We start from the raw sequence: 122,867 nt of genomic DNA on the forward strand, positions 1-122,867 counted from the left end.
CTCTGCTGTAATTATATCTATCTGTAATTTCCACAGGAATCTGATATCGTGTAATACTATATACATATATAAATATATACCCATCTTGCTGCTTTTAACATGATTTCAAAAACAACCATAACACTATAATTCTAAATTGTATTCTCTAAGATATCTGACTGAAATATATAAAATATTATCTGTCTATAATATCTGTGTTTTCTATCTGTGCTATCTATAATATCTGTATAAAATCTCTGTATATAATATATGTATATACAATGCAATTCATATTTTATTAAAAATTCATCATATTATACTGATTATTCACATGCTTCCATATTTTCTAATAACTCATAACGTACATAAAACATCTGGTATAGCAGTAGTACAGAAAATACACCTAGGATGAATAGCTAGCTAATGTCATGTATTACCCCCCATGACGGGTTGTGCAACCCGAAGGCGGGACCCGACAATGGCTGGTCGACCACTGCCGAATCAAATATGTCTGTAAGTACGTTGGGCCCGCCACACCCTGGTCCGGACCGCCAGGTGGACGTCCACACTCTACTGAAAGCCACATCGACTATCCTTCTCCCATCCCCTCGTGGGATGGTTAGCCCTAATCTGAACATAGATATCTGATCTACATATAGCTACGATACCGAGCTCCTGAACTGAACTAAACTAACATCCGGGTTCTGATAACATATAGTACATGGTAATATAGCATCGTTCATAATTGCATAAGTACGGCCTCATGCCAAAAACATAAATATGGTCTCACGCCGATAACATAAATACATGGTCTCGTGCCAATAACATAAATACGGCCTCATACCGATAACATAAAATATGGCCTCGTGCCGATAACATAAAATACGGCCTCGTGCCGATGACATAAAATATGGCTTCGTGCCGATCACATAAAATATGGCCTCGTGCCGATAACATAAAATACGCCCTCGTGCTGATAATATAAAATACGGCCTCGTGCCGAAATCGTTTTAGGTATTACATTCTGAAAATAACTCATTTATTATATATTCATCAAACTCAATATAGCATAACTCGTCTTTTTCGTAAAATCATTCATATTATGATTCACTTCACATAAAATAATGTCCATGCCACACATGTGTCGTTTAAAATCATACCTCATATTCTAAAATCATCATTTCTAGCATCTTATACATACATATACATTTTAATTATCATAGTAGTATTTGCCAAACATACATTTCATATCTGATAAACAAATGTAGCATATGTTTTTCTGAAAATAAATATGCTCATAATTAATAATAATTTGCATGGAAAATAACTGTTTTAGTTTATTCCCTTACCAGGCTACTGAGAAAGCCCCCAAAATATCTTAGGCTAACCCCAGTATGATTTCTTAATCAATACCCTGAAACTCAAAACTCCCAGTATTAAACATCAGTATTTTCATGCGTACATCAATTTCTATAACTACCATAAAGTCTAATTTGACTTAAAAAGCCTTACCTCAACTTAGGGATAATTTCCAACTTTGTTTTCCCAACGATCCGCTCCAACAAACTCGTAGAGAACTTCGCCAGGAACGTCGTGGTAGCCTCAAATCTTCGATCCGGTGACTAGTGGGGCCAAAATTGAAGAGAGAGAGTGAGAGGGCCGAAGAGGAGAGAGAGAGAGAGAGAGTGGAGAGGAAGCTTAATAATGAAGATAACTCGGATTTTCCATATTTATAGACAGGGGATTTCGTCGACGAGCCCGTCCTTCGTCGACGAGTCCTTCACAAATTTCGTCGACGAATTCCACTCCTCGTCGACGAAATTCAGTCAGCTTCAGAACCCCCCCTTGGTATTTTCTCGTCGATGAAGCCCTGTGTTCGTCGACGAAGTCCTTAACTCCTTCGTCGACGAAGCTTGGCAGCTTCTCTTCTGTTCCTGTTTCCATTTTCCCCTCCTCTTAATTATTTAAATTCCATTTTAAACTCGGGTCGTTACATCCTCCCCTCCTTATAAAAATTTCGTCCTCGAAATTTATCATCCATATAATTCATCATCCCTTATTAAACAAAATGGTCTACTCGTTTTATTACTTACCCTCACTTGTGGCAGAGGAATACCGTGGTTACAACTTAAGCCTTGGGAGATTACACATACCAAAACAAATTTCCCCCGAACAAAATACCTCGCACTACTAACCATTACATGTACCTGCAAAAGAAAACTACATATTTACTCTCATTTTCTAATTACATTTAAGCTTCTGGGAATAGTTTCGGATATTTCTGTCTGATCTGTTCCTTGAGTTCCCAAGAAGCCTCTTCTATTGCATGATTCCTCCATAGAACTTTTACTAGAGGAATCTTCTTACTACGTAGTTCCTTCTCTCCCCTATCCAAAATTCGTACTAGTACTTCCTCATACCCCAGTGAATCACTAAGCCCCAACTCATCATAACTAATGATATAAGAAGGATCTGGGACGCATTTCCTCAACATCGATACGTGGAATACGTCGTGAATTCTAGATAATGAAGGTGGTAAAGCTAACCTATAGGCCACCAGTCCCACTTTCTCTAAAATCTCAAACAAACCGATGAACCTAAGGCTAAGTTTACCCTTCCTACCAAATCTCATAACTCCGTTCAGTGGAGCTATCTTCAAAAATACGTGATCACCCACATCAAACTCTAAATTCCTGCAGCAATTGTCGGCATAACTCTTTTGTCGGCTCTGAGCTGCACTGATTCTTTCCTTGATAAGCCGAACCTTATCGCATGTCTGCTGCACCATCTCTGGACCCACAACTCACTGCTCACCCATCTCATCCCAATACAAAGGAGATCAACATCTCCTACCGTATAATGCCTCAAATGATGCCATGCCAATACTGGATTGGTAACTGTTATTATATGCGAATTCTACCAGTGGCATAAACTGAGTCCAGCTAACCTCAAAATCTAGAACACATGCACGGAGCATATCTTCTAGTGTCTGTATCGTCCTCTCAATCTGACCGTCTAACTAAGGATGGAATGTCATACTAAACGATAATTGAGACCCCAGAGCCTCCTGTAAGCTCCTCCAAAATCGTGACGTGAATCGCAAGTCTCGATCTGACATGATAGATACAGGCACCCCATGAGAACGAATTATCTCCTGGACGTAAATCTCTGCCAATCGACTGAGGGAATAGATGATCTTGATTGGGAGAAAATGGGCAAACTTAGTCAATCGATTTACTATCACCCAAATCGCATTCTGACCATGCGATGTCGACGGCAGCCCTGAAACGAAGTCCATGGAAATATGATCCCACTTCCACTCTGGGATAAACAACGGTTGCAATTGGCCTGCCGGCCTCTGGTGCTCAGCCTTTACCTGCTGGCACGTCAAGCATTGGGCTACATACTCAGCAATTTCTCTTTTCATTCCACTCCACCAGTAAAATTCTCACAGATCCCTGTACATTTTCGTACTACCAGGATGAACTGTATACAAGGACCTGTGAGCCTCATCTAGAATAGTCCTCCTAATGTCAGCATCGGCAGGAATACACAATCTAAAATGAAATCGTAAAGCTCCGTCATCTGAAATGCAGAATTCCTGCCCTTGACCATTCTGCACTCTGTCCATCAACTCTACCAATTCTGGATCTTCTTTTTGGACAGCTATAATTCTTTCCTGTAAAGTAGGCTGTACCACTAGGCTGGCAATAAATACTAGGAGATCACTCTCTACTAACGCTATGCCGAGTCTCTCCAGATCCATCATGATCGGATGCTGGATCTCCATAGCTGCCAACGCTGATACTCTAGACTTCTTGCTCAATGCATCAGCTACCACGTTTGCTTTCCCTGGGTGGTAACTGATAGTGTAATCAAAATCTTTAATCAACTCTAACCACCTTCTCTGTCTCATATTCAATTCCTTTTGGATGAAAAAATACTTCAAACTCTTATGATCAGAGAAAATCTCGCACTGCTCGTCGTATAGGTAATGCCTCCAAATTTTTAGTGCGTGTACTACTGTAGCCAACTCAAGATCGTAGGTAGGGTAGTTCTTTTCATATTCTTTCAACTGTCTAGACACATACGCCACTACCCTGCCATGCTGCATCAACACACAGCCCAAATGGGATGATCAGTACTGGTGTTGTGACTAACCTCTGCTTCAACTCCCGAAAACTTTGCTCACAGCTATCGTCCCATTCAAATCTGGCATTCCTTTTCGTCAGTCGTGTCAGAGGCCCTGATAAATCTGAGAACCCCTCGACGAAACGACGGTAATAACCAGCTAACCCCAAGAAACTCCTAATCTCCTGGACGTTCCTTGGTCTAACCCAATTTACTACCGCCTCAATCTTACTGGGATCTACAGAAATATCATCTCCTGAAATAACGTGTCCCAAAAATAAAACTTTCTCTAGCCAGAATTCACATTTGCTGAACTTGGCATACAGCTTCTTCTCCCTGAGCATCTGTAAAACCTGCCTTAAATGTATCTCATGCTCCTCATAACTCCTCGAATAGACAATTTAAAGAATATGAGAAGAATTACCCTGCACATGATTTAGAGTTAGCAGCAGTGGTGTATGCTCTTAAAATCTAGAAACATTATCTATATGGTGGGAAATGCGAAATCTTCACGGATCACAAAATTTGAAATATTTTTTCACCCAGAGAGAATTGAACATGAAGCAAAGAAGGTGGTTAGAACTTATCAAAGATTATGATTATATTATTAATTACCATACAGGGAAAGCGAATGTAGTGGCAGATGCTCTGAGCAGGAAGTCAATAGAACCAATGCTCGCAACCATAGAGATTCAGCACCCGATCTTGATGGATTTGGAGAGACTCAGTATAAAGTTGATAGAAGATAGTCCTCAGACATTTGTTGCCAGCCTGCTTGTACAACCTACATTATACGAAAAAATTAAAGCAGCTCAGGGTGATGATGCAGAGTTGGCAGAGGTTATGGCTAGAGTAAGGGATGGTTAGGGAGAAGAGTTGAGCATATCAGATGACGGAGCCCTACGATTTTGTACTAAGTTTTGTGTTCCTGCAGATAACGAGATCAGAAGAACTATATTAAAGAAGGCTCACAGATCCCTATACACCGTTCATCCTGGTAGCACTAAAATGTATCGGGATCTACAAGAGTACTTCTAGTGGAGTGGAATGAAGAGAGAGATAGCCGAGTTTGTTCAGCAGTGCTTGACTTGCTAACAGGTTAAGGCTAAGCACCAGAGACTAGCAGGACAGTTGCAGCCGTTGTTTATTCCAGAATGGAAGTGGGACCACGTGTCTATGGATTTTGTTACGGGATTTGTAACGCCCCTAACCCTTAAACCTGGGTTCGGCGCATTATACCTGATAAAATCCTGAGAATCCATAATCCATAATATACGCAGCGAAAAACATAATCATAATCTCCATATAATATAATACCAGAGTTTATTAATTCTAACTATAATTCATAATAAATCATCCATCACCTGCATTTCCATAAATCTACATAACTCCCAAAACATTTCAGTATTTTCACAATCATTCCTTACTCAACAGCCTTAAAACATAAAGAAATAAAATATAAATATTTACATTCCCCAAAATTAATATAGAAATATACCATTTTCTTTTTCTATTTCCCAATAATGCTATAAAAACCTTGAGCTCTCAAAGCTCGATCTCAAGGAAATCCTGAAAAAGAGAAATTCATATTCGGGTGAGACACATCTTAGTAAGGGAAGAAACCATATACTAAACACAGCGTGTGGCTAACATGAGGTATATAACAACATAATATTTAACATTTAAAAATCGTTAACACAATTTTTGAAACCATTCTCTTATCCTAATCAAACACATGCAAAAGATTTAACCGACGAGATTACCTGAGGATGGGGGTGATTACCCGCCCATACAAGTAGCACCCCTCTGCTCTAATATTTAGGTAACCGTAAGGTCACTAATAAAGCATACCAGGGCACTCACCTTACTCAGTAAGCCTTCAAATGTTAAATTGATCTCGTACTCACACCGTTCAACAATAGCTTACCGGCAAAGGCCCTAAGGATAGGGAAGTCTATCCGTCCATACAAGTAGGTTCCCTCTGCCCTAGTACGTTATGCAGCTACTGCCACATCTGAAGCTACTAGGGCACTCGCCTTACTCAACAAACCCTCAGGCGAAGAGTGCGCCCTGCCCAAACGTAACATGTTCTACATACATAAATACTTCTAATATCATAATATATTATTCTTTTTTTTTGTCATTATTCAATCATGCACATTCATTCATGTTCATAACTTAAAAATTGCATTTCATTTCACTTTAAGTGACTCTTTCCCATTTTACATTGTTCACATTTCACATTTCATTTCCATTCCATTCATTTCCCTTTTCACTTCATTTCATTTCATACCCAGTGTAGTGACCCGAAGAATAATAACATTTTAATAATAAGAGGGAGAGAAAATAGATACAGAGATAGAAGGAGGCTGTAGACTGGAGCGTTCGTTGACGATGTTGCATTTTGGAGATAATATTAAATAATCATAGTTGCAGGAAATTGCCAAGCTTCGTCGACGAACACAGGGTTTTGTTGACGAAGGCCTTAAGGATTTCATCGACGAACACAGGGTTTTGTCGACGAGAAAATACCGAGAGAGGGTTCGGGGTGGTCTGAATTTCGTCAACGAATTTAATGAAGGATTCGTCAATGAAGTAACGTGTCTCATCGACGAATCTAGTAGTATTTAAGGAGGAAAACCAGGATATTTCTCATTTCTCTCGCCACTCTCTCTCTCTCCTCTCTCTCTCTCTCCTACGACTCTCTCTCCCTTCTCTCTTCGTTTCTGGTCCCACCAGTCACCGGATCGACGATCCGAAGCTACCACGACGCTCCTGGTGGAATTCTCTACAAGTTTGCCGGAGCGGATCGTCAAGAAAACGAAGTTGGATTTCATCCCAAATTCAAGGTAAGGTCTTTTATTGAGTTTTTGACTTTCTGACAGTTATAAGAAATGATGTAGACTAAAAAATACTAAGGTTTTGTTATGGAACATTGTGTTTTTAGGATGTTGAGTTAGGAATCCTGCGGGTATAGAGCCAGATTTTTATAGGGGCTTTTCAAAGTTGAGGTAAGGGAAATATGCTATGCTAGGAGTTTTTGTAATGATATTAGAGATTTTATAGATGCATAACTACACCATTTTACTACATAATTTTCAGAATATGAGTTTGAAATAGTATTTGTTTTAAAATATGAGTTTAAATGCTTGTGTGGCTTGAGTAGATTTTTATGAGATGAAGAAATTTATACATTTATTATAATATATCATACTATACTGAATTGAGGGACGGCGATAGGTAATGCCTCAATCTCAGTGAGAGATTATACAGATAAGGATATACATATACAGAGAAATTTACATGCATATACAGTTTTTATACGAGTTGTTTCATGAACAGATATTTATATATATATACATATACATGTATGCATATTTATTCAGATCAATATGTGTAACACAGTTTTATACAGAATGTTATATATACAGAGATTACAGCATTTACAGTACAGAAAGAAGGAGTTACGGTAATTTTGGAAACATGATAAAAACAGTAAAAGAGTATATATGTATATATGTATATAGTATCAGATCCCTGAGGAAAGATACACAGACATATACAGATTACAGAGCACGGTACCGTTGCTAGATACAGATAGAGTGCAACCACATATCTCAGATAGTATGTGGGTACCGTCAGCCGTGTTCGGAGAGTATGCAACTCCCCAGTACACTGGGTTGAGGGGGCCGGTTTGACGAGGTAGTAGCTAGTCCCGAGCTTATGAGAGGATGCAGTTTGACTGGGCTGAGGTAGTGTAGAGTATGATGACTTATGGAGGGCCGACCAGACAGAGTCCCGCCTACGGGCCGCACAACCCTGTAATGAGGGGTCAAATCATGACGTATAGAGTTTCAGGGATACAAAATAGTTATATGTATGAAAACAGTTTTACAGTATATGATGAGAATAGTATAATATATTATCAGTATGAAAAGTAGGAAACATATGATACAGTATATTTTAATTGAGAAAGAAAGAAATGTTTGAAAGATATATTTTACAAATTATTTATTGCATTACAGTTCAGTTGCTATTTTTTAAGTATTCTTAACTTAGTTGCCACACACTAACAATAACATATTTTCACTTACTGAGTGTCGACTCACCCCATTATTTTACCATTTTCAGGTAAGTCAGCTAGGCGAGCAGATCAGGCTCGCGAATAGAAAATAGTTAGATCACCCTGGTTATAGGATGAGTTTTTGTTAGAGCTGTATATTCTTTTTGAATAGATGACACTGGAGGGATATGTTTGTATGGTCTGTATATTCTGGATTCTGGTATTGTACATTTTATGTATAAATGGTTTTATGATTTGTGTTTTCGCTACGTAGGAATGTTTATTGTATATATTTAAAAAAAAAATGATAAGAATTTTGAGGTCGTTACACCCAGCATCTTTTAGCTGTTTTACCTAACATCTTTTAATTGTTTTATCCAACATTTTTTAGTTGTCATACATTTACCCTGCATCTTTTAGCTGTTTTACCTAGTATTTTTCAGTTGTTACACATTTATTTTGCATCTTTCAGCTGTTTTACCCAACATTTTTCAGCTGTTTACATGGTTGCATTAACACACACAAGCAGCATAGTCAATATCATGTTTTATTCACAACGTATTACTTACTTAACCTGCATCTCATACATTTAACATATATTTGCACAGAATCTTATGCCACGCAGTTTAGCAATAAAATTCATACACTGTCTGTAAAATAAGCCAACCAACATTTAATGATTATATACTGAAAATACCTTTCATTTCTTATATAATTATCCTGAAAATATTTCCCACTTTCATCAATTCATTTTCACATATACATCTAATAAATAACCCTAAACTCGAAAAAAAAATAATTTAAACAGTTGGCATTTTACCCATAGCGAAACATATACACGTATATATAACACAATTTATTTTTCCATTAAATTCATAAAAATTCTAGTTTAATATATGTTTTTTCCCTTACCTAATTTATTGAACTACGCCAATAGGGATCTCGAAAAATACCTACGGCGCTCACTCGGATCCTGAATCAAAATTCCCAATTCCATTAAATTAATCTTAGATAAAATATCATTTTAATACTTCCTAGGCCCTTAAATACTCAATAAATAATTACCATTAAATATAGTCAAATTACCAAATTTCTCAAATCCCACTCTCGCTTTGGAGTAAGACCTAAAAAACCCCAATTGAAAAATTACCTACGCCAAAATGACAAAAATAATAACTAGGACCCTGTGGTGGTACCTGATCATCGATTTGATAGCAGATTTAATGAGAATTGAGAAATTAGGGTAAAGTTACCTTACCCCAGGAATGGTGCCTGCGCCGCTCGCACGACAAATTCGCTCCGGAAGAAATGACGGTGGTGGAGCTATGAATCCAACGACACCTTCCATTTCCAGATCAATCGAGTATTCGCCGAGAAATTGAGGAATGAGGGAGAGGACATGAAGGAGAGATGCAGAGAGAACGAGAGAGTACAGAGATGAATTCAGGGAAGCGCTTCTCTGCGCAGGAAGCTTCAAGCTTCCAGCTTTGGTGTTTGTTTTTTTTTTTTCCCCTTTACTTGCTTTATATATATTATAACAACATCATATCATATCATATTATATTATATTATATTATATTATATATATATATATATATATATATATATAACCACCATTCTATTTTACTTAATTTAATTAATTCAATTTAATAATATTTAATTAATCAATTAATTAATAATTACTCTTAATTTTTTTCCCACTATTTCTTTTTATTTGTTTATTTAATACATTAATTTATTAATGTTTAACTAATTAATTACTAATAAATAATTTTAATTTAATTTAATTCTTTTTCTTTACTATTCCCTTTATTTTTTTATTTAATACATTAATTTAATAATGTTTAACTAATAAATTGATTAATAATTTTAATTAATTAATTTTTTTTCAGATTATTACAGGATTACCACCAGTGCGGCAGGGATTGAATGCAATTTGGATAGTTGTTGATCATTTGATGAAGACTGCCCATTTTATTTGTAACAATCCGAAAAATAATGGTATTTAAATAATAAAGAGAGAGAGAAATGGAAACAGTAACAGAAGGAGGCAGTCGACGACATTGCACTTTGGGGATAATAACCAAAAATTTTTCCTTGGTCCTCATCGACGAATACAGGGGATTCTTCGACGAAGGGTATAGCAGGACCTCATTGATGAGGACAAGCTTCGTCGACAAGAAGATACTGAGGAGGATTATTGGGAAGTCTGAAATTCGTCGACGAGGGGGTAGGTTCATTAACGAGCTTTCTACAGGACTCATCGACGAGGTGACGTGGCTCGTCGACGAATTCAGCAGTATAAATAGTGCAAAACCTCAGTTAAATGCAGAATTTTAGCGCTGCTCTCTTTCCTCTCTCTCTCTCTCTCCTACGACCCCTCTTTTATCTCTCTTCGATTTCGGTCCCGTCAGTCACCGGATCGATGATCTAAGGCCACCACGATGCTCCTGGCGGAGTTCTCTTCAAGTCTGTTGGGGCGGATTGTCGGTGGGATGGAGTCGAATTTCTCCCCAAAATCAGGGTAAGGTCTTTTACTTAGTTTTTGACTTTCTAGAAGTTGTAGAAAATGATGTAGGCCAAGAAATATTGATATTCTATTCTGGAAAATGTGGTTTTCAGGGTGTCGAATAGGATTCCCTGCAAGTGTAAGACCAATATACGATAGGGGCTTTTCGACAGTTAGATAAGGGAAACATGCTATGCTAGGAAAACCTAGTATGATTTTAGTATGAAGTTGTTTTAAATTATTGTGTGGCATGAGAGTATGAATACTGTATAGAAACATGTTTATACAGTATTTTCAAGAATATGTTTTTACCAGATTATTATTCAGAGCAAAAATTTATGCAATTTATTATTGAGGTTAAAGTGTTTTAAATTATTGTGTCGCATGAGAGTATGAATACTGTATAGGAACATGTTTATACAATATTTTCAAGAATATGTTTTATAAAATATACAGACGGTGAAATGCGTTTACAATATCTTTCAAAATACCATGATTTTACAATTTTACAGCACCATAACAGGTAGATTCACAGTTATCTCAGAAAAATATAGTTGATATAGTTACAGATTATTACAGCATCATTGTTTATACAGTTATTACAGAATCATGGTAAAACAGTTTGTTGTATATAGAAACGTATTATATAGTATCAGACCCTGATGGATCAGACAGCAGAGCACGGTACCGTAACTACAGATATGCAGATATTTAGTTCAGAGTGCAACCACTTAACTGAGATAGTAAGTGGTATGAGGTTGATCGTGCCTAGTTATGGACAGGCTCCCCATCAGATATGGGTTGAGGAGGGCCGATTTGACCGATGATTAGAGTGGTTTACCCTGGTTGGCCAGTTAGGATAGATCCAGCCTTGGGGCCGCACAACCCTGTCATTAGGGGTTAAATCATGACATACAGCCATCCAGGGAAATATTCTCAAATATTATAGTATTATTAGATTTTCTGAAATAGTAGTGTTATTATGAAAAGTAATTTCATATAGTTTGACATGTTAAATTATGTAGTTAAAGGTTTTATATTATGTTATGTAGTATCAGCATTTTCACTTTTAGTTATTTGTACTACTCTTAACTTGGATTAATTTTTACAGATTGACATCTCAACAGCCACACACTAGTAATAACATGTTTCGTCTTACTAAGTTTTGGCTCATCCCAGTGTTGAATTATTTTTCAGGTGAGCTAGTTGGGCGAGCGGAGCAGGCTCGCAAATAAAGGAGCTGTCAGTCTGTCGTTTTGAGGGTGAGTGTTTTGGGGTTCAATTTTGTTAGCTCTGGTATTAGTAAGAGTAGTTCTTGAGAGTACAGTGAAATATGTAATATTTGTGGAATATTTAGACACTCTGGTATTGTGTATATATATATATAAGGTGGTGTTTCATGTTATTTGCTTTCCGCTGTGTAGGAAATTGTTTTAATTTAAAATAACAAAGAAGGTATAATTTTATAAGGAGGTTGTTACAATGTCGTAGCAGAGCATTATAAATGTTATAGCGTAAAAAATAAAAAAAATAAAAAGAAAAAAAAAACCCAGTTAAATAGCAGGTCGTTACAATGTGGTATCAGAGCCTAGGTTATTAGGTTCTATAGACTTTAGAGCACAGCGGAAGCAATACTAGAGTATAGGGAAGAGTTTGAGGTTTGTTCTGTGGTCTGGTTACAAGATTTTCTGTGGTGGTTTCTGTGTTTTTTTTTGGGTGACGATTTCAGGAAAACCATAGTAAACTATCGTCGGGTCATGTGTCTAGGTTACAGAACTGGATTTTGAGCTAAGATTGGGGAGAGTAGTTAATTATAAATATAGGATTTGAGTAGCATAAAATAGATAGGGTATGTGCAGAAGATAAGGTTCTTAAGTGTGTTTTTGTTTTTCAGGATGGATCCAGGAAGTAGTGGTACGAATGCTGGAAGGGATGGAACAGGGCCTTCCAATATGGGAGGTGCTGATACTGATGTCGTTCTATGCAGCGTCACCCAGCAGGTGATGGCTGAGATAGCCACGGGCTCAGGGGAGCATAGTTGTTCGATTAAGTAGTTTACTCGGATGAAGCCCCCATCCTTTGCTGGAAGAGATGACCAGATTGTAGCTGAAAATTGGGTCTAGGATATTGAAGAGACGTTGGTTGTGCTTCCTTGCATAGATGAACAGAAAGTGGTATTTGCGGCATTTAAACTGACGGAAGAAGTGAAGCGCTGGTGGAGATCAGCACGATTGATAGAGGAGCATATGTCGGTTCCAGTGTCAGTAACGTGGGATCGATTCAAGGAGTTGTTCTTCAGGTGATATTTCCTTGCTATCATTCAGAGTGTGAAGGTAACAAAGTTTATGCATCTGATACAAGGGCATATGACTGTATCCCAGTACACAGCTCGGTTTATCGAGTTGTCACATTTTGCTCCACATCTAGCACCTGATGAAGAGAAAAAGGCAAAAAAGTTTGAAGAGGGACTGAGGCAGAATCTGTTTGAGCAGGTGATTGGCTTTAGGGCTTAGACTTTTGCGGAGGTTGTAGACAGAGCTGCGATCATTGAGAGTGGTATTCAGAGGGGTTTAGCAGCTCAGAGTCAGAGGAAGAGGCCTGCGCCTCAGGGTTTCGAGGCTGGCTCTAGTAGGGGTCCATGGAGAGGAGGCCATGATAGAGGAGATCAGAGGCAAATGACAGGACCCTATGAGAATCAGGGCACGTTGTTTTTCCCGGTATGTCATACGTGCGGGAGATGCCATTCGGGGGAGTGCTTGGCAGGGAGAGGCTTATGTTATCGATGTAACGACCTCAAATTCCTTAATATAAAATGTAACATAATAAATAGAAAAGTCAACCTGAACCCGTGGGTAACGGGGACACCTGTCAATCACAGCGGAAACCTAAGCAGTAGTAAGTATAAAATCTCAATCATCTAACCATAAAACATAATACCAGAGTTTACCACATCATCAGAATACTATATTTATACACAACTTTCAAAACATCAAAATAACTCTAGGATCATACAACAAAAATCTCCTGATCCTAGATTAAAATCTTACCCTCCTAGTGGGGTAACTCTATAAGCTCAATGGCAGCCACAACCTGCCGGTCTCTCAAGGCCTCCTGAAAAATTAATTAGGTTCGGGGGTGAGACACATTTCAGTAAGGAAAAATAAACTAAATACAGCTGTGTGACAACATGAATATTTAATACAATTATACATATACAATACATTTCATATATCTGTAAACAATCATCATATCGTACTGAATAATCATATATTTTCATATTTGCTAATAAATCATGTCGTTTATAAAATGTATGTTATAACTGATAATACTGAAAAACATACCCAAGATGAATAGCTAGTTGATGTCATGTATTACCCCCATGCCGGGTTGTGCAGCCCGAAGGTGAGACTCGACAATGGCTGGCCGACCACTGCTGAGTCAAAAATGTCCGTAAGTACGATGGGCCCGCCACACCCTGGTTTGGACTGTCAGGTGGACGTCCACACTCTACTGAAAGCCACATTAACTATCCATCTACGACCCCCTCGTGGGGTAGTTAGCACCAATCTGATCATAGATATCTGATCTATAAGCTACTCTACCGTGCTCCTGAACTGAACTAAACTAACATCCGGGTTCTGATAACATATATTACATGATAATATAGCTTCTTTCATAATTTCATAAATACGGCCTCGTGCTAATCATCTCATAAATACGGCCTCGTGCCGAAATCATACATAAATACGGCCTCATGCCAAAATCATACATAAATACAGCCTCGCGCCGAAATCATTCATAAATACAGCCTCGTGCCAAAATCATTTCATATATGTATATTATTCTGAAAATAATCAATTTATCATGTATTTTCAACTTCATAAGGTACTATATTCTTTCATAATCTCTCAAAACATATTTCATTCATATCATTATCATATAATGATATTTTCCCACGTAATATAATATTCATGCCACACATTTGATGTATAAAATCATACATTGTATTCTAAAATCATAGTTTTTGACATCTCATACATACATATTCATTTCAACATATTAGTAGTATTTTTTTTTCCAAATGTACAATTTCCTTCATAATATACAGATATAATGCATGCCTTTCTGAAAGTAAATTTACTCATACATAATAATAATTTGCATGGAAAATAACTGCTTTAGTTTATTCCCTTACCTGACTACTGAGAAAAGCCCCTATAAACTCTGGACTCACACCCGTATGATTTCTTGATCAATACCCTGAAAATGAAAACTCGCTGAACTAAACTTCAGTATTTTCGTGTGTATATCATTTCCTATAACTATCGTAAGACCAAATTCGGCATAAAAAGCCTGACCTCAACTCAGGGATGAATTTCAACGGAGTTCCACCAACGATTTGCTCCGGCAGATTTGCAGAGAACTTCTCTAGGAGCGTCGTGGCGGCTTTAAATTGTCGATCAGGAGAAAATCCGGCCTGAAATCGAAGGGGGAAGAGGAGGGAGCCGAAGGGAGAGAGAGAGAGAGTGAAAGAGATTTCTTAATTTTGAAGTTAAAATTCAGGTTTTTGATATTTATAGGACTGGATTCATCGACGAGTCACGTCATCTCGTCGACGAGTCTTTCAATAATTTCATCGATGAAACCCACTCCTCGTCGATGAAATTTAGACTGCTCAAAATCTCTCTCGGTATTTCCTCGTCGATGAATCCTGTCTTTGTCGACAAGGTCCTTATACCCTCGTCGACGAATCCCACTCCTCGTCGACGAGACCCTGATGATTTCCCTCGGTTATTTCTTCTAAAGTGCAACGTAAGTCAACATCCTCCTTTTGTTTCTGTTTCCATTTTCCTTCCTCTTTATTATTTAAATCCCATTATTATTCGGGTTGTCACAATCGATGTGGGAGACCCAACCACATGGCATGTGCATGCCTAGGGTCGCAGGACCAGGTTCCACCTCCCAGGCCCTATCGGGGAGGACATCGGGCAGCTCGAGGAGGAAATCAGGTGCCTAGTGGAGGCCAGCAGAGGAATGTAGCCCCAGCGCGAGTTTACGCTCTGACGCCAGGTGATGCTGAGGCTGCTGCGGATGTGGTGACAGGTACATTTACTGTTTTATCATATCTAGTTATTGTTCTTTTTGACTCGGTGCTACTCATTCTTTCATCTCTGCATCTTTTGTTAAATTATCTGAGAGTGAGACCCAGTTATTAGATATAGCGCTGTTAGTAGCTACACCATCAGGGTCAGTGATCAGATGTCAGAGGATGCTTAGGGGCTATCCGATAGAAATTCAAGGGAAAGTGTTACCAACTGATTTGATTGTATTTGATATGTGTGGGTTTGATATAATACTAGGTATGGACTGGTTGGCTGCCAATCACGCCAACATTGATTGTTATCAGAAAGAGGTAATTTTCAGACCCCCTGGTATGCAGGAATTCAGATTTATTGGTTCACAGGTACGCGCTCCAACGCAGCTGGTGTCAGCTGTGCTTGCGAGCAGATTACTCCTGGACAGAGGTCAAGGGTTTATAGCGTTTATGAAAGAAGTACCCGAAAATGAATTGAAGATTGACAGCACCCCAGTGATATGAGAATTTTCAGATATTTTTCCAGAGGAGTTACCTGGGTTGCCTCCTGTGCACGAGGTGGATTTTCCTATAGATTTACCTCTAGGGACCGCACCGATTTCTAAGGTTCTTTACTGTATGGCTCCAACCGAATTTGGAGAATTAAAGGGACAATTGTAAGGCTTGCTGGACAAAGGATTTATACGACCCAGTGTATCGTAGTGGGGAGCTCCAGCATTGTTCATAAAGAAGAAAGATGGGTCTATAAGGATGTGTATCGATTACAGAAAAATCAACAAGGTTACTATTAAAAATAAATATCCTCTACCCTGTATAGACGATTTGTTTGATCAGCTCTAGGGTACACCGGTATATTCCAAGAACGACCTCAGATCCGGGTATCATCAAGTGAGAGTGAAAGCAGAGGACGTCGCAAAGACAACCTTCAGGATAAGGCATAGGCACTACGAGTTCCTCGTTATGCCTTTTGGTCTGACGAATGCCCCAGCCATGTTCATGGACTTGATGAATAGAATTTTCCACCAGTATCTAGATCAGTTTGTAGTAGTTTTCATTAATGATATACTAGTATACTCGAGGAGTTTTGAAGATCATGAGGTGCATTTGAGGCAGGTACTGCAGACGCTTAAGGAAAAGAAACTCTATGCCAAGTTTAGCAAGTGTGAGTTCTGGCTTGAGAAGGTTGCATTTTTAAGCCACGTGTTCTCAAAAGACAGTATATCAATGGATCCCAGCAAGATCGATGCGATGGTAAGTTGGGCCAGGCCGAGGAATGTGCAGGAAGTTAGGAGTTTCTTAGGACTGGCAGGTTATTACCGTCGTTTTGTTGAGGGGTTTTCGGCTTTGTCAAGACCACTCACGTGGTTGACTAGGAAAAATGCTAGATTTGTGTGGGATGAAGAATGCGAGCTGAGCTTCCAGGAACTAAAGCAGTGGCTCGTCACTGCACCAGTACTGACGATTCCATCAGGAGGTGATGGGTATGTGATTTACAGTGACGCATCTTTGAAAGGGTTTGGTTGTGTACTGATGTAGCATGGTAGGGTGGTGGCGTATGCGTCCAGGCAGTTGAACGAGTATGAAAAGAACTACCCTACTCACGATCTAGAATTGGCTGTGATTGTACACGCACTGAAGATTTGGAGGCATTACCTTTATGGTGAGAGATGTGAGATATTCTCTGATCATAAGAGCCTAAAGTATTTCTTCACACAAAAAGAGTTGAACATGTGGCAGAGGAGGTGGTTGAAACTCATTAAGGATTACGACTGCACCATCAGTTACCACCTAGGTAAAACAAATGTGGTGGCTGATGCTTTGAGTCGTAAGTCAGAGGATATAGCGCAGTTAGTAGTAGTAATTCAGCACCCAATTCAAATGGATATGGAAAGGCTCGGTATGGAATTAGTGAAGAATGATCCTCAGGTGCTTATTGCCAGTTTAGTGATACAGTTTGCACTGTATGATAGAATTAAAGCTGCTCAGAGAGATGATCCAGAGTTAGTGGAGGTGCTTGTCAGAATACAGGATGGTCAGGGAGAGGAATTCAGTATTGCCGATGATGGGGCCCTCAGATTTCGCACCAGATTGTGTGTGCATGTGGATGTCAGCATCAGAAGAACAATTCTAGAAGAGGCACAGAGATCTCTATACACTATTCATCCTGGCAGTACAAAAATGTATAGGGATCTACGGGATTATTTCTGGTGGAGTGGTATGAAGAGGGAAATAGCAGAATTTGTGCAGTAGTGTTTAACACGCCAGCAGGTTAAGGTTGAGCACCAGAGACCGGCTAGTCAGTTGCAGCCACTTTTCATCCCCAAATGGAAGTGGGATCACGTATCCATGGATTTTGTTATTGGGCTGCCGCCAGCGCTGCATGGTTAGAATGCCATTTGGGTGGTGTTTGATAGGTTGACGAAGACAACACACTTTTTGCCCATTAAAGTATGCTACCCTATGAACAGGTTAGCAGAGATTTATATACAGGAGATTGTTCGACCCCATAGAGTGCCGGTATCCATAGTCTCAGACCGTGACCCTCGCTTTACATCACGATTTTGGAAGAGTCTGCAGAAGGCTTTGGGGACTCAGTTAGCATTCAGCACTGCTTTTCACCCTCTGACCGATGGTCAGACTGAGAGAACAATCCATGTATTAGAAGATATGCTTCGTGCCTGTGTGCTAGACTTTGCAGGTAGCTGGATTTAGTTTTTGCCGCCAGTTGAATTTGCTTATAATAATAGTTGTCAGACTAGCATCGACATGGCACCCTACGAGAAATTATATGGTAGGAGATGCCGATCTCCTTTTTTCTGGGATGAAGTAGGTGAAAGGTGAGTTTTAGGTCCAGAGATAATTCAGCAAGCGTGTGATAAAGTCCGACTTATTCGAGACGGGATTAGTGCACTGCAGAGTCAGTAGAAAATCTATGCGGATACTCGCCGCTAGGAATTGGAATTTGAAGTGGGTGACCATGTATTTCTGAGAATAACTCCACTAAAGGGGATCTTGAGATTTGGGAAGAAGGAAGGGTAAGTTGAACCCTAAGTTTATTGGCCCATTTGAGATACTTGAGAAGATTGGGTCAGTAGCCTATCGGTTAGCTTTACCGCCATCTTTATTTTGAGTTCATGACGTATTTCATGTTTCTATACTAAGGAAATACGTCCTAGATCCTTCCCGTATCATCAGCCATATAGAACTGGAAGTTAGTGAGGCTTTAGCATATGAAGAAGCTCGAGTACAAATTTTAGATGGAAAAGAATAGGAACTGCACAACAAGAAGATACCACTAGTAAAAGTTCTATGGATAAACCACGTGATTGAGGAAGCCTCATGGGAGCTTGAAGATGAAATCAGACGGAAATATCCCCACTTGTTCGATGAATTATAGTATTGATGTATATGCTAGGATGGTAATTTTATTTGGTTTAGTTCAGTGTAATTGTAATGTAGAGTATAGGTTAAGTAGTATTTTGGTTTTGGGGGAAATTTTCTTTTATGATTGTAATCTCCCAGGACTACCCATGTGACCATGGTATTCCTTTGCATACGTAAGGGCAAGTAATAAAATAAGTAAACTATTTTGCCTTTAAAGGATGATGAGATATATATATAAACAGTAAATTTCGAGGACGAAATTTTATAAGAACGGGAGAATGTAATGACCCGAAGAATAATGGTATTTAAATAATAAAGAGGGAGGAAATAGAAACAATAACAGAAGGTGGCAGTTGACGACATTACACTTTGGGGATAATAATCGAAAATTTTTCCTTGGTTCTCGTCAACAAATACAGGGGATTCGTCGACGAGGGTATAGCAAAACCTCGTTGACGAGGACGAGTTTTGTCAACGAGAAGATACCGAGAGAGGATTATTGGGAAGTCTTAAATTCATCGACGAGGGGGTAGGTTCGTCGATGAACTTTCTATAGGACTCATCAATGAGGTGACGTGGCTCATCGACGAATTCCGAAGTATAAATATTGCAAAACCTCGGTTAAACGTAGAATTTCAGCACCGCTCTCTCTCCTCTCTCTCTCCTACGACCCCTTTTCTATCTCTCTTCAATTTAGGTCCCATAAGTCACCGGATCGATGATTTGAGACCACCACGATGCTCCTGGCGGAGTTCTCTTCAAGTCTGCTAGGGCAGATCGTTGATGGGATTGAGTTGAATTTCTCACTAGAATCAGGGTGAGGTCTTTTATTTAGTTTTTGACCTTCTGGCAGTTGTAGGAAATGATGTAAGCCAAGAAATATTGATATTCTATTATGGAAAATGTGGTTTTCAGGGTGTGGAATAGGATGCCTTGCGAGTGTAAGACCAGTATATGATAGGGGGTTTTCGACAGTTAGGTAAGGGAAACATGCTATGCTAGGAAAACTTAGTATGATTTCAGTATGAAGTTTATGTTTTTACCAGATTATTATTCAGAATAGAAATTTATGCAATTTATTATTGAGGTTAAAGTGTGGCATGAGAGTATGAATACTGTATAGAAACATGTTTATACAGGATTTTCAAGAATATGTTTTATAGAATATATAGACGGTGAAATGCATTTATAGTATCTTTCAAAATACCATGATTTTACAATTTTACAACACCATAACAGGTAGATTCACAGTTATCTTAGAAAAATATTGTTGATATAGTTACAGATTGTTATAGCATCATCGTTTATACAGTTATTACAGAATCATGATAAAACAATTAGTTGTATATAGAAACGTAGTATATAATATCAGACCTTGATGGATCAGACAACAGAGCACGATACCGTAGCTACAGATATGCAGATATTCAGTTCAGAGTGCAACCACTTAACTGAGATAGTAAGTGGTATGAGGTCGATTGTGCCTAGTTTTGGACAGCCTCCCCATCAGATATGGGTTGAGGGGGGCCGATTTGACCGATGAGTAGAGTGGTTTACCCTGGTCGGCCAGTTAGGATAGATCCAGCCTTCGAGCCGCACAACCCTATCATGAGGGGTTAAGTCATGACATACAGTCATCCAGGGAAATATGCTCAGATATTATAGTATTATCAAATTTTTCAAAATTGTAGTATTATTATGAAAAGTAATTTCAAACAATTTGACATGTTAAATTATGTAGTTAAAGGTTTTATAATATGTTATGTAGTATCACCATTTTCTGTAGTAACTCGACCATAAAAAAATATATATATTTTGGAGAAGATATTTTGAAAAGAGATATTTTGAGATATTTATATATAAATATCTTGGAGGAGATATTTATTTAGATTACTTAAGGGCTAAGTAAGGATTTATTCTATAAATTCTCTTATTCTCTCTCATTCTCTCATTCTCTCTCTCTCTCTCTCTCTCTCTCTCTCTCTCTCTCTCTCTCCTCTCTCTCTCTCTCTCTCTCTCTCTCTCTCATTTTCTCTCTCTCTCTCTCTAAGATCCTTCGCCGTTCGTCATCCGTTTCTAAAAACGGAGGGTACTGCGTGGATCAGAAAAGGAAACTCTACACTTTTAGTGGATCGGATCGTCGTTTCAGAGAGTTTTGGGTTTTCCCAAGAATCGAGGTAGGAATCTGATCCTAATTTTGATTGGATATTTGGATAGCAGTAGAAAACATAGTAAGGTTATGTTCCGTGGTTTTAGGTTTTCGAGATATTGGGTTGTCGTTTTGGACCGTTTTCGTACGAAGTTTCATTTCGAATATAAGGTAAGGGGAACTTGATTACAACAGCTATTTTGGAAAACTAAACAGCTAAAAAAATAGTTTATGTTATTATCTATGATTTAACTGCTTATTTGTGAAATTCTACTGAGCAGAGATTCCGATTTGACGATTTTATGATTTTTGGTCAAAATAAAGATTTCGATGTGTGATCTCCAAATTTTACAAATATTGTTTATTTGTGTTTATACTATAGTAGGAGAGGCTCGAATCCTTTATTTATTCAGTTAAACTATGTATATTAAATTTCTATCATTTAGCGGTTTTTGTATTAAACTTGTGTGATATATGTTGAAATGAAAATGAATGTATTTTCTATACTACTGGTATAGAATATGGGAATGAAATTCCAATTTGTTATACTGACAATGTGATAAACAGAGGCTGGTGATACACCGAGCCGCATCAGTAAACAAAGAGGGGTAAACTGAGTGGAAAGACGCCAGTTTGAACCCGCTGGAATTATTTCTATACTATTAATATAGATTATGGGAAATAAAATCTTATCATATTTGTATAAATTGAATTTATGATTCACAGAACCACAGCTTGAGAGTCCTGGGAGGGTTGAAAAATACTTTCTTTGCACGGTGAAATGAAACCACTGTTATATGATATGGCACGATATCGTAGTTAGATGTACACTGCAACCACACGTACTAAACGATGTGGGTACCAAGATGGTCGGCTAGCAGGGTGAAACCATTGGCTGATATTGGGCCAATGGAGGTAGTCGGATCGTATGTAGGTACTCGGCAGTGTCTGCACGAACAGGGCATTGGACGAGTACCAGTGCACAACCCAAGCCACTGGGTAAAACTGGTTATAGGGATATTTTGCTGTTGGTCATCTAATAAATCATTAAATGGTCGAAAGACAGATGTGGGAATTTTGTAATATGAATGATGATATACCTTATGCATTACTGTATTGAAAATATTTGATTTATATTCCAGATGTTGAATGAAAATATGCATGTATGCAGTCACACACTGTTATAACTCCTTCTTCCTTATTGAGAAGTGTCTCACCCTATCTTACAACCTTTGTTTTAAGGTCCGTCCGTACGTCGGTCCTAGTAGATAAAGGGACTGGGGTGGTTATTTTGGTTAGCTTACGTAAGCATCTAAATTTTGTACTAAACTTGATGAAAGTCCTTTTTGGAGGGTTGTAATATGACGATTACTCTAAGTCCGAATGTATGTAAATTATGGATGTATTAGTGAACTCTGGTATAAGGCTAGTAGTAATCCCAATGGATGTTTATGTTTTTTCGCGACATTTACATCATGATTATGTATGATTTACACCTGTATGTCCCTGTTTAGGGCGGGTTGTTTCCATATCTTGAACAGGTATAGGTATTTGATGTATGTGAGTGACACCTGAGTCCGTGTAAAGGGCCGGGTCGTTACATTTTTAGTTTTAGTTATTTGTACTACTATTAACTTTGATTAATTTTTACAGATCTACATCTTAGTAGCCACACACTAGTAATAGCATGTTTCGTCTTACTGAACTTTGGCTCATCCCAGTGTTGAATTATTTTTCAGGTGAGCTAGTTGGACGAGCGGAGCAGACTCGCAGATAGAGGAGCTGTCAGTCTCTCCTTTTGAGGGTGAGTGTTTTGGGGTTCAATTTGTTAGCTCTGGTATTGGTAAGAGTAGTTTTTGAGAGTACAGTGAAATATGTAATATTTGTGGAATATTTAGACACTCTGGTATTGTCTATATATATATATATAAGGTGGTGTTTCATGTTATTTGCTTTCCGCTGTGTAGGAAATTGTTTTAATTTAAAATAACAAAGAAGGTATAATTTTATATGGAGGTTGTTACAATGTGGTATCAGAGCATTATAAATGTTATGGTATAAAAAATAAAAAATAAAAACCCAATTAAATAGTAGGTCGTTACATTATCCCTATTAAAGTAGTTATTCCATGGACAGACTGGCGGAGATATATGTTCAGGAGATAGTTCGCGTCTATGGTGTACTAGTATCCATAGTCTCAGATCGAGATCCTTGGTTTACTTCACGATTTCGGAAAAGCTTTCAGGAGGCTATGGGTATACAGTTAGCATTCCGTATAACTTTCCATCCCCAGACAGATGGTCAAACTGAGAGGACAATTCAGACCTTAGAAAATATGCTTCGTACATGCGTGCTAGATTTTGGGGGTAGCTGGACTTAGTTTTTACCACTAGTTGAATTTGCCTATACTAACAGCTACCAGTCTAGTATTGGCATGGCTCCATACGAGGCACTATACGGCAAGAGATGTCGTTCTCCTCTCTTCTGGGATGAGGTAGGCAAGAGGCGAGTTTTGGGTCCAGAGATCGTATAGTAGGCTTGTGACAAGGTCCGACTAATTAAAGAAAGAATCAGTACCACACAAAGTCGGTAGAAAAGTTATGTAGACACTCGCCGCCGAGAGTTAGAGTTTGAAGTGGGAGATCGGGTATTTTTGAAAGTAGCTCCTATAAGAGGGATTATGAGATTTGGGAAGAATGGCAAGTTGAGCCCTAGGTATATTGGCCCTTTTAAGATACTATAGAGAATAGGGTCAGTTCCCTACAGGCTAGCTTTGCCGCCAGTTTTATCCAAAATACACGACGTGTTTCATGTTGCTATGTTGAGGAAATACGTCCCAAACCTGTCCCACATCATTAGCTATGCAGAGATAGAACTTAAGGATTCATTAGCTTATGAAGAAGTACCAGTGTAGATATTAGACAGAAAGACATAAGAATTGCGTACAAAAGAAATTCAGTTAGTCAAAGTTTTGTGGAAGAATCACGCTATAGAAGAAGCTTCTTGGGAACTCGAGGAGTAAATCAGACAGAGATACCTGCAGTTGTTCCAAGAGGTATAGAGGTAATCAGGTAAAGTATAGTAGTTAGATAAGCTTCTTTTGCAGGTACATGTATGGATTTACTTAATAGACAGTTTCAGTTTTATATATGTAATCTCCCAGAACATAGTATGTAACCACGGTATTCCTCCGCCACAAGTGAGGGTAAGTAATAAAATAAGTATATCATTTGTTTTTATAGGATGATAGAAGGTAATACAGATAGTAAATTTCGAGGACGAAATTTTATAACGAGGGGAGAATGTAATAACCCAAGAATTTCTACAGGACTCATTGACGAACACAGGAGTTTTGTCGAGGAGGGCTCTTCAGGATCTCGTCGACGAGAAGATACCGAGAGAGGGTTTAAAGCAGACTGAAACTCATCGACGAGGGTGCAGGTTCGTCAACAAACTTTCTATAGGACTCGTCGACGAGGTGACGTGTCTCATCGACGAATCCATCCCTATAAGTAGCTGAAACCCGCATTTTTAACCAAAATCTTCAGCACAGAACCCTTCTCTCTCTCTCTCTCCTACGACCCCCTTCCCTTCTCTCTTCGATGCTGGCCCCATTTCTTACCGGATTGAAGATCTGAGGCCACCACGACGCTCTTGGCGAAGTTCTTTACAAGTCTGCAAGAGCGGATCGTGGAGAAAGTTGATTTGAAATTCATCCAAAATCCAGGGTAAGGTATTTTATTCAGATTATGCCTTCCTTGTAGTTATAAAAAATGTTGTAGGTAAGAAAATACTAATATTTTGTTCTAGGGAATATTGTTTTCATTATGTTGAGTTTGGAACCCTGTGGGTATAGGATCAAGATTTAGTAGGGACTTTTCAGAGTTAAGGTAAGGGAAATATGTTATGCTAGCAATTTTTAATATGTATATAGAATATTATGAATGAGTATTTACAAGCATGTATATCAGATTATTTTCCAGAGAATTATAAATAGTATTTTTATAGCAGAATTACAGAAATTGAGCATAAGACTACGTTCATTCAAATATGTGGCATGAGTTTATTACAGTACCCTATATATAGATTGGACAGTGTTACAGAAATACAGATATTTAGATATTTTAGAATATTAGAAATGAATAAGACTTACAGTATTTTCAGAGAAAAACATGATTTTTAGACCATAACACTCAAACAGTTTATCCAAACGGATTATACAGTGATAGCATCAAGATGCTACTACAGATATACAAAGCACACAGATATTATATATAAAGCATAGCATACAAATATTATATACAGAGCATACAGATATTATATATATATATTTTCATACAGACATTACAGATAGTACAAACAGAAAGCACAGATGATACAGATAGATAATATATATATATATATATATTTCAGTCAGATATTTCAGATAATATAGCTCAGAAATATAGTGTTATGGTTGTTTTTGAAATCATGTTAAAAGTAGCAAGATTATGTATTTATATATGTATACAGTATTACACAGTTACAGACCCTTGTGGAAATTATATATTTACAGTAGAGCATGGTACTGTTGCTAGTTTTAAACACGTGCAATCACATGACTCAGATAGCATGTGGATTTCGTCTAACCGTGCTAGGAGAGATTGCAGTCTCCCCAACATGCTGGGTTGAGTTAGCCGGTTAAACGATGATAGAGGTTTGATACAGCCCGGAGAGATTGCAGTGGGCTAGGATCTTCATAGATCATTACAGAATGGTGGATGTACAGATATAGATTGACTTTCCTGGTAGGCCAACCAGAGTAAGTCCAGCCTACGGGCCGCACAACCCTATCATGAGGGGATATATCATAATATACAGATCCTAGGGTATAGTAGAAGTTCTTATGTACAGATATATCACACGATAGCAATTTATATTATTATACTAGCAGTCCTTTTAAATAGCAAACACAGATACACAGTCATATTTTAAAGATTACATGATAGATAGATATATTTTGTACAGTTTATCAGTTTTCTTAGATTACGGTATTATTTCAATATTTTAAATATTTAACTCAACCGCCACACACTAGTAATAGCATATTTCCACTTACTGAGCATTGTCTCATCCCGGTGACTTATCATTTTTCAGAAGATACAACTAGGTGAGCAGATCAGGCTCACGGGTAGAGGTTGATTTGAGCTGCCCTTGTGGGAAGGGTAGGTATTTTTGAGTTAACAGTATTTTGGGATAGTCTTTAGATTATAGTGACGTCAATGGGTATTTTGTATTGTAAATATATTTCAGAGTTCTATAGTTTTCGGGTGTTGTATTGCATTTAGCAGTTCCCAATTTTATGTACCACTGCTTAGTTATATATGACATACAAAGTTTCCTCAGTGCTTTTTGGGCCTGAGATATTATCAGTAGCATTTCAGACAGATGACATTTATTAAAAAAAAATGTTGAATAAATAGCAGGTCGTTATATTTTAGAAACCAGTGCAAAGGTTTGAGAAAGGAATCTGAGGCGAAGACAGAAGCAAATCTCGCCTCTTCCTCGGGAGAAAAAGATGCTTTGATATGCTCTATGGAGAGCAAGTAGGAGTCTTGGGTCTTAGTGTAGTGAACCGAAGAATAATAGTATTATAATAATAAAGAGGGAGGAAAATGGAAATCGTTGACGAAGGTCTTCAGGATCTCGTCAACGAGGTCCCATTTCGTCAATGAGAAAATACCGAGCGAAGATTTTGGGCTACTCTGAATTTCGTCAACAAAAAATAAGGTTCATCGACGAATTTACTGAAGGACTCGTCGACGAGGTTATGTGGCTCGTCAACGAATTCCGCAGTATAAATAGCCCTAAATTGATATTTAATCACAGAATTTCACCCGAACCCTCTCTCTCTCTCTCTCTCTCCTCTGTGGCTCCTCCTCCTTCTTCCATCGATTTTGGCCCCACCAGTCGCTGGATCGATGATCCGAAGCCACCACGACGCTCCTGGCAAAGTTCTCTACAAGTCTGCCGGAGCGGATCGTTGTTGAAATGAGGTTGGATTTCATCCCAAATTCAGGGTAAGGTCTTTTAGTCTATTTTTGGCCTTCTGACAGTTATATGAAATGATGTAGGCTAAGAAATATTGATGTTTTATTTTGGGATTTATGATTTTCAGGGTGTTGAGTGGAAAACCCTGTGGGTGTTGGACCCATTATAGTAGGGGATTTTTTTTTTGCAGGAAACAGGTAAGGGAAATATGCTATGCTAGGTTATAGGAATATGTTTACAATATGAAATTATAAATGTTCCACCAAAGTATTGTTTACTACAGAGATTTATACAGTTTATCAAATGTGATTAATATATTTTAAAATTACCGTGTGGCTTAAGAATATAGATATAGTACGAAAATATGTTTTACAGTATTTTCCTGAGCTATGTTTTACAGAATATGCAGACAATGGATGTGTTTTATAGTAATCACAGAATACCATGATTATACAGTTGATACAGATACAGTTTACAGTACCATGACATATAGTTTTACAGTTTATTACAGAAACACAGTTGATATAGATACAATTTTCTACGTCATAATTTATACAGTTATTACAAAATCAATGTAAAACAGATAGTTGTGTATATAGAGATGTATTATATAGTATCAGACCCTGTTGGACCATACAATTTACAGAACACGGTACCGTAGCTACATACAGTTTATAGAGTGCAATCACCTTTAAGATAATACGTGGTATAAAGGTCGATCGCATAGAGCCCATGAGTGAACAGGCTCCCCATCAGATATGGGTTGAGGAGGACTGATCAGACTATGGAGTATAGTGATTTATTCCTGGTTGACCAATCAGGGTAAATCCCGCCTACGGGCCACACAACCTTGTCATGAGGGGTTAAATCATAACACACAGTTATTCACAGGGAAGTTTTCAGTTATTATTATGTTTATACAACTTTATAGAAACAGAAAATATATACATATATTAGCAGTATTTTGAATAAAAACCTAAAGTACAAAAATGTTAAGCAATAGGAAAAAGATGAAAACTATATTTCTAGTATTGTGCTTTACAGATTCAGTGATACATGATTATATGAAAACAGATTTGCATAATATTGTAGCTCATTTGCCACACACTAGTAATAACATATTTTGTCTTACTGAGCTTTGACTCATCCCAGTGTTGAATTATTTTTCAGGTGAGCCAGTTGAGCGTGCGGACCAGGCTCGCAGATAGAGAGATCACAGTACTACCCAGTCAGAGAGAGTGAGTATATTTTTGGGAGTATTTTTGTATAGCCCTCACCGGTTGAGAATATTGGGGGGGACAGTCAAATATATGTATTTTGGGAAACCTATTAGCACTCTGGTATTGTATATAATTATATGTGGATATGTTTATTTGATTTCTGCTTCTTGCTGCTTAGGTTAATGATTGGGTTCAATGCAGTATAGTATCAGAGCACGTTAAATATCATAGTATAAAAAAAAAACCCCCATTTAAATAGAAGGTCGTTACACTTAGACTCCGGGGCCTTATTTCATGCCACTTGCTGCAGAGATTGCCCAGAGGATTACACACCAAGTAATTTTGGTAATGTGTACCTTGGCAACGATCAACCTTACGACATAACCAACAAGGGAGTTGTGAAGATCAATATAAACGGGTCAGTGTGGAAGCTGAAGGATGTCAGACATATTCCAGACCTGAGAAAGAATTTGATCTCAATTGGTCAGCTGGCAGATGAGGGATACACGACAACATTCAATGGTGATGAATGGAAGATTTCAAAAGGTGTACTAACGATTGCCAGAGGTAAGAAAAGCGGAACACTTTATCTAACCTCCAATGCCTCCATGTCTATTTTAGTTGCTGCAGGAAACGACGATAGCAACATTTGGCACCAACGACTCGGTCACATGAGCGAGAAATGACTTAGGGTGATGCACTCAAAAGGAAAATTGAGTGGTCTATAGTCAGTGTAAATTGACATGTGTAAGGATTACATATTTGAGAAACAGAAAAGGGTCAGTTTCTAGACAAACACCCATGACCCAAAGAAGAAGAGATTAGAACTAGTCCACTCAGATGTGTGGGGGTCGAAGCTCGTCTCATCAATAGGAGGAAGGAATTACTTTGTCACGTTCATTGACGATCACTCTCAGAAGGTATGGGTTTATTTTTTGAAGTATAAGTCGAAAGTATTTGATGCTTTCAGGGTATGGAAAGCTATGGTTGAAAACGAAACTGGTTTGAGAATCAAGAAGCTTAGAACAAATAACGGTGGTGAGTATGAAGGCATCGGATTCAAGAAATTTTTCTATGAGCACGGTATCACGATGGAAAGAACTGTGATAGGTACACCTCAGCACAACGGCGTAGTAGAATGGATGAACTGAACGTTGACTGAAAGATCCAGAAGCATGCGTATATAGTCAGGCTTACCATTGTAGTTATGGGTAGAAGCAGTCGGCACAGCAGTATACTTGATTAACAAGGGTCCATCAGTACCTTTGGACCACCGTATACTAGAAGAGGTATGGAGCGCAAAAGAGGTAAGACTTTTGTAACGACCCGAAAAATATTGGTATTTGAATAATAAAGAGAAAGGAAAATGGAAACAGGAACAGAACAAGGCAGTAGGTTTCATCGACGAATGCTTCGCATTTGTCGACGACATTGCACTTTGGTTGGAATAACTCGGGATTCTTACATAGGACCTCGTTGACAAACAAAGGGATTCGTCGACGAGCGCATAAGGGGACCTCGTTGACGAAGACAAGTTTCGTTGATGAGAAGATACCGAGAAGGGTTTTGGGACAGTCAGAAATTCGTCGACGAGGGAGGATGTTCGTCGACGAAATTATTAAAGGACTCGTCGACAAGGTGACGTGTCTTGTAGATGAATCCAGTCCTATAAATAGCTGAAACTCATATTTTTAATCAAAATTTCAGCCCAAAACTCTTCTCTCTCTCTCTCTCTTACGACCCCCTCCCCTTCTCTCTTCGATCTTGGCCCCATTTCTCGTCGGATTGAAGATCCAAGGCCACCACGACACTCCCGGCAAAGTTCTCTACAAGTCTACCAGAGTAGATCGTGGGGAGAGTCGATTTGAAATTTATCCCAAATCCAAGGTAAAGTATTTTATTCAGATTATGTCTTCCTTGTAGTTATGAGAAATGTTGTAGGTAAGGAAATACTGATATTTTGTTCTGGAGGATATTATTTTCAGGATGTTGAGTTAGGAACCCTGCGGATATAGGGCTAGAATTTAATATGGGCTTTTCATAATTAAGGTAAGGAAAATATGCTAAGCTAGCAATTTTTATTATGTATACAGAAGATTATGAATGAGTGTTTCAAGCATGTATATCAGATTATTTTCCAGAGATTTATGAATATTACCTTATAGCATAAATTACAGGAATTGAGCATGAGACTATGTTTATTCAAATGTGTGACATGAGTTTATTACAGTATCATATATATAGTTTATTACAGTATCACTGGGTATTTTGTATTGTAAATATAATGCAAAGCAGTACAGTTTTCGAGTATATTGTATTGTATTTAGCAGTTCCCAGTTTTATGTACCGCTGCTTAGTTATATATTACAGAGAGAGTTTCCTAGCGCTCTTTGGGCCTGAAATGTTATTATCAGTATTCAGACAACTGAACTTTATTATATTGAGAAAAAAAAATGTTGAATTAATAGCAGGTCGGCCCAACTTTCACATTTGAAAGTTTTGGGTTGTGTTGCATATGTACATATCAATGATTATGTCAGAAACAAGCTTGATCCTAAGTTCCGAAAATGCACCTTAGTCGGTTACGATGAAGATGAATATGGGTATCGCATTTGGAATGATGAAAACAAGAAGTTGATCAGAAGTAGAGATGTGATTTTCAACGAAAGGGTGATGTACAAAGACAGGCACACAGCGAGTCAACCTATGTAGATATGGATGATATCCTAGAATGTGTCGGGACACAATAGCAGAATGCCGAGAATCCTCAGGCGGAGGAACTAGTGGAGCAGATCGTCGCACCACTGCCTCCTACTCTAGCTTCGGAGCTTAGGAGATCTACTTGGCCCCATATACCAAACAGAAGGTATATAGATTACTTACTTCTTACAGATGGAGGAGAGCCCAAATGTATGATGAAGCATATCAGGTGGCAGATACGAGCAAGTGAGAGCTTGCGATGAAGGACGAGATGAAGTCCCTCACCTCCAACAGAACATGGGAACTAGCTGAGTTGCCCAAAGGCAAGAAGGCCCTTCACAACAAGTGGGTATATAGAATCAAAGAGGAGCATGACGACTCTAGGAGGTACAAGCCTCTGTTGGTAGTTAGAGACTTCGAGTAGAAGGAAGGAATTGACCTCACCGACATCTATGCACCAATTGTGAAGCTGACAACCATCAGATCAGTCTTGAGCATTGTTGCCTCAGAGGGCCTGTATCTTGAGTAGTTAAATGTGAAGACGGCGTTTCTTCACGGTGATCTTGATGAGGAAATTTACATGCATCAACTAGAAGAATTCTCAGAGAAAGGTAAAGAGAATTTGATGTGCAGGTTGAAGAAGAGCTTTGACGGTGTAATGACCCCGACCCGTCACTTGGGTCCGGAGTGCTACTTTAGTGACGTCAGTGTACCAAATACCTTGTTCATCATATGTAAAACACCTATATGCAGTGGAAATAAAATATAAAATCCTCAAATTATATTACCAAAAACTATCTTTATACACAAATATATCCATTTTCACATAATTAAGTCTCATAAAACTAAACAAAAATAAAATCTCTATATACACACTACCTACATAAAATTTACATCTCTAGCCTGGCTCTTCTAACCCACTAGACCCGATCTCTAGGATTCCCTGAAAAGATAGTTTGTAAAGTAAGGGCGAGGCACAGCTTAGTAAGAGAAAGACTAAGTTAATGTCAGTGTGTGGCCAACATGCATTTAATGTATAGAAAATAACCAGTTCACTAAACAGATAATCACATTTATGAAAATCTTCTTATTTTACACTCACGCACACAATTAGCCGAGGATAGGGAAGATTACCCGCCCATACAATTAGCTTCCCTCTACTATAGTACCACTACTGCTACCAGGTCACTCACCTTTCTCAGTAAGCCCTCGAAATTATCTTATTAATTAACCGTATTCACATAAATTAACAGATATGCATATAAGACACTCCCTGTGATAAACACGCCATTTACATCCCCATGGCACGGGTTGTGCGGCTCGAAGGCTGGACTAATGTCCTGGGGGATCCACCTAGGCAGTAGTCATCCATACTCTCCGCTAACATACTCTGCAGGTACACGCACCTCCAACTGCTGGTCCGATTGCCCTCACCCAAGGGTGCATTCACCTCACGTAGGCAAATCGGACAAGGCCACCCTACACCTCTCAGCACAGGTGTGGGCACACACGGCCACATAACAAATATCTAGCAATGGTATCGTGCTCACACTACACTGGTCCACAGGGTTCCTAAAACATATCATGCAATTTAGATAATAGAAAATACCATTTAAAACATCATTTCACCTACATTTCTTATTATTCCAAAAACCCAGCCAAAAATACAATTTGGCATATAGCCATCAAATTAAACTCGGCCCTCAGCCATCAAATGATAATTTTGGCCCTTAGCCAATCAAACAATACCCGGCCATTGGCCGTTAGTTCAAACCCTTGCATTTCATAAGCAGTTCTAGTATTTTCACAAGCATTTCCAGTATTTTTTTACAACAATTCCAGTATTTCAAAATTCCAAATCCAGATATACAATAATTCATACAAATTAAATCATCTGCCACACAATTTTCCACATTTTAACATATACATTTAAATAAACAAACTTTCCACCGTTCATTTTATTCAAAAATATCATACCGTATATCCTACGTTTGTAAAACCCATTTCGAACGGTTGGTTTCCAAAATAACATTTAAATTTCCAAATGAATAAATAAATAAATAAATTAATTAATTAATTTAATCGGTTCAAATTAAATAAAATTGCTGACTTAACTTAATCCCCTTACCTAATTCCTAAAAAAGCCCGCTAATACCCCGGCCTACACCCCAAGCGTTAAAAAATCCCTAAGCCCTGAAATTCAAAATTCACTATATTATTTGTCATAATTCCTCGAGTAACTTTCCCTAAAATTTCCCTAAGTTTTGACTACCCTAAATAGCAAAATAAAAGCTTAAATTATCAAACTTATCCTCGATTTAGGATTGGTACCCCGGAGCTCTAATTTGAAAATCTGATCCGGCTAGATTGTAGAGAATCTCCCCACGAATCTCCTGAAAATTTCCGTTCGTTAATTAGGCTTATGGTTTAAAATAAATTGAGGTAAGTTTGAGATTTGACCTTACCCTAAGAGATATGCCTACGCCGCTCCCACGATAAATCCGCTCCAGTAGAAATGTCGGTGGCGATGAGTAAAGCCCAACGGTATTTTCGGATTTCCGATCGGCCGAATATCGGAGACGAGATGGAGGAGAGTGGGAGAGAGAAGATGTAGAGACCACGGACGCTGAGAGAGACTGAGAGAGAGCTGAGAACACGTAGGCATAGGAACTTGAGAAAGAAAAGAAAAAGAAGCAGCTTCTGGAAGAAGCTTAATCTATTGTATATACATATATATAACTTAACTTATATATATTACATATATATTATAATAACTTACTTATATATACATACATACATATATATATATATATATTTATATATCTTGTTTCAGTATATTTGTTTTCTCCTTATCATACTATTCATTTTACTGGCTAATTTAATTAATTAATTTATTTTTTTTAGTTTTATTTCATTATTATTGTCACGACCTGCTTATTTTTCCACTTATTTTTTTTATATAACATCAAATCATAAAATCAATACTACATATCCCACAATCCAGCTCAGTAGGTCATCATCCACCTAGACCCGTGGGTACTAGGGATATAACAAAACATACAACAGAAGCCTACGCAGTAGAAAGTATAAAATCATATATATCTCATCATTATGTGCATAACACATACCAAAGTACTACAAACACTATCTCTTAGTATATACATCCCAAAAATAAATCTAGGGACAATTCCCACAAAAATCACTGTCCCTACCAAGACTCACCCTTCCAACAAGGGCAGATAACTGCTCTATATCAGCGGGGCCTTTTCCGCTCTCCTATCTGGGGCTCCTAAAAAGTTAATAAAATTTAGGGGTGAGACACCTCTCAGTAAGAGAAATAAACTAATACTAGTGTGTTGCAACATGAATATTTCGTGTTCAACATATATCATATATAACATATTCAGTTTTGTTTTATCAAATCTAAGAAAACATATATATAAATCAACATGGCAGAACATACTGCATTTTCATGACATATCTCATCTCATATCATAATAATAATAATATAAAACATTTATGGTAGGTTAGCTGGTTGTCATGTATTACCCCCACATGACTGGGTTGTGTGGCCCGAAGGCGGGACTTGACAATGGTTGGCCGACCACTGCCAAGTCAATAGTCTAGCCTGTAGGTCCAATGGGTCTACCCAGACTGGTTTGTACACTAGGGGCGATAACAGCACACTTCTTGAAAATAACCGCATCGACCAACTAATCTCACACCACTCCGTACAGCGGTGTTAACACAGATATCATGATCACGAGGACCATGGACACATAGCAACGATACCGTGCAAGTGCTAGCCTAGACCAAGCCAACCAGGTTCTGATATCATATACATATACTGAAACCGTGATACATAAATATCTCATATCATTTATTTTCACATCAATCATATCATTTCACACATATACGTGTATCATGAAAATCATCGGCCCGTACGCCGATATTACACATCTTATCATAGCTCGGCCAGTACGCCAACTACACATAGCACAGCCCATACGCTAGCAAACCGTAATCACATAGCACGGTCCGTACATCGGCAAATCACATCTCATAGCACGGCCCGTACGCCGGCAAATCACATCACATAGCACGGCCCGTACGCTGGCAAATCACATAAAAATCTTGGCCCGTACACCGATTTTCCATCATAAAAATCCGTATCATCCACATTCCCAGAAGACAGTATCTCACAACATTTTTACTCATGCCACACAACAGATTTTCCACATATTCAACATACGATCATTTTCACAGTATTTTGCAAATATAAAACATATATATATATATATATATATAAACATATACGTTTTCCATAAATCAAATGATAAGTATATATATAAGCATTTTCTCAAAAATAGAAACTAACTTAGTTTATTCCCTTACCTGGTTCCTGAACAGCCCCTAAGAAAGTCTTCCCCGCCCCCGCAGGGTTCCTAACTCAACACCCTGAAAATGAAAACTCACAGAATTAAACATTAGTATTTCAACATATATAACATTTCTTTTAACTATCATTAAGTCATATTCAGCTTAAAAGCCTCACCTCAACTTAGGAATGATTCCCAATGTTTCCAATCAACGCCTCTGGAAATGAAAACTCCCAATATTAAACTTTAATATTTTAACTCAAAAAACACTTTTCTCAACTGTCACAAATCCAAAAATTGAGTATTAAGTCTTACCCTGGATTTGGGATGGTTTCCAACTTCGTTTTCCAGACGATCCGCTCCGGAAAACTTGTAGAGAACTTCGCTGGGAGCGTCGTGGTAGCCTCAAATCTTCGATCCGGCGACTGGCGAGGGCAAAATCGAAAAGAGAGAGAGATAGAGAAAACCGAAGAGAGGTAAGAGAGAGAGAAGTTAGCTTAATTAAGAAGTTAAATCCGTATTTTACCATATTTATAAAACAGCGGATTTCGTCGACGAGCCCAACCTTCGTTGACGAGTCCTTCACAAATTTCGTCGACGAAATCCATTCCTTGTCGACGAAATTCAGTCGACTTAAAAACCCCTCTCGGTATTTTCTTGTAGACGAAACCCTGTGTTCGTCGACAAAATTCTTAAAGCCTTCGTCGACGAAGTTTGGCAGCTTCCTTCTGTTTCTTTTTCCCATTCCTCTTTCTTTATTATTTAAATTTCATTTAAAATCTAGGTCGTTACAATTATTATTATTATTATTATTTTATTTTATTTTAATTAATTATTTTTTTCCTGGTAACTACATTCCTCCCCCCTTAAAAGAATTTTGTTGTCGAAATTTGTTGACTATTACCAATCATACTCTTAACTCACTACCCCTGTCTACAAAAGAGTCAGTAGCCACCCACATAGCGGCCCCATCCCACGTTTATTAACTACCCTCACTTATGGCAAAGGAACACCGTGGTTACAATACTGCCTTTGGGAAATTACAATAACCATAACAAATTTTCCCAAATACTATCCATAATTAAAACTACATACCACTAACTACACAACCTATTCTAATTCCTCTATGTATAATCATACCTTTACCCGTCTGGCACTAACCCTCGCTGAATAGTTGTGGGTACTTCTGCCGTATTTCCTTTTCTAACTCCCAAGAAGCCTCCTCAACTGCATGATTCCACCACAAAACCTTTACTAGCGGCATATCTTTGGTACGCAGTTCCTGTATTTTCCGATCCAGAATCTGAACTGGTACCTCCTCATATGCTAGAGTATCCCTAATCTCCAATGACTCATAACTGATCACATGCGAGGGGTCTGGAATGTACCTCCTCAACGTGGACACGTGAAACATGTCGTGTATCCTAGACAGCGCAGGGAGTAGTATGCCGCCAAACCAATCCTCTCCAGAATCTCGAATGGTCCAATGTATCTAGGGCTCAGCTTGCCCTTCTTTCCATACCTCATCACCCTCTTCATCGGAGCAATCCTAAAGAATATCACATCACTTATTTCGAATTCTAGCTCCAATCAACGAGTATCCACATAACTTTTCTGCCGAATCTAGGCTGCATTGATCCTTTCCCTGATAAGTTCAACCTTTGCAGAGGCTTGCTGAACAAGTTTTGGCCCCAAAATCTGCCGGTCGCCTACTTCATCCTAATACAATAGAGAACGGCACCAACGACCATAAAAAGCCTCATATGGTGCCATTCCAAAGCTGGCCTGGTGACTGTTATTGTATGCAAACTCAACCAACGGCAGATATCAGATCCAACTGCCCCCAAAATCTAACACACATGCCTGTAGCATACCCTCAAGAATCTGAATGGTTCATTCAAACTGTCCATCTATCCGAGGGTGAAATGCAGTACTAAAAGTGGGTTGAGAACCCAACGCTCCCTGCAGACTCTTCCAAAAACGGGAAGTGAACCACGGATCCCGATCTGAAACGATGGACACGACCACGCCATATATTCTAACTATCTCCTGAACATAGAGTTCTGACAACTTATCCATGGAATAACTGGTTCTAACTGGAATGAAATGGGCAATCTTCGTCAATCTGTAAACCACTACCCATATGGCATTTTGTCCATGCAACGCTGAAGGCAATCCCGATACAAAGTCCATCGAAATATGCTCCCACTTCCACGTAGGGATATCCAGTGGTTGAAGTGGTCCCGCTGGCCTCTGGTGTTCTGCCTTCACCTACTGACATGCCAAACACTAACCCAAAAATTTAGTAATTTCCCTCTTTATGTTACTCCACCAAAATGTTTCACGCAAGTCTCTATACATCTTCGTGCTACCTGGGTGAACAGTATAGAGAGAACGGTGAGCTTCCCCTAGAATCGTCCTCTTTATCTCTGCATCATTTGGCACACATAATCGAGTGTGAAATCTAAGAACTTCATCCTCAGCAACATTAAATTCTGTGTGCTGCTCATCCTGTATCTTCCCTCCAATCCCCATTAACTCTGCATCTTTCAACTGACTTGTTCTGATTCTTTCCCGTAAAGTCGGTTGAACCACCAGACTAGGAATGAACGCTTGAAGATTCCCTTCTACCAATTCTACACCCAACCTCTCCAAGTCGATCACAATATGATGAGAAGCCATAACTGTTGAGGCTGACGTACTCCGAAATTTTCGGCTCAATGCATCGACTACTACGTTCGCCTTTTTTGGATGATAGCTAATGGTGCAATTGTAATCCTTTATCAACTCGAGCCATCTGCATTGTCACGCCCCGAACCCCGAAATGGGACCCAAAGGTGAAAATGTAACCTAACCTATCCCTGTATCATACAGATAATCCACAGATACAGTATAAAGGATGAGGGTCCAACCATGTGGGGTTCCCAGGCACCCTAAACACATCCAACACAATCATATACGCAGCGGAAAAGGTCATTATATATATATATATATAGTAACATACCAAAGTCTATACATGAGCAGAACGCGACTTTATCAAAAACGTACAAATGAGTGCCCAAAAACCTCTCAAAATGGCAACCCACCAAAATATAGTCCTAACACTTACTCAAGCGCTAACTACAGTACACCGGCCACTACGCTCCCTACACCAGGACGCTAGTTCTGGTTACTCGAAGGACTTGTAAAAATGTATGTACAGCAGAGGTGAGACACCTCTCAGTAAGGAAGAGCACATGTTATATCAGTGTGTGGCATTTGAGTGTTATCATGATGCAACATATATGCAGTTAAATGCAATCCAGTACTAGTTTACACAGTGCATACATGCATACATACACATGATCAGCAATCCTGGTGTCATCACACCCTTCGGCCCGAAGCAGGTCCGTGACAGTCCGACGTTGGCCCGTAGCCAACCCGCGAAGCACGGCACCACCGGTACATGGCTAGTCGTCGACTCCCATGACATCGTACCGGTGCTAACTGGTGGATCCACACCCTTCGGCCTAATTTGCCGGAATAGGCTCACGCCCTCAGATATAGAGTCGGACACTCTTGCCTACATGGCAGGCGATAAAACACACGCCCTCGGATATAGAGTCAGACACTCTCAGTACTTGGAATAATTTCGGAATCGCGTTCTTACTAGCATTTCAACATATCACACACACACATGCATGCTCATATAATCAAACAAACCACACCCATTTGGTAATCTAAATCATGGTTTTTCAAACACGTACAGTTTAAACAAGTCAAGGAACGACCATCCCTATAACACAGTATAAATCAACATATAAGCTTGGTTTTCCACAAAACTAGGGATGCAGCCCGTCGCCCCCTTTTTCCCAAAACAATAATAATGAAAAACCCATAGTTTTCCCCCATTAGGTCCCCCTAAATGAGTAGCCAAAAACACACAAGACCGTGAACCACAGTTCCACTGAGTTCGATTTCAAAAATAACCAATATAAACACAGTTCCCCTTACCTTTTCCTCGAATAACAAATCTCAAACTCCAAGGTCCCTAAATAGCGAACCGAGTTCCAAAACCTACAAATCACAGTACAAAATATACTCATAAGACAGTTACCTACAAAACTACCGGATCAGAAATGAAAACCGAGCCTTACCTCGATTTTACGCCAAAACCCTAAAATCTCCGAAATGGGATTCCGATCCGTAGAACTTGTAAAGAATCCTTCCACGATCCTCGTGGTAACTTCAGATTCCCAATTCCAGCAACGATTGGTGAAGAAATCTAGAGAGAGGGAGAGTAGGGAGAGTTCTAGAGAGAGAGAGATATGTTTGAAGTTTCTTAGTGAGGAAGTAATGAAAATCCCTATTTGTAGTCCTTTGACCCGACCCAACTCATCGACGAAATGGTGTTCTCGTCGAAGAATCTTCCACTGCCTTCGTCGATGAATCTGGGATCTCCGGTTTTTCCGAAACTCCTCGGCTTCTCCTCGTCGACGAGTCTCTGAATTTCGTCGATGAGAAGAACAAAGACTTCGTCGACGAACTCTGGCTTTGTCGAAGAAACCTGTTCAAATACCAATTTTACCCCTCTCTTATTATTTTAACCCACTTATCACGGTTCGGGTTCTTACAATCTCCCCTCCTTACAAAAATTTCATCCTCGAAATTTGTCATCTCTCATTCACAGACTCATACATACAATCAAACACATATATACCACTCTAGAGAAGAACTGGCGACCACTACAGCGTAGCCCCATCATACACATACACATACATACCCTCACTTATGGCAGAGGAATACCGTGGTTACATATACAACTGTCTCAGGAGTTCACGATACACACGCACACCAGACGACTAACCACCTATCCCAACCCACAATAGGATCATGTACAAGTGCTCAAAACAACTGTGGATACTTCCGGCGTATTTTCGTTTCCAGTTCCCAATAAGCTTCCTCAACCTTGTGGTTTGACCATAATACCTTCACTAATGGTATCTCTTTGGTATGAAGCTTCTGAACTTTATGGTCCAGAACCTGAACAGGTATCTCCTCATATGCTAAAGTATCCCCAATTTCTAACTCATCATAACTAATAACATGTGAAGGATCCAACACGTACCTCCTCAACATGGATACGTGGAACACATTGTGGACCCTCGAAAGTGCTGGAGGTAATGCAATCTTGTAGGCTACCGGACCCACTCGCTCAAGTACCTCGAATGGTTCGATATATCTCGGGCTCAGCTTGCCCTTCCTTCCAAATCTCATCACCCCTTTCATCGGAGCAATACGCAGAAATACCTTACCTCCCACTTCGAACTATAACTCACGGCGGCGAACATCTGCGTAACTCTTCTGCTAACTCTGAGCTGATCTAATCCTCTCCCGGATCAATCCCACCTTCTCAGACGCCTGCTGCAGGAGTTCAGGTCCTAACACCTGACGTTCACAAACCTCATCCCAACACAACAGAGATTGACACCTTCGACCATATAAAGCCACGAACGATGTCATCTCGATACTAGACTAGAAGTTGTTATTATAAGCAAACTCTACAAGTGGCATAAACTGTATCCAGCTACCACCGAAGTCTAACACATAAGCTCGCAACATATCTTCCAAAATTTGTATTATCCTCTCTGACTGTCCATTAGTCTGGGGGTGGAACACTGTACTAAAAGTAAGTTTTGTCCCCAATGCCTCTTGTAAGCTCGTCCAGAATCAAGAAGTAAACCTCAGATCTCGATCTGACACAATAGACACCGGTACCCCGTGCATTCTCACAATCTCATACACATACAACTCCGCCAGCCTACTTAAAGGATAGTTAACTTTCGTTGGTATGAAATGAGCAAATTTCGTCAATCTATCCACGATCACCCAAATAGCATTCTGCCCGTGAAGTGCTGGCGGCAATCCGGTCACAAAATCCATGGAAATATGCTCTCATTTCCACACCGAAATAGGCAAAGGCTGCAACGGCCTTGCCGGCCTCTAATGTTCAACTTTCACCTGCTGACACGTCAAACACTACTCCACAAACTGAACAATCTGCCTCTTCATACCAGACCACCAGAAGGTCTCACGCAAGTCTCGATACATCGTTGTACTACCAAGATGTACCGTATACATAGAATAATGCGCCTCCTCTAGAATCGTCCTTCTGATCTCATCATCATTCGGAACACACAGTCTGGTCCCAAACCTCAATACACCCCTTTCAGAGATGTTAAACTCTGTAGCCAGCACCTACTGTACCTTTTCCATAACTTATGTCAACTCTGCATCACTAGTCTGCGCGGCTTTTATACCCTCAAATAAGGTTGGTTGGACCACCAAACCAGAAAGATAAGTCTGATGATCACCAACCACCAACTCCACGCCAAGGCTTTCCAGATCCCACCTGACATGATACTGAGTCACAATCGCAGATACAGTCGTAGGCCCTGACTTTCGACACAACGCATCAGCTACCACATTAGCCTTCCCCGGGTGATAACTGATCGTACAATCGTAGTCCTTAATCAACTCAAGCCACCATCTCTGCCTCATGTTCAACTCCTTCTGTGTAAATAAATACCTAAGACTCTTGTGATCAGTGAAGATCTCACGCTGCATACCATACAAATAGTGTCGCCAGATTTTCAGTGCATATACAGCAGCAGCCAATTCCAAATCATGCGTAGGGTAATTCTTCTCGTACTCTTTCAATTGCCGAGAAGCATACGCCACTACCTTACCTTACTACATAAGCACACATTCCAGACCTTTCAGAGATGCGTCGCTATAAATCACAAAGCCTCCATCCCCCGAAGGAATGGTCAATACTGGAGCAGTAACCAACCGGTGCCTCGACTCCCAAAAGCACTGCTCGCAATCACTGGTCCACCCAAACTGGACTCCTTTCCTGGTCAATTATGTCAGAGGTCCAGACAATTTAGAGAAAACCTCTACGAACCGACGATAGTAACCCGCCAGTCCTAGAAAACTCCGAACCTCCTGTATATTCTTCGTCCTCACCTAGTCGATCACAACTTCAATCTTGCCAGGATCAACTGATATACCATCACTAGTTACCACATGGCCTAAGAATGCAATCTGACTCAACCAGAATTCACACTTCTTTAGTTTAGCATACAACTTCTTCTCCCACAGAATCTATAACACTAATCTCAAATGTTCCACATGCTCTTCCGTACTCCTCGAGTATACCAGAATGTCGTCAATGAATACCACCACGAACCGATCCAGGTACTTATGGAAAACCTTGTTCATCAGATCCATGAACACCGCCGGAGCATTCGCCAACCCAAATGGCATGACTAAGAACTCGTAGTGGCCATATCTGGTTCGAAAAGCTGTCTTTGCTACATCCTCTAATTTGACCCTTACCTGATGATATCCTGACTACAAATCGATCTTTGAAAAGACCCGCGTCCCCTATAACTGGTCAAAGAGATCATCTATACAAGGTAAAGGATAGCGATTCTTCACTGTCACCTTGTTAATCTCACGGTAATCAATGCACATCTGCATCGACTCGTCCTTCTTCTTCACAAACAATACTGGGGCTCCCCAGGGCGAAACACTAGGTTGAATGAATCCCCTGTCCAGTAATTCCTGCAACTGCTCCTTCAACTCCCGAAGTTTTGCTGGAGCCATCCGGTACGAAGCTTTAGAGATTGGTGCCTTACCGAGCAGCAACTTTATCGCAAACTCCACCTCGCGATCCGGAAGTAAACCTGGTAAATCATCTGGAAACACATCCAGGAATTCGCTGACTACTCGAATGTCCTCGAGTCTCAACTCATCCCGCGACGATTCCTTCATACACGCTAGGTACCCCTGACATCCATCCAAGAGTAGCCTCCTCACCTGTAATGCCGATAGAATCTGTGGTGTCGGACGCACACACAATCCCACGAATTCGTACTCCTGCTCCCCAGGAGGTCTGAAAACTACCACCTCATCCTCTCGGATACCGATCTCAATCACCATGGCTTTATCCACCAACACCGAGAACTCACGGATCTGAAGCATACCCACCAGTCTGTGTATATCCTTCCTCAGGCCCTTCTCGAACCTCCGAGTCTTCTTATACTCGTTCGAGATCAAACATGGTGCAAAGCGGGATATCTCTATGTATCGAGCCGCATACCCCTGCACCGTCAAACTTCCCTGAGTCAGAGTAGAAAACTCATCTGCCTTCGCATCACGTATAGAAGCCGAAAAGTATCTGTCAAAGAACACCTCCTTGAAACGGCTCCACGTCATCTCCTCTGAACTGACTCTCTGCTTCTCCAGTAGACTCACCGTAGTCCACCATCGAACTGCCTCCCCAGACAGCTGGAAAGTAGCATAGAGGACTCGCTGCCTATTCATGCAGTGCAGGACTTCCAAAATCCTCTCAGTCTTCTCCATCAAGTCCTCTGCTGTCGTTGAGTCAGGTACTCCAGAGAACGTCGGAGGATGCATGCGTGTGAACCTCTCAATGGTGCACCCCGCAACAATAGGAGAGCGCTCAAGTCTCCTCACACTTCGCCCGATCTCTCGTAAGATCTACCTCGTCAAACCTCGAGGCACAGAAGGAGACTCATCGCTCGTAGTCTCCTTGGAGCCACTTCCATGGTCATTATCCTTGGGCTCCATTCTGCAGTACAATAGGAATCTATCAGTATCCCTACGACACATACAATTAACACCATGATCTACACTAATTGTGTTAACTACTCCCTGCCAGCTCTAGGTCTGTCCTATTACACCGACATGAAAGTCATCAATAATCTACCATGCTTTTACTAGAATTGTCATACCAGGAAAAACACGGAATACCGTTGACAAATCCCGGTCTAGCAACCAAACAATCCTTAACCAACTCTACCCATATCCAACATCCTATACTCTGGTATGTACTCACAACTAAGCCTAACTAAGTCTACAAGATCTAGTAACTTGGTTAGCTCTGATAGCAAACTGTCACGCCCTGAACCCCGAAATGGGACCTAGGGGTGAAAATGTAACCTAACCTGTCCGTGTATCATATAAATAATCCATAGATATAGTACAAAGGATGAGGGTCCGACCCCGTGGGTTCCCAAGCACCCTAAACACATCCAACACAATCATATACGCAGCAGAAAAGGTCATTCTATATATATATATAGTACCATACCAGAGTCTATACAAGAGTAGAACACGGCTCTATAAAAAACGTACAAACGGGTGCCCAAAAACCTCTCAAAATGGCAACCCACCAAAATATAGTCCTAGCACTTACCCAAGCGCTAACTGCAATACACCGGCCACTACGCTCCCTACACCAGGAGGCTAGTTCTGGTTACTCGAAGGACCCGTAAAAATGTATGTACAGCAGGGGTGAGACACCTCTCAGTAAGGAAGAACACATGTTATATCAGTGTGTGGCATTTGAGTGTTATCATGATGCAACATATATGCAGTTAAATGCAGTCCAGTAGTAGTTTACACAGTGCATACACACACACATACACATGATCAGCAATCCTGGTGTTGTTACACCCTTCGGCCCGAAGCCGATCCGCGACAATCCTGCGTTGGCCCATAGCCAACCCGCGAAGCACGGCGCCATCAGCATATGGCTAGTCCCCGACTCCCATGGCTTCGTACCAGCGCTAACTGGTGGATCCACACCCTTCGGCCTGATCTGCCGAAATAGGCTCACGCCCTCGGATATAGAGCCGAATACTTTTGCCTACGTGGCAGGCAATAAAACACACGCCCTCAGATATAGAGCTGGACACTCTTAGTACCTGGAATAATTTCGGAACCGCGTTCCTACTAGCATTTCAACATATCACACACACATGCATGCTCATATAACCAAACAAACCATACCCATTTGGTAATCTAAATCATGGTTTTTCAAACACGTACAGTTTAAACAAGTCAAGGCACGACCATCCCTATAACACAATATAAATCAACATATACGCTTAGTTTTCGACAAAACTAGGGATGCAACTCGTCGCCCCCTTTTTCCCAAAATTGTAATAATGAAAAACTCATAGTTTTCCCCCCGTTAGATCCCCCTAAATGAGTAGCCAAAACACACACACGACCGTAAATTATAGTTCCATCGAGTCCGATTTCAAAAATAACCAATATAAACACGGTTCCCCTTACCTTTTCCCCGAATAACAAATCCCGAACTCCAAGGTCCTTAAATAGTGAACCGAGTTCAAAAACCTACAAATCACAGTACAGAATATACTTACAAGACAGTTACCTACAAAACTACTATATCAAAAATGAAAACCGAGTCTTACCTCGATTTTACACTGAAACCCAAAAATCTCTGAAACGGGATTCCGATCTGTAGAACTTGTAGAGAATCCTTCCACGATTCTCGTGGTAACTTCAAATTCCCGATTCCAGCAACGATCGGCGAAGAAATCTAGAGAGAAAGAGAGTAGGGAGAGTTCTAGAGAGAGAGAGAGAGATGTTTGAAGTTTCTTAGTGAGGAAGTAATGAAAATCCCTATTTATAGCCCTTTGACCCGACCTAACTCGTAGACGAAATGGTGTTCTCATCGATGAATCTTCCACTACCTTCATTGACGAATCGGTGGCCTCGTCGATGAATCTGGGATCTCCGATTTTTTCGAGACTCCTCGGCTTCTCCTCGTCAACGAGTCTCTAAATTTTGTCGACGAGAAGAACAAAGTCTTCGTCGATGAACTCTAGCTTCGTTAACGAAACCTGTTCAAATACCAATTTTACCCCTCCCTTATTATTTAAACCCACTTATCACGGTTCAGGTTCCTACATGCGCTGCCTCATATTCAATTCCTTCTGGGTGAAGAAATACTTGAGACTCTTATGGTTAGTAAAGATCTCGCATGTTACACCATAAAGGTAGTGTCGCTAGATCTTCAACGCAAACACTATTGCTGCCAGCTCCAAGTCGTGCATATGATAGTTCTTTTCGTACTCTTTCAATTGACGAGACGCATACGCAATGACTTTCCCCTGCTGCATTAGAACACAATCAAGTCCCTTCTGCGATGTGTCACTGTAAGTTACAAATCCACCCTCACCTGATGGAAGGGTCAACACTGGGGCAGTGACTAGATGTTGCTTTAATTCCTAGAAGCTTTGCTCACATTCATCGGTCCATTCAAACTTCACATTCTTCCTTGTGAGTCGTGTCAAAGACCATAATAATCTGGAGAACCCTCGACAAATCGGCAGTACTATCCGATAAGACCTAGAAAACTTCTAACTTCCTGCACGTTCTTCGACCTTGCCCAATCAACCACAGCCTCTACTTTGCTCGGATCCACTGTAATCCCTTCCTTGGATACCACATGACCTAGAAATGCAACCTGCTCTAGCCAGAATTCACATTTCTTAAGTTTAGAAAATAACTTCTTTTCCCTGAGCACCTGAAGTACTAGTCTCAAATGAGCTTCATGCTCCTCAGGGCTCCTCGAATAGACGAAAATATCATTTATGAACATAATAACAAACTGATCTAAGTACTCATGGAATACCTTGTTCATTAGATCCATAAATACCGCTGGAGCATTTGTCAACCCGAACGGTATAACCAAGAACTCGTAATGGCCGTACCGAGTTCGAAAAGCAGTTTTCGGTACATCATCTGATCTAACCTTCACCTGATGATATCCAGATCGCAGATCGATTTTAGAGAAAATCTGCGTACCTTGAAACTAATCGAACAAGTCATCAATTCGAGGTAATGGATACTTGTTCTTCACCATTACTTTATTAATCTCTTGGTAGTTGATGCACATTCTCATCGACCCATCCTTCTTCTTCATAAACAACACCGGTGCACCTCAGGGCGATATACTCGGTCTGATAAATCCCTTTTCTAGAAGCTCCTGTAGTTGCTCCTTTAACTCCTTTAATTCAGCTGGAGCCATTCTATATGGGGCTTTGGAGATTGGTGTTGTTCCTAGGATCAAATCAATTGCAAATTCCACCTCCTAATTAGGAGGCAACCCCGGTAAATCCTCTGAAAAAACCTCAAAGAACTCCCTTATCACTGGGACTATCAAACTAGCAGGCAGCACTCTCCCTTAAATCTCTACTGGATAATCCCTGATCACCTTGCTACAAACTAACACTGACCTAGTCGGTGTGCCCACTACTAACTCTGTTTCTAACAGTTGAGCCCCTAACCCATATAGTTTAACAAATCCCCAAGACACAAATGAGTGGGTTACACCTAAATCAAATGATACAACAACACTATTTGACAATATGTAAATAGGATATAACCTGACTTAGAAATTTCACATTTAACATAATTAACGCAAATATGGAATAATGGAATTGATATAATATACAAATTCTAATTTAGTAATTTATATTCCAATTCTATCACAAAACCATTAAGGTAAAAATTTCCATCCTAACATTAACTTCACACACATACCCACTCATACTAACATTCCAACCTAAATTTTCTGAGTTCAAGTCCCTTAACCTAGAAACGAAACCATCGATGGATTTACCATGGTTTTCTAAAACTCATGACTGATTCAGAAAATCACAGAAGTCCGTCAATAGATTTCTGCTTCCAAGCTTCCAAACTAAAACCCACCTTAACCTACCAAATCCTATCTCTATCTTATCTCAACTTATACTCTGGTAATTATCAATCCTCAAAGTCTGTAGAACCTAGCAAACCTAGGCTCTAATACCACCTGTAACGACCCCGACCAGCCACTTGGGCCCGGAGTGCTACTTTAGTGACGTCAGTATACCAAATACCGTGTTCAGCATATATAAAACACCTATATGCAGCGAAAATAAAATATAAAATCCTCAAATTACATTACCAAAGTTCTAACTATCTTTATACACAAATATATCTATTTTCACATAATTACGTCTCATAAAACTAAACAAAAATAAAATATCTATCTACACACTACCTACATAAAATTTACACCTCTAGCCCAGCTCTTCTAGCCCGCTAGACCCGATCTCTAGGATTCCCTGAAAAGACAGTTTGTAAAGTAGGGGCGAGGCACAGCTCAGTAAGGGAAAGACTAAGTTAATATCAGTGTGTGGCCAACTTGCATTTAGTGTATAGAAAATAACCAGTTCACTAAAAAGATAATCACATTTATGAAAACATTCTTATTTTACACTCACACACAATTAGCCGAGGATAAGAAAGATTACCTGCTCATACAAGTAGCTTCCCTCTGCTCTAGTACCATTACTGCTACTAGGTCACTCACCTTTCTCAGCAAGCCCTCGAAATTATCTTATTAATTAACTGTATTCATATAAATTAACAGATATACATATAAGACACTCCCTGTGACAAACACGCCATTTACATCCCCATGGCACGGGTTGTGTGGCCCGAAAGCTGGACTAATGTCCTAAGGGATTCACCCAGACAGTAGTCATCTATACTCTCCACTAACATGCTCCGCAGGTACATGCAGCTCCAACTTCTGGTCCAATTGCCCTCACCCAAGGGTGCATTCACCTCACATAGGCAAATTGGACAAAGCCACCCTACACCTCTCAGCACAGGTGTGGGCTGACACGGCCACATAACAAATATCTAGCAACGGTACCGTGCTCACACTACACTGGTCCCCAGGGTTTCTAAAGCATATCATGCAATTTAGATAATATAAAATACCATTTAAAACATTATTTCACATATATTTCTTATTATTCCAAAAACCGGGCCTACGGCCAAAAATACAATTTGGCATATAGCCATAAAATAAAACTCGGCCCTCGGCCGTCAAATGATCATCCTGGCCCTTGGCCAATCAAATAATACCCGGCCACTGGCCATTAGTTCAAATCCCTGCATTTCATAAACAGTTCCAGTATTTTCACAAGCATTTCCAGTATTTTTCACAACAATTCCAGTATTTCAAAATCTCAAATCCAGATATACAATAATCCATACAAATTAAATCATCCACCACACAATTTTCCACATTCTAACATATCCATTTAAATAAACAAACTTTCCACCATTTATTTTATTCAAAAATATCATACCGTATATCCTACATTTGTAAAACCCATTTCGAATGGTTGGTTTCCAAAATAACATTTAAATTTCCAAATGAATAAATAAATATATATATTAATTTAATCGGTTCAAATTAAATAAAATTCTTGACTTAACTTAATCCCCTTACCTGATTCCTGAAAAAGCTCGCTAATACCCCGGCCTACGCCCCAAGCATTAAAAAATCCCTGAGCCCTGAAATTCAAAATTCACTATATTATTCGTCATAATTCTTAGAGTAACTTTCCCTAAGTTTTGAATACCCTAAATAGCCAAATAAAAGTCTAAATTATCAAACTTACACTCGATTTAGAATTGGTACCCCGGAGCTCCAATTTGAAAACCCGATCCGGTTAGATTGTAAAGAATCTCCCCACGAATCTCCTGGAAATTTCCGTTCGTTAATTAGGCTTATGGTTTAAAAGAAACTGAGGTAATTTTGAGATTTGATCTTACCCTAGAAGATAGGCCTACACCGCTCCCACAACAAATCCGCTCCAGTAGAAATGCTGGTGGCGACGAGCAGAGCTCAACGGTATTTTCGGATTTCCGATCAGCCGATTATTGGAGATGAGATGGAGGAGAGTGGGAGAGAGAAGACGCGGAGACTAGGGACGTTGAGAGAGACTGAGAGAGAGCTGAGAACACGCAAGCATAGGAAGTTGAGAAAGAAAAGAAAAAGAAGTAGCTTCTGGAAGAAGCTTAATCTATTGTATATACATATATACAACTTAACTTATATATATTACATATATATTATAATAACTTACTTATATATACATATATATATATATATATATATATATATATATCTTGTTTCAGTATATTTTTTTTTTCCTTATCATATTATTCATTTTACTGGCTAATTTAATTATTTATTTTATTTTATTTTTTTTAGTTTTATTTCATTATTATTATTATTATTATTATTATTATTATTATTATTATTATTTTATTTTAATTAATTATTTTTTTCCTGGTTACTATAAACGGTCTCAAATAAGCTCCCAGACAATGGTACCGAAAATTTGATAGCTTTATGCACGGGAATGATTTTCTAAAGTGTAACGTCGACCACTATTGCTACTTCAAGAGGTATCAGTATAGTTATATCATTCTGTTATTATATGTGGATGACATGTTAATCGCAGGACTAGATATAGAAGAGATCAGGAAATTGAAGCAGCAATCATCAATGGAATTTGACATGAAGGACTTAGGCTCAGCGAAGCAGATACTTGGGATGCAAATCTTCAAAGATAAGCGACAGGGAACGTTGCAGTTATCTCAGTCGAAGTACATTAGCCGTATTTTACAGAGGTTTAACATGAGTAGCGCCAAAGGAGTAAGTACACCTTTGGAAGGACACTTTCGCCTCTCCAAGGATCAAGTTCCCTAAACAGATGAGAAGAAGGACTTCATGGCTAAGGTACCTTACACCTCAGCCATTGGAAGTCTCATGAACGCCATGGTTTGTACCAGACTGGACATTGGCCAAGCAGTGGGAGCAGTCAATAGATTCATGTCTAATCCAAGGAAGACTCACTAGGAAGCAGTGAAGTGGATCTTCAGGTACCTCAGAGGCACTGTTGATAAGTGCTTATGTTTTGACAAAGGAGACTTGAAAGTCAAAGGGCATGTAGATGCCGATTTTGCTGGTGAAGTTGATCACCGCAGGAGCACCACCGGATACGTGTTCACTGTTGGCACAACAGCTGTTAGTTGGATGTCGCAGATATAAAAGATTGTTGCCCTATCCACTATAGAAGCTGAGTACGTAGCAGTGACAGAAGCCAGCAAAGAGATGATTTGGTTTCAGGGTTTGTTGACAGAGCTTGGTTTAAAGTAGGAGAGGAATGTTTTGTACAACAAAAATCAGAGTGCGATACATCTAACAAAGAATTCTGCATTTCTTTCCAAAACCAAACATATCGGATTGCGTTATCACTTCATCAGATCTCTATTAGAGGATAGAGTACTGGCACTTGAAAAGATTCAAGGTAGTAGAAATCCAGCTGACATGTTGATGAAGGTGGTGACTACAGAGAAGCTGAAGTTGTGCTCAACTTCAGTTGGTCTTCATGCTTGAAGACAGACATGAGCACATCATTTGCCTATACACTGGTTGAGATGTTGTCTCCGTCTCCAAGTGGGAGATTGTTGAAATTGGAGATGTGGAGTCGCCGATAGTCGCACCAGCCCAGCCATTTGCTTTGACATTGGAGACTGGCGGCCACCAACTTTTGTAGACAATGCTGAAAGCTACAACCACCTCCTTTGAATTTTTACTCCCTCTTTTGTGTATATATATATATGTGTGTGTGTGTGTGTGTGTGTTGTGTGTGTGGAGATTGTGCAGTAGTGAGTTGTGTAAGCTGTGTGAGGTGTGTGTTGTGCGCAGAAAGTGTGTGCAGAGCAGAGAGTATAGAGAGAGAGAGAGAGACAGAGAAAGTTGAGCAGTGAGGCTCCTTATAATTTTTCTCCCAATTTAGTGCAGTGGTGTGTACTCCGTGAACGTAGGTCAATTCAATCGAACCACGTAATTTTCGGTGTTCCATTATAGATGTGTTTAATTTTTCTTCATGTGTGATTGTTGCTCTAGAATAATTCCCAACATTCTCCACATTGAAGTGGTCTTAAAGGTTGATAAGTAAGGGCAACCCTATCTACTTTATTCATAATTTCCCTTATATTCATAATTTCTACGTATATTTTTGTTGCAATGAATAGAAAAGAATGAACATCAGGATCAGATGCCCACAACAAAAATGAAGTGCTCTGTGTTTCTGCATAAACCAATTCTTCTGTGTCTCTTTCCTTTTTTTAATTTTTTTTTACCAAGACCAGTGACTGGATCACCCTAAACGATGGTGTTGAAGACCCACGAAACATTGACTCTAAACTCTATATTAACTTTTTCAGAAGAATGGCCCTTCTGAATTGGGTTAAGAGGCATGCCACCGTAGCTTGACATCAATTATGAAAATAAAGTTCCTTTGAACTTTTTTTAAATATTTTTAATTAAATTCAAAAAAAACTCTGTTAGTTTTTGAATTTTGAATTTTAATTTCTGATGTTTAATTTTTATTCCTACTTTTCATTTTTCACGATTACTGAAAATAACAACAAACCGCTTACGTCAACACGAAGATAATTTAGGAAATGGCGCCACCACGTGGACGCTGTGAAACGCAAACTCTCGCCACGTTGACAGGTTTCACACTTGTCATATTACCGCTTGGACACGTATACGCTCACAGATTTCTACCATGCAGCCGCATTTACAAAAGTCAGCCCTGCCTCTCTCTCCCCGCCCTGTCTCACACAGAGAGGCACACGCAGCTTCAGGCCAATCGCCATCGCCTTCTCCTCCCTCATCCTCTCTCAGACCCTCCCAACCAAAACAAATAATCGATATCTCTCAATTCTTCACAGACCTCTACGACGCGGAACATTCCCCTTACCCAAAGCTGCCCGCCTCTTCAACCAATACAAACTATCCTGGGCAGAGGAGCTCCAGACGGCCTTTCCCTCTCAAAAAAATTACTGGGAGGAACTACAAGTTGCAGGCGCCGGCGATGAAGAAGATGCAGAAGAAGAAAGGATGTTATTTCAGAGAATGGTGGACAAGCGGTGCGTGGATAACGTCAGAATGCTTATAGTGGATGCGGTGCAGAGCGCGAAGGCAGGGCACCCCGGAATGCCACTTGGGATGGCGGAAGTGGGTTATGTTCTGTACAGGTATGTCATGAGGTACAACCCCTCTAACCCCAACTGGTTCAACAGGGACAGGTTTGTCATCAGCGCCGGCCATGGCTGCCTGCTTCAGTACGTTTGTCTCCATCTCGCAGGCTTTCAATCCGTTCAGGTATTCACATACACTCGTGAGGATTTATGCCTTTATCTATCAAGTGGGGTAATTTTTAGCAGTAATGAAAATTTACTTAATCAACCCAATGGAAAATTTTGCTTGGATTTAGCTTTCAAATGCATATGTATGAAGCTATCTTCTGATTAATGGTTTAAAATAATATTGGTGCAACAAATTTGTTAGGCATTTGGAAGATTCTACCGATCCAAAAGGAACTTTTGCTTGTATTTCACATTTTAAATATCACACACAGAAATCATCTGATCGGTCATCAACCCAACTACGCAGTAATAAATGTATGGGCTGTTCATTTTTTGGGAGCCCATTTATTTGAAGTTATAATTTGTAATTAAGTGTTTGGGAGCATAAATTTCGCAGTTTGGAGTTAGAATTATGTGGATCTAGATAAACTGAATATAATTTAACAGAGTTTTGTTTAAACTTGTACAAATTCAAAAACCCAAAGGGGAAATTCCTCCTCCAGCCCTCCCAAACACAAGGTTAGGTTGTGTTTATGAGCATGGATTTGACAGCATAATTTTTGCATCTTAAATTTAGATGTGTGTGGATTTAATTCATATGCAATTTTGCATTGCGCTCATTCAATCCAAAACCAAGGTAAATATTTTTACTCGTATATATAATTTTGGGAAAAATGGAGTTGTCTTGCTTGATGCTTTTGGTGGTTCTATTTCCTGCAAGCATTGGTACATTTTCCCTGTATTCTCTGTTCAGCCAGAAGACCTACAACAATTATGCAAGCTTGGGAGCAGGACCCCAGGCCACCCAGAGAATGTGGTGACAGAAGGCATTGAAGTCACAACAGGTATAAATTTGCTGCATCCGTTGTGCATTGAAAGAGATTTAGTAATACTGGATTAACACATTGAAGGAATTATATCTATATGCCATGGGGTCTTGAAGCAAGCTATTAGAGTAAATTTTTTGTTTACAACTAACCTCAAAGGAAATCTAAACTCAGTTGAGAAAGCACCGAAGTAGCTTGAATTTTTATGGCAATAATCAGTTGGACTGCTAGGACCTGCATTTACTGCAGATTTGGTTAATGAGCGCTACATTAATAATGATCTCCTGTATTCTGATCATCTTAATTCGCATCACCTTCTAATACCAGGCCCTCTTGGACAAGGAGTAGCTAATGCAGTTGGTCTAGCCGTAGCCAAAGCTCACTTAGCTGCTAAATTCAATAAACCCGATGCTGCTGTTGTCTATCATCGAACGTAAGGCAAATAATTAATTAAGTAGCTTATTTGATTCGGTGCGTAAGTTATAATAACATGATTTGCCAGTGGGCATCTGTGACAGCTTGTTGAATGTTTGATGTAGGTATTGCATTATGGGCGATGGATGTGCCATGGAGGGAATTACGCATGAAGCTGCATCATTGGCCGCACATTGGAAGCTTAACAAGCTTACACTGATTTATGATGACAATCATAATACCATTGATGGATCCACCAACCTAGCATTTTCTGAGGATATATCTGCCAGATTTAAAGCTCTTGGATGGCATACCATCACTGTGAATGACATCTATGGTGATATGGGATCATTCGAGAATGCCCTTCTCTCTGCTTTTAGGGAAACTGAGAAGCCAACTTTCATAAGGGTTTGTATATTAGAATCATATTGTGTCAAATCTTCTGATTGGGTAGCTTCTTGTTATAATCTTCTGTGGTTTGTCTAGTTCCTTTATATATTCAATAAGTACTTTGTCAAACCATGTGCTTTTTTAAACTGAAAAAGCAGGACCCTCTTAATTATACTTGTGTAAACTTTCTATTTCTAGTTTCTTCCATAATTCCTAAGAAGCACAGGAGATTATATATTTCAACTCTTTCTCTTACTCCAGGTGAAGACACTTATAGGGAAATTGTCTAAAAAGGAGGGAACATCAAAAGCACATCATGGAACCTTTGATGAAGATGATGTGAAGAAGATGAGGGAGAAAGTTAAGTGGAGTGATCGGGAACCATTCCATGTCATTCCAATGGTTTACAGGTTTGGGCTATGGAAATCGGACCTGTTGGTGCATTTGATGTTTTGACAGAAGAAAGGTAAGACTTCTAAGTAAATCTGCTGCAGGGAAATGCAGTTTCAAAGAGAGCGTGGGGAAATGTTAGAGAGTGAATGGTACTCGGTGCTAAAACACTTCCGGAGCAAATATCCCCAAGAGGCCGTAGAGTTCGAAATTCTCCTGAATGGTGGTCTTCCTCCTGGCTGGGAGAGCTCATTGCCGGTAATGTGATCTATCTGTAGCAGTAAAAGTGTGGGACAAAACATTGTGTTCATATGATTGATTGGTGTACTAATTGCTTACTTCAATAATCAGATGATACTAAATGTAGGCAATTATAAGATAAAAAGGACATAAAAATGCATATATTTCAGATTTTTCCTTTAATTTAAATTTCTACATATCTAGATTTCTTTCGTCCCATATATACAGGATATGGGGTTTAATGTGTGATTATAGAACTTGTTCTCTGCAACAATTGTTTGTATGATCTCAACAGAAGTGGTCTGTATCTGATCCGGTGGATGCCACTCGTGGGTACTCAGAGAAGTGCTTAAACCAGCTTGCTAATGTGCTTCCGGGATTGATTGGTGGAAGTGCGGATCTTGCAACCTCCAACAAAGCTCATCTTCGCAACCACGAAGATATCCAGTCTAGCTCCCCATGGGGCCGTAACATTCGGTATGGTGTTCGAGAGCATGCAACGGCAGCAATTTCAAATGGCATCGCATTGCATGGATGCGGTTTAATCCCCTTTGCAGCCACTTTCCTTGTTTTCTCAGACTACATGAAGAACTCGATACGACTATCTGCTCTGAGCCATGCTGGGGTCATCTACATTATGACCCACGACTCGATCGGTCTAGGGGAGGATGGCCCAACCCACCAGCCAGTGGAGCAGCTTGCTGGCCTCCGAGCAGTGCCGAAGCTACTAGTTTTTCGCCCAGCAGATGGTAATGAGACTGCTGGGGCTTACCAGGTGGCTGTTGCAAGCCGGGACGTGCCTAGTCTCATCGCACTGTCAAGGCAGAAGGTTGCAGCCAACATAGAAGGAACATCAGCGAGTGCAGTTGGAAGGGGTGGGTGTATTGTGAGTGACAATTCAGGTGAAGGGCTGCCTGAGATAATATTGATGGGTACTGGGTCAGAGCTATGTCTCTGCGAGGGTAGTGCCAATGTGTTGAGGAAAGAAGGGAGGGCGGTGAGGGTCGTTTCTCTTGTTTGTTGGCGGCTTTTCGACCGGCAACCCGAGGGCTACAGGGAGCTTGTGCTGCCCTCGAGGGTGTCAAAGCGTGTGAGCGTCGAGGCGGCAACTCCGTTGGGTTGGAGGGAGTATGTAGGGGAGCAAGGGGTGGTGATGGGTGTGGAGGATTTTGGGCGCAGTGGGGCTTATTTGGATGTATTCAAGCAGTTTGGGTTTACTGAAGAGAATGTAACTAGGATTGCTAGGTCATTGTTATGTTCATAAATAGATTATGAAGGAAATAGTGAAATGCTGGAATATGCAGTTGGGTAGCTAGGTAGAAGTGTTGTGTGCCCTCATGCTTTCCTTGTTTGTTCATTGATGGTCAATGCAGCATGACTTCATTTGTTCAAATGCCATTTAAGAGAACCCTGTAAGCAACTCAATTTCTAGTGAGATATTTCTTGGGTTTCAGTTTTGGTATTTTATTATATTTTATTCAAATTTAAAGGAGTTCTAGTGATGGATAATCAAATCTGAACTTTTCCATGGCCAAGTCATAAAAAGGATATCCTTTTTGGTGAATGAGGGAAATTTAAAATAAAAGTAACATAAATTTAAACTTTAAATGTTGTTGTTATTATCACAATGAACTTCCAAAATTAATTAACCACTATAAGTTTCAAGTGCTGTTAATTTCATGAATTGGAAAACCCATTTCTGACCAGGTTAGTTCATCGGTAACAATTTTTTCCTGTGGAAAAATAACAAAACAATTTATATAGTGTTTGAAAATATAAATTTAACCTCTTAAATTTAAGTTTGTTAAATTTAAAATACTAATTTGTGCTAGGTATTTCATATCTCATCGTCAATCTAGAAGCTCACCAAAGTTGAAGCCGCAAATTCAGAAGTCCATCAGACTTGACTGAGTGACTGCGGCAACCATTGTTGATCTGAAAATTAAGTGTCTGTATTTTGTTGATGGAGAAAGAAATTGATTGTTCCCACTGACCTATAAATATGAAATTGCATTCGTTATTTGTTTGAAATGTAATTGGTTGGATCAAACAAGATTAACTCAGAGAAAAATTAATTTCATCTGTTTGTTCCTTTTTGTGAGAAAAATTACTTCGTAATTATTGTTCTCAAATTAATTAGTGGATTGTTACTTTACAACTGTGGATGTAGGCAATATTGGCCAAATCACATTAAAAATTAATGTCTTTTGTGTGTGTTTATTTTGGCTGGAGTTTTAAATCCCCTTACAATTTGGAGTAATAAAAATATCCAACTCCACCAATTGTAGTTGTATAAAAACGGAGGCTTAATTTAGAAAGTTGGAAACATTCAACATTACTTATACCAACCTCATCCTTTTTTTGCAAATTTTGCTCCAAACCACTCAAGGCTAGCATCGTCTCCTTTAAAATACCAAGAAGTAAGAACGTTTCCCTTCACTTCAATTCATCCCCTTCTCCATCCTTCACAGTTCCATTCATTTCTTGAAGAAATTAATTAAACAAAAGCAGAAACAGAGACGCACAGAGCAGAAAGGGAGAGGGCATTGATTGGTTGATTAATATGGGCATGGTGGTGCTGAAGAAAAGCATTGCTGCGGTGATGATCCTGGCGGTGGTTATGGCGGCAAGTGCGGAGGTGGGCGAAGCGCTGAGCCAATGCGGGAAAGACTGCATGCCGGTTTGTCTGAGAGTGGAGGGTGCCACCATCCCCGCCTGCCAGGTCAGCTGTGAGGATTTCTGCAACCACGGCGGGAACAAAGGCGGCGGCGGCCAAATTGACTTCTCGAAATTCAAGTTTAGTCATGGTTAAGGACTCCAAAATAATGGGAACCCATGTGTTGTTAATTCATGGTGATCTTTTTCACTTGCCATATCTTTTCTCTACGTTTAATTTATGGATGTTATGTCGCCAATAAATTAAAATTAGCTAATATGTATTTGTATTTCTCTTTTCTCTTCCTTTCCCTTTCCCTTTTTTTTTTTTTTTTTTTTTGTTTTTTTCAGAATAATAATGAATTTGTACTTTAAGATGCCAACCTAATTAGGAGTATTGAATTGAAGCCGAAGGGAAGCCATGAAGAAAGCACAATTATAGAAAATAATACAAGTAGTGTATGGAAAAATGGTTAAATAAAATAGAGATAATATCGATTTGAAAATTATTTTCCTTTCAAATATTGTAATATCATAAGATTGTATTAAAGCTAACATCTTAGTTGAAAAATGTAATAAGCACATTCAATAATGCATAATGTTAGCCTAACATATTTTATTAGATGCTACTTTTACATAATAAAGTAAACTGAAAAAAGTATAACATCTTTGTGATTAACATCTTAGATACTAATGAAAAAAGAGAGATAAATAAATTTCATACTCAAAAAATGAATAACATTTTAGCAAATAAATTGAAAGATAACTAAGTAAGACAAAAAAAAAAAAAGGATTTTTAAAGCCTTCATTCCACACAACAATCATCCAAATGAAACATCTTGCTTTTGGGAGTTCAATATTGCAGAAGTTTGTTTTAAATTTTAAGAGGGGTTCAATATCGTAGAAGTTTGTTTTAAATTTTGAGAGGGGTGGGAAGGGGTAAGAGACGGAAGGTGGTTAGCTCCTATTGTGTAATTCAGACTCAATATCTTCCAATAGATTATATAAAAAAAATAAAAAATAAAAACCTACAAAAATGCAATCAACTTGCCATTCCGAATCTCCTAAAATATTAATCCTAAATGCAAACATTACATCATGCCAATGAGTATGTTTCTACTTTCTAAATAGGCGCACCCCTTTAGGTGAGAAAAAAAAAAGTCTCACTCGTAAGTTAAAGGGATTTTGATCTTGAGATAGTCACCATTTTAATTAGAAAAATCAAGTTCTATTCTAAGACATCATCAAATGATATCTAAACTCATTCATGTATAATTACTTAGAGAAATTTTCATAAAGAATAATTAATTCATTGTAAGAAAATTGAAATAAGATCGTAAAAGTTCATCCCTCTTAATTTGCATGGTATGAGTATACATTTTAATCAAGTTTGTTGTTTGGCTAGCAATCAATCAAGCTTTTACTTGATTAGAGTGCAATCATAGACCCAAAAAAAGAAAAAAAAAAACAATTAAAATCCTACAAGATTGAATCACAGTAAGATTTAGACTAATTTTTTTGTACGCCCACAGTGAATTTACACTATATAAAGTGAGGTTTCTTATTTGTTGCTTTCCACCCCTTCCAATCTTTGAATCTCAGACAACAAAGCACTAAATTAACTCATCATGCTTAGTCATAGTCAAATGTTTCTTGATTAGAATGGATGGCTTTTTGGCATTATTAAAAATGTGTTTGGTGTTTTGAGGGAAAGAGACATTAAAATAAAAAGCAATCCCGTCGCTTCTGGCTACATGCCATTGGGATCCGAGACATCAAGTCGCCCGAGGGCTGAGATGTCCTCCGCCTCTCCGCAATTATAGAAAGTGTAGCGTGTCAAAAGCCAAAAGGGCCTGAAATTGATTGGCATTATATTCATATATATACACACACAAATATAGAAGATACGTTCCTTTTTGAATTGGTAGGTAGCTGTGAGCACAAGTCTTAAGGAATGATGCACAAGTCTTAAGAGTGACATTATTAATTAGCATAACCTAGTAATTTTTTTACTAAAAACTTCATTTGGGTTATTGTTTAGTTGTATGCATTATTATAAAGTTAGTTCAGACATGAACGGTATGCTAAAGGGTATTTTGAAAAGTTATTGAATGTTCGATTGCAAGTCAAGAGACATAAACACACATATGAGATCCTAACAATATTATGGCATACTCAATTTCATTTTATGCATAACATAGAAACCTTTGTTATGATGTTCAAGCATTGATATTATGAAAAAAATTTAAAAATTAAATAAAAAAAGGGAGTTCTAAGAATAAAACATAGATTTTGAACATTTTGAATGACAATATCCTTAATCATTTGAGTGATTATACTTTAACTACTAGATTTTTAACTTGATCAATCCCCCACATAGATTATAGAAAGAGCGTTTATTTTCCTATGATTAGAAATTTTAGCATGTACATTACATTTAGTATCGGGTGCCCTAGAATTTTTGGATAAAATAAAATAAAATCTAAGTTACACTTTCCCTTGAAACATATCTTAAGAAAAAAAAAAAAAAAAACTTTATGAGTTATTTTCTTTTATCATAGCTACAATTCTTAATTTAAACTAAGTAGGCCTTACTTCATAAAAATATTGTTTATTTTTTTTAAACTATGTAGATAACTAAATCATCATTAGTATCGCTTAAATTCTTGAAATGGTTGTGTTGTATTGCTTTATGCGCTTCATTCAATTAAATTATATATATATATATATATATTATCTTTTTCTAATTTTAAATCTTCACATGTCTTAATGACTTTTTAAGTTTTTTTGATAAATCTCATGTGCTTTCTTTGTTTGGACATGATGAAAACTAAATGTTGCTTCAATTTTTTACTAACGACTTGCGTTAAAAAAAGTTTTAAGGACTTGTTCAATTGTGAAAAACTATTTTTATTTTTTCAAAATTTCCAAATTACTACAAAAACATCATGGTTTTTCAATTTTTGAAGATTTATATGTAAAATCTAGAAAAAAAAAATAAAAAGTATTTTTCAAACTTATTATATAACAACAACAGTAAAACCAAATCTTAAGTCCCACTATGTGGGATTGACTATAGGAATCATTTTCCGTCAATTTATGCAACCATGCGTAATTTTTTTTCTTATAAATCCAGGGTTATTAAATCTTTACTCACTATCACATTTCAAGTTATTTTAAGTTTATCCCTACTCATTCTACTACCATCACAGTATCTAACTCACTATTTCTCACTGGTGCAATATGTGGCTTACGTTACAAGTGTCCAAACCATCTGAGTCGTCCTGTAACGACCTCAAAATTCTGCTATATATATTTTTTTCACATACTATTAATACTCTAATACCATAAAACGTAGTCAAAGTCCACCCAGACCCATAGGTACTAGGGATTTTCCTATTTATACATACATGTCATCTAAACCGTGAAACTATAGCATACTTAACTTATATACAATACCAGAGATTTTGTGACGACCTGCTTAAATACCACATTTTTTTAATTTTATATAATAAAATCAACAGGATAAATCTCAGCAGATCATAATCCACCTGGACCCGTAGGTACCAGAGATACATCAGAACACATAACGGAAACCTAAGCAATAGGAAACATACAATCACATTATCATAAATACCATAACATCCATCACAATACCATAACTACCAAAGTCACTATATCCACTATATTTCAGTATATACATCCCAAAAACAAGATCTAGGGACATTTGCCATAAAATCCAACTGTCCCTACTCAAACTTACCCTTTAAAGAGGGCAGGCAAACAATACTAGATCAGCGGGACTTTTTTCGCTCTCCTATTTGGGGCTTTTGAAAAGTTTATAAAATTTTGGGGTGAGACACCTTTCAGTAAGGGAAATAAACTAATACCAGTGTGTGGCAACATGAGTATTCCGTGTTATACATATACCATACAGAACATATTCAGTAACTGTTTTGTCAAATATGGGAAAACATATATATATATATATATATATCATCAAAAATATGGCAGAACATACTGTATTTTCATAAACATATTTCATCTCATGTAATAATAATACAAGACATTTCTGGTAGGTTAGCTGGCTGTTGTCATGTATTACCTCCACATGACTAGGTTGTGTGGTCCGAAAGCGGGACCTAACAATGGTTGGTCGACCACTGCCAAGTCAAAAGTACAGTCTGTAAGTCTGATGGGTCTGCCAAACCTAGTCCGTACACCAGGGGCGCTCACACACTTCTTATAAACCACATCGACCATCCAATCTCACACCACTCCATACAGCGGCGTTAACACATATATCATGATCATAATGACCATGGACACATAGCAACTGTACTATGCAAGTGCTAGCCTAAACCAAGCCAACCAGGTTCTGATATCATATAACATATTCTTAAACTGTGATACATGGATATCTCATATCATTAATTATTAGATCAATCATATCATTTTGCATATATACGTATATCATGAAAAATCATCGGCCCGTACGCCAGTATTTCACATTTTACCATAGCTCGGCCCGTACGCCGACAAATCATAGCGCAGCCCATACGCTGGAAAATCATTTCCATATCTACCCGTACGCCGAAAAATCATATACATAACTCAGCCCGTACGCTGGCAAATCACATCCATGGCACGGCCCGTACGTCGGCAAAATATACCCATAGCACAGCCCATACGCTGGCAAATCATACAACAATATTTCATAATAATTTCTACTCATGCCACACTGAACAAGTTTTTCATATATTCAACATACCATCATTTTCAATAGTGTTTTCTCAAATATAAATCATATATATGAACATATTTACTTTCTTGAAATCAAATGCTATATATATACATACATTTTCTTAAAAAAAACTAGCTTAGTTTATTCGCTTACCTAATTCCTGAAAAAGCCCCCTAAGAAAATATGTCCCGCACCCGCAAGGTTTCCTGTTCAACACCCTGAAAATGAAATTTCTTAGAACTAAAGTTCAGTATTTCTAGGTGTATATCACTTTTTACAACTGTCAATTAACCAAATACTGAGTAGAAAGTCTTACCCTAGATTTGGGATGGTTTCCAACTTAGCCCCACTGATGATCCGCTCCGACATACTTGCAGAGAACTTTCCCAGGAGCATTGTGGTGGCTTCAGATCATCGAATCGGCGAAAATCTGACCAGAAATCAAAGAAAGAAGAGGGAAGGACCGAAGGATGAGAGAGAGAGGGTTTCTGCGCTGATTTTCCATCAAAAATTCGAGTTTTTCACTATTTATAGGGTTGGATTCGTCGATGAGTCACGTCATCTCATCGACAAGTCCTTTAATAATTTTGTCGACGAAACCCACTCCTCGTCGACGAAATTCAGACTACCCCAAAACCCCTCTCGACATTTCCTCATCGACGAGACACGTCACCTTGTCGACGAGTCCTGTAGGGATTTCGTCGACGAATCCTATCCTCGTCAACGATCTCTTGTTATACCCTCGTCAACAAGTCCCCTGTATTCGTCGACGAGGAGCTAAAAAATTTCTCAGGATTATCCTTCTGTTTTCGATTTTCATTTCCCTTTCTTTTTATTATTTAAATACCATTATTCTTCGAGTTGTTACAAATTCACTGTTCTGCATATACACATATATACTCCAAAAATCCATCCTCTCTCCAGCACGATTACTTACCTTACAACTGGGGTAATACCAACTAACTCCTTTATCACATAGCTCGCTCCACTCATCTGTCGGGATTTCTTGAAATATTTGTAATGTTGGGGTGAGACACTTCTCAATAAGGGAAATAGATAAATATCAATGTGTGGCAATGTGAGTTTATCATATTATAAATATATACTGCAAATACTATGACTGTAATATATCTTCAAGTTGTAAGTGATAACACATGAAAATTTGTACTTTTAAACATAATCTTACTATATCATAATAAATTTTCGTATCATTTAAATCATCTATTAAATCTGTATATTATTGAAATCATACCCTTGATGTATAACTGCAAATCATGAATTAACCCTACATGACTCGGGTTGTGCGGCCCATAGGCTGGACTTAATGTAAGAACCCAAATCATGGTATATGGGTTTGATATTTGAAAGAAGGGTAAAGTGGTAATTTGGGCAAGTTTCGTCGACGAAGCCAGAGTTCGTTGACAAAATCCCTTCTGTTCTCGTCGACGAAATTCAGAGGCTCGTCGATGAGGAGAAGCCGAGAGATTTTAGCAAACAGGGGATCTCAGGCTCGTCGGCGAGGCCACCGCTTCGTCGATGGAGGCAATGGCGAACTCATCGACGAGGACGCCAATTCGTCGACGAATCCACCCTAGTCAAAGGCCTTTAAAAGATATTTTGGGGTTGCTTCTCGACTAAGATTTGGAAATCCTCTCTCTCTCTCTCTCTCTATAATTCAGAGGTCTCTCCCTCTCTCCTCGATTTCTTCGTCGTTTATTGCCTGAATCATAAATCCGACGTTACCACTAAGATCAGGGGAGGATTCTCTTCTAGAATAGTGGTTCAGAATCTCATTTTGAGCAGTTTCGAGATTGGGCTAAAATCGAGGTAAGGCTCGGTTTTCGTTTCTCATTCAGAATATGGGTAGTAGCACGGATTGTAAGCATGTATTGTACTGTGGTTTGTAGGTTTTGGAGTCTCGATTCGTAGTTTTGGGAACCGTAGAGTTCGTAGTTGGAATTCAGGTTAAGGTAAGGGGATTCAATTTATATCAGTTTATTTTCGAAATCATGATCGATAAGCTTGTAGGCTACGATCGTATGTATGTTTTGGTAACTTATTTAGGGAAATCTATCAAGTAAAATACGGGATTTTTGGGTTACAATTTTTGAGAAAATTTAGAGATTTCGTGTATCATCTCTGCTTTGTTTGAAAAACCGTTTATTTTGTTTAAACTGTATTATTGAGATGACTGTTATCCATATTTGCATAAATTGTATACTTGAAATGGAAAACAATATGATTTGCTGTAAACCAAATAAGTGTGGTATGTATGGTTGTATGTAATTGTTCTAGGTATGTTGTAGAGACCCAAACCGGTATAACCTAGATTTGTCGACGAAGGGTCACGTTCATCGACGAAGTCCTTCAGAGCCTCGTAGACGAAATCCAGAGCCTCGTCGACAAGCAGATTAGGGAAATATCCGGAACTTGAACTTGGCGACGAAGGGATGGCCTCGTCGACGAGCTGTGTGGCGGATTCGTCTATGAAGACGCTGCCTCGTCGACGAATTGGACTTGATCAAAGGCCCTATAAATATCCAATTTGAGTTGCTTAAGAGCTAAGCTTCTCCAAAAAGCTCTCTTTCTCTCTAACTTGCGAATCTCTCTCTCTCTCTCTCTCTCTCTAAGATTCTTCGCCGTTCGTCGTCCGTTTCCAAAAACGGAGGGTATTGCGTGGATCAGAAGAGAAAAATCTACAATTTTAGCGGACTGGATCGTCGTTTCGGAGATTTTTGAGTTTTTCCCAAAAATTGAGGTAGGAATCTGATCTTAGTTTTGATTGGATATTTGGTAAGTAGTATAAAATATAGTAAGGTTATGTTCTGTGGTTTTAGGTTTCCAGGATCTCGGGGTGTCAGTTTGGATCGTTTTCATACGAAGTTTCTTTTTGAGTTTAAGGTAAGGGGAATTTGATTACAACAATCATTTTTGGAAAACTAAACTGCTAAAAAGCTAATTTATATTTATATGTATGATTTAACTACTTATGTGCGAAATTCTACCGAGTAGAAATGCAGATTTTACGGTTTTTGGTAAAAACGAGAATTTTGGCATATGATCTCCAAACCTTACAAAAAATCACTTATTTGTATTTATATTGTAATAGGAGATGCTTGAATCCTTTACTTTTCCTTTCAAATGATGTTTACTAGATTTATATCATTTAGCGGATTTTTGGACTAAACTTGTGTGATATATGTTGAAATGGAAATGTATGAATTTTCTATACTATTGATATAGATTATGGGAACGGAGTTCCAATTTGTTATACTGAGTATGTGGAAAATAGAGGTCGGTGATACACCGAGCTGCATTTGTGAAATCGGGTAAACCGAGTGGATAGGCGTCGGTTTGAACCCGATGTGATTATTTGAATTTGTGAAAACATTGGAATTGCACAGGTTACTATATTTTGCAATAAATTGTATATATGATAAATGGAACCACAGCGTGCTACTAAAGGAGTTGAAAGATACTCCAGTAATAGGGGTTGAAAGATACTCCAATGTAAGAAGTTGAAAAAGTTTCAGTAATAGGGGTTGAAAGATACTCCAAATGGCAGGGAATAATTCCTTAGCTAGAAGGGTACAGTGCAACCATTCATGTTTAAAATCATTTTGGATACATAGATAGTCGACTAGCAGGTGTAATGAAACCACTAGTAAAATAATAAACCAGATGGGGGCAGTCGGACTATATATAGATACTTGACATATGCCTGCACGAACAGGGCATTGTTGGAGATATCAGTGCACAACCTGTGCCACGGGGTAAATGGGCAATACATGTATGACAAGCTGGTCGTTGTTCTAATATTCATATGCATGATTTAAATACTTGATGTGCAGATAAATGTTATATGATACAGTATTATAAACAAATGTTTCAAATGTATGAGTTCATTTGAAAATGTGCATATATGCAGTCACACACTATTGTAACTCCTTCTTCCTTACTGAGAGATGTCTCACCCTATCATACAACCTTTGTTTTCAGGTCCATCAGTATGTCGGTCCTAGTAGCTAAAGGGACTAGGAAGATTATTTTTGATTAGCTTATGTAAGTATTTGAATCTTATATTAAATCTAGATGAAAGTCCTTTTTGGAGGCTTGTAATAACAAGATTTATTCCATGTCTGGTTTTATAAAATTGTGGATGTGTTAGTAAACTTTGGTATAAGACTGATAGAAATCTCAATGGATGTTTATGTTTTTCCGCAACATTTACATCGTAGTCATGTATGATTTATACCCATATGTCCCTGATTAGGGCGAGTTGTCTACGTATCTTGAACTGGTACAGGTATTTTGTATGAGTATGTATGTATGTATTGTATCGGGGTTGCGTATAAATGGCCGCCATTTTCTCTAGAGTATGTATGTATGTATCGTATCGGGGCTGCATATAAATGGCCGTCGTTTTCTTTAGAGTATGTATGTATCATGACGGGGCTGCGTATAAATAGCCACCGTTTTCTTTAGAGTATGTATGTATCATAGAGGGGATGCGTATAAACGGCCGCTGTTTCACCTTAGAGTGTGTATGTATGTAGTAGTATGAATGTGTTGTAATGAGAGATTGCAAATTTCGAGGACAAAATTTTTGTAAGGAGGGGAGGTTGTAAGAACCCGAATCGTGGTATATGGGTTTAATATTTGAAAGAAGGGCAAAGTGGTAATTTTGGCAAGCTTCGTTGATGAAGCCAGAGTTCGTCGACAAAGTCCCTTCTGTTCTCGTCGACGAAATTCAGAGGCTCGTCAACAAGGAGAAGCCGAGAGATTTCGAGAAACTGGGGATCTCAAGCTCGTCGACGAGGCCACCACTTCGTCGACGAAGGTAATGGTGGACTCGTCGACGAGGACGCCAATTCGTCAACGAATCCACCCAAGTCAAAGGCCTTTAAAAGATATTTTGGGGTTGCTTCTCGACTAAGATTTGGAAATCCTCTCTCTCTCTTTCTAGAATTCGAAGCTCTCTCTCTCTCTCTCTCTCTCTCTCTCTCTCTCTCTCCTTGATTTCTTCACCGTTCATTGCCTGAATCGTAAATCCGATGTTACCATTAAGATCAGGGGAGGATTCTCTTCGAGAATAATGGTTTGGAATCTCGTTTCGAGCAGTTTCGAGTTTTGGGCTAAAATCGAGGTAAGGCTCGATTTTCATTTCCGATTTAGAATATGGGTAGTAGCACGGATTGTAAGCATGTATTGTACTGTGGTTTGTAGGTTTTGGAGTTTCGGTTTGTAGTTTTGGGGACCATAGAGTTCGTAGTTGGAATTCGGGTTAAGATAAGGGGATTCAGTTTATATCAGTTTATTTTCGAAATCAGGATTGGTAAGCTTGTAGGCTACGATCCTATGTATGTTTTTGTAACTTATTTGGGGAAATCTATCAGGTAAAATATGGGATTTTTGGGTTACATTTTTCAGGAAAATTTGGGGATTTCGTATATCATCTCTGCTTTGTTTGGAAAACCGTTCGTTTTGTTTAAACTGTATTATTGAGATGACTGTTATCCATATTTTCATAAATTGTATACTTGAAATGGAAAACGATATAATTTTTCGTAAACCAAATAAGTGTGGTATGTATGGTTATATATAATTGTTCCAGGTATGTTGTAAAATAGTTATGTGGCAGCTTATTACTGTATGCTGATATGTATAGGAGTATGAGCTCCAAAATGATTTCAGGTTTTGTGAAATCGGCTAGTGGCGGCTAGTTACCGTACGCCGAAACAACTATGTGGCGGCTAATTACCGTATACCGCGCTATGTATTGGTATGAAAACTGTGGGCGAGAGTGCCCGAATCTATATCCGAGGGTGTGAAATATCACTACGTATCCCAGCTGGTTACCAAGGGGTGTGAGCTACACTATATGGCAATGTAATCACTATGACGACCTACTATTTAACTAGTTTTTTTATATTTATATATCTATACTATAACATTTAAAATGCTCTGATACTACACTGGATTAAACCCAATCATCAACCTCAAAAATCAAATAAACATAACCATATGTAATTATATACAATACCAGAGTGCTAAATTGTTTCCCAAAATATACATATATGACTGTTCCCCAGAAATATCCTCAACTAGCTAGGGTTATACAAAAATACTCCCAAAAATACTCACTCTAATATCAGGGCAATTCTGAGGCCCCTCTATCTGCGAGCTTGGTCTGCTCGCCTACCTGGATCACCTGAAAATGTTTAAGTAATTGGGATGAGCCAATGCTCAGTAAGACGAAATATGCTATGTCTAATGTGTAAGAACCCGAACCGTGATAATGGGTTAATATATATAAAGAGAGGGAAATTTGGTAAAGGAGCAGGTTCGTCGACGAAGCTGGGTTTCGTTGACAAGGCCTTTGTTATTCTCGTCGACGAAATTCAGAGCCTCGTCGATGAGAAAAAGCCGAGGGGTCCAGGAAAATTTAAATATCAGGGTTCGTTGACGAAATCGCTACCTCGTCGACAAAATCGTTGAAGACCTCGTCAACGAGGACACCTTTTCGTCGACGAAGCCCCTCGGGTCAAAGGCTTATAAAAGATCTTTGGGGGTTGCTTTGGGGCTAAGTTTTCCCAAAAGCTCTCTCTCTCTCTCTCTCTCTAGAACTCTCTCTCTGTAGATTTCTTTACCGATCGTTGCTAGAATCGGAAACGGAAGTTACCACGAGGATCGTGGAAGGATTTTCTACAACTTCTACGGATCATAATCTTATTTCAAGCGTTTGCGGGTTTCGGGCTAAAATCGAGGTAAGGCTCGGTTTTCATTTCTGATTCGGCATATGTATAGTAGTACAAATTGTAAGTATGTTTTGTACTATGGTTTGTAGGTTTTGGGATCTCGGTTCGTAGTTTTGAGGACCGTAGAGTTCGTAATTGGTTTTTGGGTTAAGGTAAGGGGATTCTGTTTATATCAATCCATTTTCGAAATCAGGATCAGTAAGCCTGTAGGCTACAATCATATGTATTTTTTGGCTACTTATGTTGGGAAATCTATCGGGAAAAAATGCGGGATTTTTAGGTCACAATTTTCAGGAAAATTGGGGATTTCAGGTATCATTTCTATTTTGTTTGGAAAACTGTTGGTTGCGTTAAAACTGTATTATTGAGGTGACTGTAATCCATATTTGCATAAACTGTATACTTGAAAATGTAATTGATATGATTTGCCGTAAACCAAATAAGTGTGGTATGTATGAATGTATGTAATTGTTCTAGGTATTTGTAAACAGCTATGTGGCGGTTAAATTCCATACGCTGAAATGTATAGGAAAGTGAGTTCCAAAATGATTACAGGTTTTGTGAAAACTGCTAGTGGCAGCTAATTACCGTACGCCGAACCAGCTATGTGGCAGCTAATTACCGTACGCTAGCAAAAGTGTCCGACTCTATATCCGAGGATGTGAAATATCACTAGTCTAATTCCGGTTGGTCACCGAAGTGGTGTGAGCTATAAGCTACATCGTGTGTTGCAATGGATTCACTGTGGGCCTAGGTCATCACAGCGTAGTTGTATATGGCAATGTAATCGTGGTGAGACTAGGTAACCTTGTGTAGTTGCGTAGGTAGCAATGGATTCACTATTGGGCCTGAGTCGTAGATCTTCGTAGTTGCATATGACAATGTAATCGCTGTGAGACTAGGTGACCTTGTGTAGTTGCGTATGATGCAATGGATTCACCATTAGGCCTTGATCGTCGCAGCGTAGTTGCGTATGTAGCAATGTAATTGCTGTGAGACGAGGTGACTTGGTGTAGTTGCGAACTAGTGTGACGACATTGACCGTATGTATGTATGTATGTATGCATGTATGTATGTTGGGTATTGTATGAACTGGAATGATTTTTTGAAAATACTGGAACTGTATGGAATTGTTTCAAACTGTATCGTATGTATAGTGTTATGAAGTATGTAAAATGACACTAGTATGTCACACACTGATATAAACTATTTTCTTCCTTACTGAGAGGTGTCTCACCCCGAATGTACGTACAATATTTTCAGGGCCTTCAGGTAGCGGTAAGTAGCATCCTAACATCGAGAAGCAAGGGGTGTCGTAGCTACTGCTAGTACCTTTTAGGTACGAGTTTTGGTATCCAGGTTGTCGGGATGGTTTTTGCAGACACCCGATGTATATTTGTATTATGGGAATGTATACCCTAGCTTGTGTAGACTCTGGTATGATACTGGTTATGTATAAAAGACCGTATTCCGCTGCGTATGTCGATGAGCATAAATGTTTGTATGTATGTATATAGGGCATTCGTGTACCCCACGGGGTCGGACCCTCTTTGTATGATGTATCATGTATGTTTTAATTGATACAGAGACAGGTTAGATTACTTAAATTCACCTCCGGGTCCCGTTTTCGGGTTCAGGGCGTGACATAATGTGTGGCAAATGAGTTACAACACTGTGAAAATCTATTACTATATAATCCTGTATCATTGAATATGTAAAGTACAATACCAGTAATATAAATCATCTTTTATCTGTTGCTCAACATTTCTATACTTTAGGCTTCTACTCAAAATACTTCTAATAAATCTACACACACACACACACACACATATATATATATATATATATATATTGTCTTTGTAAATCTGTATAAACATAGTAATAATTGAAATCCTCCCTGTGGATAATTGTGTGTCATAATTTAACCCCTCATGACAGGGTTGTGCGGCCCGTAGGCGGGATCTACTCTGGCTGGCCAACTAGGAATAGATCACTATACTCCATAGGTCTAATTAGCCCTCCTCTACCCACATCTGATGGGGAGCCTATCCACTCATGGGCTCTATGCGATTGACCTTTATACCACGTATTATCTGAATAGGTGGTTGCACTCTATATACTGTATGTAGCTACGGTACTGTGCTCTGTAACTGTATGGTCCAACAGGGTCTGATACTATATAATACATCTCTATATGTAACTATCTGTTTTACCATAATTCTGTAATAACTATATAAACCATGACGCTGTAGAAAATTGTATCTATATCAACTGTGTTTCTGTAATTAACTGTAAATTTGTATGTCATGGTATTGTAAAACTGTATAATCATGGTATTTATGTAATTGCTGTAAAATACATTCATTGTCTGTATATTCTGTAAAACACATCTCTGAAAAATACTGTAAAACATGTTTCTATACTATATTTATATTCTTAAGTCACACAGTAATTTTAAAACATATTAATCATACTTGATAAATTATATAAATCTCTACTGTGAATAATACTCTGGTAGAATATACATAATTTTATATTGAAATCATACTCGAATAACCTAGCATAGCATATTTACCTTACCTAATTTCTGCTAAAATCCCCCTACTGTAGCGGGTCCTACACCCGCAGAGTTCTCCACTCAACACCCTGAAAACAACATTCGTCAGAACAAAATATCAATATTTTTTTACCTACATCATTTCCTACAATTGACAGAAGGCCAAAATTTGACTAAAAGACTTTACCCTAATTCTAGGAAGAAATTCGACTCGATCCCACTGACAATTCGTCCCAGCAAACTTGAAGAGAACTCCACCAGGAGCGTCGTGGTGGCCTCAGATCGTTGATTCGGTGAATGAAGGGGCCAGAATCGAAGAGAGAAGAGGGAGAGGCCGTAGAAGAGAAGAGAGAGAGATTATGCGCTGAAATTTTGCGTAAAAACTGAGTTTAAGCACTATTTATACTACAGGATTCGTCGACGAGCCACGTCACCTCGTTGACGAGTCCTGTAGGAAGTTCGTCGAAGAACCTGCACCTTCATCGATGAATTTCAAACTTCTCAAAAATCCTTCTCGGTATCTTCTCGTCGACAAGACGGGACCTCGTCGATGAGATCCTGAAGTACCCTCATTGATGAAATCCCTATGTTCGTCGACGAGGCGTGGAATTTTTTCTTGAAAATTTTACCTCCAAAATGCAATGTCGTCAACGAAAGCGAAGCATTCGTCGACAAAGTCCGCTGCCTCCTTCTGTTATTGTTTCCATTTCTCTCCTTTTTTATTATTTAAATACTATTATTCTTCGGGTCACTACAAAAGAGGTATTCTTCGAGAGATACTTCCTGACTTCCACTCGCGATGTGAAGGCCAATGAGTTCTTGGGCCTAATGCAGGGTACCCTGACGGTGCAAAGATATGCAGCCAAACATATCGAGTTATCTTGAATCGCGCCATACTTGGTCCTAAACGAGTACGAGAAGGCTTGGAGGTTTGAGAGGGGTCTGAGGAAAGACATCAGCTGGCTTATGGGGATGCTGCAGATCCGCGAGTTTTCTATTTTGGTGGATAAAGCCACCATAGTTGAGACCGACCTCTAGGGAGACGAGGTGGTGCAAGAACAGAGGAAGAGACCAATATCTTCTAGGTCTCAGACTGGTCCTCGGCAAGGACAGTGGAAGAAGAAGAAGAACTACAGTTCAAGTTATCGGCAGAACACCGAGCGGTAGAATTTTCAGGGGGATCCATCCTCCGCATCGTGCGACAAGTGCCATAAATTTCATGATGGCAAATGTCAACTGTTTTGGGGTAACTACTACAACTGTAACAAGTCGGGTCGCATGTCATGGAGCTGTCAGAAATCGAGGAGAGATACGCCTACATAGAGCCAGAACCGTAGGAGTAATCAGATGCCTCAGGGAAACTACTAGGCAACCACAGTTTCGGCGAGGGTATATTCACTTACTCCAGCAGATGCGGAACACGCTGGGAATGTGGTGACAGGTACCATGTTATTGCTTTTGAATATAGCTGTCATTTTATTTGATTCGGGAGCAACCTATTCGTTTGTATATGCTAGTTTTGTGAAGTTGTGTGGGGTTGAAACCCGAGTGATGGATGAGAGGTTGTCTGTGGCTACGTCGACTGGGAGTGTAACAATCTGTAGTAAGATGTTAGGAAACTGCCCAATGGTAATTCAGGGAAGGCTGCTACTGGTGCATCTTGTAGTATACGACATGTCTGGTTACAACGTCATACTGGGGATGGATTGGCTATTTTCTAATTATGTGGTGATTGATTGTCATAGGAAGGTAATAGTGTTCAGACCTCCTGGGAAGTAGGAGTATGAGTTCATGGGATCATGTGTGCATTCGATGCCACAGATTCTATCGGCATTACATGTAACATCTCGCTAATAAAATGAAATTGTTTCCCCTATTTTAATATCAAACATTAACCTAAGCAGTGGAAAGTCACATACAAAAACATAACCACATAAATTACAATACCAGAGCGTCTATTTTTCCCATAAATTATACATATATCACTGTTTTCCTCAAAACTATTCCCTACTGACGTCAGGGCATACAAAAATACTACCCAAAAATACTACTCACCCTTAACTGGGCAAACTAACAGCCTCTCTACCTGCGAGCTTGATTCGCTCGCCTAGTTAGTTCACCTGAAAAATAATTCAACACTAGGGTGATACAACGCTCAGTAAGACGAAATATGCTATTACTATTGTGTGGCTACTGAGTCTGATACTAAATAGGTAGCTGATATCTTTAACATACTGTTTTACCATGATTTCTGAAATAACCATAACCCCATAGAATTTTTCTGAAATTCCAAATTAACTGACTAAAAATCTGATTTTTATATAACTGAACTGTTATCTGTATAACTAAATATTGAGGCGTTATGGTACTGAAAAACTGATTATTATGAAATTACTGAAAATATATTTTTCTGAGTATATTGTATATTGAAAGTCCTTTATTTTATAAGCATGTAAATATCATGGTATTTCTGTTCATAAACTGTAAACATGGTATTCATGGTTTGTATAACTACGGTACTGTACTCTAATAAACTCAAGCCACACTGATAAATATTATCAAAATCAAGCTCTAAAAACCATATATATAGTTTAAATAATAATTTGATAACAACCTATATTTTGTACTGAAATCTTATTGAAGTTTCCTAGCATAGCATGTTTCCCTTACCTGACTACTAGAAAGCCCCTACTGGATATCGGTCCTACACCCACAGGGTTTCCCACTCAACTCCCTAAACTTCATTTCCTGCAACTCTTGAAAAGCCTAATTTTGAATAAAAGACTTTATCCTGAACCTGGGGAGAAATTCAACTCGATCCCACCGACGATCCGCCCTAGTAAACTTGGAGGGAACTTCACCAGGGGCGTCGTGGTGGCCTTATATCGTCGATTTGGCGACTATCAGGGCCAAAATCGAAGAGAGATGGAGGAGAGACCATAGAGAGAGAAGAAAAAGAGTTTCTGTTGAAAATCTGCGTAAAAATCTGAGGTTTACACTATTTATACTGCGGCCTTCGTCGACGAATCACGTAATCTTGTCGATGAGTCTAAGAAGCAATTCGTCGATAAACTCTCCCTTTCATCGATGAAATTCAGAATCGCCCAAAACATCCTCTCGATGTCTTCTCATCGATGAAACATGCCCTCGTCGACAAGACCCTCTTGTACCCTCGTCGACAAATCCCCTGTGCTTGTCGACGAGGCCATGAGAAAATTCCTTGGGGTATTACATCCAAAGGGCAACGTCATTGACGAACGCGAAACTTTCGTCGATGATTGCTGCCTCCTTCTGTTTCTGTCCCATTTCCCTCCCCCTTTATTATTTAAATACCATTATTCTTAAGGTCGTTACATTCTCCCCTCCTTATAAAATTTCGTCCTCGAAATTTACTGTTTACATAACTCATTATCCTTTGAAGGAAAAATGGTCTACTTATTTTATTACCTGCCCTCGCTTATGGCAAAGGAATATGGTGGTTACATGGGTAGTTCTGGGAGATTACAACTATAAAAGAAAATTTCCCCCAAAACTAAAATTTTACCTATTCTATACACTATATTACAATTACACTATACTAAACAAAATAAAATTACCACTACCCTAATATATACATCACCGCTGGGTTCACTAAATAATTGAGGATATTTCTGTCTGATCCCATCTTCAAGCTCCTACGAGGCTTCTTCTTTCGTGTGATTCATCCACAAGACTTTCACTAATGGTATCCTTTTGCTACGCAATATGTGCTCTTTCCTATCTAGGATTTGCACCTCTTCATATGCTAGATCACCACTGAGTTCCAATTCTGCATAGCTAATGATATGGGAAGGATCTTGGAGGTATTTCCTTAACATAGAGACATGAAACACGCTGTGAATCCTGAATAAAGATGGTGGTAGAGTTAGCCGATATGCCACTGACCTAATTTTCTCAAGTATCTCAAAAGGACCAATGAACATAGGGCTCAACCTACCCTTCTTTCCAAATTTCATGATACCCTTCAGTGGTGCTATCTTCAAAAATACATGATCACCCACTTCAAATTCCAGTTCCCAGTGGCGAGTATCCGCGTAACTTTTCTGCCGACTCTGTGCAGCACTGATTCATTCTCGAATGAGTCGGACTTTATCGCATGCCTGTTGACCCATCTCCAGACCCAAAACTCGCCTCTCGCTGACCTCATCCCAGAAAAGAGGAGATCGGCATTTTCTACCATATAATGCCTTGTATGGTGCCATGTCGATGTTAGCCTGATAACTGTTATTATAAGCAAATTCAACTAGCGGCAAAAATTGAGTCCAACTACCCCCAAAATCCAGTACACACGCTCGCAACATATCCTCAAGTATCTGAATCATTCTCTCTGTCTGGCCATCTATCTAACGATGGAAAGTGGTGCTAAATGCTAGCTGAGTCCCCAATGCCTCCTGCAAGCTCCTCTAGAACCACGATGTAAAACTTGGATCACGATTCGAGACTATGGATACCGACACTCCATGGGGTCGAACAATCTCCTATATGTAAATCTCTATTAACCTATTCATAGGGTAACTAACTTTAATGGGCAAAAAATGAGCTGTCTTTTTCAACCTATCAACCACCACCCAAATGGCATTTTGACCATGCGGTGCCGGCGAAAACCCAGCAACAAAATCCATGGATACGTGGTCCTACTTCCATTCAGGAATAAAAAGTGGCTGCAACTGACTAGCCAACTTCTGGTGCTCAGCTTTAACCTGCTGGCACGTCAAGCACTGCTGTACAAATTCTGCTATTTTTCTCTTCATGCCACTCCACCAGAAATACTCCCACAGATCCCTATACATTTTTGTACTGCCAGGATAAACAATGTATAGAGATCTGTGTGCCTCTTCTAGAATCGTCCTCCTGATACTGTCATCTGCAAGCACACACAATCTGGTATGAAATCTCAAGGCCCCATCGTTAGAAATACTGAATTCTTTTCCCTGACCATCCTGTATCCTGGCTATCACTTCTGCCAATTCTAGATCATTCTCTTGAGCAGCTTTAATCCTTTCATAAAGTGTAGGTTGTACAACCAGACTGGCCATGAACGCCTGAGGATCATCTGCTACTAGTTCCACGCCGAGTCTTTCCAAGTTCGTCTGAATTGAGTGCTGAACTACTGCTGCTAGCTATGTTGTATTCTAATTTACGGCTCAAAGCATCAGCCACCACATTCGCTTTACCCGGATGGTAGCTGATGGTACAGTCGTAATCCTTGATTAATTCTAACCACCTCCTTTGCCGCATAGTCAATTCTTTCTGCGCAAAGAAATACTTTAGACTCTTATGATTAGAAAATATTTCACACCTCTCACTATATAAGTAATGTCTCCATATCTTTAGTGCGTGCACAACTGCAGCCAATTCTAGATCGTGAGTAGGGTAGTTCTTTTCATACTCTTTCAATTGCCTGGAAACGTACGCCACCACCCTACCATGCTGCATTAGCACACAACCAAGTCCTTTTAAGGATGCATCACTGTAAATCACATACCCATCACCTCCTAATGGAATCGTCAAAATTGATGCAGTGAAGAGCCATTGCTTTAATTCTTGGAAACTCTGCTGACATTCTTCATCCCACACAAATTTGACATTTTTCCTAGTTAAACGCGTGAGAGGCCTTGATAAGGTGAAAATCCTTCCACAAATTGACGGTAATAACCTGTCAATCCCAAGAAACTTCTGACTTCCTGCATGTTTTTTAGCTTGGCCCAACTCACTACTGCATCAATCTTACTGGGATCCACTGATATACCGTCTCCTGAAATCACATGGCCCAAAAACGCAACTCAAGCCAGAACTCACACTTACTTAAACTTAGCATAAAGCTTCTCTTCCCCGAGTGTCTGCAGTACTTGCCTCAAATGCACCTCATGATCCTCAGAATTATTTGAATATACCAGTATATCATTAATAAAAACCACCACAAATTAATTTAGATACTGGTGAAAAACTCTATTCATCAAGTCCGTGAACATGGCTGGGACATTCGTTAGACCGAAAGGCAAAACGAGAAATTCATAGCGTCCGTACCTGGTCTTGAAGGCTGTCTTTGCAACGTCCCCTACCTTTACTCTCACTTGATGATACCCTAATCTGAGGTCGATCTTGGAATATACTTGTGTATCCTGGAGCTGATCAAACAAATCGTCAATACGGGGTAGAGGATATTTATTCTTAATAGTATCCTTATTGATTTCTCTATAATCAATACACATCCTTAAAGACTCGTCTTTCTTCTTTACAAATAACACTGGAGCTCCCCATGGTGATACATTGGGTTGTATAAATCCCCTATTCAGCAAGTCTTGTAACTGATTCTTCAATTCTCCTAATTCAGTTGGAGCCATATGGTAGGGAACCTTTAAAATTGGTGCTGTCCCTAGAGATAAATTTATGAAAAAATCCACCTCGCGTTCGGGAGGCAACCTTGGTAGCTCCTCTGGAAAAACATCTAAAAATTCTTGTTCGACTAGGGTATTGTCGAGCTTCGATTCATTCTCTGATGCTTCCTTTACAAAATCCACAAGCCCCTGATTTCCTTCTTAAAGCAGTCTGCTCGCTTATATAGCTGATACTATCTGCAATGGAGCACGGACACGAAAGCCAACAAACCTGAATTCTTGCTCACTAGGGGTTTTGAAAATTACTTCCTTCTAAGAACAATCAATACTTGCGTGATTAATTACCAACCAATCCATACCCAGTATTAGATCAAACTCACACATCTCAAATACAATCAGGTCTGCTAGTAGCACTCTCCCCTGAATTTCTATTGGATAACCTCTGAGCACCCTCTGACACCATATTACTGACTCTGACAATGTAGCTACTGACAATTCCATATCTAACAATTGGGTCTCACTTCTAGATAATTTAACATAGGATGTAGATACAAATGAATGTGTAGCACGTGAGTCAAATAAAACAATAATTGGATATAATAAAACAGTAAAAGTACCTGTCACCACATCCGTGGCAGCCTCAGCATCACCAGGTGTCAGAGCGTAAACTCGCGCTGGGGCTACATTCCTATGCTGGCCTCCACGAGGAGCATGATATCCTCCCCGAGCTACCTGATATCCTCCCTGATAAGGCCTGAGAGCTGGAACCTGGTCCTGCGGCCCTGGGCATGCACGTGCCATATGGCCGGGTCTTCCACAACGATAACATACACCTTTCCCTGCCAGGCACTCCACCGAATATCGTCTCCCGCATGTCTAGCACACTAGAAAGGTCTGCATACCCTGGTACTCCCGAGGTCCTACCGTCTGCCTCTGATCTCCTCTATCACGGCCTCCTCTCCATGGACCCCTACTGGAGCCAACCTGGTAACCCTGAGGCATAGGCCTCTTCCTTTGACTATGACCTACTAAACCTCTATGAATACCACTCTCAATAATCGTAGCTCTATCTACAACCTCCGTAAATGTCTGAGCTTTGAAGTCAATCACCTGTTAAAACAAGTTCTGCCTTAATCCCTCTTCAAAATTTCTGGCCTTTTTCTCTTCATCAGGTGCTAGATGTGGAGTAAAACGTGACAACTCGATAAACCGAGCTGCATACTAGGATACGGTCATCTGCCCCTATACCAGATGCATAAACTCTGCTGCCTTCGTGCTCCGAATGATAGAAGGAAAATATCGCACGAAGAAAAGCTCCTTGAATTGATCCCATTCACTGGTACTGGAACCGACCTCTGCTCCTCTATCAGTCGCGCTGACCTCCACCAACGCTTCGCCTCCCCTATCAGTTTAAATGCCGCAAATACCACTTTTTGTTCATTTGTACAAGGAAGCACAACCAATGTCTCTTCAATATCCTAGACTCAGTTCTCAGCTACAATCGGGTCATCTCCTCCAGCAAAGGATGGGGGCTTCATCCGCATAAACTGTTTGATCGTGCAGCTACGCTCCCTTTAACTCCTGATCATCTCATTCATCACCTGCTGGGTGACGCTGCGCAGTACTGCATCAGTATCACCACCCATGGGTCCATCCTAAAAAACAAGAACACACCTTAAGAACCTTATCTCCTGCACAGACCCTATCTATTTCATTCTACTCAAATCCTATATTTATAATTAACTACTCTCCCCAATCTTAACTCAAAATCCAATTCTGCCACCTAGACACACGACCTGACGATAGTTTACTATGATTTTCCTGAAATCGTCACCCCAGGAAAAATACAGAAACTACCACTGAAAATCATATACCCAGACTACAGAACAACCCTTAAATCATGTCCTATACTTTGGTATTGCTTCCGTTGCATTCTAAAGTCTACAGAACCTAACAACCTAGGCTCTGATACCAAATTGTAACATCCTGCTAATAAAATAAAATATATTCCCCTATTTTAATATCAAACATTAACCTAAACAGTGGAAAGCCACATACATAAACATAACCACATAAATTACAATACCAAAGTGTCTATTTATCCCATAAATTATACGTATATCACTATTCTCCTCAAAACTATTCACTATTGACGTCAGGGCATACAAAAATACTATCCAAAAATACTACTCACCCTTAACAGGGCAAACTAATAGCCTCTCTACCTGCAAGCCTGATCCGCTCGCCAAGCTGGTTCACCTAAAAAATAATTCAACACTAGGGTGAGACGACGCTCAATAAGATGAAACATGCTATTACTAGTGTGACGCTACTAAGTTATATTTCTATATAAATAATATGATTTAAAAATAATATCATGGATAACTGAAATTGTAAATGCTGGTATAAATAACATATATTAAACCTATATAAATTTACTTTTCATAACACTACTACTATTTCTGGAAATATACTTATACTTATGACATTTGAGAAAATTTCCCTAGATGGCTGTATGTCATGATTTAACCCCTCATGACAGGGTTGTGCGGCCCGAAGGCCGGACCTATCCTGGCTGGCCGACCAGGGTAAGTCAACTGAACTCCGACAGTCTGATCGTCCCCCTCAATCCATATCTGATGGAGAGCCTGTCCCGACGTGGGCACGATCGACCTCATACCACTTACTATCTGAGTAAAGTGGTTGCACTCTAAACTGAATATCTGTTGCTATGATACCGTGCTCTACTGAATCTAATCCATCAGGGTTTAATACTATATAGGTAGCTGATATCTTTAATGTACTGTTTTATCATGATTTCTGAAATAACCATAACCCCATAGAATTTTTCTGAAATTCTAAATTAACTGACTAAAAATCTGATTTTTGTATAACTGAACTGTTATCTATATAACTAAATATTGGGGCATTATGGTACTAAAAAATTGATTATTATGAAATTACTGAAAATATATTTTTCTGAGTATACTGTATACTGAAAGTCCTTTATTTTATAAGCATGTAAATATCATGGTATTTCTGTTCATAAACTGTAAACATTGTATTCATGGTTTGTATAACTACGGTACTGTACTCTACTAAACTCAAGCTACACTGATAAATATTATCATAATCAAGCTCTGAAAACCGTATATATAATTTAAATAATCATTTGTAACAACCTATATTTTGTACTAAAATCTTAATGAAGTTTCCTAACATAGCATGTTTCCCTTACTTGACTACTGGAAAGTCCCTATTAGATATCGTGTAACGACCTGCTATTTAAATGGTTTTATTTTTTATTTTTTATTTTTATACTATGACATTTAACATGCTTTGATACCATACTAGTTTAAACCCAATCATCAATCTAAGCAGCGAGAAACAGAAATCAAATAAACATAACCATATGTAATTATATACAATACTAGAATGCTAAATTGTTTCCTAAAATATACATATATAATTGTTCCCTATAAATATCCTCAACTGGTTAGGATTATACAAAAATACTCCCAAAAATACTCATTCTAATATCAGGGCAATACTGAGGCCCCTCTATTTGCGAGCCTGATCTGCTCGTCTACTTGGATCACCTAAAAAATGTTAAAGTAATTGGGATGAGCCAACGCTCAGTAAGACGAAATATGCTATTACTAGTGTGTGGCAAATGAGTTACAATACTATGAAAATCTGTTTTTATATAATCATGTATAACCAGATCTATGAATAATATACAAATAACAGAAACTACCACCAGTTCCATATTACTTAACATATCTATAATTTTAGGTTACTAGTCAAGATACTTCTAATGTACATAAGTATATTCTATGTCTTCGTAAATCCATATATACATAATAATAACTGAAAACTTCCTTGTGGATAAATGTGTGTCATGATTTAACCCCTCATGATAGGGTTGTGTGGCCCGTAGGTGGGATCTACCTTGGCTGGCCGACCAGGGTAAACCACTATACTCCCTCAGTCAGATCGGCCACTCCTCAACCCATATCTGATGGGGAGCATGTCCACGTCTGGGCACGATCGACCTACTACCACGTATTATTTAAATAGGTGGTTGCACTATGAACTGAAATATCTGTAGCTACGATACTGTGCTCTGTAATTGTATGGTCCAACAGGGTCTGATACTATATAATACATCTTTATATACAACTATCTGATTTACCGTGACAATAAAATAAACTGTAACTGTGTCAACTGTGTTTTTAAACTGAACTCTAATCTATAAGTCATGGTACTAGAAACTGTATAATCATGGTACTGAAAACTGTATAAACATGGTATTCTATAATTACTATAAAACATAACCACTGGATGTTTATTCTATATAACATATCCTGAAAATACTGTAAAACATGTTTCTTTACTATACCCGTATTCTCAAGCCACACATAAATTTTAAACATATTATACATAAATGATAAACTGTATAAATTTCTATCATGAATAATCATCTGATAAAAACGTATAGTTTATACTGAAACATAGTAAAATTGCCTAGCGTAGCATATTTCCCTTACCTAATTTCTGCTAAAACCCTCCTACTGTAATGGGTCCTACACCCGCAGGGTTCTCCACTCAATACCCTGAAAGCCATAAATCTCAAAACAAAACATTATTATTTCTACGTCTATTACATTTCTCACAACTGCTAGAAATCCAAATTCCGAATAAAATACCTTACCCTAGATTTGGGATGAATTCCAACTTTGTCCCACCGACGATTCGCTCTGGCAGACTTGCATAGAACTCCTCCAGGAGCGTCGTGGTAGCCTTAGATCGTCGATCCAGCGGCTAACAGGGCTAAAATCGAAGGAAGAAGAGGGAGGAGCCGTATGAGTAGAGAGAGAGAGAGAGAGAGAGACTGCGGCAAATTTTTGTGATTAAAATCATTTTAGGGCTATTTATACTACGGGCTTCATTAATGAGCCACGTCATCTCATCGACGAGTCCTTAAGTTTTTTCGTCGACGAACCTTACCCTTCGTTGACAAAATTCAGAGTAGCCTAAATTCTTCTCTAGGTATCTTCTCCTCGAAGAGACGGGACCTCGTCAACAAGGTCCTGAAGAACCCTTGTCGATGAAACCCCTGTGTTCGTCGACGAGGCCCAAAAATTTCTTGAAATTATTATTATCTCCAAAGTGCGATATCGTCGACAAACACGGAGCATTCATCGACAAAGTCTACTGCCTCCTTCTGTTCCTATTTCCATTTTCCTCCCTCTTTATTATTAAAATACTATTTTTCTTTGGGTCACTACATATCGGTCCTACACCTGCAGGGTTTTCCACTCAACTCCCTAAAAACAACATTCACCAGAACAAAACATCATTATTTCTCTATTTACTTCATTTCCTACAACTGCTGGAAAGCTTAATTTCGAATAAAAACCTTACCCTGAACCTGGGGAGAAATTCAACTCGATGCCACCGACGATCTACCTCGGTAAACTTGGAGAGAACTTTGCTAGGAGCATCGTGGTGGCCTCAGATCATCAATTTGGCGATTGTCAAGGCCGTAATCAAAGAAAGATAGAGGAGAGACCGTAGAGAGAGAAGATGTAATGCCTTGAACCCTTAAACCCGAGGTGTGGTGCGTTATACTTGATAAAATCTTGATAGATCATAATTTATAACATACACAGTGGAAAACATACATCATAATCTCCATATAATATAATATCAGAGTTTACTAATTCTAACTACCAACCATAATAAATTAATCATCCACCAGTATTCAAATATATACATGTCTCCAAAACATTATCCACAAATACCAGTATATTTCACAACCATCCATATCTTATAAAACTTAAAACATAAATCATAAAACATAAAATATACATATCAAAATTAACATAAAAATATACCATTTTCTCTTTCTATTTACCAAAAATGCTATAAAATCTCGAGCTCTCTAAGCTCGATCTCAAGGAGCTCCTAAAAAAGATAATTTTATATTCGGGTGAGACACATCTCAGTAAGGGAAGAAACAATATATTAAAACAGTGTGTGGTCAACATGAGTTTCTATATGACATATTATTTAACATTTGAAAATCATCAACATAATTTTTGAAATCATTTCCTGAACCTAATCAATCACATGCAAATGTTTAACCCACGAGATTACCCATGGATAAGGGTGATTATCCACCCATACAAGTAGCACTCCTCTGCTCTGATACCTAGGCAACCCAAAGGTCGCAGCTAAAGCGTACCAGGGCACTCACCTTACTCAGTAAGTCCTCAAGTGATAAATTAATCTTGTACTCACACGTTCAACAATAGTTTACCGGCAAAGGCCCTAAGGATAGGGAATTCAACCTACCTATACAAGTAGGTTCCCTCTGCCCTAGTGTGTTATGTAGCTACTACCACATCTGAAGTTACTAGTGCACTCGCCTTACTTAGCAATCCCTCAGGCGAAGAGTATGCCTCGCCCAATCGTAACATGTTCTACGTACATAGATACTTCTAATATCATAATACATCATTCTTTCCATCGTTATTCAATCATTCACATTCTTTCATGTTCATAACTTAACATTTCCTTTGTGTTTCACTTTAAGTGACTCTTTCCCATTTGTATCATTCACATTTCACATTTCATTTCATTACATTGTCATTCCTTGTCATTTCATTTCATTCATTTGTACTACGGCCGCTCTTTAGCCATCATTTGTTAGTCCACATAGAAATGCACTAGAATCTAACACAACTCCTTTTAGCTGTCATCAGTTGGTTCATATAGAAATGAACTAGATCTGCTAACTCGGCTTTCAGCTATCGTACCTTTACATGGTTGCATTTAACATACACAGGCAACATTGTCCATATCATATTTTATTCTCATTATTTTACTTACTTAACCTGTATCTCATACATTTAACATATATTTGCACAGAATCTCATGCCACACAGTTTAGTAGTAAAATTCATACATTGCCTGTAAAATAAGCCAACCAACATTTGATGTTTATATACTAAAAATACCTTTCATTTCTTACATAATAATCCTGAAAATATTTTTCCACTTTCATCAGTTCATTTTCGCATATACATATCTAATAAATAACCCTAAAGTCAAAAAAATATAATTTAAACAGTTGGCATTTTACCCATACCGAAATATATACACGTACATATAACACAATTTGTTTTTCCATTAAATTCATAAAAATTCTGATTTAATATATATTTTTCCCCTTACCTGGTTTCTTGAACTACGCCAACAGGGACTCCGAAAAATACCTGCGGCGCTCACCCGAACCTTGAATAAAAAATTCCTAACTCCAATAAATTATTCCTAAATAAAATATTATTTAAATATTTCCTAGGGCCATAATTCCTAAATAAATAAATATATCCTTAAATTTAACCAAATTACCAAATTTCTCAAATCCCACTCTCGCTTTGGAGTAGGGCCTAGAAAACCCCAATTGAAAAATTATCTACGCCAAAATGACGACAACGACGATTAGGACCCCGTGGTGGTGCTTGATCGTCGATTCAACAATAGATTTAACCAGAAATTGAGAAATTAGGGAAAATATACCTTTCCCCAAGAATAGGGCTTAAGCCATTCTCACGACAAATCGGCCCTAATAGAAATGTCGGTGGTGGAATTATGAATCGAACGACACCTTCCGTTTTCTGATCCGCCATAAACTCGTCAAGAAATGAGGGAAGAGAGAGAGATGGAGACAGAGAAGCGATGGAGCTTTGGGGGGTGCCTCTGCAATTGAAATTCAAATTTCAATTTGAATCTCTGCAGCTTCCTCAAGAAGCTTTCTAATATATATATATATATTAAACTTACTTATATTATATATATATATATATATATATACATATCTTTATTCCAATTAATTTTTTTCCCTTTCATACTATTCATTTTTATTTGTTTATTTAATACATTAATTTAATAGTGTTTAACCAATTAATTAATTAATTATTTTAATTAATTATTTTTTTTTCGGGTTATTATAGAAGAGAGAGTTTTTGTTGAAAATCTTGCGTAAAAATCCGAAGTTTACACTATTTATACTGAGGCCTTCATCGACGAGCCATGTCATCTCGTCAATGAGTCTAAGAAGCAATTCCTTAACGAACTCTCCACTTCGTCGATGAAATTCAGAATCACCCAAAACATCCTTTCGGTATCTCTTCGTCGACGAAACATGCCCTTGTCGATGAGACCCTCTTGTACCCTCATCGATGAATCCCCTGTGTTCATCGACGAGGCCATGAGAAAATTCCTTGGGTTATTACATCCAAAGTACAACTTCATCGACGAACGCGAACCCATTTTCCTCCCTCTTTATTATTTAAATATCATTATTCTTCAGGTCGTTACATTACAGGCAAGGAGGCTACTCTTGGACGGATGTCAGGGTGCCTAGCTTGCGTGAAGGAACTGCCGTGGAAGGAGTTGAGGCTCGAGGATATTCGAGTGGTCAACGAGTTTCTGGATGTGTTTCCAGAAGATTTACCCAGTTTACCTCCGAATTGTGAGGTGGAGTTTGCAATAGAGTTGCTGCCTAGTAAGGTACCGATCTCTAAAGCTCCGTACTGGATGGTTCTAGCAGAACTTTGAGAGTTGAAGGAGCAGTTGCAGGAACTACTAGACCAGGGTTTTATCCGACCTAGTCTGTTGCCCTGGGGAGTTCCAGTTTTATTTGTGAAGAAGAAGGACAGGTCGATGCGTATGTGCATTAATTACCGTGAGATTAACAAGGTGACTATGAAGAACCGTTACCCGTTGCCTCGTATTAATGATCTCTTTGACTAGCTGTAGGGAACGCAGGTCTTTTTGAAGATCGAACTATGGTCTTGGTATCATCAGGTGAGGGTTCGATCTAAGGATGTTGTGAAGACTGCTTTTTGCACCAGATATGACCACTACGAGTTCTTAGTCATGCTTTCTAGGCTAACGAATGCTCCGACGGTGTTCATGGATCTGATGAACAGGGTTTTCCATGAGTACCTGGACCAGTTCGTAGTGGTGTTCATTGATGACATTCTAGTATACTCGAGGAGTCCAGAAGAGCATGAAAACCTTTTGAGGTTGGTGCTACAGATTCTGCGAGAGAGGAAGTTGTATGCCAAGCTGAAGAAGTGTGAGTTCTGGTTGAATCAGGTTGCGTTCTTAGGCCATGTGGTGTCTAAGGGCAGTATCTCAGTTGATCCTGGAAAGATTGAAGCTGTGGTTGATTGGATGAGACCGAAGAGTGTGCAGGAGGTTCAGAGTTTTCTGGGACTGGTGGGTTATTATCGTTGGTTCATGGAAGGATTCTCTAAGTTGTCTAGGCCTCTAACATGATTGACCAGGAAGGGTGTGAAGTTTGATTGGACCGAGGATTGCAAGCAATGTTTCTAATAGTTGAAACGACGATTGGTTACTGCTCTGATCTTAACCATTCCTTCGGGGAATAACAGTTTTGTGATCTATAGCGACGAGTCTCTGAAAGGTTTGGGATGTGTGCTTATGTAACAGGGTAAGGTAATTGCTTATGCTTCTTGACAACTTAAGGAATACGAGAAAAATTACCCTACGGATGATCTGGAATTGGCCACTATAGTTTATGTGCTGAAGATTTGGCGACACTACCTGTACGGTGTTCAGTGTGTGATTTTTACTGACCACAAAAGCCTCATGTACTTTTTCACGCAGAAGGAGTTGAATATGAGGCAAAGGTGGTGACTGGAGTTGATTAAGGACTACGATTGCACGATCAGTTATCACCCTGGGGAAAACTAATATGGTAGCTGACACGTTGAGTTGGAAGTCAGAGCATGTAGTAGTGTCTATAGTTATAGCTCAACATCATATTAGACGGGATCTGAAAAGCCTTGGCATAGAGATGGTGGTTGGTGATCATCAGGATTTCATTGCTATCTTGGTGATTGAGCCAACTTTGTTTGAGCGTATTAAAGCCACGCAGGCTAAGGATGCAGAGTTGGTTAAGACCATGGAGAAAGTACAGATTTTAACATCTTTGAGATAGGTGTGTTAAGGTTTGGGACTAGGTTATGTGTTCCAAATGACAACGAGATCAGAATGACGATTCTGGAGGAGGCGCATCATTCCTTGTATATGGTACATCCGGGTGGCACGAAGATGTATCGGGATTTATGCGAGTCCTTCTGGTGGAGTGGTATGAAGAGGGATATTGCCCGATTCGTAGAGCAATGTCTGACATGTTAGCAGGTGAAGGCTGAGCATCAGAGGTCGGTAGGGCCATTACAACCTTAGCTATTTCGGTGTGAAAATGGGAGCACATTTCCATGGACTTTGTTACCGGATTATTGCCAACGCTTCATAGGCAGAATGCTATTTGGGTAATCATAAATAGGTTGATGAAATTTGCTCACTTTGTATCGATGAAGGTTAGCTACCCTTTAAGTAGGCTAACAGACTTGTACATGCATGAGATAGTAAGAATGCATAGGGTATTGGTGTCCATTGTTTCAGATCAAGAGCCGAGGTTTAATTCTCGATTCTGGAAGAACTTGCAGGAAGCATTGGGGACAAAGCTTACTTTCAGTACAGTGTTCCACCCCCAGACTAATGGACAGTCGGAGAGGACAATACAAATTTTTAAGGATATGTTACGGGCTTGCATGTTAGACTTCGGTGGTAGTTGGATTCAGTTTCTTCCACTAGTGGAATTTGCTATAACAATAGCTTCCAGGCTAGTATCGGGATGACACCGTTCGAGGCTTTGTATGGTCGGAGGTGTCGATCTCCTTTGTATTAGGATGAGGTTGGTGAATGTCAGATGTTAGGACCTAAACTTGTACAATAGGTGTCTGAGAAGGTGAATTTGATCCGGGATAAGATTAAATTGGCTCAGAGTCGGAAGAAGAATTACGCATATGTTCGCCACTGCAAGTTGGAATTCGAGGTGGGGGGTAAGGTATTTCTGAGAATCGCTCCAATGAAAGGAGTGATGAGATTCGGGAGGAAGGGCAAGCTGAGCCCGAGGTATATCGGACCATTTGAGATTCTAGAACGAGTGGGTCCGGTGGCCTACTGGATTGCATTACCCCCTACGCTCTCGAGGATCCATGATGTATTTCACGTATCCATGTTGAGGAGATACGTGCTAGATCCGTCACATGTTATTAGTTACGAGTCCTTGGAACTTGGGGATGCTTTTGCGTATGAGGAAGTACCAGTTCAGATTCTGGATCGAAAAGTTCAGAAGTTGCGTACCAAGGAGATACTGTTAATGAAGGTTTTGTGGCGGAATCATGCAGTTGAAGAAGCTTTTTGGGAATTAGAAGCGAAAATACGCCGGAAGTATCCGCAGTTGTTTTGAGTAGTAGTTAGATAGCAAGATTGGTATGGGTATATATGTATGTATGTAGTACTCCGCTATCGTATTAGTATTGTGTGGTTAGTCTCTGGGAGAGTCCTGTTTTATTATGAGCTCCCGAGGCCATGTATGTATGTAACCACGGTATTCCTCTGTCATAAGTGAGGAAATGTATGTATTGTGACAGGGTTGTGTATAAATGGCCGTCGATTCTTCTTAGAGTGTGTATGTATTCAGTAGTATAGATGAGTTTGTAATGAGAGATTGCAAATTTCAAGTACGAAATTTTTGTAAGGATGGGAGGTTGTAAGAACCCGAACCGTGATATTTGGATTAATTATATAAAAGAAGGGTAAATTGGTAATTAAGCAGAGTTCATCGACGAAGTCCAGGTGCTGCTCATCAACGAAATTCAGAGGCTCGTCGACGAGGAGAAGCTAAGGGGTTTCGAGAAACCGGTAATATCAAGTTCGTCGATGAGGTCCTTTTCTCGTCAACGAGGACACCATTTGTTGACAAGGGCGGCCGAGTCAAAGGGGCTATAAATATCAGTTCCCTTACTTCCAAACTAAGTAATCTCAAAAATCCTCTCCATCTCTCTCTAAAACTTGAAGACCACTCTCTTTCTCTAGATTTCTTCGCCGTTCATCGCCTGATTCGTAAATCCGACGTTACCGTATATATCAAGGCAAGATTCTCTTCGCGAATAGTGGATCCGAATCTCGTTTTGAGCAGTTTTGGATTTTGGTCCAAAATTGAGGTAAGGCTCGGTTTCCATTTATGTTTCGGAATATGTGTAGTAGTACGAATTGTAAGGAAGTGTTGTTCTGCGTTGTTTAGGTTTTGGTGTCTCGGTTGTAGTTTTGGGAGCCATAGAGTTCGTGGTTCGATTTCGGGTTAAAGTAAGGGGATTCTGTTTATATCAGTTTATTTTTGAAATTGGGATCAATAAACCTGTAGGTTACGATCGTATGTATGTTTTGACTACTTATTTAGAGAAATCTATCGGGTAAAAAATGCTGAATTTTCAGGTTACAGTTTTTGAGAAAATCGATAATATTGGGTATCATCTCTACTTTGTTTGGAAAATTATATGTTGTATTTAAACTCTATTATTGAGGTGACCGTATCTATATTTGTATAAAACTGTATGCTTAAATTGGAAAACAATACGATTTACGATATACCAAATAAGTGTGGAATGTATGGTTGTATGTAATTGGTCCAGGTATTTTTCTAAAATAGTTATTGGCGGCTAATTACCATACGCTGATGAGTATAGGAACATGAGTTCTAAAACGATTACAGATTTTGTGAAATCAACTAGTGGCGGCTAATTGCCGTACGCTGAAATAGCTATGTGGCGGCTAATTACCATACGCTGTGCCATGTATCAGTTCATTACCGTGGGCGAGAGTGTCCGACTCTATATTCGAGGGTGTGAAATATCACCTGAGTGTTTCGACTAGTCACTAATGGGTGTGAGTTACACTGTATTGGCAATGTACCACTGTGCGGCTTCGGTTATCATAGGGTATCGGTTACTTGAGTGTGACGACACTGACTATATGTTTGGGTATCGTATGTATTGGAATGGATTTGTGAAAATACTGGAACTGTATGGAACTGCATGGAAATGTTTTGAAACTGTATCGTATTGAATGATGTTATGTTTATGTAAAATAACACTGGTATGCCACACACTGATATAACCTACTTTCTTCCTTACTGAGAGGTGTCTCACCCCGAATGTATATACAAATGTTTTCAGGTCCTTCGGGTAGCCGAAACTAACATCCTAGCATCCGGAAGCAGGGGTGTCGTTTAGCTACATTTAGTGCCTGGCTAGGTACGAGTTTTGTAACCGGGTTGTCGTGATGATTTTTGTAGACACCTGGAGTATGTTTTGTAATTATGGGAACATATATCCTAGTATTGTATAGACTCTGGTATGGTATGTGTAGTGACCCGAAAAATAATAGTATTTAAATATAATAAGAGATAGAGAAATAGAAACAGAAACAGAAGGAGGTCGTAGACTTCGTCGACGACATTGCATTTTGGAGAATATAATAAATTCGAGGGATTGCCAGGACTCGTCAACGAATACAGGGTTTCGTCGACGAGTGTATAAGGAAATTCGTTGATGAATACAGGGCTTCGTCGACGAGTGCGTAAGGAAATTCGTCGACGAATACATGGCTTCGTCGACGAGAAAATACCGAGAGACGGTTTTGGGCTGCTCTGAAATTCGTCGACGAATGCAGGGTCTCGTCGACGAATTTAATGAAGGACTCGTCGATGAGGTGATGTGTCTCGTCGACGAATCTGACCCTATAAATAGCTAAAAATCGGATTTTTATCCATTTTTCACGCCCCTCTCTCTCTCCTCTCTCTCTCTCTCTGTACGACTCTCTCTCTTCTCTCTTCGATTCAGGCCCCATCAGTTGCCGGATCGACGATCCGAAGCCGCCACGATGCTCCTGGCGAAGTTTTCTACAAGTCTGCCAGAGCGGATCGTTGGGGAAACGAAGTTGGATTTCATCCAAAATTAAGGGTAAGGCCTTTTAGTCCCCTTTTTGGCCTTATGATAGTTATAGAAAATGATGTAGGCGGAGAAATACTCATATTATGTTCTAGCATATGTTGGTTTCAGAGTGTTGTGTATGAGGCCCTGCGGGAGTTAGGCTAGTACTCCATAGGGGCTTTCTAGTAGTCAGGTAAGGGAAATATGCTATGCTAGGTATTTTTATAATATTATACAGTTTATTAAATGATGAAAATTATGTATTATAGTATCGTGTGGCTTGCGAATATGAACATAGTACGAATATATGTTTTACGGTATTTCAGTATTCTGATTTTACGATATTTCAGTACCATGATTTTATGAATCTCAGTACCATAATTACACGAATATCAGTATTATGATCATGTAGTTTCAGTACTGTGATTATGCAGATGTCAGTGTTATGATTATACAGTTCTCAGTATTACGTATGAATTTCAGTTACAGTTTATGCAGCATCATGGTTATTTTAGTATTTCAGAATGATGGTAAATCAGATAGATATGTATATAAAAATATATTATATGATATCAGACCCTGTTGGACTATGCAGTTACAGAGCACGGTACCGTTGCTACAGATATTATGTTACTTTTGAGTGCAACCACCTATTTAGATAATATGTGGTCGATCACCTAGGCCCTCGAAGAGGTTAGGCTCCCCATCTAGATATGGGTTGAGGTGGGCAGATTGACCGATGGAGTATAATGATTTATTCTTAGTTGGTCAGCTAGGGTAAATCCCGCCTGCAGGCCGCACAATCCTGTCATGAGGGGGTAAGTCATGACACACATATATCCACAGGGAACAGTTTCAGTTATTATTACGTATGTATAGATTTGCAGAAACAGGGAACATACTTACTTATACTAGAACTATTTTGAATAATATTCTTTGATACTGACATGTTAAACATTAGGGATAGGGGTGGTGGATTTTTATCACTTATACTTTATTTATATATTCAGTTATGTATGTCTATTTGAAAACAGATTTTCATGATATAGTAGCTCATTTGCCATACACTAATAATAACATATTTCTTCTTACTGAACGTTGGCTCATCCCAGTGTTGAAACATTTTTCAAATGATCCAGGTAGGCGAGCAGACTAGGCTCGCAGATAGAGGGGCTTTTGTACTGCTCTGCCAGTGGAGAGTGAGTACATTTTGGGAGTATTTTTGTATACCTTAACTAGTTAAGGGTAGTATGGGAACAGATGTATGTATATATTTTGAAAAACATGTAGTACTCTGGTATTGTGTGGTATTGGTTTTTGTATTGTGTATATATTTTATATGGTTATGTCTATGTGATTTATACTTCTCGCTGCTTAGGTTCATGGTTGGGTTTATTCCAGTATGGTATTAGAGCATGTAGATTATCATAGTATATATATATAAAATCAGTTTATTAAGCAGGTCGTTACAGTATGTTATATGGATAGAATAAACATTTTTCGCTGCGTATTTGATGAGTATAAATGTGTAGGTGTATGTTTTTTTTTAGGGTTTCCGTATACCCCACGGGGTTGGACTCTCTTCCAATATTGTATCATGTATGTTTAATTGATACAGAGACAAGTTAGGTTACTATTTTCACTCCTTGGACCCATCTGCGGGTTTGGGGCGTGACAGGAATTGTGATTAATTAGAAAGACCCTAAGTTGTGCAGTACTATTATTATTTGATTTAACCTAAGAAGAAATTTTAAAATCTTTAATTTCTCCTCTCTCTTGGGATTATACAAATTAAATCAATATTATTTGGTTGGACAAAATTTAACAAATCTTCGCAATATATTTAAGAATCATATTTTTTGAGAGAGAGTGTGTGTGTGTGTTTTTTTTTTACATGAGATTTAGAAACACGTTATTTTGCCATTTTATTTTTGAATCATAAATAACATCAAAATAAAATATTACTTGCATCATATTTCTAAAACTATTTAAAAATGGATGTTGAAAATAAAAAAAAAGTTCAAAATTTCAGTAACTTAAAAATTATTTTAAAAATAGAGAATTTCAGATGCTGAATTTAAATTTTTGTCAATTTAAATAAATTAAATCACACTGTAAAAATTAATGGTAATTCAAATGGACTGCCTAGAAAATTGAGAATTTTTGAGTGGGCCTTGGTGCCAAAACATCCATCCATCTTAGGCCTAATGGAGCGCCACGTGTATATCCAGATTATGATCTGTGGATGTGTTGTACACCTTAGAGGTTCCTTTCTATGCATCAGCGACTCTGAAGCTAACATGCGCCAACTGGGATAAAATACGCAGCAAGGGAATCCGGGGGCCGGGAGTCCCAGCAGCAATCGTACGGTCTAAAAGCAGTCTCGTCAAGCAGGGCGCTAAGCCATACCAGCGCACCTGAGCACGTCGGTACGAGAGTATACTATCTTGCGCATGATCAAAATGTCCCTCAAACCTAAGCGAATTTTTCCTAATCTCTCTCTCTAGACTGTGGTGCTCTTCATGGCCAATCCTGCAGTCTTGCGGTTACAGGTTCTATTGTTCATTTCTTGACTCAATCTAAGATTTCATTTCTGCAATTCTTTTGATTTCCGAACTTAATGTAGTTTTAACCAGAACAAAGCCCCGAACGGTTCCACGGCAATTTTCAATCTAGGGTTTGAATAGCTATTGTTTCTTTATGCCTTGGATTGGAACTTCTATCAACAATGTTGTATGATTGAGTATCGCAGCCTGTATGTTTGATTTTTTATCTTGGGGGTTTTGAATATTGTTTGGAATGAGGGATGTTGAGATACCCACTTGGCTAAAAGGGATGCCGCTGGCCCCTGAATTTCGCCCAACTGATACCGAATTTGCTGACCCAATTGCTTATATATCGAAAATTGAGAAAGAAGCTAGTGCTTTCGGTATCTGTAAGGTCATACCGCCATTGCCAAAACCTTCAAGAAGATATGTTCTTTCGAACTTAAACAAATCGCTTTCAAAGTGCCCCGAATTGGTTTCAGATTTAAATTCTTCAGATGTCATGTTGAAACCAAATTCTGGGGATAATGGTAATGATGGAGAGGTACGGGCTGTGTTCACTACTAGGCACCAGGAATTGGGTCAGAGTGTGAAAAGAGCTAGAGGATCAGCTCAGCCACAGCTGTCAGCTGTTCACAAGCAAGTGTGGCAAAGTGGGGAGGTTTATACAGTGGAACAATTTGAATCCAAGTCTAAGGCTTTTGCAAGAAGCGTATTGGGTATGATCAAGGATGTTTCTCCATTAGTAGTTGAGAAACTGTTCTGGAAAGCTGCTTCTGAGAAGCCTATATATGTGGAGTATGCGAATGATGTGCCAGGGTCTGGTTTTGGTGAACCAAAGGGACAGTTTCGGTATTTCCATAAACGCAGGAGGAAGAGGAAGGAGACTTTCAATCGCAATAATCGAGTAAAATCTGATTGCAAGGAAGAAGAGGCAGATACCGTAGGGAATCCCCAGTATGATGGAAAGAACATTGCAGCCATAAAAAATAAACCAGATTCATGTTTAGAGCCCTCTAATCCAGATCAATCATTAGAGCCATCTAAGGCGTCCTCTAGTTCATCAACACTGTTATCATATGAAACTTCTCGATTATCTAGACAGAAGTGTTTGGATACTGGCAATGAGATGGAAGGTACTGCAGGTTGGAAGCTTTCAAACAGTCCTTGGAACTTACAAATAATTGCAAGATCACCTGGCTCACTTACACGTTTCATGCCGGATGACATCCCAGGTGTCACTTCACCGATGGTCTATATTGGTATGCTGTTCAGCTGGTTTGCTTGGCATGTTGAAGATCATGAGCTTCATAGCTTGAATTTTCTTCACACCGGTTCTCCTAAGACTTGGTACGCTGTCCCTGGAGAATATGCATTTGCTTTTGAGGAAGTCATTCGTACTCAGGTTTATGGAGGGAATCTTGACCGCCTAGGTATGCAACTTGCTTACTTGTTTGGACTTTTAAAAGGTCTATAGGGAAAGAATTATGTTTCTGTGTTTTCAGTTCATATGTCTTTTTAGACTGTTATGTGTAACATAATGTATAAAGGCAGGAAAGAGCACGCTGTTTCTATTGTGACTGTCCTTCCTTTTCACTTCTTGTTTGGATCCCACTTCACATGCTGCAGGTCCACATGTTAACTACCTCTTTCATACATGCGCCTCAACAATTTTCCTTATGACTGCACAAAGCCAACTGAGTTGGTTTTGTTTCCTGTCACAGGTTGAGCGGCCAAGTTGCTGCAGAAGCAACTGGGTTTTGGTTGTCAAGCCTTTTGTGTCCGCATTTAGCTTGCTAAGATTATTGCTTATTTCTTGGCTGTCATTATTAATATGCCAGCATTTTTATATGTTGGGAAATATTATCTTATCTGTTCTTTCCCCACCTTTTTTTTTCTCGATTGGTAAAATTTAAATGCTGTTTTCTTTCACACCAATAACCATCCTTTACCTCACAAGCCAAGTGTCAGGGGCTGTGTCTATTCATTCTTTTCATCATTATAATCTTTTTAAATGAGTGATTTGTAAGCTTCTACTGCTTTTATCCTTCCAATGTATACTTTTTCTTTTGTCTCTGCCCATATTAATGCAGGACTGGTGGTCCACTTTTGGGTTTGACTTGCTGATGCAGGAGCAGCAGTAAGGATGACTAGCAGAACAGTATAAGTAATGCCCAGGGTAAAGTAGTGAGAGATAGGGGAGAAAAAGGGAAAGAAATCCTAAAATCAAGAAATTACACATATACCCCTAAAATACACAAAAGCTGCAACAAGAAAACTGAACACTCTTAATAAACTACTAACTAACTAAATTTAGGGCCCTACAATCCCTTATCCTATTCTTTGAAATCAGTTTCCAAATTGGGTCGAAATGATCCATCCAAATACCCACTTGCTATCCTATTTCAATTCTCTCATTCCAAGAAGAGCTAAACTCCATCGCATGTTTTTAAATAACGGCCATGACTGGTACATAACATATTTTTGGGTTCTTGATATTGTTACACCACAGAATCAGTGGGAAGAAAAATCATGGTCGTAGCGGCAATTACGGACCACGTCCATTATGTAAAGGCTGCTACAACTGTTATGTGGCCACTACAGGACTGTTTTAGCAAAAAAAAAAAAGAGTATTATTCATGTATTCCTACTTACAACATGGAAGTGGATGAGAGTGAAGAAACTCTCCGACACTTGCCTTGTGAAGAAATCCTCTCACTCCCTAGCACATTCATACGGCACATTAATAGCATCTAAACCTCTCTACCCCATGTTAATCTTAAGTCCGACACCGTCTGAAAACGTGGAGAATACCCAAAATGCTCCTAAAAGAAGGACTATGGTCATCTAACAAGAAAATGGTGTCATTAGAAAATTTAAGGTGTGAGACCACCATTCCCTCTCTCTCCATTGTCTGCCCTTTTACTAGACCCTTATCCACTGCCCTATCAACTGTTCTACTCATAACATCAGCCACTAGGACAAACAAAGAGGGGAAAGTGGGTTACCTTGTCTACCCCTCAAGGCACTAAACCAAGACTTTGGTTCACCATTCACTATGATTGAGAAAGACACATTAGACGTATAACCCCTCCTTTGCTGATGTCATCTCTCACAAAATCCCTTCCTTACGAAGATTTTATCAAGGAAGCTCCAATTAACTCTATCATAAGCTGTCTTGAGATCCTGTTAAAAATTAAACCTTTCTTCATTCTCATCCAAATATCCTCAACCACCTGATTGGGCACCAATATGGCATCCACTATTTGTCTACCCCCACAGACACACTTTGAGCAGTAATGATCTTATCAGGAATGTACTCAGTCTATTAGCTAATATTTTTGTGATACTTTTATAAACACAAGAAACTAGACTAATAGGTTGGAAATATGCAATCTTGATAGATCTACCCTTCTTCGACACCAAAGTAATGATTGTGGAGTTAATACTTTTGCTCAAAATCCCATTCCCATAGAATTCATTAAAGACTTCAAACAATTCTCCCTTAATCACATCCCAACAATCTTAAAAAAAAGGCCACCAAAAAAACTAGAGAACAACACTCACCAAGGAGGAGAAAAAGAGGCATAGAGAAAACCAGAGGAGAGCTGGAGCGATCCCTCCCTTGTTCTGCATTGTTCTGGCACAGATAGAGACGCCCATGGTTTCCATTTTTTCTGGCGAAGAGCCGCTGCAAAAATTCCTCCATTCCCTATCTCCCTCATTCATGAACACCTGCTCTCTCTTCCCTTTTCCCCCTGTACACTCTCCTTCCTGCGTGTGTGTCAGTGTATGTGTTTGCGCATGTACTCTGGTGTGCAGCCCCACCACTCTCACTGCAAAACCATCTCTTACCTGGCCATCTTTTCTGGCAGACTAGCTCGGGCAAAAAACATTCCTATATAATCCATGTCAATTGTGAAGTTGTTATCTTGTAAGATATATTTTTCAAAAATTTTACCTCTGGAAAAAAATGTTACTAGACAGTGCTGCATGCTCCATTACTCCATGACTGCATAAAATGGAATTTGAAAACTTCAAGAAGTTATAGTGATCATGATAACTAAAGAAGCTTAAGTCTTCTCAATTAAGAAAATTAGTTATCAAAGCATAGCATTTCTTTTAGGGCAAACCAAAGCACATAACTCTTGTTAAGAATATCCTGTGTTAACAATTTTTTCTCCTTCTTCTCCTCTTGAAATAAAGCTAATTCTATGTTTGCTGGAAATATTGCAACGAGTTACACGAAGTACATTATGTTAAGTACCTTTTGTGATGGGTAAATTTACTTGAAAATGGTGATACATGATGCCATGGTGGACTCAGACCCTTTTGAAATGGTATTTTTATTATGCTAGGTTGTCAGTCTTTAGTAGTTTCTGCAAAATTTTCTGATGTAATTATACTTCCAATTCAAATCATGCTTTATCTCATCTCATCCATATGATAATAATTTATTTCATGGCAAAATTATTAGATTGCCCTCCGTCGTATTCTGTTGCTTAATAAATTTCTATCTCTCCCCCCACCCCCCACCCTTAAAAATGATCTTCATTACTTCCATAGCTGTTTTGTAACTCAGGTCCAGTTTCTTTTATTGCCAGCTGCTCTCACACTATTGGGCGAGAAGACTACTCTTCTATCACCAGAGGTGGTTGTGGCCTCAGGCATTCCTTGTTGCAGGTGGGTCAGTTCTTGGCCAATTTCTCCTTTGGTTCCTCCTGCCCTTATTAGCATTACCTAAGCATGGACGAATCTTTCATTGTCATAATTAAACCTGTTTTGAACTTACATTATAAGGTTTAGTTTGACATTTTGAATTCCCCCTCATTTTCCCTTATAAAAATCTACTGATATTATTCTGTTTTATTCTTTAGGTTGATACAGAACCCTGGTGAATTTGTTGTGACGTTTCCAAGGGCTTACCATGTAGGATTTAGCCATGGTAATTACTTCACAGTTTTTGTTTGCATATTTCGGTGTCGGTCAAGCTTCTGTTCTGAACTAATTGCTCTAACCATGTCAAAAGGCTGACTACCTGATCTCTGTTTCATGGACAAATTACATGCTTGTTTAAAACTGAACTTTAAAAATGGAGAAATCGCATTTTTTCACTGACCAAGTGAGTTAAGAAATGTGTGGTTAAATTCTAAAAAATTCAAAGGCTCAAGAGGACATTTGTTGAGTTTGCAGGTCCTCTAAAGATGAACTTTTGTTATTATTTACCAGAAAACCTTCAAGAAAGCAATGTGCATATGATGGTGCCATTTTTATAATTGGTCAGGTGCATACAAGGATGATGGAAGAAGTCTTGAAAGTATTTCCTTGTTTTTGTAAAGTTCTTATTCAAAACTACAAAAGTACAATCTTGAGGATAGAGAATTTCTAAAGTTGTTGTGTCCCTCCCTCACCCCCTCTAATAAAAAATGTTGAAATCATCTTGTGTTTTGAGAAAGAATAGTTAGGTGCCTCTTGTAGTCTTGGTAAATGGGCCTTAAATGATTAGTTCTATATTTTGCTCTCCTTGATTTTTCTTATTGTACAGTGTTTCTCTAATTAAAAAGTCTCTGGTTAGATGCTTCAGTATGGTGGAAGTGGGAGAAATCTTGATGGATGCTGTATATCTTCAGGAAGTAGTGAAATCACTGTCCTATTGCAAGTGGGCTTTAAAGGAGGCTGAATAATTCTCTGAAATATTCTACTCTTGCATTTTCTATCTGTGCCCATTTCTTTTGCTACAAGACTTCCTTCCTGGACATATTTCAATATGATTAAATCATAAAAAGGAATTTGAAGGTGCTTGCTAGCTGGCTAGTGTAAGGTTTTAGGGGGGTTTGGTACTAACAACATGGGCTTGAATCCTGCCTTCGCTAAGGATTGTTTATTTTGGGGCGGGGTTTGGAATTATGCATTTGTGGTAGGGCCGCCCATGTTGTGTATCTTACCTACTTTGTGTTGAAAAATAAAAGGTATAAAGAGGAATTAAGGTCATGTTTAGTTTGTGGAATGTCTATTCCTTGGAGTAAAGTAGTTATAGTAGAAGTATTTGATAGTTTATGCTAGAAAATACATTGTCACCATAAATCAAATAACAATGCAAAAGTTCTTTTTGAATACATGGCATGGAGTTGATAAGGAACGACTATTCTGAATGTCTAGTCCATTTTATTTCATGTCGGAAGGAATGACGCTTACATGAGTGACTTCTTTATAATTTATTACATCCTTATACAATTTTTATTACATTCTCATTATATTCCATCCCATCTCTATGGATAGATATTTTCCGCAATCCAAATGTTACCTAAATGTATCTAAACTCCTCATGCCATTCGGAATTGCATTATATTTATCGTATTAGTGCAGGCCTTGCTCGTTAATATTTGTACAGTGAAATTTGTAGTGTTTGCTGCTTTGTGACTTTTCTGTATTGTCCCCTGTACCCTTTCAAAGGTGGATTATGTCAATAAATATGGCATTAGGAGATAGGTTCATGGGGCGGTGGTAGTTGAAGCCAATGGAAAATGTATGCTATCTTTATTCCATGTCTACCATGTGCAGGACACATTTGGTGACTCCTGCAGTCATCCTGTTATAGATGTGACTAGCAGGCTTGTATTTAAATGGTACAATGTATGAATATTTTCCTTGTTAAAACCCAATTTTTCAGATTGATATTATTGCTTGCTTTCCAGCTGCCTCAAAATACTGGCTGAGTAGATGATATACTTCAATCATCTCCTTCAGTATCATTTCTTTAGCTTCTTGCCTTCTTCTGAACCCAAGCATCTGGTTACACCTTGTAGAATGTACCATATAACTGCTGCTGTTGTTCTTATTATTGAGTTTGATTAGCAGCTTTTTTCTCATGGCCAACCTTTCCATGCCAGTAGCATAATAGAGGAATATGTTAATATTGCAAGTCTATCCATACGAAGTCACCTTCTATGTCTTTGATCGCTATTAACAACTCTGATGTGCGTCTGCTCTTACACAAATGGATCCCTAATACTGCACTAAGGGATTGGGTTTTTCAGCAGATTCCGTCTCAATCTCACAATCTTCTGGATCCCTAAATGCTGCACTCTGGGACTTGGATTTCCAGCACATTCCCTCTGAATTTCTCAATCTTTTGCTCTGTTCTGAAGTATTGAACCCAAAGGAAGCCACTGTAGTACTAAAAACAGGGGTATGGTGAGTATTATGATTGACTTTGTGAGATTGTTATCAAAGTTATGGGGACTTTTACGAGGACCATGTGAATATCTAACTCTTCTTTGAAGAAGAATTGATACATATCTTCTCCTAAAATCTTAGTGGTAGTTTTTGGCATCTGGCATCCCCATACAGAGATTTTAATCATATTCCTCATGGGTGTGTTTATTTGGGTGGCTTGGCTTGGCTAGGCTAGGCTAAGCACCCTTAGCCCATGTTAGGTGCAACATTGGTGTGGGATGGGACTGGCCAAGAAGAAGGGTTTTATTCTCTTTGCACGGTACAAGGCTGGCCAGTCCGCCTCCACTGTCTAGCAGTGAGTAAGCAATTTCAGAAACCAAAAGGTCAGGACTGCCCTTTGTTTTTTTGATTATGTGATGTATTTTCATTGAGGGTAATTTGGTCTTTTGAATGATTAGCCTGTCCTTTATAGATGGCAATCAAAAGATGAGACAGGAAAACTATCATAGCCAATCAATCTAGTACTATTCAGTGCAGTCTAATCTTGTAAATCTTAGCTACCGAATTAAACACATCATGTAGCATTGTAATTGATCAGTTTCCCTGAAAGTATGGGCAATTTGGTCTTCTGAATGAGTAGCCTGTCCTTTATAGATGGCAATCAAAAGATGAGACAGGATAACTATCATAGCTAACCAATCTAGTACTATCCAGTGCATTCTAATCTTGTAAATCTTAGCTATCCAAATAAACACATCCTGTAGCATTGTAATCTATCAGTTTCCCTGAAAATATTTTCTCCAGTGCACCTTGCAGACACTTCAACCCCCTTCTGGTGTTCCTCGGATTTGGTGTTAACTGTTACAGCTTCTTGTTCCTTTGTAGGGCTGAACTTCCTGAAGTTTCCAAACCAATATTTTTCTGTCTCTGAAAGATGAATGATCTAATCTTTGGGAGCACATGAATTGTATGTGAATTCACAGCCTAAAATTTCAATCCGAAGATGAAAACATCATCAGGGAGAAGAGGAAAGCTTGCATCCTGCAACGACTAGGAAAATTCTGCAGAAGAATGGGGAAGCCTTAACCTCTGGAGGTTGACAGTATACTATTGACCTATTGTTGGGTTGTAATTAGTGGGTCTATAATCACAGCTTTAATACTAAATTTTGTTACTAAGATGATGTCAAAAAATATAGTTGAAGGTTGAAATCATGAAAATGATAGCTATTATAACAGCCACTCATCAGTCATGTCAGAGGTAACCATAAGAGTGAGTGCTTGGACTAGGGGGAGGACAGTACCAATTTACATGAGATTTGAGTGCTTATGTAGGAGGGAGAATACAGAGCTGTTGTCTAAGGTTGAGGCTGTGAGACTTGTCTCTTTTAAGGATGAACTGGATGTTGTTTTTTTTTTTTTTATAATTTTAGGAAAGGTGTTGGAAGCAATATACTATGTTTAAATGGTTTAGGAAGGGGATTGTAATTCTAGATTCTTTCACATGGTTGCTAATGGGAAGAGAAGGAAAAACATGATCAAGGCGTTGGAGACTAGTGAAAGAAGTTGTTACGGACCAATTTGTTTGTCGAGGAAATTATTGTTTCTTGTTTTTTGAAAATCTTTATCTAAAGGTGGATGATTATAGGCTATGGTTGAGAGGACATGGTTGGAGAGGCCTTTTGAGGAGGTTAGAACTATGGTGTTTGTTTTGGACAGGGATTAAGCTTTTGGCCTGGATGACTTTTATATGTTATTGTTTTCCAGGATTGCTAGGATGTAGTTAAGTTTGAGTTAATGGAGGTTTTCCCTTGGAATATATGCAAATGTGATTAGTAAGAGCATTATTTTGGTTTTTATTACTGCGGTGCCTAAGAAAAGTCTCTGTATAAAGATCAAAGACTTTACTGGTGATCACCGCATACAAGATTATTGTTAAAGTTCTTGTTGATAGGTTGAATTTGATTTTAAATGGGTACTATTTCTTGTTCATAGAGCACTTTTAATGGTACTGGATACCTTATCCTATGCTTTGTATCTTTTTCCTCTCTTAATGAAATTTCTTTTTTCTAAACGAAAACATTTTTCAGTGTTATTTTCCTTTAGTACATAAACTATGTGGTATTCACCTTCTATCTTGATAAGCGTCATTAGAAAAGTGTTCTATGATTCTGTCTTCTGTATTTAGAATCTTTGTTTCCCTTCTGCTTTTCCTAGGTAAGCCAGTAAGGCATTAGTGTGAACTCTACTGAAATTCTTGTCTATCTGTATCGTTGCTGGCTTTTGGTTCTGGGATTATCATAGCCTTCATTTTTGTGTTAGGTTTCAATTGTGGAGAAGCTGCTAACTTTGGAACTCCACAATGGCTTAAAGTAGCCAAGGAAGCTGCAGTGCGCAGAGCTGCTATGAACTATCTTCCCATGCTCTCTCATCAGCAGCTGCTATACCTATTAACCATGTCTTTTATTTCAAGGTCAGCTTATAATCTTCAAATTCTCTGTGGATCCTCAGTTGATAAAAAAAATGCTTGCACACACTGCTTCATTAACATAAATATGACAATGAATATCCATTGGCTGTAGTAAAGTGTCAGTGTTCTGGTCCATTACCTGTGCCAACAGCAGGAATTTTATTCAAATTTCAAATGTACATTGTTAGTTTTGACCATAAGCATGTGATTGTTAATATATCTTCTCCTGCATGTGTTCTTGGTTTTTTGTAATGTTATAACTTAATGCCATGTTTACATGTGTGCTTGATATAATTTTGCAATTGTTTTATTCTATTTATATTGAAATTTTATGTGGAGAATCTGAAAGGGTTCTTAGGACTGTCAACAGGCTGGGTTGGCTTGGGCTTAAGGCTTAATGTGAACTCAACCTTCAAAAAATAAAAAAAAATACCCACAGCCAAAAGCTGATAATGTGCTTCAGGCTGAACTTGGTCCATCCCATCCCATCCCATTTATATGAATTATGACTAACAAGCTTCAGAAAATAATTCTAGTCAGATTCCAAGCATAAAAAGATAGCCAAGCATGGAAAGGCATAAAAACTTCCATCTTTTTTAAAGTCTTGCAGTCTAGAAGATACAACAGATAATTATTTTTTCTCTAATGGATGATTCTTTCAATAGATGAAAAATCTGCATTCCTAGTCCTTTTAAGATCTGTATGATATTAGATACATTTACACAATATATATTTTTTTTGGTAGAGAGTCAAAAGACTCGAAACAAGCTAAAGATTAAATAACAAAAATATATAGAATATAATATTGAGTTAGGTGACTTACATGGACTAAACTCGTTGCAGCACATGGTCATCCTAAAAGTAATTTTCAAACATTGTTTTTCGTTACCTGTGCTCAGCCCAGCTCAAACTCATATAAAGCAGCCCGAAATTTTATGGGAACTAGGTTATGATTTCGATTTATGGGTGAAAAAGAAGTGGTAAATATTTTTTTGGAATCGAAATTGACTCGATGACATTTTTTGTTTGAGAATTTAGTGTGTTAGCTGCCCAAAAGATGGTCAAAATAATATTTGAGTATTTTTTTTTAAAAAATGATCATGTGATCTTGATGATCCTGTTAACAATTCTATCCTTTGAAGAGAAGTAACATTGGCTATTTATGAAAACCCAAATAAAAGGAAGTTTCACCCATAGAAGATAACTAGACAAAAAAAAAGGGCAGCTTTATGCACCAAGTTCCAACAGTGTAGAATAATTTGATTGATTAGCAGAATGTGCCTTGTGGCTGTTTCCAGTGTGTTTTTGGTCTTTTAGATGGACTTAACTCTCTAGGGTAGGATAGTTATAGAAAAAAAATTGTATACCAGCAAAGTAACTTAGAAATATAATTGCAATTCTTTATGTTTATCAGAAGTAAAAAGCATTAAGAGATTTTTACTCATAATTTTTTAAAAAAATTGATGGTCAATAGTTGTGGCTGATCTGGTTGGCAAGATTGTTCAAACCTTGCTAATCCAAAATTTTCATATCAAATATCATTTTATTTATGTGTTTTGAATGCTTCTAGAACTTTTATATATCGATTTTTTGAACTACATGTTGCTTCAAATTGTCGATTTGGCGTTTTGATTGTTGTACTTGATAGGCTACCTAAGGTCTTAGGCACCCACAGTATTCATGATGCTCTCCTCCCAGCGTTTCCCTCCTTTAAGACTGTGAGCATGGCGATATTCTTCCCTCCCCCTTTCTGAATCCCTATTCCCTCAAACCTTCTTCTCATGATCTCCTGTTGCACTCCACCATCCATTCATAGAAAAATCGAACATCGTCACCTCTTTTTCCACCGATCGATACTACCCGAAACTCCTTGTCTACCATCAGAAAACTGTTTTCATCCACCACCAGAAACATTCGTTTACCTTGACCACCACCAGAAACATCCAACTTCACCTCCTTAACCATTCACAGGAACCTCTAGCCTTATATCCCTTGTGCTGTCACCCATAATTCTACCATCTCTACTTCAGTCATTATAAATATAAAGTTTTTCTGTTTTGAATGGATTCCTTCATTGTGAGCTCTCAGAATATTGGAGCAATCTGGGAATATTTTGTATCGCTAGATAACGAGGTCCAATGGACCTAGGAACAATTATCAGAATTCTAGACACAACACAAATTTTCCTTGGATAAAAAAGAAGAAATTTTCACGAGGATCTTTGATAATTCAATTTGTGTCATACAAATTTGGATGGATGATTTTTGTCGGTAAACTGCTAAATTTCGGGGCAAGATTTTCTTTGAGAATTCCAGAGGGCAAGGAAGCCTCAGGTTGGTGGATCTTCTGCAACTCATTGAAAGGAGATGAGGGCAAAATAAAACTGAATAACCAGAAAGCTTTGGTTTTGTTGTGTAGGAAGTGTGGCTCTGTCGATATAGAGAAGCGTGAAGGTAAAAGACTTGTGCGTAATGGGCTACTACTCAATGAGCCTAGTTATGCAGAGATGGTGAAGAATGGAGCTGCTATTGATTGGAGATGGGGGAAATTCTGGCAACTCTAGTCGGAAAATTCAAAAAAATTAAGCCCCCAAATTTGGAAAAGGTAAATTTGGGGGTAAGTAACTAGGCCTGAATCTGACTCAAAATTGAAATTTTTTTTCCCTTGGGCTGAAAATATTGGAAGTGGATAATAAGTTGTATGTCACATGATTTGGGCCTGGAGGCTTTGTTTTGAAGTCTTCTTTTCCAGTGGACCCAAGAGAGTTTAAATGGACTGGATCAGTGGGCTTAGCTTGGGTGGAAAAAGAAAAGCCCAGTACAAGAAAGACCCAGTACTGAATGAGGGATTTTGCTTGAATGGTGGGGCCTTGGAACCGATACACCCAGGTAAGATGGAAATCAAGGGCTTGCCGAAGATACTAGTGAAGTTGTTGAATAGGGATGTGGACATGCTAGAGAATTTGTGAAGGGGGAGGAAGAATCTGTGAAGAGATGCAACATTTCGACCGGTTTGTAAGAATCACAGATAGCATTGAAAGTCAAGGAAGGAAAATCTGCTGCTAATTTGCCCAAGTTATGAGAGAATTTGAAGGGGGATGTGGAGATGCTAGAGAGTTCAGAAGGGAAGGAAGAACCTGACAAAATGGACCTCTGCAACCTTCTGACCAGTAAGTTAGAATCACTGACAACACTGAAAGTCAGGAAAGGTACTTCTGCTGCTAACCTTTTGACTCTACAGAACAGTAACGATGGAGCTAGGTTTGTAGAAGAAAATCCAGAGAACGCGGTTTAGAAAGATCTTAAAAAAAAGATTCGGATCATAACAAAAAGTTGTGAAATATACAGCACTGTCTTCTAAGGAAAAACAGAGCTACAAGCTGCCAGATTTTGAATTGAATTGGAAGATGGGGATGAAGAAGATAATAATTTGCTTCTGGAGCTGATTTGAGAATTCAAGGATGCTCATTTGATCCCTTCTCAGCTGAAAGTTTTGAAAAATTTAGAAGCTCTGGAGGATCTCAATTACTGTTTGGATGTTAATCGAAGTGAAATCTCAAAGCAGGAGGCACCTTTGAAGGAGGCAGAGACTTTTAATAGGTCTATTTATTCTGGACAATTGGGTAAGATTTTTTCAAGCTTTTCTATATGTCCAGGAAATCATTTTGATGAGGAAGCTTTGGCTGATGAAAATCATATGGATACTTCCTTTTGTAGCCAATTTTTATTCCTTTCTGTGAATGATCTTAAACATGGGATTGATACTTATATTATTTGCAATAGGTTAGTTAATTTCGGCAAAGGTATCTTATCTACACCTTTGGTTGACCGTTTTGTAAAGAATTACCTTTCTTGTCAAAGAGAATTAGATCCTATAGGAGGGACTTTAACTCTTGATCCACTGGGAGATGAGAGGGGCAACTGAGACCCACAGGAGCTTCTAGATAGGATGCACTGATGTGGTGTTCTGTTGTTAATCCTTTAGGCCAGGCTGTTATGATCGCCGTTTCCCTGAGAACCTATGAAAGGAAAAAAATGCGGGTGAAGAAAGAATTACAAAAGCCTCAAGCATAGACTATGGAGGGTGGAATGGTAGAGGGTTAGAGGCAGCAAGGTGATAGAATGAAGGTCTTGGGTTTGAGTGTTAGGGATCTGGGCTGCCCTAGTAAACATCGTCATATAAAAAGCATCATTGTTAAGGTTGTCCCAGACATTATGCTTCAAGAGTCCAAATTGGAGGCGGTGGGTGGTTTTCTTGTGAGGAGTATTTGGGAGAAAGAATTACAAAAGCCTCTAGCATAGACTATGGAGGGTGGAATGGTAGAGGGTTAGGGGCAGCAAAGTGATAGAACGAAGGTATTGAGTTTTGAGTTTTAGGGGACTGGGCTGCCCTAGTAAACATCGTCATATAAAAAGCATCATTGTTAAGGCTGCCCCAGACATTATGCTTCAAGAGTCCAAATTTGAGGCAGTGGGTGGTTTTCTTGTGAGGAGTATTTGGGAGTTTAGATTCAGAGATTGGGTTTGGTTAGCATCCACAGGTTCCTTGGGTGGTATTGTGTGATCATTTGGGACACCAAGTTTGCTAGCAAAATAAATGTTCTTATTGGCTCCTTTTCTGTGTGTTTATTTGTTTGTTAACAGTGAGGGCCAATGGTGGTTTACCTCAGTTTATGGACCGAATATTCCCCGCTTCAGGGGTATTTTGTGGGATGAGTGCTTTCTATGGTTTGTACTCCCCCTATTGGTGTTTGGATGGTGATTTTAATGTCATAAGATCCACTAATGACAAATTGGGAGGTTCTAGAATTACTTCTAGCGTGGGGGTTTTGATACATTTATTTAGGACTCTTGCTGGGGGCAAAATTCTACGAAAAGGGTTGTGTGGGGTTTATCAGCTTATTGCATGTTCACTAATTTTTCTTTTTTATTAATGTTTCTTTCCAATGCTGTGTTCAGTGCTAAAAGGATTGAAGAATTTACCACATAGATTGGAGGATTGTTACTCTTCCCCATCAAGTGGGTGGCTTCAGAGTGCTCAGCTTGAAAGCAATGGATTGGGCTCCTCTGGGCTCTGGAGATTCAGTCAAGAGAAGAATAATTTGTGGAGGGTGGTGATTGGTGCTAAATATTGGGTGGATCATAATGGCTGGAGTGACAAATGAGAGCCTGTGACTCGTACCTTTCTAGTAGTCCATACTTGTTAAAAGTGTGCCTGAGGCGCGAGGCGCAGACAGGCGAGGAGGCCAGCGCCTCATACCATGCAAGGCGAGGCGAGTCGAGGCGAGGCGACCTGTAAGAGGCGTGATGAGGCGCAGAGGGGTGTCAGGCGACATGAGGCACGCCTTGAAATTTTTGAGCCTGTTAAAATAAAGAAAGGCCAGAGCCCTAGCCTTCAGTCGATTCGAACCAACAGAGCCCTAGCCCTCTTCGACCCTTCGCGAGTTCGTCCTGCACTGTTGCACATTTCGAACCAGCAGGAGCTTTTGCGAGCCTTCGAACCAGCTGCGCGAGTTTGTCTTCGAGCCTTCGAACCAGTAGGAACCTTCGCGAGCTCATCTTCGAGCCTTCAAACCAGCAGCGTGAGTTCGTCTTTGACATTTCGAACTAGCACGACCCTTCGCGAGTTTGTCTTCCACATTTTGAAGCAGCAGGAGCCTTCGCAAGTTCGTCTGTGAGCCTTCAAACCAGCAACGTGAGTTCGTCTTCAACATTTCAAACCAGCAGCGAGCTCGTCTTGGAGCATTCTAACCTTCGTAAGTCGTCTTCTTCTTTTTCTTCTTGTTCAGTTCTTCTTCTTCTTCTTCTTTCTGCTGCCTGCTTCCTTCTGCCTGCTGCCTGCTGCTTTTTCTTCTTTCACTTCTTATTTTTTTTCTTCTTTTTCAGTTCTTCTTCTTCTTCTTCTTTCTGCTGTCTGCTGCTTCTTCTTATAATATTAGTTGATAATTTTATTTTAATCTTAAACTTCTAAAAAATATATTTTACAAAATGAGAAAAAAATGCAAGTTGAAGATTCGTAATAATTAATATAATAATCAACAAGTATTAAACTAGAGAAGGTTGTTTGACCAACATAACTTAAGAATTCACTAGTATTGAATTAAACTTAAGCTGATATTTATATTTTAGGCTTTGAAATCTTTTATTGTACTCCTTTATTTTGATGTTGAACTATGTTGAATTGTTGCTGCTTTTGGCCTTGGCAATTTCATTAAATTTCCAATTTTGCTATTGAATGTTTTGGCATTTTAAATTCTAATATTACTAGATATTCATATGTTCATATATCAATTACCCCAAATAGGCTTTTTACAGCATTTTAATAGTTTTGCGCCTCAGCCTTGTGTCTCGGCTTCAAATACCCTTTGTGCCTCTGCTCACTTTGCGCCTCTGACTACTATGCTTTCTACTGATCTGGTCTTTAAAGTTGGTGATGGGATGCATGGGTTTTTTAGGCAGGATGTTTGTTGTGGAACAGGTCCTCTCAAAGGACAATTTCCAAGACTCAATGGATAGGTTTCTTGGAAATTGTTTTGTTGAGAAAGGACAGAGAAGGTAGGAATTGTGTTTTAGGGAAAAAATTCTGATGGGGCAAAGATGGAAGAGTACTTCAGTTTAATGAAGTCCCTTTATAATGGTGGGGTGAAGGAAAGTGGGGGGATAGGGCTCTCTTGTCTCATTCATTGATTGGGTGCTCTGCAAATTCTTTGTATTCTTTGAGAGAAGAAAATTTTCCTTGGCAGGCTATTTGGGAGGCTAATGTTCCAACCAATTAGCTTCTTTTGCATGGACAGCTTCTTTGAAAGGGTTCCTTACTCTGTAGATAGTTTGATGGGGGGGAGTATTTAAAGTTAACATGTGCTTTTTATACAAGGACTGATGGGAATAAGTTAGTCACCTCCTTCTTCATTTTGATTGGGTGGAAGTGCCATTGAATCTCATGTATGTGACCATGGGCATCAATTTGGTGCTTGCTGATAGGGCTTATTGGATTTGCTGTCTTGAAGAGGACCTAAGTGCAGAAAAATAATGATAAAAAATGTGTGGGAATTGTTTGGAGGGGTAGGAATGCTAGAGCCTTTCAGGGAGTTGAATGCAACCTAGAAAAGCTGAAAGTGAAGTGGTTTTTGCACTTCATTTTTGATGAGTTGGTTCTTATTGTAAAAATTGTCACTTCTGTAGATTTTTTGATATTGTTTTAGTGGTCTTTAATAATTCTGTTTTGAGTTTTGGTGCTTTATTTGGTTGACTCCCCATTAGACTCCACTTAATGAATTACACAGTTACAGGAAAAAAAAAATCCAATTTTATAATTGTGACACACTGATCTGTTGTATGGATATGTCAATTGTGTATCATCCAAAAAGGGTGTGTGATTGTTTGGCATTTGGCTTGGTTCTTCCTTCTTCCTTCTGTGATTTCCATTCACTGGGGGACTTGTGATCTGTGATCTGGTATAAAGTTGGTGTTGGCATATACAGATGTTTGTTAAGGTTGTACAACTCTTGGATTTCCTAAAATATGGATTTTTATCCAACTTGACAAGCAGATCTTATTTCACAAGAAAGTTACGGTCTTTTCTTTCCTCGTATTGTTTCAATGGGCAAGAAAAAGAACATTTATTGAATAATCACTTTTGACTTCAGTTATGTTGGTTGGCAACTTGCTTTCATCATAAGATATAATTTCTGATTTATGTTCATTTTTCACTTCAAGAATATAGACATGGAAATAGGGCTCAAATAAAAGGTGGATATTATGATCTTATCACTGTATTATTATATCTGTCTATTTTTTTGGTACATTGTAGTTTACTTTTGCCATGATGGTTTCTCTGTCCTTTTTTATTGGGAGTGTAAGGATATCAAATGGGCACCTATTCATAAATGATTTAAATTTGATCTGATGGAGTTGTTCTGATGCCAGAGTGCCGAGATCCTTCCTACCAGGGGCACGGAGTTCTCGCCTTAGGGATCGCCAAAAGGAAGAAAGAGAGTTGTTAGTGAAGAAGGCATTCATAGAAGACTTGTTAAATGAGAACAATTTAGCATCTGTTCTTCTTGGAAAACAAAAAACTTACCATGTGGTATTGTGGGACCCTGAATCACTGCCATCTCCTTGTAAAGATTCTCAGTTGTGTGCGTGTGTTGTCACTGATGGTCCTACACCAACAGAAAATGGTCCATCAGTTCATTCCAAGAGTGATAATAATCAGAATGATCTATTCAACCAGATGCAATTGTATATGGAGACCGTGAATGATTTATATGTGGAAGATGATTTGTCCTGTGATTTTCAAGTTGATTCAGGGACATTGGCATGTGTTGCTTGTGGTATTCTTGGTTTCCCTTTCATGTCTATCGTACAACCGTCTGAAAAAGCATCCATGCAACTATTGCCTGCGAACCTTATTTCGGCTGAAGAAGGAATTGGAGTTTCAGAACCTCTGAAGTCCCATTGCCCAGACCTCGTTGACTGTTTTACGGGCTCTAGTTCAGGTATTGATTCTACAAACTTTGTCATGGATATTTTCCCTCAATGGTGGTATCCTTCCCTTTTTTAAGTGTTCTTTGTTTTGAATAGATTAAGAAAATAAAATTTCAATCTCTGGCCTGTAGTCCCAGAGGCATCATTTTATACCATGTCCATGGCTGTTTGGGGCTGCTACCTTGTCTCAATAGCAGTATCCTTATCTAGGTTGTATAGAAGGATGCTAATTAGTATTTTTCTTTGAAGTGGGATTGTTAGACAATGCCAATGTTAAAATCGGAAGATTCTTTTGGACCTCCATTCACTGAATTTAATTAACCAGCTGAGATGTTACAATTAAAGTGCAGAATATTCCAAAATACGATTGATCTGAGACGTATATAATTGTTTTCTAGATTTTGCTTCTAGGGAAGGCACCTTCACTCCTTTTATAATATTTTATAGAAGCACTAGATGACCGAGATGAAACTCTAAAGCCTCTTTGGAACTTGGTAAAAATGAGGGAAAGGAAAGAAAAATATAAAGGAATCCACTTTTTCATGTTTGGTTATCAAGGGAAGTAAGAAAAAAAAAAATATATATATATATATAGCAAATCAATGAATAAAATTTTGATTATAGACATGATTAAAATTTTATTTAAACAATTTTTTTAATCATATTACAACAAATTTTCATTTTTTATACTATTTGATGTAGAGAAAAAATACAATGAAAAATGCGTTTCTTTCTTATTTTCCTTTTCTTTCCTCAATCAAAATCCGTGATCCAAATGGGGCCTAAAAGAGGATATAGTTGGCATTCAAGGGTTGTTTTTCAACAACTAGAGAGCCAGAGTCTGGGAGAGATCTCATGTTACTTAAGTAAGTTGAGATTTCCTTCATGTGAACAGTTTCTTGCCAAAGCAACTGATAATATAGAAATGAATGAGAGCAAGACACTTCCCTCTCCACTTGAGATATTGTCCAGTGCTGAATTGAACCAGTCCAGGCTTTTTGTTCTGCAGGGAATCTTCCTTCTGTTCCTGTTCCCCTGCCTTCAGAAAATATGCCTGTACCTTCAATAACCAAGTTTCCCGAAGGATGGAATACTTCCAATGGAGCTGCAAGACCGAGAATTTTCTGCCTCGAACATGCTGTTCAAATTGAGGAGATGTTGCAGTCTAAAGGTGGGGCAAACGTGCTTGTAATTTGCCATTCAGGTAAGTGATAATTTTAATCGGTCTATGCGAATATTCATATAGACTAGGGTTGTGAACTGATCCTGACTCTGAAGCTAAGATATCTTTATTTTTCCCTTTTCCTGAGAATTGCCAGCCAGGTTTTGCAGACTAAAATTGAATTTTAACTGTAATTTAAAAGCAGCAATCAAAAGTTAAATTATATTGAGTTCCACTGTATAAGATGCGGCACTCTATGTCCCTGCTCTTGCATTCATCTTTGACATTATCCATGACATAGTAGCCCAAGGCATCAGCTGCACATACTTGGAGTCTAGGCACGAGGTGCGTGAGGTGAAGATGTATGCCTCATGAAGGAGGTTCACATTTGTTAAAGTTATGTGTACAATCCTTATATAATGAATAATTGATCTATGAACAAATTAGAGTAATGTTTGAATTTAAAAATACCAAAATATTCAATATGAAATGTAAATGCAGAGAAATTATGACTACAAAATACTGTCCCAAGCAAGCAAGCATCAACATAAGCATGCAAGTGTTCGAACTTCAAAACCACAAAGAACATGAAATTGCCAAACCAAGGGTCCAAAAGCGTTGATAACATGGGTCAATATAAAAAAAACAAAGAGTGTAATAAAAGGATTCCAAAGTCTAAAATCTAATAATCCTCATCATCAACTTCTTCTTCTTCATCCAAATTATCGTCTCCAATAACTTCTTCCCCTTCAGTGTCCCCTGCACCAGCATCTTGGATCTCATCCTCATCCATAAGTTCCAATGTTGTAGCCCTAGCAATGCTAGATGAAGCTCTTCTTCTAGAAGATGAGGATGAAACATTTGGACTTATTCTTGATCTAGTGTGATGAGAGGGCACATTTGCTCTAGCAGCTCCGGCAACAGCCTTCCATGTCAAATATTTATCTTAAAACACACATTCATCGTCCTTGTCCATCCATTCTTCCAATCAGCCACTCTTTACAATCATCAATCACCTTTAGAAGGATGGATCAATGGTATCATGATTTTTGTATTGACGCTTTAAAGTTTGATTATATTTCACGAACCCCAAATCATTTAAGTGCTGTGGGCTTAGCCTATTCTTCCTTTTGCTATTAAGCTGCAATAAGGAAAAAAATAACATAGTAAAAATAATAAATGTAATAATAAACCAAATATTCTATGTTCTTTATTAACCCATGATATCCTTGTCACTCACATTTTGGAACGTGCTCCAATTTCTTTCGCAGCTAGTTGCACTACGTGTGAGGCTTAGAATTCTCACAACGAACTTTTTTGATTTTAGAGTTGACAATCTAAATGAGCTCCACCATTCTTATATCAATTAAATAAATTTCAAATGAGTAGTTACTAGCTAAGTAGCTAAATTAGTTTGAAGAGTAAGAATGAATAAAAATGCACATAAATACTTAAAAAACAAAAGTAGTTAAAAGCCACTTTACATGGTGCTTTTCCTTTTTTGGGAAAGTTGTATCAATTCCAAAGAGTCCTTCAAGGGTAATGTAATTTGCCAACTTTGAAAATTTGAGGGCCATTTGGTATCATTGTCAAAAATTAGAGAAACGAAAACTAGAAACGAAAACCAAAAACTAGAAACAGAAACTAAAAACTAGAAACCAACAAACTGTTTGGTTAACACTTATACGTCTAATAATAATTTAAAACTTAATTAAAAAATTCTCATTTTCATCTTCAAATCAAGTAATATTATAAAAATATGATTAAAATAATAAAATTACAAATAATGCACATTAAAAAAATTACTATAATAAAAATGAAATTATTATAATTATTTTATTTAATTGTTCTACTTTTGAAATTTACTTTACAAAAAAAATTTATTGGACATGACATTTGAAAAATAGTAAAGCTATTTTGTAATTGGCTTTATTATTATTTTTTTGAAATTTATGTATATTTTTATTTTAATTATATTTAAATTCATACGATTATTTAATTTTGATTTTAATTTTGGAGTGTATAAAATGAATAATTTAATCAATTTTTTTTTTCTAGATATTAAAATTTCTGGCAATAGGTTGCCAAAACAACTGAAAATCATAAAGTCTGGTTTTCAATTTTTTGGCAAACAGTTGAAAACCGACAACAAAAATAGAAAACTAACAACATAAACAAACGTGTTTTTATAATCTGTTTCTTCACTATGGAGAAATAGAAACAGAAAACAGAAAACAACAACGATATCCAACATGTCCTTATTTTGTTATTCAGTAGATGTCACCAATCTTGTGAATGCATTTGTATAAACTGGTCATATTTCTTAGTCATGCTCAATGTTGGGCTTTGAATAATAAAATTCTGGGCTCAAGAAGTGTGCAGTTGCGTGCTAAGGTTGATGAAGTTGGCATCCCCACCTTGTGTCTATAATTTCAAATGATTCATTGAATTTATCCTCTCTCTTGTTGAAAGCCGAGGCTATGGCTTCCTTACCTTTGCCCATTTAGTTCATAGCTACATTGAATTACTTTTTTTATTCATGCTAAAGGTTTTTTTCCTTGCAGTTAATTGAATTCCATCAATTTAATTATTTTTATTTTTGTAGACTATAAAAAAATAAAGGCACATGCTGTGGCCATAGCAGAGGAAATTGGTAGCTGTTTTGATTACAGTGAGATTTCATTAGATAGTGCATCTCAGGAAGATCTGAACTTGATCAATCTTGCAATCGATGGCGAAGATCACAACAAATGTGGAGAAGACTGGACCTCAGAACTGGGTATTAACTTGCGGTACTGTGTTAAGGTCAGAAAGAATTCTACATCTAAACAAGTAAAGCATGCATTGACTCTGGCTGGGCTGTTTTCTGATACAATTCCAAGTTCAGATTTTCTAAATCTCAAGTGGCAGTTTAGAAAATCTCGCTCAATGCGTCAATCAAGTCATCGTATCCATCTGGAGCACTCGCAGGGCATTCAAACAAAGAAAGATGAAGGAATTCAAACAAAGAAAGATGAAGTGTTGGGAGGAAAGCTAGACATTAACATGGTTAGAAAGGAACATAAAATTATTCAATATTCAAGAAGAAGTGTTAAGTCTAGACGAGGTAGTTCTGCGGGGGCTAGCCAAGCTGTTGAATACCCCAAAAATTTCTCTCAGGAAGAAATTCCATCAGCTAATTTTGGAGATTCTGAGAAATTTGGTGGAAGCACATCTGAAAATAAACCTGAAAACATTGAAAAGTTAGTGACTGATTCTGCAGCAGTGGACGTCTCTTCTTTTGGAAATTCTGAAATGGAACATGAGGTCCAAATGCTTAAAGCCACTGGGTATACGTGCAATGATTCAAACTTGGTTGGAAATTCTGCAGATATATATGCTGCTGCTATCCCCGTTGTTGAAAGTGTCCAGGCACAGTTTCAAAATTTGGAGGAAAATATGGAGAACAGGGTTTGTAGTTTAGTAGCATGCAAGAGTTCAGAGGTGCACCATGATGTTGACACGGTGGAATCCAGTGAGAAAATTGAGAGTTCTCTTGCCATTGCCACCCCAACTGTTGATAGATTCGAGATGCAGATAGAGGGTCAAATTAGAGAACAAGCCAAGGAGGCGGAGGAGACTTGTGGTTTAGTGACCCTGGATTCTTATGAAGGGCTGCCTCAGCATGATGCCAAGGCTGATGGTGTTTTCATAAAGGAGGTTTTGAATGCTGCTAGCTGCCCACGTCTTGTTGACATGGTTGTGGGACCCTGTGGTGTACAAATAAATGCTGAAAGCAAGAAATCATGCATGAATGGTGAGATTTGTGGCTGTCCGGCCTTCGATATTGAAGTGCATCAAGAAATCCGGCCAAATGAGGAAAATGGGGAGGTGTCTGTTTTGAATTGCAATGAACCGATAAGCCTGCCTTCTACCGTCTCAATGGAAGGTACTGCTGAAATCCCAGAGGAGACCTGTGCGGGAGAAGACATGGGCAGTGATGGTGGGATCTCTTACTCGCAGGACAATAGAAATCCTGCGGATGTTGACTTTAGCATGATAGACTCCATATCAGCGGCAAGAAGGCATAGCAAAAGAAAGAGGGAAGTGGAGTTGCTGGTAGAAAATGCACAGAGCAAAAATGGCTTTATTAGGAGTCCATGTGAGGGATTGAGGCCAAGGGTTAAAGTGGATACGCCCAAACGAAGTGGGATTGATGATAAAATAGTTGATGATAAGCAGGTGGTGAGTAAGGTGAAGAAGTCATCAGATGGTTCAGTTCGGAACAAGGGTAAAAAGAAAGGTTCAGTTCCCAGAAAGGATAAAAAAGAAGATAAAAAAGGGCCTCACGGATGCGACCTTGAAGGGTGCAGTATGAGATTCAAGACGAAGGTGGAGTTACTCGTGCACAAGAGTAATCGTTGCCCCCATAAAGGCTGTGGGAAGAGGTTCAGCTTGCACAAATATGCCATGCTTCACCAACGCGTGCATGATGATGAGAGGCCACTGAAGTGCCCTTGGAAGGGTTGCACCATGTCGTTCAAGTGGGCATGGGCCCGGACTGAGCATCTACGGGTGCACACTGGGGAGCGACCATACCATTGTGAGGTTGAGGGCTGCGGCCTCGCTTTCAGGTTTATATCAGACTTCAGCCGGCATAGACGTAAAACAGGGCATTATGTGAATTTACCCTCCTGAGGACTTGTTTTTGCTCTGGCTGATTCTGTTGTGTTGGGGCATGTGGGATTGGCAATTCTGGGGGAGGGGGGGTTCCAAAGTCTACAGAATCTCGGGTAGGCTCGTTGTGGGTTAGAGATTAGACTGATCCTTTGTAGGTGGGCATTCTCCAATTATCCGAATGCACCCGTAGTTGAGCACCCTGTTGATCCTCTGTTTCTCTCTTTTTGGGTTGATTTTCACATTATCATGCCTAGGGCTGTAGATCACGTGGATGTGATTATTTGAGATTAATCTCTTATTGGCTAGGATTGGTGACCACACTAATTGCAACATTTAGGCAGGAGCAAATGAAGGTGGGTGAGAGTGATTATCCGTTACATGTTTAAAAAAGAAAGATGTTTCTTCCACATGATGCCGGTAATAGAGAAAATGAAATTTGGGGGAAAAAAAAATCCAGGCATTTTTAATAAAACAGCAGTGCCAGTGCCTCTCATCTCTTTCCACAATTTGTTTATTTATTTGTTTTTAGATTTGAGTTTCTAACGAGGAGGAGTGAAATTTTGATTTATACTTTCAAAATCAAACAGCAATTTTTTTGATAAATATATTTTTGTGATATATAGTGAATGAAAAAAGACTGATATTTTAGAAATAAGAAAATAATTTTATTATACTTGCAAAAAAAAAAATGGATCATCATTTTAGTAATTTAATTCATGTGTAAAAATAATTTCTATACTATTCACACTTAACTCTCCTAATGTTAAATACCATCTCTTCTCAGTAAATAAATTTAAATGATTATAAAATTTTTATTAGAAGTAAATAATCACATGTCAATTCACGCTCTTCAATCTATTTTTTTATTTTATTTTTTTGGTAAAAAACAGTGGTAATATTAAGATTACAATTCCTTTCTTTTCGCAAAAAGACCCTCATATCCCCAATCCGCGAATGCATATAAGGGCCCATCGCCTCACCTTCTCCCCACTCACCAGTCCACAACGAACCGTCCTACCATCATTTTCACTGAGCTCATTCTTAATCTTGCTTCCTATCATCCCGATTCCCGGCAATGGCCGCCGCCGCCGCACCACCACCACAGCCCACCCCTGCTCCCACTCCGGCCACTACTTTGCCTGAAACTCCCATCGGAAACCCCCTGTTCGTGAGAATCCGCCTGGGCAACCCCTCCGACGTCCCTCATCTCCACAAGCTCATCCGGCAGATGGCCGTCTTCGAGCGCCTCACCCACCTCTTATCCGCCACTGAAGCCTCCCTCGCCGCCACGCTCTTTAACCACCCGCCCTTCCAGTCCTTCACTGTCTTCATCCTCGAAGTCTCCCGCCGCCCCTTCCCGGTGCTCCCTCTGATCACCGACCCCATTTACCCTCCGACCACGAAGGTCGTAAATCTGGACTTGCCCGTCGACGATCCCGAGTGGGAGGTTTTCAGATCTGAAGGGGAGGGCGATGAGGCGGTGTCGGTGGCCGGGTTCGTGCTGTTCTTCCCTAACTACTCGACCTTTCTGGCGAAGCCGGGGTTCTACGTGGAGGACTTGTTCGTGAGGGAATATTACCGGAGGAAGGGGTTCGGGAGGATGCTGCTGTCGGCGGTGGCGTCGCAGGCGATGAAGATGGCATACGGCAGAGTGGAGTGGTGTGTGCTTGATTGGAATGTGAATGCTATTAGGTTTTACGAGGAGATGGGTGCTCAAGTGTTGCAGGAATGGAGGATTTGCAGGTTAACGGGTGAGGCTCTTCAAGCTTATGCAAATTAGTTAGGGTTCGTCTTTTTCTCTTGCGTTTTCTTTTTCAAATTTAATTTTTAAAAATATGCTTCTGCCCTAAAAATTGGGGAACACTAGGGTTTTTATTGTTGTTATTTTTGTTTTTATTTTCGTTTTTGAGTTATGGGCAAGCATTGTTGGGGTGGGCAGTAGGTTTTAGGCTTCTTCATGATATAATGAGATGAAATGAGCTGTGTGAGGTTTAATTGGCATCTTAATTGTTGTTGATGAGATGTTAGAGTGGCAATGGCAATCGAAACATTTGTTGTTTGCACTTGGAGTTTCTATTAAACTTTTGTGGTTAAATGTGCAAAATTATGTTCTACGAAGTCACCCACTGGCATTTTGAGTTGGTAGTCCAGACTACCCAAGAAACTCTCTAAACTAATTAGGGTTCTTCTTTCTTACGTTTTCACTTTAATTTAAAAAATGGGATCTGTTTGCGCCCTAAAATTTGGAGAAAAAATTCGGGTTTTTTGTTGTTTTTTGTTTTGATTTAGGTTTTGGATGTTTGCAAGCATTGTTGGGTAGTGTTTTGGAGTATGAATTTCAAGGCTTGAATTTTAATTTGGGTGGATTTGGATGATACCTCATACAATTTTGCTATTCATTCTGTTCAAACTCTCACAAATTCAAATTCAGCCCTTGAAAGCCAAGCTCCCAAAGCAGGATAAGGGTTCTTCATGATATGAAGAAATGTTAATTGGCATATGAGGGGTTTTTTTATTTTTTTTTCCCTGGTTGTAAATGAGATTTCACATGTTTACTTGTGGACTTCACCGATTGCAATTGAAGTTGTTATCGAACATTGGTGACATTTCTCCTTGTGTTTTGCACTCATATTTTGGTTTGAGTTTCTAACGTCCAAGGGGGAACCAGGTTTTCTACTCAAATTCGGAGTGAGTGGTTCCTTCTAGAATTATTAAATTATTTTATGGGGTGCTATGATGATGAGGTTGTGTAGGAGCAAATGTCAAAACGCTTCCCTTTTATGGTGGACCAAATTGTCCACCCATGCATGGGGTGTTTTGGGATGAGCTAATTGCAATCTATGGGTTATGTTCTCCCAACTTGTGCTTCCGTGACCATACTAATGTAATTAGATCCACTAAAGAGGAGAGGAGAGGGTCTAGAAGTACTTCTTGTATAAAGAGTTTTGATAACTTTACTAGGGAATGTGATTTGTGGTATTTTCCTCTTTATAATGGGATTTTACTTGTTTGCAAATGGTGTTGGGCTTGTTACTACTAGAATTGGTAGATTTCTTTTCAATATAGAGTGGTGGGATGCTTTTCTCTATTTGACTCAAAGAAGTGGACTCTAGAGTGGTTTTTGAATATTGCCTTTCAGTTCTTGAGTTTAATCCTCAGGAATGAGGGCCTACTCTATTTACATTTGAGAATAGGTGGCTTATTCATCAAGATTTTTAAAGGCTGGTTAAAGGATGTTTTTTTTTTTTTGGGGGGGGTGGAGTGTGGAAGGTTGGAGGTTTTTTGTGTTATGAAGAGAGTAAAATTCTTGAAAGATGAACTTGAAACTTGGACTGTAGAAACTTTTTGGGTTATTTGGTTTAGGAGAGAAGACATTGTTTAAGTTTTAGTTGTGTTAGATGGTCTTATGGGAGGGGTGCAACTCTCAAAAGAAGATGTTAGCAAAAGAATTCAATTGACTAATGAGTTTGAGCGACTTCTTTAAGGGGAAGATATGAGTTGGTGGCAGAAAATTAGAATGAAGTGGGCTCAAGTGGCAAGAGGAGAAGAAACTTTATTAAAGAACTAGAGGATGATAGGGGTTTGGTAACTAGTGATTTG

The 122,867-nt window shown here is 38.8% G+C and overlaps 4 protein-coding genes across 5 annotated transcripts; all 4 read left to right on the top strand.

Moving 5' to 3' along the window:
* The first annotated feature begins 52,847 nt into the window (after positions 1-52,847).
* LOC131166524 (transketolase, chloroplastic-like) lies at positions 52,848-57,251 on the top strand. Its single transcript, XM_058125118.1, has 8 exons — positions 52,848-52,899; positions 52,946-53,553; positions 54,292-54,382; positions 54,692-54,797; positions 54,904-55,186; positions 55,430-55,578; positions 55,663-55,816; positions 56,094-57,251. Exons 1-8 carry the CDS (start codon positions 52,848-52,850, stop codon positions 57,060-57,062), a joined length of 2,412 nt encoding a protein of 803 aa, XP_057981101.1. The 3' UTR covers positions 57,063-57,251.
* A 925-nt stretch (positions 57,252-58,176) lies between these two features.
* Positions 58,177-58,743, top strand: LOC131165390 (uncharacterized). The gene has a single exon (XM_058123132.1). It carries the CDS (start codon positions 58,362-58,364, stop codon positions 58,608-58,610), a length of 249 nt encoding a protein of 82 aa, XP_057979115.1. The 5' UTR covers positions 58,177-58,361; the 3' UTR covers positions 58,611-58,743.
* A 36,317-nt stretch (positions 58,744-95,060) lies between these two features.
* LOC131165391 (lysine-specific demethylase ELF6) lies at positions 95,061-119,760 on the top strand. 2 transcript variants are annotated; one of them, XM_058123133.1, is made up of 7 exons: positions 95,061-96,748; positions 99,920-99,998; positions 100,193-100,260; positions 104,813-104,963; positions 112,886-113,457; positions 114,456-114,650; positions 117,214-119,760. In XM_058123133.1, the coding sequence occupies exons 1-7, from the start codon at positions 95,569-95,571 to the stop codon at positions 119,283-119,285; spliced, it is 4,317 nt and encodes a 1,438-aa protein (XP_057979116.1). In that variant the 5' UTR covers positions 95,061-95,568; the 3' UTR covers positions 119,286-119,760. The 2 variants fall into 2 exon arrangements, with proteins under 2 accessions (XP_057979116.1, XP_057979117.1); XM_058123134.1 differs by lacking the exons at positions 99,920-99,998; positions 100,193-100,260 and having other exon boundaries at positions 95,079-96,748.
* A 481-nt stretch (positions 119,761-120,241) lies between these two features.
* On the top strand, positions 120,242-121,330 carry LOC131165392 (GCN5-related N-acetyltransferase 8-like). The gene has a single exon (XM_058123136.1). It carries the CDS (start codon positions 120,343-120,345, stop codon positions 121,045-121,047), a length of 705 nt encoding a protein of 234 aa, XP_057979119.1. The 5' UTR covers positions 120,242-120,342; the 3' UTR covers positions 121,048-121,330.
* The last annotated feature ends 1,537 nt before the right edge of the window (positions 121,331-122,867 follow it).

This window comes from Malania oleifera, chromosome 10 (assembly GCF_029873635.1).
Source record: "Malania oleifera isolate guangnan ecotype guangnan chromosome 10, ASM2987363v1, whole genome shotgun sequence".
Classification (NCBI taxonomy): Eukaryota; Viridiplantae; Streptophyta; class Magnoliopsida; order Santalales; family Ximeniaceae; genus Malania; species Malania oleifera.

Coding starts and splice junctions, on each gene's coding strand:
- LOC131165390 (XM_058123132.1), top strand. CDS start 58,362: ATGGGCATGGTGGTGCTGAAGAAAAGCATTGCTGCGGTGATGATCCTG.
- LOC131166524 (XM_058125118.1), top strand. CDS start 52,848: ATGGCGCCACCACGTGGACGCTGTGAAACGCAAACTCTCGCCACGTTG. Junction 55,579..55,662: donor GTCATTCCAATGGTTTACAG/GTTTGGGCTATG, acceptor AATCTGCTGCAG/GGAAATGCAGTTTCAAAGAG. Junction 55,817..56,093: donor GCTGGGAGAGCTCATTGCCG/GTAATGTGATCT, acceptor TGATCTCAACAG/AAGTGGTCTGTATCTGATCC.
- LOC131165392 (XM_058123136.1), top strand. CDS start 120,343: ATGGCCGCCGCCGCCGCACCACCACCACAGCCCACCCCTGCTCCCACT.
- LOC131165391 (XM_058123133.1), top strand. CDS start 95,569: ATGAGGGATGTTGAGATACCCACTTGGCTAAAAGGGATGCCGCTGGCC. Junction 96,749..99,919: donor AGGGAATCTTGACCGCCTAG/GTATGCAACTTG, acceptor TTTTATTGCCAG/CTGCTCTCACACTATTGGGC. Junction 100,261..104,812: donor CCATGTAGGATTTAGCCATG/GTAATTACTTCA, acceptor TTTTTGTGTTAG/GTTTCAATTGTGGAGAAGCT.